The sequence below is a fragment of the Dermacentor variabilis genome, chromosome 3 (genome assembly GCF_050947875.1).
Source record: "Dermacentor variabilis isolate Ectoservices chromosome 3, ASM5094787v1, whole genome shotgun sequence".
In the NCBI taxonomy this organism is placed as follows: Eukaryota; Metazoa; Arthropoda; class Arachnida; order Ixodida; family Ixodidae; genus Dermacentor; species Dermacentor variabilis.
This window is the reverse complement of record NC_134570.1, coordinates 137,182,417-137,326,595: the sequence shown is the minus strand read 5'-3', so window position 1 is coordinate 137,326,595 and position 144,179 is coordinate 137,182,417. Positions and strand designations below refer to the sequence as shown.

General features: G+C 47.1%; 1 protein-coding gene and 1 long non-coding RNA gene across 3 annotated transcripts; one reads left to right on the top strand and one right to left on the bottom strand.

Moving 5' to 3' along the window:
* Window positions 1–49,691: 49,691 nt before the first annotated feature.
* On the bottom strand, window positions 49,692–141,821 carry LOC142574216 (uncharacterized). 2 transcript variants are annotated; one of them, XR_012826458.1, is made up of 4 exons: window positions 141,661–141,821; window positions 79,088–79,165; window positions 64,898–64,951; window positions 49,692–49,823 (listed from the first exon to the last, which is right to left on the bottom strand). It is a non-coding gene; the product is annotated as an uncharacterized LOC142574216 (long non-coding RNA). The 2 variants fall into 2 exon arrangements; XR_012826457.1 differs by having other exon boundaries at window positions 79,088–79,168; window positions 141,661–141,817.
* On the top strand, window positions 82,155–99,440 carry LOC142573830 (uncharacterized). The gene is made up of 4 exons (XM_075683069.1): window positions 82,155–82,182; window positions 85,470–85,574; window positions 85,913–87,228; window positions 99,375–99,440. The coding sequence occupies exons 1-4, from the start codon at window positions 82,155–82,157 to the stop codon at window positions 99,438–99,440; spliced, it is 1,515 nt and encodes a 504-aa protein (XP_075539184.1).
* Window positions 141,822–144,179: the final 2,358 nt, after the last annotated feature.

Sequence of the window (144,179 nt, the reverse complement as noted above, 5' to 3'; positions counted from 1 at the left end):
AAGTATAGTGAGGGTCAACTTAAATAATGGGGTGGGCCAAATTAAAATTTTAGCGTGTGCCAACTTTAAATATGGACATGGGTCAATTGAATTTCTGAGTGGGCCAGCTTAAAATAAGAACGTGGGTGAAGTGAAGTTTAGGGGTGGGCCCACTAAAAGCAGGAGTGGGTCAAATTTAAATTGGAGGGTGGCATAAATTAAATTTGGGAGATAGCCAAATTAAATTTGGTGGTTGGCCAATGCAAAATTTCCATGTGGACTAACATAGATTTGGGGCTGGGACAACTTGAAAGCTGGGGTTTGCCACCAATAATTTGGTAATACGACAAGATGAAATCTGGGGGTCGGCCAAATCGAAATTTAAGAGCGGGCCATCTTAAATATGGGGGTAGGTCAACTTGAATTTTGGTAGTGTGACAACCTGAAATTTTGGAGGGGCCTAATAACTAACTGAATACTGCTGAGCATCCTTCTAGTTATGAACACCCCGCGTTCAAACGAGTGCGTTAAGGCGCTTGGCGCACTTTTATTGGACCTCAGAAAGGCGTGTGCTTGCAAGGGCAAGGAACGCGCGAATAACATAGGCTTGCGAGAGCTTAGTTAGGGCGACATGGTAACGCGGTGATCCTCTCTCCTCTCACAGAACGCCTCACTCGCTACTGCGGCAGCTGGTATTCCCCTTTGACTGTTCTGTTCCGTCGTGGCGCGCTCGTGCCCAGCATTCCAGCTCAATTGGTACTATTTCATTGAAGGGGCCGGGTGTGGTGCAAAGATCTGACAATTGTCTACTAAAGCGAAATCATTCCTTGCCAACGTCAAGGTCAAGGTTAGCGCATAAGCTAGGAAAAGCAAGTAAAATGACGCAAAAGACCAAGTCACAGCTGAGTGAAACAATGCTTACGCATTACTACACAATTCTCGGCCTTTCTGTAGCTTTAGCTTTATGTATTCGAGCGCTGTCCACAAGAAATCGTCTTCAGCCTTGATTTTATCTCGGATCATCCGGCCATTATTGACTGTTCTGCGGGCGTTGTCCAACTAGCCCTACCATATGCCGTTCACTTTCCTGATCACAAGCCAAGTTGACTATGTCCCACCGATTACGTTTGCCTACCACACCAAGCAAGCACCTATATTGCCGTTTCACCCAATCCATCTGTCGCCAACGGCAATTACATTGCCTCGCCCAACGCCACCGAGCCTCGGTCTCAGAACGTCGCACTTCCTCACGCGGTACTCCATATAAAAGACAATGGCAATTGTCTCACAGTGGTGAATTCCAGCCTCTGCCCTCAAGTGTTACCTCAGATAATCTTTAGAACCTTGGCCTCGGCATGCGACTACCATATTTCTGCCGTAATGGGCAATACTGTATTGTCTTGAAGTATTGACTTGAATGATCTACAATCCTTCAAGTCAATACTTCTTGGCGAATCAAATACACCGATTTTGAACATTTTCGTAATTTATTTGTTTAAATGCTTGACTGCGTCGATCTCAGCTTGCTGAGAACGTTGAGCGCAGTTCAAGTTCACATCTGCCTTTTTTGCACACACCAAGAATACAGGAAATTCCATGAACTAGTTGGGCCCTGTAGATGTAGCTGCAAATAAAAAGAAAAAATTATTGTGCTAAGGCAGCTTTTTATGATGTTGATACACGCAACCGCAAAATGCCTTCGTATTATGCTGCTGAAGCTGAGCCGGGATTACTCAAAACGCTTTCGCAAGGTTAAAAACACGGTGAGCGGCCACTCTTCTCAGAACATAGCTTTAATATAAAGCTAATTACGCCACCATTAATATTTTAACTGAAGGACAGATCACTCAGTTGTAGACACTGCCTACTTTTTTGTAATAATCAGAACTCGGAATGAATTGAAGACAGGCGTTTCGTTCAAAGACTTTAGTAATGTAAGAGATGTGGTGTTTCGGTCCTGCAATCGAATAAACGCCAGATAGCATTTTACCTTCTTCGTGCGTATATCATTGTACCTTTTGCATAGAATCTTGGGGACTGCTGTTGTACGGGTGGCTAGAGCTTAGTCAAGCTGCACAGATGCAGCTTTTTTCTCTGGCCCCCTATTTTCGCAGTAACAATGTATTGTCTGCGGCGAAAATAAAACTTGATTGATTGATTGACTAATGGATTGATTGAATAAAGTACGTGCCGCCATTACTGCGTCTTGAAAAACGGGCATTATGCATTATTAGCTCTAGCCCATCATTGCCCTCGAAGAAAAACACTGGGGGGCGAAGTCATCACATGTTCATCAGGATGAACAATATTATCGAAACTAATTCTCCTTTACCGCTGACTATTTGCTTTTCCCAAAACTGTAACAAAAGGCACACTTCTAATTCGAATTTCAACCTACGGAAGCGTAGCGATGTGTACGGTGAAAGGTTAGTTCATATTGCCACGAAAAAGTTTGCAATGAGCTGCCAATAGACGAAAAAGTTGCTGAACATTTTGGGAGGGTGTTGTCGACAAATTCGACTTCGCCCTGCCATCTGCTAGCCGCTTGATTAGCTCAGATGGTAGAGCGGCTGCCCCGGAAAGGCGGTGGTCTCGGGTTCGAGTCCCGGACCAGAACGAATTTTTCTTCAACTATGAGGCTTTTCTTTCGAGGAACCCGTATGGGTTTCCTTTGTAGCAATTGCTGCGAACGGGTGGATGTCTGATTTTCCCTTTATTCATTACTTCTCTCCACCTTGCGGGTTGCCGCAGAACTACTACGCCAAACTCTTGCCTTTGCTTCGTGTTGTCGACAAATTCGACTTCGCCCTGCCATCTGCTAGCCGCCTGGTTAGCTCAGATGGTAGAGCGGCTGCCCCGGAAAGGCGGTGGTCTCGGGTTCGAGTCCCGGACCAGGACGAATTTTTCTTCAACTACAAGGCTTCTTTTGAGGAACCCGTATGGGTTTCCTTTGTAGCAATTGCTGCGAACGGGTGGATGTCTGATTTTCCCTTTATTCATTACTTCTCTCCACCTTGCGGGTTTCCGCAGAACTACTACGCCAAACTCCTGCCTTTGCTTCGTGTTGTCGACAAATTCGACTTCGCCCTGCCATCTGCTAGCCGCCTGGTTAGCTCAGATGGTAGAGCGACTTCCCCAGAAAGGCGCTGGTCCCGGGTTCCAGTCCCGGACCAGCACGATTTTTTCTTTCGAGGAACCCGTATGGGTCTCCTTTGTAGCAATTCCTGCGAACGGGTGGACGTCTGATTTTCCCTTTATTCAAAGCTCATTATAGCACGATTAAGACGTTAAAAATAACAAGGAAAGTCACACCTCTTAACTCTAGACTTCTCCATTTTATACATAATCCGAACTTAGTAAGAAAGGAAAACAGAAGTTACGTTCCGTGCCTGAAGTAATGAAAGAAATATTATAAAAGCCAAAAAGTATTTTTCCTCTCCCGTGCTTAGACCACGGGCACTATAACGTAAAAATATTCCAAGCTTTTCTATTCCATTTCTGCTATCAGCCCTCCGCGATTGGTCAAAAACTTTTTTGGACCACCCCCCCTTCATCTATCAAGCGACGTCACGAAAACCGCGATACATCCCCATCTGATATGATGTGTAAACACTTATTATGCATGATTTGACCGAAAAAAGAGCTATTTCTGATTCGACGCCATTTCGCCATTAGCCCCTGGCTATTTGTCAACAGTTGTTGGGCTGCACCCACTTCCTCTGCCTGTCGCGCGACGTCACAAAACCGCGAAAACTCACCGCGTCAAAGTGACATGCACGCATTAAAGATCCATTAATATTGTGATGCAGCAATTATCACGACGTTTATTACGCGTCGGAGATGCGGCGTACCGACCACGCCCAAAGCACAGATTATACAAGAGTGAGCCCCACAAGCGATGATGAAGAGCGTCATATGAACCGCACATGATAATGATCATGTACGGATGACAAATTATCGCTTATAAATGCCCAAAAAGTACCAGCTGACTGGCTGCCCGAATAGATAGATAGATGAATAGATGGATCGATGGATCGATAGAATGTCCCCTCGCGCGAGACCGGTCATCCTGGCCGCAATGCAAAGGGGTGGCGAACGCCTCGTGCAAGGCTTCATATGGAAAACGTGGACAACCTCAGTAGCGCGGCAGCGGCGGTCATTTGGAACAATAACTGGTGCCACGCGATAGTTAACCGGAGAGGTCTGCTCCAAGACTTTGTAGGGGCCGATGAACCGAAGCTGAAACTTGTCACACAAGCCAAGACTACAAACTGGTGTCCAGAGTATCAATTTCTCGCCATGGCTGAAGCACACGACGCGGTGGAAGGCGTCGTAATGCTGCTTGCGGTCCTGTTGCCTTGCTTCGGTGTTGATGCGGGCGAGCTGGTGACAACGCAGAATGCGGCACATATATCCTTCACAGGAGGAGAAGCATCGATCGAGAGTTGGCGCGAAGAAAGAGACGTCAAGACAGGAAAAGGGCGAACGACCACAGACAAGGTAAAATGGCGAGTAACCGGTCGTGCATTGAACGGGGGTATTGTACGCAAAAGTCACGAATGGCAAAATTGTGTCCCAGTTTCTGTGATCTGGTTCTATGTACATAGCTAGCATGTCTCACAGCGTGCGATGAAAACGCTCGGTTAGGCCGTTGGTTTGCGGATGGTAACTGGAGGTAGTCTTGGGTGGTGGTTCCGGAGGCTCTGAGTACTTCGTCTACTAGTTGAGAGAAGAATGCTTTTCCACGGTCGCTCAGGAGGACGGGAGAAGCCCCGTGACGCAGTATTAAGGCTTGAAGCATGAATGCAGCAACTTCAGACGTTGAGGCAGAACTCCCACAAGCTGTTTCGGCGTAGCGTGTCAAGTGGTCAACGGCTGTCACAATCCATCGTTTACCGGTGAGAGTCACAGGAAGAGGACCCTACAGGTCAATGCCAACGACTTCAAATGGTTGCGACGGACACGGAACCGGTTGCAGTTGTCCGATTGGAGCTGATGTAGGGAGCTTTCGACGCTGACATAGGGCGCAGGAAGCGACATACCTCGCTACACTGGCGGACATGCCAGGCCAGTAGAAGCAACCTTTGATGTGGTCATAACTTTTCTGGAAACCAACGTGACCAGGAGTCATGTCGTCGTGAGAAGCCTGCAGGACATGAACACGTAGAGAGCGTGGCAAGGCAGCAACCCAGCGATGACCGTCAGGGTGATAGACATGACGGTACAGGACGCTGTTGTCAATCTTAAATTGCGTCAGCTGTCGACGAAGGCGGGCATTAGGCGGGCGCGAAGCTCCTTGTAGGTGGTGTTTGATGCGCCGACAGTGAGAGTCGGCAAGTTGATGAGATTGGAAGAATCTGTTGTCGTGTGTAGGCATCTCGTCTACCGTGGCCTTCAAGCATGTGAACTACAAGCATGTGAACGTCTACAAGCATGTGAAGAGGAGTCGTGCGAAAGCTTATCACGGATGGTAGTTGGAGGCCCATTGCATAGTGTCGTAGGAAGCGGACAGCAAGAAAGCGCGTATGCATCCTGGTGTTTTTTGCGCGCTTGTAGGTAATAGTAAAGTCGTATTCTTGCAAGCGAAGGATCCACCGACTATGTCGTCCAGACAAGTTCTTCAGCGTCAAAAGCCAGCATAATGCATGATGGTCTGTAACCATGGTGAAATGGCGGCCGTGAAGATAAGGTCGAAACTTCTGCACAGACCAAACGATAGCTGGGCATTCCGGCTCCGTGATGGTTCGGCGTTTGTGAGAACGCGACTTGCGTACGCGACGACCCTCTCACCTAAACTGTCGTCTCGCTGCAGGAGAATGCCACCAATGCCGTAACCACTAGCATCCGTATGCAGGAGGGTAGGAGCAGCGTCATCAAAATGTCGAAGTACTGGTTCAAATGTGAGAGCGCGCTTTAGATGGGCGAACGTTGATTCAAATTCGGGAGACCACACAAAGGGAAGATTAGAACCCAGTAATCTGTGCAGAGGTGACGCTACTGAAGCGAAGTCGTGTATGAATTGGCGAAAATAGGAAGCGAGGCCTAGGAAACTGCGCAAATCTATGGTCTTTTCGGGACGGGGGAAGTGCCGAACTGCCGAAACCTTGTCAAGATCTGAACGAATGCCGTCTTTGCTCACAATGTGACATAATACCATGATCGTCTTGCTCGCAAAATGGCATTTCTTGGTGTTTAGCTGAAGTCCAGCGTTGGCAAGGCACGTGAGAACTTAATCCAGACGTTTCAGGTGCTGAGAGAATGCTGACGAGAAAACAACACTATGGTCTAGATAGCACAAGCATGTCTTCCACTCCAGGCCACGAAGAACAGTGTCAATCATGCGCCCAATCGTTGCGGGCGCATGGCAGAAGCCGAAAGGCATGACATTAAACTAGTAGAGCCCATCTGATTTCGAAAATGCTGTTTTCTCTTTATCGTCCTCATGCATAGGTATTTGCCAGTAGCCGAAACGCAGATCGAGACTGGAGAAGTACTCGGCACCCTGCAGGGAAACCAAGGCATCGTCTATTCGCGGCATAGGGTATACATCCTTGCGAGTGATCTTCTTAAGTGCTCGGTAGTCGATACGAAATAGAACAGAGCCGTCTTTTTTACGAAACAAAACAACGGGGGATGACCAAGGGCTAGCAGAGGGGCGTATTATGTCCCGTTGGAGCATGTCGGCGACGTTCTCGTCAATGACCTTCCTCTCGGCTAGCGATACGCGATATGATTTACGGCGCACGATGGATGTGCCATCTGTCTCTATTCGAGGCGTCGTAATCGAAGTTTTTCCCAATGAAGATGAATGCGCGTCAAACGAAGCTTCATGTTTTTGGAGCAAAGCAAGCAACTGCTGTGACTGCGAAGGCGTCAGGTCCGAACTGATGGCAACTGCAAGAGCTAAAGGAGATGCGGCCTGTCCACTACAATGAACTTCAGAGGAAGCTGCTTTAAAGTAAACAACAGAGATACACTCCGATTCAGTGGCGCAAGGCAATGTAGTGCTTTAGGGATGAGAATCTTTTCGGATGTCAGGTTTGTAAAGCAGAGAAGTGCAGAGCCATGATCAAACCGAACTAGCCCTGATGCAAAGTCTATCCCTCTTGCGAGATGGCGTGCCGATGGTAATACGAGGACGTCGCCGCAGTCAATTACATCAGACGTGATAGTAACAGTGATTTGATTGCAAGTTGGTAGTGCGGTATCTTCTGCAGCAAGCGAGCAAAGTGGTGCGTCATCTGCATGAAGTGAATAGGTCGTATCGGTCATGTGGAGAACGCGTTGCGCGCAGCAGATGGATGCGTAGGCCATAGAAAGAAAATCCCATCCCAATACGAGCTGCTGGGCACACGAACTTAGCACTTCAAATTGCACATAATACAGAAGTCCGTCGATGGAAATGCGAGCAGTGTACATGGCGGTAGGACGAATGGCGGCCCCTTGAGCAGCGAGTAACGTAGGTCCATCATATGGGCTCGTAACTTTGCGGAGCCGCGAAAATATTGCACGGTGAATAACTGAAGCACTAGCACCAGTGTCTATCGAAGCTTAGACTTGTACGCCTTCTACTACAACCCATATCATATTGCACGGACGCGATGGAGGAGTTTCTGTCCTGTCGTTCGATGCGGCTTTTCCTCCAAACGCGGCATAATTCAGTTTTCCGGACGACGCTCGGCGAATTGAGAAGCAGGTCGAAGTGGGGACGTAGAGCGGCGAAGGGGTGACGGCGAGCGGCGTCGCGCAGGACGATACGTCGGAACCATCTCGGATGCTTCATTAGGTGATGGAGAGCGGCCGCGCGGTCGAGCATGAGGACGGCGTTGGTCATGCAGGCTCCCTAGACGTTGGAGTGAGCTCCGGGCGAAAAGTCATCCCGTTCGTATGCGTCATATCCGCGACGCTCGTCTTGCTGGGGCTTGCGTCAGAAACGTGCTATGTGCCACGATAACCGCAGTAGTAGGAGATGGGACGAGGAGGACGCCACTGCGGATAGTTGGTTTGGGTAGGTGCGCTGGTAGTCATGGAAGCCATGTGGGGCGGCGTTGGTTTTTGAGACATCGGTGGAACGATGACTGGAGTAACTGCGGCTACTTGTGCGTACGTTGGTGGGGCCCGAGGGGTTAGAGGGTCCGTGTACGCTGCACCAGCCATGGACGCCAATTCCCTCTTGACAACGTCTCGCAGATTGGTATCCGATACATGAGAAGGCATAGGCCCTGCGGCGAAGCCAAGATACTGTAGCTCCTCACGAATTATTGCGCGGACCATTGCTCGTAACGTGGGGTCGTCGGCGGTAATGGTTACAGTGGTGTCTGGCTGCAACCGTACTGATTCGAGTTAGTCGAAGCGCTGGCAAGTAACGACGATATCAGCGACGGTAACGGGGTTCTTGATGGCTAAGGCATTGAAAGCGACAGCTCCGATGCCTTTGAGGCTATGGCGAACCCTGTCTGATTCGGTCATGGCCGTGTTCACGCGGCGACAAAGAGCAAGCACATCCTAGACGTACGACGTATAAGATTCCCCGAGTTGTTGCTTGCGAGTGTCGAGCGCCTTTTTTGCGAGGGCGGAACGAACAGCCGGTGTGCCGAAGATTTGGCGGAGCTGCTGTTTGAAAGTACTCCAGTTCGTAAAATGAACCTCATGGTTTAAAAACCAAGTCTTCGCTACTCCTGTGAGATAAAAGGCAACGTGACTTAGCGTGCACGCATCGTCCCAACGGTTAGAATAACTCACTCGGTCGTAATCGTCCAACCAATCCTCGACGTCTTCACCGCGAAGTCCATCAAACAGATGGCGATCACGCTGCTGCCGGCTGGAAATCCAATACAGAGAGGCTGGGGTAGCCGAGGCCGAGATGGTTGAAGTAGAAGTGCCCGTTGGCTCGTCCTGCGACATACTGGCGGACAGCTGGCACAGTCGGCGACCTCATCAAAGATCCAGGAGGTTGAGTGGGAAGTCAGAGCACGCAGGACCGAAAAGCACACTCCACCACTTGTGATGCAGCAGTTATCACGACGTTTATTACGCTATGAAACAAAGAAAAACTGCGCAAAAAGGGACAAGACAGAGAAAGAACCACACGACACTGTCTCTGTCTTGTCCCTTTCTGCGCAGTTTTTCTTTGTTATCATAATGTCATACGAACTAGCCCCTCACCGTACGCTACTAGTTTATTACGCGTCGGAGATGCGGCGTACCGACCACGCCCAAAGCACAGATCGCACAAGAGTGAGCCCCGCATGCGATGATGAAGAACAACGCCATATGAACCCCACATGATGACGACCATGTACAGATGACAAAGTATAGCTTATAAATGTCCAAAATATGCCGAATAAAACTGAATTTTCTTCTGGATAGGCGCAGGCTTCCCCGTTCCGAAAGGAATAAAAGATGGCTGCCGCCGATAGCTCAGGCGCTGGCTGCTTGCACCTGCTGGAGAGCATTGGTTTATTTGCGTATAATAAATCTTCTTGCATGACTCCTAAAAATTTCGAGCACTTTCGGCACGTTTACGATCTCATTCGGCCAACTCTCCTTTGCTGAGGTTCCGTTTTAGCTTCATTCTTATTCTTGCGTTGCATGCCACCGCGATTTCCGACAAGCCACCGCAAGCTAAGTAAGGAAAGTGAACCAATCGCAGACACCGTCGCCACCCTGTTCATCTGGTTATCGCTTTTTAGTGCACTGGCTCTGCCCCATCGTATCCCTCTTCACCTGAGAATTCTCCTTCCCTCTTGTCAGCCAATTAGATAAGACAAGCCACTCAGTGTAGGCAATGTTATTGGCTTTTCAAGTAAACAAAAGTGACCTCCTATGAACGAGGACAGCGTTTGATTGGTCTGTTCAGACAACCCTGCGGGTGAGTGCACGGTGCTTGCGTCGGTGGTTACGCAAATTAGACATCAGGAAATTGAAATAAAAACATATTGGAATAGCTTTACGTTATAGGACCCCCTTGTAATTTTTGTTATGTTAATTACGCATAAGCTATTGCATTGAAGCATGAATACCTACGTAAATAAAGTAGTTATCGCCGTTACTGCGTGTTGAAAAATGGCCATTATGCATTAATATCTCCCGGCCATTGTTGCTTTCATAGAAAAACAATATTAAATAGGTCGGTATTTTGTTCTTTATGTCACTGGGGAAATCATAGTATCTTCATTACGATGAACAATGTTATCCAAACTAATTCTCCGCTATAACTGAGCATCTCTTTTCAAAAACGTAACACTAATCAAGCTTCCAATTGGAAATTTAAACAAACAAAATGTAACAACATGTAGGGTGAACGGCTAATTTAGCATGCAGCTAAAGTTTGCAATGAGCTGCGAATGGAAGTAAAAATAGCTAAAGATTTCAAGCATAAATGTAGATTATAATCCTCTTGTAACCAAACAGAATTATTTGGTTTCTAGTTACTGCTAGAAGTAAGTTTTTCCATCGTTCTCATTTTTTTCTTTTATTAAATTGTGAAATGCTTATTTTTTCCGTGGTAGTTTAAGTTCAAATACAACTGGTCTGAACTAGTGGTTGTTGGAACTTGTACTAGTGTATGTTTCATTAGTGAATCATGCCTACATACGAGGACATGTCTTGAAATCTATCTAGACTTGTCGCTTGATGACGTTGTTAAATTATATTTTCTTCGTTACGCATAATCTGTATGTATACTCGATACTGCAACGCCTGCAGGCTTTTAAACTATCCGTCTAAACAGCGTTCTGTACATTTATTTAGGTTTTTTTCAACAAAGATTACGCACTCCTAAAAGAAACCTCTGTGATCTTTTGTGGGGTAGTAAGTACGGCAATACAAATGCAATAACGTACCACGGTTCGCATCTCAACGCACGTGTTGGCGTCTCTTCAGTCGCGGCAAGTTACTGCAGCATTTCCAGGTCCCTTCCGCTCGGATAACGAGTGCGGTGATCAGCACAGTTCCCCGGCCGAGTTCAGACAGGGCAGTAGTCCTTTGCGGAACGTATAAACGAGAATTCTCAGCGCTTGTACGTGGTAGGCATTTTCTTACGTCGGAATGCGGCAACTACTTAAGCGATGAACTGACAACTAAAGTGATTCTCTCACGCTTGTCGCCAGTGTTCGCTCATCATGCGTTGCCGCCAGCTGCGCCGTCATGAAACAATCAGTCGATGCGTGGACACACCAAAAGATGGTGACGGCGGTCGCCCTTCAGCGCGCGTCTTCTAAGTGCAGTTTCAGAAGCGAAATATTGTATGCAAAAATTCACGAAACTCACTTCAAAGATTTCTTTTCGGAACTCAATTGTTAACTGGCTCGGTATAATCACAGAGCAGTAATATGACCGTTAATGTTTTCTCAGATGGCTTATCATAAAATCTCAAATTGCGTTGTAACGCTGACTGGCTAATTGACTATCTGGCAGCTAGAAAGATGAATAGATGGATGAGTGGGCTAAAGGACAGATTGAAGGAAAGAAAGAAAATAAATTATGCGGTTTCACGTGACAAAACCATGATCTTAATTGCAGGTGCACCGTAGGGGAGGACTCCGCAATAATTTTGACAACCTGGGGTTCGCTAACCCGCACACGGACGTTTTTGCATTTCGCGCCAACAAAATGCAGTCGCCGGGGCCGAGATTCGATCGCGTGACCTCGAGATTAGCAGCGTAACGCCACAGCTACTGAGCCGCCACAGCAGGTGCGCGTACGCTTTTTGCAGGCAGTCAACTGTTACCATTTTTGAACATTTTCTTTATTTATTTCTTGAAAAGAATGGCTTTGTCAACCTCAGCTTGCTGAGCATGTTGAGTAGTAATCAAATACACATACGCCTTTTTTGCATACGCCAATGTAACAGGGATTTCCATCAACATGTTGGTCTCTTCGTGGATACAACTGCATATAGAAAGAAAGATTTCTCTTGATATGGCAGCTTTCTATAATTTCGAGACATGCAGCCATAAAACGCTTTAGTATTACGGTGCTGATGCAAAGCCACGATTACTCAAAACGATTGTGGAAATTTCAAAACATGTTGAGCTGGCGCACTTGTCACAACACAGCTTTAATGTAAACCTAATTATAGCGCCATTAAGGCTTTAGGGACAACGACTGACAGATCACTTAGCTCTAGACAACGCGTGCCGTTAATTAATAATTAGATCTCGGAAAGAAAGAAAAACAGGTTTCGTTGAAAACCTGAAATAATGTAAGAAATCTGCGTTTGGGTGCTACAACCTCATAATAGTCGAATAGTATTTTCGCTTTTCCATGCTTAGATCATTGCACTGTTTGTTCTGTTATTTCCACATTTGTTATTGCATTGAATCTTCGGGACTTACATAAATAAAGTAGTTAGCGCTCTTGCTGCCTATTGAACAACGCACATTATGCATTATTATCTCCAGCTCATTGATGCTTTTAAGCAAAAACAACTTTGAAACAGCGTGGTATTTTATTGGCGACATCATAAGATCAAACTAATTTTTCGTTACCACTGAGTATTTTGTTTTTGCAAAGCCGTAACGCGAAGCAAATTTCTAATTCGTATTTCAACCGACCGAAACGTAACAACCTGTACGGTGAACAGCTAATTGAGTGTGTGGCACAAAAAGTTACAATGAGTTGTCAACAGAAGTAAATGTTACTAAACATTTTAAACAGAGGTGTAGCTTATAATGCTTTTCTAACCAAACGGAATCGTGCTCTTCCTTGTTAATGGTAGAAGCCTGGTCCCTCTTTCGTTTCTTTTTTTCTTTCCATTTTATCTTTACCTTGTGAAATGTTTTTCGATTCTAGAGTTTTTTTACCTTCAATTATGGCAAGTATAAGCTAGTGTTTGTGGAAATTTGTTCTATTGTGTTTTTCACTGGTACATCATGTATACATGTGAAGACATGTCTTGACATATACACGTGTCGCTTCAGGTCGTTTTTTAATTGAGTTTTCTCCTTTACGCATAAAGCGTGTGTATGGTTGATACTGCACGGGCTACAAGCTTTTAAAATATCGGCTTAAGTGCTGTTCTCCACCACTATCTTGGATTTTTCCAACAAAGTGTACCTATACTCCTAAAATCGAAGCACTGTGATCGCAAGTGTGGTAATAGGCGCGGCAACATCGGCGCAAAAATATACCATGGTTCGCATGGCCATACACCTATTGCTTTAATCACGGCAGGTGGCTTCTGCATTTCCAGGTAATCTCTGCTGGGATAATGAGCGCGGTAATCAGCACAGCTCCCCGGCAGAGTCCAGAGAGGACAGTACTTCTTTGCGGCGTGTATCAACGAGAATTCTCAGCGCTTGTAGGCGGTAGGCATTTGGTTACTTCGGAATGCGGCAACCACCGAAACGAAGAGCTGAGAGCAACTAAGCTTGTCTTCGAACGCTTGTCGCCAGTGTTCGCTCATCGTGCCTTGCAGCCAGCTGCGCCTTCACGAAACAATGAGTCCATGCGTGGATACACCGGCAGATGGTGACGGCTGTGACCGTTCAGTGCGCGTCTTCTAAGTGCAGGTTTAAAAGAGAAATATTGTCGCCATGCAGAACAGGACATGTGCAGAAAGATTCGGAAAGCTCACTTTAAAAAAAATTGTTTTTGTAACACAATCTTGGGCTGCGTAGGTATGTTCAGAGAGCATTATTAGGTTTGTTATTACTTTCCCTTGTGATTTTTAATACTCTGATGTTCTGTGGTAACGCTGGCTGGCTAATCGCGTTAGTGGTTGGCTGTCTGCATGACGGCTAGATGAATGGATGGGCGAAATGACAAAAAGAAGGACAGAAAAAAATTGAAGCCTGGGGCTTAACCTACCAAAATGATGGATAGATGGATGGATGGGTGTTATGAGCGTTCTCTTTGGAACGGGGCGGTGGGTTGCTTCACCAAGCTCTTGTTATTATACTACCTAATGTCTTACCTTGGTTAACAAAGAAGCAAGAAAGAAAGAAAAAGCCCTATCAAATCCAACAACCAAATTTTCTGACACCCTTTTGCGAACTTTGCTTTTATACGTCTCCGTCTTTGGTGGTTTCCTTACTTTTCTTCCACCAATCTTCCAACCGCCTCTTTCTAATCTCTATTACGAACATGTTTACTCTTCCTTTTTTTTCGTTTATTGCTTGACTTTGACAAAGAAAGAACAGCAATAGCAATACACAAAACAAAACATAAAAGATACAATGAACACGTCGTATTGACATAAACAACCTGGTAGGGGGCTGGCTTCGCCACATTAAAATTCATTTAGAGCCATCAATAGCTCCATTCTAGACAGCCACTCGGGGGTATCGCCACCGGCCTTCAAAATCTCAACAAACCGATGCACAGTTTCACGGAAATAAATTCGCGCAGGTCGTGCGTCGGGATCGCAGGAGTATCCTGCCATTCGAGAGCGCCAAATACTGTGGAGGCCAATTAACAGTATTAAATCAAACGGAAAACCATTCTCGTTAATAATGGGTAGATAGTGTATTCCATGAGGGTCGAGGGAAAATTGTTTCTTTAACGTTCTTTGTAGCACATGTTTGTAGACATGTTTACTCTTCCCCTGCTGTCGCTGAACCCAGGAGCTTTAAGGAGGCCAGTGGTGCCCAAATCGACCGGTATCTTCACATTCTAATAAAACATGCTCCACAGTTTTCCTAGCTTTACCGCAGCAAGCACAGGCTTCTTCTTACTTCTTATATCTTGCTTTATAGGTGCGTGTTCTAAGGCATCCCGATCTCGCTTCAAAAAGTAATGAGGTTGCCTTCGAGTTATCATAAATTGCTTCCTTCCTGATTTCGTTGTTTTCCTCTTAAGCAGTTACTCATGGCCGGTTTCTTTTCCATTGCCACCACCCATGACATTATTTCAGCCTCTCTGACTTTCCGCTTGACGTTCTTTGTTGCTGTGTTGCCCACCCTACAGGCCGCATACTGGCTGGTGAGCTTCCGAGTTTTTTTTTCTCCACTGTATATCAATGTTTTTCCTGTACCTGAACACTCTCCCAGCCCATTTACTTTCTTCCATATGCCTCAGCCTTTCTCCATGCTCAATTTTACTGTGAGCTTCCCTCACTTCAAAACTAGTTGTGCACAACCCTGCACAACTTCATTTGTCGTCTTCCCGTGAGCGCCCATTGCGAGGCATCCCACTGAACTTTTGTTCTCATCGAGTCCTGATTGTACGCTTGATTTAAAGCAAACAACCACCTTTCCAAAAGTAAGCCCTGGAACCATTACACCTTAACGCATACCACGGAGCACCTCGTACCCATTTTATCCCCATAGCGCTGGGTGCTTGATTATGGCTGCATTTATCTTCCCCTTTACTGTTATTGTTTTTTCGTATTTCCATATATCTATTGCCTTCGTTTATCCATATACCAGGGTATTTATATTCTCTTACCCGAGGTATTTCCTGTCCCTGTATCTCCACTTTCTGTTCACTGTTTTGATTGAATACCATAACACCTGATTTTATAAGACTAAATTTCAAACCTAAATTATTACGTTCCTGTCCGCAGAAATTATCCAGCCGTTGCAAATCACTTTTCGTGTTAGCTAGCAACACTATGTCGTCCGCATAAAATTAACCTGGATGCTGCTGCTCTAGTACTGTACCCGCATATTTGTATGAGAGATTAAATCCGATATTACTTCCTTCCAGCGCTCTTTCCATCCCCACCATGTACATCATAAACAGCAGTGGAGATGAAGAACATCCCTGCCTCAGTCCCTAGTTGATATCAACTTTCTCCTCGCTCCTCATTCCTTCCCATTCATCAATCGTCACCTAAGCTTCCATCTTCCAGAATATTCCACAAAATGTGGCGGTCTACATTGTCTTACGCTCCTGTAATGTCTAAAAAGGCCAGATATAACTGTCTGCTTTCTACTCGTGATATTATAATACACTGAGTTAGAACAAAGTAGGTATCATCAAAACTCCTACGTATCCTGAAACCTTCGTGAAGCCCCCCAAAATGCCATAGTTCTCTGCCCATGCTTTCAGCTTTAGTTTCATTGCCTGCATTGCTAGCCTGTATATTACCGATGTAATGGTCAACGGTCTATACGAGTGAATACTATCTTCGTCTACCTTACTTGTATAAATAAAATTAATTGTACTTTGTCGCCAACTGTCTGGTATTCGTCTCTCTTCTATAGTTGTTTCCCACTGTTTTCACCACGGCGTCCTTACTTTTGCTCCTATTTTATTAATCATCCTAACGGGAACCTCGTCTAGCCCTGTGGCTGGGCCCTTAGCAATTTTCGCTTCGGCTGGTTCAAAGCGCAGGGATGGGCAGTTGATGAGGGCAGAAGGTAGGTTTTGTAGCGATTTCGACTTTCAAACACATAATATAGCGCGCTGATGATGCTTGATAGCGGTAACGCGATAACTCTAGAATGCTTTCGCCTTCTTTCAAGATATATCAATGGTACTCTTAGAAACTGAAAAACTACCAGGTGAAGTTCATAAAAAGGCAGCTACAAAAGAACTCGATTGTACTTGAAAGATGACTTTGGTGGTTGTCCGTGGCTGTTTTACCAAAAAAAAAACGTTACTGCTTTGAAGTGTGCAGAATGGCGGTAAAGCGACTGCAGCTACGATTCGAATAATCATTTCGATGTTGTGGTATGAAGTCGTCAAAAAAAATGTTATGACACCTTTAGAGTCTAAAAAACAGAAGGTAACTCAGTTTGATCAAACCAAAGAGTTTATAACTATCCAAGATAAATCGTCCTCAAAGTGATATGCCCGTCAGGAATTTTATTGTATTCTTCTATTTTCGACATAAATTAAGTGGTACGTTTTCGAAACCATGTAAGTAAAGAAACCCCGTGAGTGTCCTGTACGCAGTGTGGCACAGCAAACTATAGAAATAAATTTTGGAGCTGTTCTGCGTTAGATAATGCAGAACATGAATTTTATACGCCTTCGCTCTTTAAAGTTCGTCATCATGTCCGTGCTTCGGTCTAAAGGAGCACGACCATTCAAATGCACTTCGCTGTTGTCTTTTGTTACGCACCTGACTACGGCACGAAACTTTTCAGACACAAAAACGAGAGAGAGAAACAGGCATTAAAGTAGTATTTGAACTTGTAATAGTAATTAAAAAGCAAACAGAGGGCCTGCACAACGGATGTGATGCAACGATGCACGGAAGAAATGAACTGACGAACAAGTGTCACGTGCCTGACAGATTCTTCCTTATATAGAAGGTAGTACAGGGAAGAAATGGCATGCATCTGTAGAAAAAAAGCAAGGAGGTCTGTATAGTTGCCTCTTCGCGTTTTTCTAGCTTTCTTCTTCAGTAATCTGCAAGTAGTTGTGAAAGTTCTTTGAAAGCACTTCCGATACCTGCGCTAAAAGAATGCTATGTCAGCGTTGAAGACCTATAAATACATGAGCCTCGGCAATACTCAAAGACTTGGTGGATCAATCAAACATGTTAGTCGCGCTTTCTTGCCTTAGACTATAGCGCATCGCATTATTTCAGCTCATCGCATTAATTAAATTACGGCTTGGTTCACATGTGGCACACTGACTTCATTCGAAGCAAGCTGCAACTTGTTCACGACGATTTTCGCTCAGCCGGTGGGTGGAGCAGAATGCACGGCTAGAGCTGTCTCTCCCCCTTGAGGTGATACGCCAGCACTTACATGCACCATGTGAGATGACTTACCTGTCTCCAACTAATTTCCGTGCCGCAATATTAGAGAGTTTCAGGATAGGCGTTTCAAAGGTTTGCCGGCCAAACGAAACAAAGCCAGCGCCACTGCTCATGTGCGAGACGCAAAGGGAGTTGAGCGTTTGTGTCGACGACGCTAGTTTACGCAAATATTGCTCCAACCAAAACTCAACGCAAATGTTTAGCGTTAAAGAATACTCCAGGATCCAAATTTTTTATTACTCATTCTCTTGGCATTCTCGGCAAGATACGGCCATTACTTCATCTCCGGCCAGTCACCACAGTGTTACCGATGAGGCTGTCATACAGTGCTTCACCAATGTTTCCTCGGGTAAGACGCCCGCCATGCATCCTGCAGCCCTTCCACCAGCAGACCCGAGCTTGCAATTACAGCAGACCACAGCTTCGCAGAGCGCTCGCATCAAGGTGGGCGAACCTAAAGCCATTGCAACGGCCCTCGCTTCGTCGCCAATGCGACTCCCTTTCTTGAGCTACAGCGAAGACGTCGATATGACGAGCTGCCGAAACTGCCAGAGCTGCCCTCGGGACTGCTGGCGTAGCACCACACAAACAGGGTCCTAGACCCGCTGATGAGGACGCACAAACCATTTACCAGATGTCGAGGAATACCAGTGACCTGCCTGCTCCATCGAGCCAGCATGGATTCGGAGCTGGCAGGAATTGTAGCTCAACAGAGTTGACTGGTGTTGCGGAACTTACTAGTGAACACATGGAAGGCTGTACGGTGATCGTTGTGGTGAACGTTCACCACAACATCCATAACAACGTTGTGGTGAACATTTGAGTGCACTCCGACTCAGACTGGGGACAAGGTGCTTGTAACTTTCGGCCCGCCAGACACCGGACAGCATTTTCTGCGACATCATCAACGCACGTCACACAGCATAGTATGGCCGCAGCTACAACTCCCGTGGTATCGACCTGGTAGGTGTCAATGTTGAGACCATCCTCCTTATAGTAAACACCGAGGAGGCCACCTATCCTTGTCATGATTCCTGCAGCCTAAGCACAGCCATCGGCCTTAGTATCCCAACATAATGATGTGCTTACACCTGCACTTCGGTTCAAGACAAGCGATGCGCCAAGCTTTTTCCTATCGCGCTGACGTCCGCTTCCGGCCCCCAAATCAAGAGGTCGCGCGTTCACCCACTGTGATACCGTTCGGCAAATCCTGATTGATGATTAGATCGGGCACTTATTGCTGGCACTTCAGGAGGGTGCAGGAGTGGGCTACAATCAGACGACCGTACATCATACCCAACCATTACTGGATTTGTGGCTGCATAAGCCATGGTTTGCATGACGTCAAGCAGAGCGCCGCCCTGAGCGGACAAAGCAGCCTGAGCATTGGGTTGCCTTCGGCCAACTTGAGGCGTCGGCAGAGTTAGCAGTGTGTTTGTTCAGAAATTTGGGGTGCTCCTCGTGTTTTCGCGGCGTGTCGACTTCTGCGGTCTCTTCTGCAAAGCCCCGCGATACGCCAGCCTATCCTGGCTGTCGCGCTTATCACGGCAATTCCAGAGACGGACTTGGATGAACGACTAGAGCAGCGCCTCTCCGAACGGTCCTGATGGAGCCCCGTACCACCACTGATAAGAAGCGGTCTCAAAAGTAGAGATTCCTGCTTCCTATGGTGCCACCATCCTTCCTGGACTATTGAGCACATTACGGCACTGCATGGCCAGCCGATCACTCGCCCCGACCTCTTGGTTGCTATGGGCTGCGAAAAGCGGAGTAACAAGTCAGGGTTGGACGGCATCACTTTCCAGGTACCACGGCAGCTGGCTTACCTGGACAAAGGCTAACTGTTGCACTATTTCAACATCTAACACCTTGCCTACCTTTCAAAGGCATAGCTGATGGTGGTCGTTGTGTAGTTTTCTGAGGCCCAAAATTTTAAGTCCACCAAGGCGCTCATCTCCTACAGGTCCGTCTCCATCTGAGCGACATGCAAGATGCTGGAGTTCGTAGTACTGGCACGCCCTGAATATCTGTCAAGATCTTTCGACTCAGTATGGCAGACCCCATAACAGCAGAGTTGGTTCCATCATCACCGGCACACCACAAAGTTCATCGCGCTCTTCGTTAGAGAAGGCCAGAGGCTCTGGCGAAATGGCACTCCTGTAGTTTCTTGACGTAGAAATGGCTTTCGATGGCATGCCTCATCTGGTAATAGCGCTCCGTCGCCATCGTGGTGACAGGCTGCCTCCGGCATTTTGTGACGGCTATGCGCAATGGTCCCTTACTTTGCTGAAGCCTGGAAAAGCCTCTGAGCTTCGCACATCTGGTCTGTTGAGGAGTGCCAGAAATATGCGCCTGAAACTCCCTTCTTTTCAATTGGCGCTGACGTCCCTCCCTTCTGCCTTAACGGCAGCGCAACGCGTCCACGTCTTAATACTAGCTGATGATGTAGCTCTGTGGATGCGGGTTCCCTGTAAGAACGCCCCCCCCCCCCCCCCCCCGCCGCCATTCAGCCCTGCCAGCAGCAAACCATGCACAAGTTCGTCTGCTACTTCGTGACGGCTTCTCCGTCTCGTCCACGAACACAGATGCCCTCTTCGTCCACCCGAGCGTGGCCACATGCTGCCGAGCAGGCGCGATTGTCCCTGGTGACAATCGCATTTCTTTGAAGCGGGCCGTGACCTTCATAGGCGTGCAGGTAGACCACGGGCTTTCCTGGGCACCAGCTCTTATGGTGGTCATAGACATCAAGGTCAAGAAATCATCTGGCCATCTGCTGCCCCGTAGCACAGGGCGCACGCCACAGTAGGGTGTATGCGTGAACACTACCTGGCTATGTCGACGCTTCTTTATGCGCTTCCACTCCTGCTTATACCAAGGTCTCGCTTAGACCGGCGGAAGCTACATCACCGGAAAGTCATCCCGATGATTCTGACCTGCCGAGGAGCTCACACATAGCTGCCACTCTCGCCGAGGCTAAGATAGCGTGACCTCCAGCACGTCGTCAGGCTCACCGCGCCCCATGTAGAGCGGCTCATCTGTCAAGCTTTCGGAGACGACCAGACACGCGCATTGGTAGCATGTGCCAGTTGTACGCGGAGGCTGTCAACTGTCCTCCGACGCTCGCCGGCTCGCCATCTGTTCCACGCCATCACCACGCCACCTCGCCACCACGCCATCGCAGGCGTGCACCACGCTGGAATGCTTCCAGAAAAGACCGTCGCCATCTGTATCCGGTACCAGGCATCGCCGCCTCTGCTGAAGGACCGGCTGACAAGGACATCCAGATCTACACGAAAGGCTCAGTCCATTCTGACTCTGGATCTACCACAGCCTACTACATGATCGCGGCCCTTCGGCGCTCTGGTGTGTTCAGTGTGCTGTTTTGAGGCAAGCTCAACCCCTGATCAGGAGGCTGGCCAGCTTCTCCCTGCTGAATTGAGTGGTCGGGATCCCCTGCGACTCATAATCCGTTCTTCTGCACTTCAATGGTCGGAGATCGTCGGCTTTGGCGTCACCTTGCTGGTGGAAATGCTTGGCGCCCTTCTTTCGAGTGGCTTGTAGCTATCGCTGCAGCGGCTCCCCTCCCCCGTTGGTGTCCAGGGAAATGAGAGGTAGACGCCTGGCAAAAGCATCACACCACGCCGCTGCATGCGTCAGTACTACTGTACCTGCCTTCGACTATACGACGTACGCATTGCAGGAGCACTTTAAAGCGCGCCAACCGGATCAGGTCGCTACTAGCGGTCGACCTCCCCGCCTTCTCCTCTTTCGTGACCGTAGCCTCGCAATGCAGGATTAGTTTCTGCTGCGCTTCTAAATTCCGTGTTCTCGGACGGCGTCTCCAAGGCACAGCTAGGGCCTAGATTCGTCCCTGGCGTGATCAATGCGCGGCAATTCCGAGATGATTGAGCAACTTCGTTGCTTCCGTCCCGCCTTGTGACGCCTTCAGTTTCCCGCTGTCTTCATATTGCAACTGCTGTTTGCCGGCGCGCTCAAAAGCACCACCACCAGGCACCTCCTGACGCTCCTGGTGGACACAGGGCTGGTGTCTAATCGTAATTACGCTAGCTGGCTACCGCTGACAGCCGTGGGCTCTGTGACAAACCCCACGTTATTCCCCTTTTATCCCGTTTATTCCCCCTTTCTTCGTCTAGGCTCAAAGCCGTGCTTCCCAAAGAGTTCCGGAAATAGCGGGGTTTTATCTTCATAATTACCTCATCTCTCTCGAAGCGGATTATCACTGTTTGCATGCATACGATTCACTAGAAAGTCGATATCTCGAGTTATCGCATTTATGTGAACGCCACTATTACGAATACAGGTGTGTGGAAAAGAGATAAATTGATAAACATCTCTAAGGAATTAAGTTGGAACGACAGCTAATACTTGAAATATCTGAAAATCAGAAGGATATATAGTAACCAGTGTGGTTACTATCCTGCAGAAAACAGCATGACAGTTTGGGGGAGACCTGTTAAATAACTGCTCTGCGTGAAAGAGCAACCTTACGAATTTATGAATGTCTGAGTATTGCTACACAAATACGGCAATAAAGTTTGTTGAGTCTGTAACAATCATGTTCTTGCTCTCGTCTGCCACAAAAAGATGGAATGACAGAAATACACACTTCAACACCGGTGCGTTTCCATTTTGTGTTGCGATTATAGTCTCCGGATCCGAAATTATCGACGGAACGAGTAAAATTTCGAAGCGAAGCTAACGCAATGCAAGTACTGAAGAAAACTCACAGAAAATTCACTTTTGGTAGTATTCGGCTACCTTCGACATTCTAATGTCAAGATAAACCACAAGTAAAAGCTGAAATGTTCTATAATACATTTCATAGCTTCTGATATCATAACTTTCAGCGCACAATGTGCCCACAGTGAAGCATAAAGCATTGGGTCATGCTAAAGTTGTGTAGATGACATTGCGCTAAAATAAATCTGATAAACATTTCGCATAGAAGACGTGGTACAACTTTTTCATATATTTGCCACTACACTTACCATACATGACGTTCCGTACTTTACGTTCTGCTTGCCCTTTTTGCAGTCAGTATGATAGACCGCCTACAAAAAACAGAAATCAGAACCATTTAAATATATTTCTTTCGCTATTTGCCTTTGTCGTGGACAGACGAACAACGCACATGTAACAGAGGATGTAAAATTTCAGACCGTGTATATAGTAACAGCAGGTAAACTCACTTTTAACATAAAGAACCAGTAGATGTCACTAAGCTAAGCAAGCGTCTGATAAGAATAGCTGCCGAAACCGAATTTTCCCTAAAAATTGGTAGGCCGGGAGCGGACACACCAAGATTGAGCGCTACCAACTTTCTTGGCACCAGGTGAGCGACTAAATGCGCTACAGGTTTTCCCGCTCAGTTTAATCCAAAGGTCACTGAAAATAATCCAGGTGGCAGCCAATTTAATCTGAGCGCCAGCATTTTTAATCCAAATGCCAACAATTTAATCCCGACGCCACCACATTTGATCCCAGCGCCATCCGAATTAATCCGCGTGCCAACTCATTTAATCCTTGCGCCAGCCATTCTAATCCAAATACCACACATTTTAATCCCAGTGCCAGTCAATTTAATCCTGTTGGAAATTCATTGAGAAACAAATAATTCTTGCAGAAGAGGTCGTAACAGGCGTCATGAATGCCGTCTATTAATTCATGTGATCACCATATTGGCGTCAGCACTATAGGAGCAAAGTTGCCACACTCCCGTGAGTTATACCGCTCACTCATATCCTCCTTTTCGAGTCGCATTTCCGAGGGACAAGAGTGACCCACATAAGTGAGTCAGAATCGTGACGGATATTACGCGAATCGGGTTGCGATCGTGACGTGCGATTTCCTTCCCTATCGTCTTTAATATCAATCGACATCGTTCGCAAGGGAAAAACTTGCTCACCATTACTCAGGCACTTGACATAATCACTAAGCGATTCGATATAGCTCATTAAGCTTGTGTCTTGCATACACTCTTATGCTTCTCACATGCATATCAAACGAAATGGTACTAAGAATGTAACAGCTTATTCTTGAGTGACATGACCAAGTCACTAGCGACCTACTCGACGTCACCGCCGTCGCACATCTTCTAACCTGCCTACTAACATATCGAAGGAAATCGCTTTCAAAGCTTAAAAACCTGCTCCCTCTCATTGACTCAAGTGACGTAATCACTAGTGACTCTCGTGACGTCATCACGCTTCTCACGCATGCACTACCCTAAACTGCCGGCCTCTTGTTACGACCTCTTCTGCAAGAATTATTTGTTTCTCAATGAATTTCCAACAGGATTAAATTGACTGGCACTGGGATTAAAATGTGTGGCATTTGGATTAAAATGGCTGGCGCAAGGATTAAATGAGTTGGCACGTGGATTAATTCGGATGGCGCTGGGATTAAATGTCGTGGCGTCTGGATGAAATTATTGGCACTTTGATTAAAAATGCTGCCGCTCAGATTAAATTGGCTGGCACCTGCATTATTTTCAATGGCGTTTGAATTAAACTGAGCCGGAAAACCTGAAGTAGTGCACACAGCATCGTAAATACGCATAGTCAGCCAGCTATTTCAAGTTGTAAACTTTGTTGTTCAGTGTAATATCTTGTTCTTCTGGCGAGATACATTACTTTCGTGGAAAGGTGATGCGAGCGAACACTTCATTCCAGAAAATTTAAACATAATTGGATCGCTGCCTTGTTGTCATGAGGTATACCGTACATTTAGTAAATGAGTTTACCTGTGAACCAATGCCATCGTTTTCTATAGACACCACTAACTAACGTACCGGTGGTGGTGGGAAGGGTTGTTGAGTTACTTTCTTTGTCTTTTCCTTATCGGTAGACTTGTCGTCTTTCTTAGTCGTTGCGGGATCTTGAACTTGAGGTGTTTCTGCTGCACACACGAAGAAAAAAGATGGCTGGTAATGTTTCATTATGCGCTTTGTTCTTTGCTGTGCTCAAATAACTTGTAGGTTTCCGTTTTGAATGCAGTGACTGTTCTTGTAACGCACGCTGTGATTCCACGATCGCGCGGCACACCAATACGGTGCTCTCTGACAGGGCATATTGAACAACTAGCGATAATTGATTATTGTTCTGCTTCCCCTTCTTTTTTTTTGCTTGGCTTCGTATTGCTTTTCCTGTATTTATTACTTGGCAAGGTTTACTTTTATAATAGTGACAACTGGGTCTTCGGTGGCCTGTCTATACTGGATCTTATAATTTATTACCCCAAATATATAGGACATGTCTTATCTCTCGTTAAGCATTAACCTGTAGTTCGATTAATATTTTATATGCCGTTTTTTGTTTCCACAGTGGCGGTGGCGACGGCTCCATGCATTCGTATTTCATGAATATCAATCATTGATTTTAGGATATTACGAAAAATGATAAGGGTGCTCGGGAACATGTGTTCTACTAACAAACCAGTCCTCTGGCTACCACAGTTTACACTTAGCAAAACAGCGCAATATAATATGAGGGCATGGAATGTTGCGTACACACACGAGCGGCTTTTCAATTTGTCAAGTTGTTGAAGTCCTTTGTCAAGCTGTCCACACTCGACGTAGATTTCTTTTACACTTGTAGTGCAAAAAGGCATGTACAAGTGGCAAACTGTTCTTACAAATGAGAATTTGTGTGTATTGTTACCGTAGACATTAAGAGAGTACTCAGCTACGATCGCAGAAACTACAGCATTTTACTACAAAATATCGCATCGAAGCGCGTGCCAAAATGTGCACATGAACACGTGCCATCAAATTATTTAGGCTCTTGTAAGCATTGTATAAGTACGCCCTCCTTGAAACTCATTTGGAAACACTCTACTACAGTCCACCACCGGTTATGTGTACAGCTTGCAGCATTGTGAAAATTATTTCTGTCTTCATCAGTTGCAACAAATTACAAATCTCATTGCCTAGGTAGTTTCATTACCTAAAGGAAATTACTGCTTTCGAAATTTCGAAAGGTATTGCATAGGACATAAAACTCTGACACGTTGACGAACCTTGCTAGTCATAACATAGGATTATCCTCTATCTTTAATTTAATTGAAAAAAAACGCAGCGACACTCCTTCACGGGCAAGTACAGTATTTTATTCCCCGCTGCCGGTCGCATAATGTGCAGCAATTTTTATTGATGACATGATGTTACTGAAAAAGACCCTGCAGGAAGCATGAATAATATTATTAGCGGATTATTTCAGATATCATTTTCTTTTTCAACCAAGCAACCAATAAGTAGCTCTGAATGGTTTCACTCATTGGAATAATTTGTTTTTTCGACGTAAAAAATCTTTGAATCTGCTTCCGGAACCGGCACTATCATTCACTAGCTATAGCGTTCTGCTCCTGCGCCCAAGTTTCTAGGTTCGATTGCCTGCTGCGGTTAGCGCAGTGCAAGTTAGGTGGAATGCCCGAATACTTGTGTATGAGATTCACGTTCACTTTACACAACTCGAATTAGACAAACTCTATCCTGAGCTTTCTCTTCCCAAGGCTTTCATCTTCGTTCCTAAACAGGTGTTTTTTATAAAAAGAAGCATCTATTTCGGTCAAATATGCGAACGCCCGGAGGCCTCCCGTTGCGTCTTTCTACACTGCCGTAGTTTTTAGCAGGGCACGATCACTTCCCCAACCAATTTGAACGGTCCAATATCAGTTAAGCCTCGTAATAGCACATCCGTGCAAGGAAGGACGCAGAGTGTTCTAGGAGTTACATAGTATGAAATACTTTAGATTAAGGACGAGAATGTGAATCTAGCGGCGCCATTCGCCACAAATTATGCAGATGTGGCTTCTGGGACTCCTACGCAGTTATATTGCGGGGGAATATCCACGCCAGCAGAACGTTGTAAAGGAGGCGCCTTGCCGCCTTAACCACAATCACTTAAAGGCCACCCCATTCGCAATCTTCCAAGTTATCTTAGTGCGTACTTGTCCTTTAAGCTGGGCAACGCGTTCTTCTTCATTTTAGTATGCAAGAGACTCTTTAAGCTTCGCGGACAATGACGAGAAACATTTTGGGCAAGTGCTCATCCGATCACTTTTACGAGGATATGGGGAAACGTTAACACGTAATACCGCGTGCTTTTAAAGCAGTGCCCAACCATTCCTGCCTTCAGGATGTGCGGATTAGCTACTAAAGCAAATATTGCCCTGTGAACTGTCCAAACAGTGTTTCATGAAGACTAAGCTCACAACTGTTCATTCCAATTCGATACTTAGGGCAGCTGATTAGGAAACTTAGAAAAACAAATGCACGTGGTGGTGCAGATGCACAAATAAAAAGAATGAAGCAAGTGCGAATCCAACGTAAGTGCGCCCATAAAAACTTTTCATGTGTTACTGATGTCTTAATCCCATAAACACGTGCCTTTTTTCACAGGTGCGGCCCGTCTTGGTACCTCAGTAGCAATGTCTTCGTGTCGCTAAGATTAAGTTTGCGGCGTCACTTGTAGACCCGGCGGCTGCATTCCATCGATGGCCGAAATGCAAAAACGGACGCGTAGCATCGAGGAGTACAACACCGACATCCGACGCAGTGTGGAAAACTGCATAGGCAAATCTTCGGTGAACAGGCAAGACGGAAAGAGCTCGAATGCAACACTAAATTAGGTAAACATTGCTAAGCTTGATACTTTGCCGGCGTCTGCGTTCCTTCATACGCTCTAAAAAATGAAGATATCGTGGTAGCGCAAGGGCAGCATCTACTCCAGTAAAAATGCGATTATCCTGTAGAACTCTTTTCCAGCGGTACCGTAAGGACAATTGAGCTTTTGCAGCCAATAATTCCTGCCTTGAAAACGATGATTCTGAGCTTGCCTAAGGGGAGTAATTTGCTTCCGCATGGCAGCGATGCGATGGAAGAGGCTGTTCAATATTGTCATAACCATGTTGGATGAAGGGAAAATGTGGGCGAATCAATCCGTTTTTAAATTTGCGTAACAACGCAATCAGACGCAAACATGCAGAGCCGCAATCTGATAGCTGCATTCGCATCTCAACTGTATTATCCTCCCGCAGTAAATTTGTTCTGCAGTGAGACGACCGGAAATATTCGCTGGTTGGGGTAGTTGTACCGTCTACCAAGCGCAAATGTTACATTGTTTCATATATTTAGGGGAAGTGAAATGGGTCAAAAGAAAACATAATTAAGAAACGACAGACAATTATAGTCAATTTAACCGCATAGCCCGAAAGAAGGAGCCATCGAACGAACGAAGAAGAACCAGTGAGCGAGCGAACAAATGGAACAAACAAATCTCTGCCCCCTCTATCTCACCCCTCCACACTATTACACACTACTGAGTTACGTGAGAGCTCACGCACGACAGTATCTCCTACCTCTCTATTTGTGGAACTCGGTTGCACGAGAACACATGCCATTTCCCTTGGCTTCTTTGTATCGCAAGGCCTACCACGACGATAATGGAAGAGGGAATAGCCTAGAGGAATTTGACATTCCACAAGTAACGCCGGAAGAAGTAAAGAAAGCCTCGGCAGGTATGCAAAGGGGAAAGGTAGCTGGGGGGGATCAGGTTACAGCAGATTTGTTGAAGGATGGTGGGCAGATTGTTCTAAAAAACTGGCCACCGTGTATACGCAATGTCTCATTACCTCGAGCGTACCGGAATATTGTAAAAGCGCCAACATAATATTAAAGCATAAGAAAGGGGACGCCACAGACTTCAAAAATTGTACACCGATCACCTTATTGCCCGTTGGCTACACAGTATCTACTAAGGTAATCGCAAATAGAATCAGGAACATCTTACACTTCTCTCAAGCTTCTTTCCATAGCTCATTGCGTCGTCCTCAATTTAAGTAGAACCCTTTTCGTAAGCCTCCAGGTTTCTGCTCCGTACGTGAGTACTGGTAAGAGACAGCTGTTATATATTTTTCTCTTGAGGGATAATGGCAACCTGCTGTTCATGATCGTAGAATGCCTGCCAAATGCACACCAGCCCATTCTTATTCTGCTGATTATTTCAGTCTCATGATCCGGATCCGCAGACACTACCTGTCCTAAGTAGATTATTCCCTTGCCTCTTCCAGTGCCTCACTACCTATCGTAAACTGCTGTTCTCTTCCGAGAATGTTAAACATTACTTTCGTTTTCTGCAGATTAATTCTTAGACCCACCCTTAGGTTTATACTTTTTGTGCGCAAACAAACGGGGACGAAGAATAGGGGCAACACAAGGACGAGCGCTTTCTAACAACTGGTTTCATTTTTGAAGAACTACTTACTTAAATAGCCACAGAACTGCGCGATCTAGAGAACAGAGCACGCCTACAGCGCATATGATACCCGCTGATCTGCGCGATCAAGTCAAAAGAGCAACGTCAATATTACATATAACACTTGTGATAAAAAAAGAAAGCGTGGACAAAAGCCACCCAGTCATACTAAAAACAGCAAAGTGCATAAAAACAACCACTTACAATAACATGCGTTAAAGATGTGATGATAGAAGCGAATTTTCTTTATCTAACAATGAAACAGAAGGATGGCTGATGCATTTTTCTTTTTGTTTTTCAATCCAGTATGCTTCCACGATTTCCCTAGCGGTTTGATTCCTATACCTGTACAAAATGTCTGTGCTAGTAACACAAGGGGAGCAACCATGTTCTTGGCAATGCATTGCCAAATGCGTACTAGGGCGACCTTTCAGGCTAGACAAGTGCTCCCTTAACCTAGTGTTAATGCATCTCCCAGTCTGCCCTACGTACACATGACCACACGTCATAGGAATCTGGTAAACTACGTTCTTCGCGCAAGCAACAAATTGGTTCTTGCGCGGATGTTTAACAGTGCATTCTTTCTGTACATCATCCTTACTTTCGAACTTCTTCCGGTGGCCTTTTTAACGTGAAGGCTTTTCGGGACTGGTGCAGACAGGCAAATATTGTGACTGAGGCTATATGGAACGATGTTCGTCGAAAATTGCCGAAGAAGAAGAAAAGGGAAGTGCCAGAGGGACGCCTTCTAATACTAGGGGGTGCAACGGTGGAAGAACGGCATCAGCAGGTTCTCAAGTTGGGGCCAAAGTTCTGCGTGGAACCAAGGATCGACATCGTCGACAGGTTGGCACTTACAAGGGACATTGCCAGGAGTGTACCAGAGAAAGAAAAAGATCGATGTGTGGTGGAATGTGTGGACGTGGTAGCTAAAGCTTCGGTAAGCAATAGATCCAGGCCCAATGTTGATAGGACTGCTAAGTATTTGGTTGAGAATAATCTGCGTGTTATTCAAGCAGACAAGGAAGGCTTTCTGGTTGTTGTACCAAATGATTGTTACTTAGAAAAAGCTTTCCTAGCGGTGAACAAGTGCTTTAAGAAATGTGATGTGAATGTAGAAAACGTTAAAAAGAAAGCGGTGGAGCTATTGAAAAAATGTGACCAAGATAAGCTTGCGTCACGTGTAAAGAACTCAAAAGGAATGAAATTGGAGATATTTTTTACGGCAAAAACCCACAAGCAAGCAATTCCGTTTAGGCCAATTGTGTCCGAGAGAGGGTGTTGGCAAGTTCTGGTCGCGGAGTTCTTGCAAAAAATGTTGAATTCCCTAGAAGTGCAGGATCCGTACATATTGAAAAACTCTGAAGGCCTTGTGAATTGTTTGGCATTAGATAGTACAAGCTGCAGCTGGGGATTCAGCATAGATGTTCAAGATCTTTACTATTCCTTACCGCAAGGGCCCCTGATGTGCAGTGTTAAAGATTGCATAACAAATGAGAATGACGAGGTGTCAGTCCGCAATACGTGCGGCATGGCAGTTGAATCCTTTCTTGAACTTCTGCATTTTTATTTAGCGAATACACATGTAGGGTTCTGTGGTGAAACGTATATACAGGCAAGGGGTGTCTGCATCGGGTCAAAGGTAGCTCCCATCCTAAGTAGCATTTTTTTGGGAAGCATAGACAGGGAGTTGGCCAAAGATTTAGAAGGTGTAGTAAGTAAGGTATACAGATATGTCGATGACTACTTGATTTTAGGTTGTCCTGTAGACAAGGGTGCTTTCAGAAATAGGGTGGTAGAAGCCTTCAATTCTCTGGGAAAGGGCTTAACATTTACTTCGGAAGTACCGGTAGAGAATAAGCTACAGTTTCTTGATGTCAAGTTAACATTCCTACCGGAACATGTGTGTTGGTCTTTCTCACCCCGAGCTGGAAAACCGCTAATGAACTATGCATCAAACCATTCCAGGCTTGTGAAAAATGGAATAGTCATTTCGTGTTTCCGGTCAGCGTTGTTGAAGTCATGTCACCACACTGTAAGGATTGCATTTTTTGAGCAAGTTGACAGGTTGAGAAAGGCTGGGTACCCGCTCGCTGTGATGCTGGCGACGTGTGATAGACTAATGAAAGAACTTAACAAGGATAAGGGACAATGCACAAAGAATCAAAGGCAGAAGGATGGAGATTCCAATGTTTCAGTGATTCCGTATGTGCACGGCCTTTCACACAGACTTAAGAAGGTGGCTGGTAGTTATGAAGTAAAAGTGGTATTTTCGGCAAAAAACAAAATAGGCAGTGTGTGTTCCAAGGTTAAAAAGAAGTTCGAAAGTAAGGATGATGTACAGAAAGAATGCACTGTTAAACATCCGCGCAAGAACCAATTTGTTGCTTGCGCGAAGAACGTAGTTTACCAGATTCCTATGACGTGTGGTCATGTGTACGTAGGGCAGACTGGGAGATGCATTAACACTAGGTTAAGGGAGCACTTGTCTAGCCTGAAAGGTCGCCCTAGTACGCATTTGGCAATGCATTGCCAAGAACATGGTTGCTCCCCTTGTGTTACTAGCACAGACATTTTGTACAGGTATAGGAATCAAACCGCTAGGGAAATCGTGGAAGCATACTGGATTGAAAAACAAAAAGAAAAATGCATCAGCCATCCTTCTGTTTCATTGTTAGATAAAGAAAATTCGCTTCTATCATCACATCTTTAACGCATGTTATTGTAAGTGGTTGTTTTTATGCACTTTGCTGTTTTTAGTATGACTGGGTGGCTTTTGTCCACGCTTTCTTTTTTTATCACAAGTGTTATATGTAATATTGACGTTGCTCTTTTGACTTGATCGCGCAGATCAGCGGGTATCATATGCGCTGTAGGCGTGCTCTGTTCTCTAGATCGCGCAGTTCTGTGGCTATTTAAGTAAGTAGTTCTTCAAAAATGAAACCAGTTGTTAGAAAGCGCTCGTCCTTGTGTTGCCCCTATTCTTCGTCCCCGTTTGTTTGCGCACAAAAAGTATAAATATGAATATGTTCCAACTAGGCCGACTCGCAGTTATGCTCCACCCTTAGGCTTTGCCTGTCCAGGTCACTGAGCAGGCATTGCAGTTGGTCCCCTGAGTTGATAAGCGAGGCAATATCGTCAGCGAATCGCAAGTTACAAAGGTATTCTCCATTAACTCTTATCCCGAATTCTTCCCAATCCAGGTCTCTGAATACCTCTTGTAAACACGCTGTGAATAGCATTGGAGAGATCGTATGTCCCTGCCTGACGCCTTTCTTTATTGAGATTTTGTTGCTTTCTTTATGGAGGACTACGGTGGCTGTGGAGCCGCTATCGATATCTTTCAGTATTTTTACATAAGGCTCGTCTACACCCTGATTCCGCAATGCCTCCATGACTGCTGAGGTTTCGACTGAATCAAACGCTTCTCGTAATCAATGAAAGCTATATATAAGGGTCTATATTCCGCACATTTCTCTATCACCTGATAGATAGTGTGAATATGGTCTACTGTTGAGTAGCCTTTACGGAATCCGGCGTGATCCTTTGGTTGACTGAAGTCTAAGGTGTTCCTGATTCTATTTGCAATTACCTTAGTAAATACTTTGTAGGCAACGGACAGTAAGCTGATCGGTCTTTAATTTTTCAAGTCTTTGGCGTCCCCTTTCTTATGGATTAGGATTATGCTGGCGTTTCTCCAAGGTTCCGGTACGCTAGAAGTGATGAAGCATTGCGTATACAGGGTGGCCAGTTTCTCTGGAACAATCTGCCCACTGTCCTTCAACACATTTGCTGTTACCTGATCCTCCCCAGTTGCCTTCTCCCTTTGCATAGCTCCCAAGGCTTTCTTTACTTCTTCCGGCGTTACTTGTGGGATTTCGAATTCCTCTAGATTATTATCTCTTCCATTATCGTCGTGGGCGCCACTGGTGCTGTATAAATCTCTAAAGAACTCCTCAGCCACTTGAACGATCCCATCCATATTAGTAATAATATTGCCGGCTTTGTCTCTTAACGCATACATCTGATTCTTGCCTATTCGTAGTTTCGTCTTCACTGCTTTTAGGCTTCCTCCGTTCCTGAGAGCATGTTCAATTCTATCCATATTATACTCCCTTATGTTCGAACTTCGAAAGTTCTGCCAGTTCTATTCTAGTTGTAAGGTTAGAGGCTTCCATACATTGGCGTTTTTTGATCACATCTTTCGTCTCCTGTGATAGCTTACTGGTATCCTGTCTAACGGAGTTACCACCGACTTCTATTGCACACTCCTTAATGATGCCCAGAAGATTGTCGTTCATTGCTTCAACACTAAGGTCCTCTTGCTGAGTTAAAGCCGAATACCTGTTCCGTAGCTTGACCTGGAATTCCTCTATTTTCCCACTTACCGCTAACTCATTGATCGGCTTCTTATGTACCAGTTTCTTCCGCTCCCTGATCAGGTCTAGGCTAATTCGAGTTCTTACCATCCTATGGTCACTGCAGCGCACCTTGCTGAGCACGTCCACATATTGTATGATGCCAGGGTTAGCGCAGAGTATGAAGTCTATTTCACTTCCAGTCTCGCCGTTCAGGCTCTTCCACGTCCACTTTCGGCTATCCCGCTTTCGGAAGAAGGTATTCATTATCCGCATATTATTCAGTTCCGCAAACTCTACTAATAACTCTCCCCTGCTTTTCCTAGTGCCTATGCCATATTCCCCTACTGCCTTGTCTCCAGCGTGCTTCTTGCCTACCTTGGCATTAAAGTCGCCCGTCAGTATAGTGTATTTTGTTTTCACACTACCCATCGCCGATTCCACGTCTTCATAGAAGCTTTCGACCTCCTGGTCATCATGACTGGATGTAGGGGCATAGACCTATACAACCTTCATTTTGTACCTCTTATTAAATTTCACAACAAGACCTGCCACCCTCTCGTTAATACTATAGGATTCCTGTATGTTAACAGCTATATTCTTATTAATCAAGAATCCGACTCCTTGTTCTCGTCTCTCCGCTTAGCCCCGGTAGCACATGACGTGCCCGCTTTTTAGCACTGTATATGCTTCTTTTGGCCTCCAAACTTCACTGAGCCCTATTATATCCCATTTACAACCCTCTAATTCCTCCAATAGCACTGCTAGACTCGCCTTTCTAGATAACGTTCTAGCGTTAAACGTTGCCAGGTTCATATTCCAATGGCGGCCTGCCCAGTGCAGCGGTGGCGTCGAGGTAGAACACCCGCCTCGCGTGCGAGAGGTCCGTGGTTCGAATCGGGGTGCCGCGCAATTTTTCACCGGATTAAAAAAATCCACGTGTTGATAAAATTGCATAAACACGCCTGGAGTGTGGCCTGATCCCGGAGACCAGAACCGGCAACGCACTCCCTCACCAGAGCAGGATTGGCCACCCTGGTGCAGTACTTGGCCACAACCTCCTATATGAACCCAACAATCAAACTATCAATCAAGTGATACATAAATGTGCGTGATATAACCAACCCTCATATATAGCTTTCATTGATTACCAGAAAGCGTTTGATTCAGTCGAAACCTCAGCAGTCATGCAGGCGTTACGTAATCAGGGTGTAGACGAGCAGTATGTAAAAATACTGAGATATCTATAGCGGCTCCACAGCCACCGTAGTACTCCATAAACAAAGCAACAAAATCCCTATAAAGAAAGGCGTCAGGCAGGGAGATACCATCTCTCCAATGCTATTGGCAGCGTGATTACAGGAGGTATCCAGAGAGCTGGATTGGGAAGAATTCGGGACAAGAGTTAATGAAGAATACCTTAGGAACTTGGGATTCGCTTGTGATATTGCCTTGTTTAGTAACTCAGGGGACCAATTGCAATGCATGCTCACTGACCTGGAGAGGCAAAGCAGAAGGGTGGGTCTGAAAATTAATCTGCAGAAAACTAAATTAATGTTTAACAGTCTCGGAAGAGAACAGCAGTTTGCGATAGGTAGCGAGACACTGGAAGTGATAAGGGAATACATCTACTTAGGGCAGGTAGTGAACGTGGATCCGGATCATGAAACTGAAACAATCAGAAGAATAAGAATGGGCTGCAGTATGTTTGGCAGGCACTCTCAGATAATGAACAGCAGGTTGCCATTATCCCTCAAGAGAAAGGTGTATAACAGCTGTGTCTTGCCAGTACTCACCTAAGGCGCACAAACCTGTAGGCCTACCAAAAGGGTTCTACTTAAATTGGAGACGACGGAGCGAGCTATGGAAAGAAAATTTATGGGTGTAACGTTAAGGGGCTAAGACGAGGGCAGATTGGGTAAGGGAACAAACGCGTGTTAATGACATCCTTGATTATTATTATTATTATTATTATTATTATTATTATTATTATTATTATTCGTTTTGAACACATATATACAATTAGCAGTAAAGGGAAAGCGAGGAGCAGGCTGGCAACTGCCCCCGGAAGGGGCACAACGCCTGCCTTACTGTTCAGATGGGAGGTGACAGCAACACAGAAATTGAAGATAGGAAGGAGGGGAGGAAACAGGAACGGAAGAGCAACAGGACAGAGAGAAAAATAAACTTTATTGTGAGACCAGGCTTCTTGACCCCAAAGTTGGGTGGCCTCCTCAGTCTAGGTAGCCATGGCTCGCTGCCGCCGCCCGAGCCCTTTTTACCAACCGCAACTGGCTGTCAGGGTCTTGCGTCACCAGCAGAGCCTCCCACTGTTCTTCCAATTCTTCTTCAGAATCCGCCTCTTTCTGCATGATATCGCCTGGTGGTGATGATGATGGTGGTACTTCTCGATTGTTCTTGCATCCAAGCACCATATGGCGCAAGGTGTTGGGTGTGTCCGGCGGGCAGAACTTGCAGTCTCGCCCGTAGATGCTCGGGTACATGGCGTGCAGCAGCGTTCCGTGTGGGTAGGTTCCAGCCTGTAGTCTTCTCCAGGTTACCGCTTGGTCCCTACTCACCGTCTTATGCGCGGGCGGGTAGCGACGCCTCTGCTTCCTGTAGAGCGCCAAGATATCCGAGTACTTCTTGGATATCCGTTCATCATCCTCGTTACAGTCGTTGGTACGTGTTCTCTGCGCGTCGGAGATGGCTCGGCGTGCATGATCTCGAGCCGCGGCGTGTGTCGCCTGGTTCCCCGTGAGAGACTCGTGTCCCGGCGTCCAGAGGATTTGTGCTGCGTCTATCTTGGTGTTGTTCAAGACCTGAAGTGCTGCCTTTCCAATCATTCCGTTAATATACCTTCTGCATGCTTCTTGCGAGTCCGTCACCACGGTAACCATGGCCTTCTTGCACGTTGCGATGGCCAGGGCTATGCCCACCTCTTCCGCTGTGCTCGCGTCCTCGGCACGTATGGATGTGGCTATAAGTTGTTCGCCCTTCTCGTCGACCACGCTGAGTGCGAATCGGTCGTTGGTACTGTACGCAGCTGCATCCGTATATCTAACGTTTTCTTCTTTTGTGTTGGTGCGTTCGAGTATGCGCTCGAGCGCCTGTATTCTCGCCTGTCTCCTTTCCTTGTCGTACTCGGGATGCATGTTTTTGGGAATGGTACTTATGTGTAGCTTGTCTCTTATCTCGTGTGGGATACGCTGAGATAGGTGCCTTTCATCCTCGACTTGGCAGCCCAGATCTTGCAGCAGGGCTCTTGCCGTCTTTGTCAGCTTCAGTCTCTCCAGTTGGTTGACGTTGTGTGCTTGCACGAGCTCTTCCCACGTGTTGTAGACTCCCATATTGAGTAATTTCGCTGTGGACGTGGAGGGGGACAGGCCCAAGGCGATTTTGTATGATTTTCTGATGAGGGCGTTTGCTTTGTCTCGTTGACTGTTCTTCTTGTCAACGTATAGGGTCCCGTACGTGACGATGCTCGTGAGCAGCGCTTGTATCATTTTCGTGCAGTCTTCTTCCTTGAGTCCGTGGCTTTTGCTCGTCACTCTTTTGATAAGGTGGGTTATTTGTTGCACTGTTCTCTGAATTTTTTCCAAGTCTGCTCCCCCAGCCCCGTTCTTTTGCATCAAGAGTCCGAGGACGCGGAGCGTCGTAACCTGCGGAATCATGATGCCTCCCACCTTTACTACCGGGTCTGGTATCTGCTGCGGTTGTCGGCCTCTTGTGCGCTTTCTTAGCACCTAGAGCTCCGAATTTTCAGGTGCGCACGTCAGTCCACATGCTTCCAGGTGCTTCTCCGCAGTGTCAACCACTTCTTGCAGAGGGTCTTGCTGTTTACCTGTCGACCCTACCGTAGTCCAGATGGCGAGGTCGTCAGCATATATTGCGTGACCAATCCCTTCTATTTACTTCAGTTGCTTGGGTAGAGAGCTTATCGCCAGATTGAATAGCATCGGCGAAATAACGGAGCCTTGTGGCGTTCCCTTTCGCGGTATGTCGAATTTCTCAGAGCGTAAGTTGCCTATCCCCACTGTGGCTGTCCGTTCATTCAGAAAAGCTTTGATGTAATTATATACTTTTTCGCCGCAGTTATATACGTTGAGGTGCTGCAGTATGGCTTCTTGTGACACGTTGTCGAGAGCCCCTTTCACATCAAGTGCGAGGATGGCTCTTTTGCTGTGCGTGTCCAGCTTGTCGATGACTTTTTCCTTGATTTGCAGCAACACGTCTTGCGCGGACAGGTGAGCTCTAAATCCGAACATAGTGTTTGGGACGTATTCGTTGTCTTCGAGATAGTCGATCATGCGGTTGTGCACCATGTGCTCGTAGAGTTTTCCAGCACACGAGGTTAGGGATAAAGGACGAAAGTTCTGCACGCTGATGGGCTTGTTGGGTTTAGGTATTATGGTTACTTCGGCATGTTTCCATTCCGGTGGTACTTTACCGTGTTGCCAGCACTCGCTGATGTATTTTAAGAGCGCGTCTACAGAGGGTCCGTCAAGGTTCCGGAGTGTCTTGTTGTTTATTCTGTCGTACCCCGGCGCCGTGTTGCGGGTGAGCTTGCTTAAGGCCCTCTCGATTTCTGCTTCTCTGAAGGGCCGATCCAGTTCTATATTTGGGTTACCTCGATACTCGTCGAAGTGCGAATCTACAGTTATGTTCCGCTCCGTACCGAGGAACTTCTCCTTCACTTCTTTGATAATGTCTTCCTCTTTCCCCGGGTGGTTGTGTATGAGTCGCTTCACTTTCTGTTTTGCGGCGTTCTTGTTCTCCTTCTTTGATAGGAGAGTCTTGAGCACCGCCCAAGTGCGCTTGCTGCTTAAGGTACCTTGAAGCTTGTTACATGTCTCGCGCCAGTTCTTTCTTTCAAGTTGTTCAGAGTACTCTTGCGTTTCCTTGATCAGCTTAGAGATTCGAATTTTGAGTTTCCGGTTGCACTTGCTACGCTGCCAGCGTTTGGCGAGACCCCTCCGCGCCTCCCACAGGTGGAGTAAGTGCGGGTCGACCACGGGGGTGATTTGCGACAGCTGGATTGTCCTCGTATGCTTCTCGGCTCTTTCCACGACTCCTCCGATCCATATTTTTATGTCGTCTATCGTCGCATTAATGGCGCTCTCATCTTTGCGAAAGGCCTGCCAGTCCGTGATCTTGGCCTTTCCGTTCTTCATCGTTGCTTTGTGTTGCGGAATGATCATTTGCACTATATAATGGTCGCTACCAAGATTCTCGTCCAAGCAGCTCCACTCATACTGTTTGAGTCCGCGTACGAATGTGAGGTCGGGGCTGGTGTTCCTAGATACACTGTTGCCGATGCGCGTGGGTATCTGCAGGTCGTTGAGTAGCGTGAGGAGGTGTTGTTCGGCTACGTTGTGCACGTGTTCTCCTTTTTTCTTTGAGGCCGCATAACCCCAGGCCACATGGGTAGCATTAAAATCTCTAACGACTATCAGCCCGTTACCCTTGCTCAGCTTCTTCACCTCTCTCATTAGCTTGTCTAGCTCCTTAATGTGGTCCTTTGGTGGGCTGTACACGTTTAACACAAAGAGGCTTTGCTGCTGTTTTTTCTCGGGTACGATTTCGACGAGGGTGTGTGCGATGCGGTGTTGCATGTCGTGACGTTGAGCGTTGATGGCTTTCTTGGTCAGGATTGCTGTCCTCGTTTTACCGTCAGTGACGTGAGTGAGGTAAGCACTGACCTTGAAGCCTTCTGCTTCGGTTTCGTGTAAGACTATAATATCTGGGTCAAACTGCTTGCAGAATCGCACAAGGTTGCTTCTCTTACTTCGGATAGAATGACAGTTCCATTGCCAAATTTTGAGCCGTGGGTGTTGCTTGTATTCATCTCCCTCTTTAGTTTGCCTCGCCATCTTGTTCGATTAGGGTCTGCATTATCTTGGCTTCTCTCGCAGGGTACTTAGGTTTCTTGCTAGCATTATCTTTCTTGTAGCATGTGAATGCGTTGACTAAAACTTTCTCCGGATTGTGTCATTTTGGTCTGTAGAGCCTGAATCTGGTTCTCTATTTCCTTCTTGAGAGATTGGAAGCCAGTCTGTATCATCTATGTTACCATGTTTTGCCTAACCTGCGTTACTGTGGACAGTGTGGTTTCCATCATGACGGTCACGTTGGCGTTGATGCGGTCTTCAAGTGTCTTGAGGTCGTTCTGGGTTATCACCGCTTGGTTCGACAGTGTTGATGGCTCTGGTCGTGTTGGTGATGGTGGTGATGAAGGCCGCGGTAGGGGTGTTTGCGATTGCTGGGTCTGTTCTCTCCGTAGTTGTTCTATTTCTCGCATCAGGTATTCGAGCTGTTTTTCAGTGCTGGCTTCCTTCTCTTGTGTCTTCTGCTTTTGCTGTTCTAGCTCTTACTTCAATTCATCGTTCTGTCTTCGGAAAATCATTATCGTGTCTTCGTACCTCGAGTGTCTTGTGGTTTGAACGCCATTATTTTCCTTCGACGTATGATTGTGCCCTCTGACGACGTTGGCCCAGGTTACCTTGCGCTAGGTGTTGTGTTCTACGCCCGTTTCCGTTGTCCGGGGGACGCTCGGTTGTCTTTCCCTCGATCGCGATCCCGACTTGGATCTGGATCTTTTTGTCTGCTCGGCCTCATTCGGTGACTGTGGCGATGGTGACATGGTCATCATGTTCTCGTTATCGTTGATAGATACTACGCTGGCTTGGTACGAGAAGCGTCTCTGTCTCCATCTTGACTGCTCCCTGACTCTCAACGGTGGCGGGGCCGGTTTCAGCTTCCTTCGACAGTCTCTATTCGCCGTTTCATGGGGCATTCCGCAGAGCTTACATTTCGGTTCACATTGGTGGTTATTTGGATCAACGTTGTGTTCTCCGCAGTTGTCACATAGTTCATCGTTTGGATTAGGGCAGACGTCTTGTCTGTGTCCTATCTCCCCGCAAGATCTGCAGTACTGCACTGACTTTAGGTAGGGTCTGCAGCGGGTGAGCGGACATCCAACTTTAACGTAGAACGGAACGTGCGGGCCCTCGAAAGTGATCACTGCCGACGTCGATCTTCCCAGCATTCTAGCGTACAGGATTTTGCACTTGTTGGTCGGTGCTGGTAGATCTACTAGCTGCTCGTCGGTGGTGCCTTCCCCTATTCCGTGAACAACGCCACGTACAGTGCCCGGAATTGGCTTGAAGTACGGCGTGACTTCGTACGTTGCGTCTCCTATAGTGATGCTTGTTATTTCTGCTAGTTTAATTGCGCAATCCTCCTCTTCGGTACTTGCCAGAATTAAGTTTTGTTGCCACTGCGTCAGTATGATCACCTTGGCGTAGAGCTCCTGGGGTGTGGCTCCGCATGCTTGGGCTAATCCTCTTGCTATCACTCCGTCTTTCCAGTTTGACGCTTTCGCGCCGGCTTTAGGTGTGTAAGCAATCTTGTAATGGTTTTCTGGTAGCGGTGGGGTCGTTGGCAAGCGAGGCCGTGTCTTGCTTGCGTTGTTGCGGCCCCATGGCTTTTGAGGAGCTTGTTGTCGTTTTCCATCATTCGTGTTCTGCCCCGTGCTGTGTTCGCATGAGAACTCCTGCGTATTCGACGTTGCGATGGATTCTTTCTTCTTCTGTTGACGCGCTAGCAGCATCACCCACGGTCCGGTCTTGCACAGTGTTTTTCCGCTGTTGCTGTCGAACCTCGGCTCCGTGTCGTTCATCTCTGCTTCATTATTTGTTATTCTTGTTATGGAGTTAGTTCGGTCAACTTCCATAATGCTAGGTTGCCGCTACGTTTGAAGAGAGAGAAAAACAATAAAAAAGCCGTTGTCGGGCGGCCCAGCGTGCACGTGGATCTCGAGGCACGAGGCGCGAGGCGCGGAGCCTCAGGCAGCAGGGCTCGGCGATCGCGAGTAGGCTTAGCTGGACACGGCCGTCACCTTGCAAGTTTCAGGATCAGTACTTGCGTGAAGAATAAACTCGCGTCGGTGCGCGTGGTCTGTCTGAATAGCGCTTCTTGAGCTGAGTCGAATGCTGCAGACAGTCAAGCGTAACGAGGGGGCGATTCGCAGGAATCGCAAACTGAATCGGGACCACATGTAGAGCAAGTCTGCTCGGTTTGCCATCTTCTTCTTCTTCCCAGCAACAGGACAAATCTAAAAAATAATGTCGAACAGAGTACAGACCACACACAGTAGGGCCGGTCACTGAACGTCACGCTGCTAAAGAATGTTGAATAGAATTGTTTCGACGCTACAAACGTGAGCCTAAGTTAGTGAACTGTAAGTGGAAATCAAGAAAAAGAAATGGGCATGGGCAGGGCATGTAATGAGGAGGGAAGCTAGCCGATGGTAATTAATTGTTATGGAGTGGATCCCAAGGGAAGGGAAGGGTAGCAGGGGGCGGCAGAAAGTTTGTGGGCGGATGAGATTAGGATGTTTGAAGGGGAAAATGGCCACAATCCGCACGTGACCGGGGTAGTTGGAGAAATATGGGAGAGGCCTTTTCCCCTGCAGTGGGAATAGCCAGGTTGATGATGATGATGATGATGACGACGACGACGACATGGGACCTGTTCCGCCACGGCTTTCTGAAGACCTTCACCAGCGTCGTGCGCAATGAGCCAGGCCAAGCTATACTGGAAACCCGCATGCAGCTGCCGAACGAGTGCATCGCAATTTTCTGTAGCAAATGGTACGCCTCGTCCGCCACGCCTACCACTACATATCTGAAACAATATTCGGTTCTTGATGCGGGGTGCGAAAGAACAACTATTCGCCGTATTGATATGCAACTCGCCCAAGACTGTCACTCAATTTGTTTAACGACCACAAAGATCGAGAAGACACTTGAAATATGTAGCAGGCAATACAACCACCCTGCGTGGACAACCACCTGTGCCCAAGCTCAAGGGCTAGGCGTCGAAGTCCTGCGCGAGAGGATAACAGCAGTCGTACGGGAAGAGCTGCAGAAGCTGTGCCCCAGGTGGTAGCCCCAGGTGGCCTCGATCGCTGAAATAGTTAAACAAGAGCTTAAGTGGCCCCTAGAAGTACCAGAAGTTCTGGCATTTCCGCAAGCCCAGCCGGAACCAATGATCTACGCCGCCATGGCCCGCCATCAAGGTCCCCTTCCGCGACCGTGCCGGAGCCCAGTCGCGCCGCAATTTCGTCGCCCACCGTCGCCGCTGCCAGCACGCCCACCCGTCGCCCAGCGCAGCTACCCGAGGAAGACGGACATTTGGCACCCTCCGGCCACCGCCCGCTCTGCTATCATTGCAGGGAAGCCGGCCTTGTCTACCACCGATGCCCATACCGCGACACGGGACTACGAGGCTTCACTAACAACGCTTCGCTCCCGCAACCAAGATGAACGCCATCGCGATTTCGCTGACTACTTCGCCGCCACTCAGTGGAGTCATAGGCAACCGTCCGGTTCACTGTCATCTGGCCGCAGCCTGTCGCCGCAGCGCCGACCATACACTGGCCCAGCCCGCGCCGGTTAGTCAGCCCATATACAGAAAACTAAAGGAAGCAACCGATTGAGGTGCGGTTCCTGTACGTCGAAATGGCGAAAATCCTCCGCTTACAACGGCGACGCTTCAAGGCTTAGCTCGACGACGTAGCAATGACACGCCGCCATCCCAAGAAAGACTAGACACAGAAATTACGCCAACAAAAAAAATGACCTGGCGACGTGACATTCCAGCCACACGTCAGCACAACGCAACCGTGATCCGACGCCGAGACCTAACTGCCACGCAAGACAGAAAACCACCGACATCAACATGCTTATCGATGGCCATGCACTCTCCGCCTTAGTGGACACAGGAGCCTAGTACTCCGTCATGAGTGGGCCCTTCGCCGTCCAGTAAAGTTAAACCTGCATAAGAAAGCCCTGAAATTCTGAGAGCTGGAGGACACCTGATAACGCCGACTGACATCTGCACGCAAGAATTACGGTTCATGACAGAACCTACCCTGTCCCCTTTGTTATCCTGCAACAGTGTTCACGAGAGGCGATTGTCAGCATGAACTTCCTGAACCGACAACGCGACATCATTGACTTGAAGTCGAAGTCGATAACACCATCCGAAGAACACACGATACCGCTGGAGAACGCCCGTAGTCGCCATGCCTTCAGCGTGCTCGAAGCAAAAGTCAGCATCCGGCCTCGCTCCAGCATAGCGATTTTCGTCGGCACCAACACACCCACAAATGTAGAAGACGTCCTCAAGGGCGACCAACGTCTACTGCTAGACCGTAATATTTGCATCGCAAGAGGGATTTCTCAATTGCACAGAGAGAAGGCGAAAGTGGTTCTGACAAATTTCAGCCAAGAGTGCAAACACATGAACGAGGGCACGACGATCGCCTGCATCGAGGAAATTGTGCAAGGTAGCAAAGCATCGGTCCTCTCCAATGCTGCCGCATCTACCTCAACGACAATGGTTCCTGAACTAGACTTCGTCATAAATCCTAGTCTTCCCCTGAGTAAGCAGCAACAGCGCGTAAGCCTACTCTGACGACACAAAGTCTGCTTATCGACGTCATCGAGGATTCGATAAACATCTGTTGCAAAGCATCACATAACCGAAGAGTGTGCTAGACCACTCCGCCAGAGCCCTTACCGAGTTTCAACGCGAGAATGTGAAGCTGTAAATCGAAAAATCGATGAAATGCTGGGCGACGACATCATCCAGCCGTCGAGAAACGCATCGGCATCTCCCGTAGTCTTGATGAAGAAAAGAAGCAAAACCTACGTTTCTGCGTCGATTATCGCCGACTAAACAAGATCACGAAGAAGGACGTTTACCCCCTTCTACGAATAGATTCCACAAATGCATTGGAGCAGGCTTGCAACGCTAAATACTTTTCATCGATATATCTCAAGACTGGCTACTTGTAAAAAGAAGTTGACGAGAGGGATCGAGGAACACACTGTCGTCATTACGCTGGGTGGCCTCGATGAGTTCGACGTTATGCCATTCGGGTTATAATCAGCGCCTGGAAGGTTCCACTGCCTGATGGACACGGTGTTAGCAGGGTTGAAGTAAAATACACGTCTCGTCTACTTACATGGCGTCGTCGTCTTCGCCGGGAATTTCGACGATCACCATTGGTAGCTTGGGACAGTACTAGAGACCATCAAGTCATTAGGGCTCACTTTGAAGCCAGAAAAATGCCGCGTCGCGAGCTGCTGTTCTTGGCCACCTCATCAGCAAATCTGGGCTACTGCCTGATCCACAGAAGACATCTCCGATCGCTGATTTCCCACAGCCCACCGACAAGAAGGGAGTGCGCAGATTTCTTTGCCTTTTATGGGCTCCTCGTAAAGAACATTTCGTGCATCTGCGAGCCAATGACCTTTCTTACAAAATCAGACGTCGATTTCAAGTGGCAAGCACCCCATGCCGAAGCCTTCCAGAAGATTAGGCAGCGCCTGTAGTCAATATCAGTGCTCGGACACTTCGATGAAGACGCCGACACCGAAATACACACCGATGCAAATAGCCTAGATCTCGGTGCCATCCTAGTCCAAAGGAAAGATGGACTTGAAAGGGTCACAGCTTCCGCTAGCGCGTCGCTGTCGAAAGCGAAAGCCAATTATTCTACGACCGAAATAGAATGCCTTGCCAACAGTTGGACTACCAAAAAATTCCGCCCTTACCTATTTGGCAGGCCATTCAAAGTCGTCAGCGACCATCAAGCATTGTGTTGGCTAGCGAACTTAAAGGACCCTTCAGGACGCCTCGCGAGGTGAAGCCTCGAATGTCCAAGAGTATGACGCCACTCGAAACTAGAATCAGGACGCAAATTTGATGACGCCGATTGCCTATCACGCAGCCCCACTGACCCGCCGCCGCAAGACGACGAGGATGACGAGGCCTACCTTAGAATAATAAGCGCTTAATAGGTGGCTGAACAGCGACGAGCAGACACGGAGCTAAAAAGTCTCACCGAGTATTTGGAAGGGAACATCAACGTTGTCCATAGCGCATTTATGCGAGCATTGTCTTCGTTCTCCCTTCAACCTACTCGTAAAGAACTTCTTAGCAGTCCACGCAAACTACCTCCTTGTTGTTCCCTGAGCACTGTGTCCAAAAATGCACGCCCTGCATGACGATCCGAACGCGGGACACCTCGGATTCTCCCAGACATTATCGAGGATACAGGAAATGTATTAGTGGCTGCGCCTGACCACATGCCGAGACTGTCAGCGACTCAAAACAACCGACGAAGCCAGCCGGATCACTACAGTCCATCGAGCCCCCTTGCCGACCGTTTCAGCAGATATGGATGGACTTGTTGGCAGCCTTTCCAAAGTCAACATCCAGAAATAAGTGTATCATCGTGGCGACGGACCACCTAACCCGCTATATTGAAACGAAAGCTCTGCCGAAAGGTAGCACAGCCTAAGTGGCGAAATCCTTGGTCGAGAAAATCCGGCTGCGAAATGGCGCCCCAGAAGTCCTCAGCACCAACAGAGGAACGGCCTTTAGAGCAGAGCTCACCCAATGGATTCTGCAGTACAACCAGACAAGGCACAGGAGGACAACTGCCTACCACTCGCAGACGAATGGTCAAGATCCTGAACCAGACCCTCGCTAACATGCTAGCAATATACGTCGACGTCGAGCACAAGACGTGGGATGGGGTCCTGCCGTACGTAACCTTCGCTTATAACACAGCACTGCAAAAAACAACTCAAATGGTGCCGTTCCAGGTGATTTACGGAAGGAACCTGACGGCGACTCTCGACACCATGCAGCCGCACGCCACCGACGAAGAGAACGTCGATGTCGCCGGCTATCTCCGGCACGCCGATGAAGCCCGATAGCTCGCGCGCCTGCGCATAAATAATCTTCAGAGGACCGAGAGCCGGCACTACAATCTTCGATGACAATACGTGGAATACGAGGCTGGCGGCAGTGTTTGGGTTTGGACCCCGATAAGCCAACGAGGACTTAGTGAGGAACTATTACGGCGCTTTGTTGGGCAGTACAAGATCATCCTACGCATTGGCGCGCTCGACTATGAGGTCGTGCCAGGCGGCATTTAGCTATCACAGCGGCGCCCCTCACGACTTGAAATAGTCCATGTTGGGCGACTTAAGCCATATACCAGCACTAACCGACTTTTTCGACTTTGCATAGATGAACTTTGGACTTTTTTTTACTGTGTTCTATGCGCTGCCTGTTATCACCGAAGCTTGTGTAATCTGATGGCATATGCGACGCGAATTGTGTAGAAATCTCTGGAAGACACGCGGTACCAGCGATTACTCTGGAACGTTCGATGACTCATGTATAAAAGCCGACGCACTTGAACGAGAGATCAGATTTTCGTCGATCGCCGACTGTGTTTGCCACTATCGCCGTTCTTTGAGCATAGCCTATTTTTGAGGGCACTGGTTTGCCCAATAAAACAGCAGTGTCTTACTTCCTAGTTTCGCTGCAATCTTCACTGTCACTACTACGTGACGAAAGCCAGCTTTAGTTTAGCGTTTGCAAACAAGCGTAAACGCTTCTTTCTTTAATTATGGGGCTTTACGTGCCAAAACCACTTTCTGATTATGAGGCACGCTGTAGTGGAGGACTCCGGCAATTTGGACCACCTGGGGTTCTTTAACGTGCACCTAAATCTAAGTACACGGGTGTTTTCGCATTTCGCCCCCATCGAAATGCGGCCGCCGTGGCCGGGATTCGATCCAGCGACCTCGTGCTCAGCAGCCTAACGCCATAGCCACTGAGCAAACACGGCGGGTCAACGTAAACACTATACGTACGTAAATAAATAGCGTTGTCATCACTGCGCATGCTGTTAACTTTATTGTGTTTCTTCAATTTACGTGCGCTACGATAGCGTACGTTATTTGACGTGCTTAACGCTTGAATGTTTACGTACACTAAGAAATATCGTTTCCGAACATAGGGCGCCTCCCATGGCTCCTGCTTCATCATGAATTCTCATGATGGTTGTGCTCTGAATCGCGTTGATCGCCAGCAATTATTGAAATGAGCTTTCGCTTTTTTAGAACTAACCAGAAGCGTTAGTTATGAAAGCATAGCGCATCCAATTTCCGACATCGCTCAGCGATTCCTGCGCCCGTACGCCTAACGACACGCGTCGTCATAGCAACAACAGGATGGTTCCTAATGAATTGTCTTGGCTTGGATACGTTTGGCACGAGGCACCAGACGTTGTTCTGTTTTATAACGTCTTGCTTACGTTTGCCTTCCCGTACGGTGAACTAAAAGTCTTGAAAGAACGTGCACCGTAACGTCCAGGAAAGGTGATTACGTTTAACGTACGTAAGGCGACAAACGCCATTCTAAAACTCTCTAATGCGTAGCAAAGATAACTGTTGTAACTGGTGGTGCTAACTGCGTTTCGAATTGCTATCTCAGAACCATTTGCAACAGCGACTGCCTTGTTTAGTCAGTTATCTTACTAACTCTATCGTTGCCAACTGCCGTTATACTAAGGTGGCAAATGGTGTGGCGCTATGTAGTAACTACTATCACCTTTTTTTAAAAGGCACTACAGGCACCAAACCGCCATTTTAGGGTGAGGGCACCAGCAGATTGAAAATAATTGCTTATTGTCCGCGTCTTGATTTGTGCTTGGCTCTTTTGTGGTGAGCTTGTATGGGGCATTCGTTTTTCATTATCTCTGCGTTACCATAACTTTGCCACAGCAAAATAAAATGTGCAAGTATGCCATTATGTAGACTTGCTTCTATTAGATTCAAATTCAGCTGATTTGGCTAATTATTATGCGCTTTTTTCTTTTTTCAGCACATGGAATGTTTCTTCCAAGATTAGCGAGCCTGATGCAGTTTCGCTTCTGCTTGTAAAAGTCACTGAAAGCGCGTCTCTAAAATTCCAAGTGCCGAAATGTTCAACATTAAAGAATTGTACTTATGAATACATATGTAGCACTGCTGCTTGTAGGCTCCCAGTTTATGTATGTCTAGGTTATGTATGTCAAAAGCCTGAAGGGCAGTCTCATATACGTGCATATTTTATGTAGCTATGGGTGGGCTTGTAGGCTTTCTACAAACGCTGAATGCACTGGGAAGCCTGTATTAAGCACTGACACGTGCGTAGGCATAACTACGATCATAAGTATTCCTGCTGTTCTAATTTCTAAAACCAGCTGTTAGTTAATACTTTCTTTTACAAGCAGGGTCAAGGCGCCTCAGCCAGCTGCGATAGAGTAAAAGCAGCACCACTGTAGTTACTCTTCTTTTGGGCAGTATAGAATTCAAATATATTATGGCTAGTAATCTCTCTGGAAGCGGTAGAGTTCATTCATGCTTCCCCGATAGAAAGCATATATACTGCTGAGTGAATAAAACGCGACCGTTGGACTGCAAGGCGGCCAGTGCTGTTTGCGCCACTGAAGAGCGGTGTGTGTTCGCGGGAGTACCAAATGCAGTCACACTGTGTTCATTGCGTCACAAAGGGATTGGTTTTCATTACATACCGCAATTAATGAGATTCGCGTCACCATCTTCCTGCGGAGGCAGAAGAAAAGCGCCGGTGACCACGCGCTCCGAATATAGAATTACATTCACTGAGCACTGTACTGTAGAAAAAGCATCGTATATGTGACAAGTTGCTACTCCACCGATATACTTACTGTTACAACTTTATGATACCCTTTGTATTTAATATGTATCTCTCCCCCTTTGCCGTCATTTCTGCTTTTTGAGCGCCGCTTTTTATAGCATTTATTTAACCACTTCACACCGTGCCTTGGGTTGTCCTAACTTTATGGAGAATCTTCTCTCGGCGAGACAGTCGACCGCACAGATTTCCTTACAAAAATTACTAGAGGAACGCTGGTGCGCAGATCATTCACTAAAATAGGAATGCTGGTGAGAACATCAGTTTGTCTATTTCACGCGCTTTTGCTTCAAACTTTCTTCCCATGATTAGTTATTATGGTTTATATGTATGCTCCAAACATAGCAAGATCATTTTCTGCCACTATGAGTTTTCATTGAGCGTTGGTGCATTTAAATAGCAATATATGGTTTAACGGTCAATTCACAAATTAAAAAAGCATTTTCAGGACAACCGGACGAAGTTCAGGCAAATCCATGTATTGCCGATTATTGCCACGTTGGCTGAAGCACCATACTTGCAGCTTTTGTAGTGGGGCTGGAGTTCCTGCTATTAGCTTTTGTAGGAATCTATAAGATCAGCGACCAATACACAGCAAACCATGGAGAAAGGGAAATTGCCTTTCCTTTTCAAACTATTCCGGAGCACGCAAGTACGTCGCCTCATACGTATCGTACTTATAGATTTAGGACGTAGTCTCATGAATGCTTCGCAACAAATTAAACTGCGTCTTTCTCTTCTTTTATGTACGTTGTAATGCTACTGCTGCGACACGATATAAAACAATATTGCAGTGAATGAACTCACTTCCTTTGGATTACTCACGGTCTTTCTGGGTGATTTCCTTCTTTTGCGTCTCTTGTTGCGTCAATTCAGGATCAGGAACAGCGTTGCATAGCCAAGGGTTGTGCAGTGTGGACGTTACTGCAGGGCACCAAACCTTCGCACACGATTCTGGTTCATCTGCAGAAAAAGGGACCCAAACAAACTCTTGCGCCTTATTCCACGCATTATCGAATGGCAATCTGCTATAAATTTTATTCACGTGATATCAAATATGTGCCGGTAGCTTCTGCTGCGTGGTATTTGTTAGAATATAAGGTGGACAAAAATAACTCTTTTGCCGTGCAGCGTTGACAGTAAATTTTGCGAAAGCATATAATGCGCAAGACCTTATTTTTACGATAACAGTTGTGTGGACATTCCAGACGCATTTCTACTGTTGTCACCGCCGTCGGCATCGCCGTGATGTTTCTCATAAAGTTTCAGTGCGATAACATCGTGGCTACGTGCCTTATCCTGTGGGGGCGAGTCAAAACGTGCGATGGTGACCTGACGATGATGGCTCGGTGTCGCGCGCGCGTGAAGGGAAGTCGGGGGCGAGGGTCGCGCGCCGTCTCCTATCGCGCGAAAAAGAGCAGAGGGAGTGGGAGAAGGAGGGAGAGAGAGAAACTTCATAGCATGGAACAAAAATTTCATGCTGCGAGGGAAAGCGGCTCGCTGATACAGCTTGGTCCAGGAGGGCTAGACCCTGATCCTCATCCGAAAGCCGCGTCTGCCACTGCCTGTAAATATCTTGTGTTTTTAGTTGTGTGGAGTTTATATGTGTCGGTCGGTATGGGTAAATACACGTGGTGAGGTAACATTGACATGTTCCCGCACAACGGGAATTGGTCAGTGTATCGTGTGTGGTGAATACAGCTAAGTGTATGTACGCGGGACGTTCCGAAAGTAAGTTGCGTCATTTTTTTTTCAAAAGAGAAGATGGTGCACCAAGTGAAACATCCATTCGCCAGAAATATAGACTGGCGTTGCTGCCGAAGGAGCGTCCGTGAAGGAGGAATGATGCATGCGTAGAGCGCGGAAGAAGAGAGAGTAGCAGATGACCGGCGTGCTTGAGGTTGTTCGATTACAAATCACGATGGCAGACAGTCGTGTCTTGACAACGTATTCGCCAATGGGAGTGCGTGCGCTTATCGGGTATGAATGGGCACCTGTTCACCTTCATTGAGAGCCGCATTCTCGGGACGTTATTTCAAGACAATGCTGAGGTGGAGCAGTCTGTTCGGCAATTCCTTGCATCGCATGGGACCAAGTTTTATCAGGGACCCACATATGGGGAGTGCTTAACGCCGGCTTCACATCTGCCGTGGGTGGGCCCGGTATTGCAATATCATCGGGATCGGCCTACGTATGGGGAGTTCTTAATGCATGCTGCCCCTCCACCGCGGGTCGGCCCGGCATGGTACTACCGTCGCGAGGGACCCACGTATCGAGAGCGCTTAACGCCTGCTTCACCTCTGCCGCGGGTGGGCCCAGTATGGCAATATCTTCGGTATCGGGCTCCGTATATGGAGTTCTTAATGCTTTCTTCACCTTCACCGCGGCTCGGTCCGGCACTGCACTACCTTCGGTATGGGCCCACGTATAGGGAGCGCTTAACGCCTGCTTCACCTCCACCGCGACTGGGCCCGGTATTGCATTATCGTCGGGATCGGCCTACGCATGGGGAGTTCTTAATGCCTACTCCGCTTTCACCGCGGGTCGGCCTGGCATTGCACTATCTTCGGGAGGGACCCACGTATGGGAGCGCATAACGCCAGCTTCACCTCCGCCGCGGTTGTGCCGGGTATTGGAATATCTTCAGGCCGACCCGCAGCGGAGGTGAAACACTTTGCTTGGGATCTCCTTGGATGTGGGGGCCAGTTTTCTGATCGATTCGGTGCCCGCGCGATTAACACAAAATGAATTCAGTTGTCACCATCTATTGCAGCAGGCAGGGCGTAGTTGATTGTTTTAATTATAATATTTTATTTTATTTATAATGCCCAACACAACTTTTGTGTTACCATCTATTCAACGATCACGCGCATCCCTGTTCCTTCGTTAGTTCAACCTTTTTTGTTTAGACTGATCCAGCGCCAGGAAGGGGATTCGGTTCATAGTCCACTGGTCTGTATGCTCATGGAACCAGTTGTGGCCGGAGAAAACGCCTGTTGCATTTAACCTTTCCTTTTGACTCATTATTTCCTCGAGTGAAAGCTCGACACAACGCTGGCAGATCCTCGGAACCATATATCCGCGGTATGTGTTAGATAAGGTGGAAAATAAAATATTGCGAAACAGCGTCGATCATGACTCTGCAAGAACCCTTAAACTCATAAGCAATATGACTGTCACCCGTTACCTCGCCTGGTTTTTCCCTTATTGTACAGCACTTTTCGTGCAAAATTCGGAACTGGAAACAAGAGTCGCAAGGAGATGAGAAATTAAGCGATCTACTAAGCGAGAAAGCCAAGGCAACAGCCAAACAGGGAGGGAAAGCGAAAATTGTTTGTGAAACTATTTATGGATCAACAACTTTTTATTTAAAAAGGATGTCGGTAAAACGCCGCTTGCAGTGAAGAATAATTCCGTGTGTTTTGAATGACTCTTCTACAGTTGCCTTACGTAGCCACTTTTCTGCTATGCTAATGGGGTGTTCTTTCTAACCTTCCGCGGTGGGCTCAGTACGTCTAGAACCGCAGCGTCCTGCGCTCTACGCGGTTTTATGGCACTGGTGACCACGCATCATTACACAACATCCCAAATAACAACACGAGTCGGTTTTGGCACTTGGTAGAGCAGTAAAGAAGGGATCCAAAAAGAACTGTGATTGTTCCGCAAATATACATTGCTCCATAATATTTCCACAGCTAACTCAAAAAACGCTACTAGAAATCATTATTTTGCACTTTCGATGGTTAGCTTGTTCTTGGAAAGGTTCTTCCTGCGCATCTTGCATGCGAGAGTCCATTTGGTGTGGTTCTTTGTTTGCCAAGTAAAGAAGAGGTTATTGTTATGTCACAGGTGTACCCGGAGATACACGCTCGTTCGATTCTCTTTTTCAGGCTTACGCGTCTTTGTGGCGAATGGTGGACATGTAGCTGGAGCATGTGAAGCTCAGCGAATAGCCTGTGTATACAGGGTTTGTCCGTAAAAGTGATGTAAGTGATTATATTGTGAAGCAACTATACGTCACAGCGCGCAAAAACTGGTTGGAATTGGTGGAGCGGTAAGTTAGCTTATGCATGCGTAGTCGCTCGATCGTCCGCGACCATCTGGACAGTAAATACGGGCTCTTGCGCGAGACTTATTTTCATTTCCCACGCAAGACATAATGCAGTGGTCTTGGAACAAAGGATTTGACATCAAGTTCTGGGTGAAACTCGGCAAGTTCGCAGTATGAACTTTTCTTATGATAAAGACGGCATTTGGCGATAATTGTTTCTCGGAACATCAAATCTACAGGTGGTACAAGGCCTTTTGAGAAGCTCCCGAAGGGATCAGCAAGGAAGCCCGCACTGGGCGACCATCAACGACAGAAAAAGGAAAATTGCCTAATGGCACAGCTCGGCATCCTTTCACCGAAGAAGGCCAGAATGAGCAAGCCAAAGGCCAGGAACATGCCCTTTTGTTCCTTGACATCAGCGGGCTCGTTAACCAAGAATTTGTACCACCCTGTGGAACAGTAAATGCAAACTCTATGTGGAATTGCTCAAAAGACCCAAAAGAGTAGTTCATCGCGCCCGGCCTCACATCGGGGGCGACTGGAAAGATCTCCGCGACAATATGCCAGCCCACACCATCTTCCTCGTCACTCGCTTCCAGCCAATTCAAAGACGCCACACTACTGTCCTGACGTGGCTCTCCCATACTTATTTTTGTTCCCGCACTTGAAAACTACCAGGAGAGGACATTGTATGGCAACAGTTGACAAAGTAAGATGCTTACGCCAAGGCTCTAAAGGACATTTCGGAGGAGGCCAACCGTGCCGCCTTAAATGCCTGGAAATTCCATCGGAAGCAATGTATCGATACAGGATTACCATATTTCAAAACATCTTAGTGAGTTATGCCGATCTGACCAAGAAGTTTTTTCGTTGACTCATTGACATTACCTTTAACGTACACTGCATTTTGGTCTACAGGGTTGAGCGTGGCCGTAAGCAAGCTGGTTTCAGCCTGTGTAATCACCTGTCTCTTTGTGTCAGCCTCTGTGCATACATTTGTTTCGTTGTGACCAACCGATCTACGAAATGCATCAAGCTCAGCTTTCAGTTCCGCCAAACTGCTCTTGATGGCATGGATCTTATCTACTGTTCAGGTATCTTCACGACTCTTTGTAATGGGTGTCGGTGTTTTTTGGGAGAGCTTGGTTTGGCAGTGTGAGATGCGACTTGTGCCCAGCTCACCCGATTATGTTGTGATTGGCTCGGTGCCAGCGGGCCCTTTGGGGCCTTGCTACTGTCTTCAATCTAGATGGGATGTCGCTGCTGTTGGTTTCCCGGTCGCTCCTATTACCTCGGTCGTGGTTGTACCCCAGGTTGACCGGACCAGGTCAGCTCCCTTGGCCTCGAACTCGAACAGCTGCTTTGTTGTTCGAGGCGGAGTTCCGGGTTAGCCTCTAGTTCAGAGTCCTGATCCTCGGTGGCAAACCACAGTGCTGTTTGATTGGCTTGCATAGTCTTATTTAGTAGTAGCACATGTTTCAGTCGTGGCATGTTTCAGTCGTGGCCTGTGGCATGATCCTACCCACAGGCGGCGCAATTTGGGCTACGCTCATATCCTTCCTATTGGTCCTGTACACCGCACACACGGCAAAGAGACAAGTCCGGATGGGCACACGTCCGTTTGATGGTCAACGCCGCTGCACGTTTTGCAAAACTGAGTTGCATTACCCTACGGATACCAGGCGTTCTCCACAAAAGTAGCAGACGCATTCTGGTATGATGTTTCCAAAGTAATCACTGCAGTTTCGGCGTCGCCGAGCGTTCGCTCTTCCACTACCTCCACTCCTTGGGTACCTTACCAAAGCTCTGTGTATTCTATGCCTCGTACAACACCTTCTCCGGTCATGAAAAGGTTCTGGTGTTGTTTATTGCCGTTGACGTGACCACTCCTGCTCGGGCCCGAATCGGGCCTACAGTATTTGTGAATAAAATTACGTACGCATTGCGCGATGGAGTTGTCTATTAATCTTAAGCGTTTTGACGTTCTGCATTCTCCGCACGTCCTCTTTCTCCAGTGGCAATACAAAGGCGAGGTTCGATTCTTGGAACGCAAGATAAAATTTCCGATTCATATTTTGCTTTGGCTTGCCACAACGGTCTGGGCTAACCCATAGCTGCTGATATGCTTAAGGGGTAAGTAAGCCTTGATGCGTGCTGATAACCACTTTCAGATAATCTTGCTGCAGCAGTGGTAGACGCCTCCTGCACGGTCGGCGTCGTTGTTTCCTCAGTTCGTCGGTTAAGCGCGGCTGGATGCGTCCCCCCGGCGTGTTTTGCACTCCCTTGCCTGCCGTTTCTTCTCACGTAGAGACAAGCCCTTATTCCATCCCATTCCCTCCGCAGTGTAATGCGGCACTGATGAATAAGCGCCGCCATTGTGGAAGTCAGCACCTCTCTCGGGAGTGGTCGGAATGTGGTTAGCATAAGCGTCGGACAAATTCATACCTTCATCGGCGCATGGCCCTCGTGGAAAGCCTTGATTCGATGTAGAGGCCCCCGCTGCACCGGAGACAGCCACCAAGACGATAGTCGTCGTCGAAGCCGCGCCAACGAGCGCGCGTTCGCCAGCGTTGCCTCGGCTGCAGCCTGATTACCTTTAGGCTTAGCGGGGTCGCTACGTGGTGGAGATGGTTTTTTTTTACTGTAATTGCAAAGAAAACCAAAGCAGCGACTGATGAATTCTTTATCTCATTTTCTCGTTCAGATAAAAATAAAAAGAGGAGTTGTCGCCATTTGCTAACTCATTTTCTCGTAGATGCAACACTGACCAACTGTTATTGCGATAGCAGTTACCGGGACATTCCTGGTGAATTCTGCCCCTGTCGTCGACGTCGCAATCGGCGTCGTCGCGGTGGTTCATGTACATTCCTCGGTATAGTAAATTGATGCTACGCTACGGAGCCACGAAAGTTGTACTCACAAAAGTTTAAGGTCTTTACTGATTTATTCGTCAGAATTGCGGGAATCGCAGATCACGAAAAAACCCCATAATACATTTATTCCTCAGCGTATGTCAAATAAACCATTAAAAAGGAAGCCGATATTTGAAATCACAATCTTAAAAAGGTGCAATCTCTCCGATACTAGCGCCATAATGTCTAGATGGGTGTTTATTGATGCCGATGGTTTTTGCTCGCTCTCGTCCAGTTTCAGCTCGTGAAGCGTCGAGGTCCAACGTCTGTAAGGCCAGCGCATTCTCTACGCCTTCCTGAGGAAAGGCGTAGAGCTTACGGGAGCGGCCAAGGAATGAGAGCGGGGGGCCGTAGAGTTACTGAAAGCTCTTGCACTTAACTGGCAAATTGGATTCATTCAAAGAGTCATTGCGCAGCAGCTTTTGAGAAGAGTAGGAAGCTCACGAACCGACTAGAAGTTTGATGCTGCTTGGTGATGCTGCTTGCGCTTGCTGACGATCAGGGCGGGTGGACACAAGCGATATGGGACCTCAAAGCGCAGAATGACACGACGGTTCGAGTGGCGAGAGCAGTTGTGACGGAGCGCCACCTGGAGGAGACGGAGTGCTCTAGGTGACTTTGTCAGCAAGGACAGCAGTCCACATCTCCTCGTAGAAATCCAGTCTGTGGGTTGGCAGCCCGAGCACGGAACGCAGTTCGTGTAGCCCTTTAATGACGATACATATAAATACCCCGGAAACACATCAAGAATATGCATAGTCAACAAAAAGAAAAAGCTATCTTGCGGAAAACGTTTCCAGCAATAGGGAGAACACCTCAGGGAGGAAGTGGCTTCCCTCCCAACCACTTAAGGCTTCGCTTTCTGTTCCTCTTAACAGCTCACATCCACAAGACGCTAGCACGCATCAAGGGAATATTTTGGTAGCAAGGCGTGCAGACTGATGTCTCCCACTACGTTTCATCGTGCACGGTCTGTCAAGCACGAAAAACCATAACAAACATTTCCCCGGTCGAAATGCAACCGATGCCTTCTCCTGAAACTTCCTTTGACATCGTGGGACTTTATCACTTGGGACCATATCCACGCCCTTCGCGCGGCTACAAGTTCCTAATCGTGGCCAAGGACTATCTCACAAAGTGGACCGAAGTAAAACCCATCGCTGAATCTTTGGCACAGTAGGTCTTAACTCTCCTTAACAAATGCGCCGTTTTTGGCCACGGTATGCTGCGCTTGCTCATCACCGACTGTGGCACGGCTTTGATGTCGCGCCCATTGAAAATCGAATAAATAAGCATGAAATCCCTCATGCCGCAGCCACCCCTAAGCATTAGCAAACAAAGGGATTGGCGAAGCATGCAAACCACACCATATAGTACATATTTTCGTCATACATGCGCGCAACTTATAACGACTGGGACAGATACGCCACCGCCGCAGTGTTTTCACCGCGGTCCTCCTGGAACCAGCGCCTACGTACTTTTTACAGCGAAGCTCGTATACATTTACCTTTCAAAGAAATTTTGGTGTAGTTCTAAGCAAAAAACTACCCATAGGGGGGCCCATCCTGGAGATAGTGCATTGCCGGGCCGACCCGCAGCGGAGGTGAAGCAGGCGCTATGCACTCCCCATACATAGGCCGATCCCGCAGATGTGCAATGCTGGGCCCACCCGCGGTGGCAGTGAAGCAGGCGTTAGGCACTCCCCATACGCGGACCGATGCCGAAGATAGTGCAATGCCGGGCTGACCCGTGGCGGACAGGCAGTTCGCCATTAAGGGGCCCAAATACACGGCTTCGCTGGTCATCCTTCTTCACAGAGTGGAAGGGTACTGAGATTTTTTTGAAAGACTTGCTTCAGAGCTCGGCTGGCCATAGGGCACCAACAGGCAAAACTTCGTTCATGTTCCCAGCGAACCCCTTTCCCATCGTTACAGCCAGGAGGCCTAGTACTGGGTCGACGCGTCCAGCGTGTACCGCAACGTTACCAGGAGCTCTTGCCCAGGTTCGCAGGCTCATTTCGTGTAGTAAAGGCTCTAGTTCCCGCTACTTTCCGTCTGGCGCCTATTCACGAAGTTGGCACCAAAAAATGAAACCGCGTTTTCCGCGTCCATGCTAACCAACTCAAACTCTACATCCCTTGTGGTTTCGACGTTGACTTCTCTTCGCCCCGAAAACCAGACTCTAGGGTAGAGCGGGTGGCGAATGTAGCGGTTCAAGTGGCGCATTTTGAAAGCGACAAACTGACTGGCCTCTGACATTCGGTCTAGAGAAAGAAGACGATAAAGGATAGAACGTCAGATGATTGTGCCGTTCGGCTGAGAGCGTAGTGCCGGAACGTGCGGCTCCATGTTGCAATGTGGTACCTTCTACTTTCTTTTAGCGCCCGAGAATGACGGGTACGCGGAAAGGCAAATACACGGTGCCAACTTTGCACAATAGGTTTATTTCCAGTTCTCGCAGGCGCACTTATACTCCTGAAAACGTCATAACACACATCTACACTGATAGGAAAAAAACAATACCGCGAAAACCACACGCCCGCGCATTTCGGGCCACACTGATTATTCAGAAAGGTGTCTGTTCAACGCGAACAGGGGTAATCGAGATACTTTTTAATTATAAAGAAAAACACTCGGAGGGCTTAAGCTTTGCATTTAAGAATGTAACGCGATAGCGTAACCAGGCCGCGCCGACATCGTCACCGGATATTCTGGGACACGCGGCCCTATAAAAACAATGGTGGGCCGATCCCGGCAGCATTTCAGTGGAGCGCAATAACTCATACTACCGTAAGCAAGGAAAAAATACGTTTCTCTTGAGTTTTCAACTAAGAGAATTATGTTTTCTTTTATATTCGACTTATATTCTCGTATATTCAAATTAACATCTCGCACTATCATAACTGTAGGTTGTGTTAAGAACGGCCCAGCTGAGGTGCAAGTTTTGACAGCCAGTAGCGACAGCGGCGGTAACCTTTCTTTGAACGCCACCGTTACGCTCTAACCTCGTCGCCGTTGTGACTGAATGCGTTCGGCGGACCAACTGTTGTTACTGAGCCGGCACCGCCGCCCTGGTCTGCCGCGAGCGGGGGAGTGCTCGTGGAAACGTAGTTCGAGGCTACTTCCCACGCGCCGTCCAAGACGCAAGACAATGGGCACCCGGCCGCGCTGCAGGGGTCAGCTCGGGGAATAAAAGGCACCTTTCCTTACACAAGCCCTGAGATCTGCGAAGTCCGTCTGACGTCGTCTCCGGACCGTGAACCTCACGCAAGGAAGTGTGTGTGTGAGTGTGTGTGGGTAAGCTGTCCCTCAGAGAGGCGACTTGTTTACGATGACTGGATGACCGTTCCCCTCACCTGGGTATCGGGGGAGGACCGTGCGTTTATAAACCGCTGTTGTGGGGCTGCTCAGTGCACTTTCTCAAGCAGTCATGTTAGACTGATGCACTTTTCTCTCGAAGTCATGCTAGACTGATGAACTGCATGTAGATACTGTAAATAAACCCATATTCCTCGTTCTCGATGAGAAGCAGTCCTTCCCTTCATGGACGTCCTCAGCGTGAATATGTTGGACGACGGCATGGGCAGCTACCTTCTAATTCATGCCGGACTCCAATCTTGACAACGGGTTACGAGCGATGGAATTGAGCCCCCAATCCTAACAGCTGTGTGTAAGTGTAATGTAAGAATTTTTTTATATGTTTTTTTTGAGAAATTAATTTAGGTCAGCTACGCCTGTCCTCTATGCGCCGGGTTTGCGTGGCAGAGGCCAAAGCCGACACCGGATCTACAGCGACACGAAGCACTTAACGATGGCGCGTTAATACCGGCGCATGTGTTTGAATTTTGATGCCATAACGCCGGACGGTAAATTTTCCGATCCATGAGCCGTCTATGACTTGCACCGTAATATAACTGAATTTACTGCAAGTAGTGTTAGTGACGGCGGGAGAGCTGCCGCAGCAGTAAACCATAGTTTATTGCCATACGTCCCTAAGAAAATTTAGGGGCAGTGGGGTTGCAGTCACTGCTCATGGCTGAACTCTAAGGCCGCTAGCAATGTTTTGCTACGTGTGAGGTGAAACGCCATTTGTGCAAAATTTGATGGCTGGTATTTGCATGCGCTCGGTCATTTTAATATCTCGTGGTAATCTTAATGCAGTGCGTCCTAAGTGTCATATGCCCCAGCCAATTTGGTTCGCTTGTTGACCTGGAATCAAGTGATTTCGCGTGTTTGAAGTCACGAATTTCCCCCTACAGATCCATCTTTACGTCAGGGGTCTCAGGCTATAACCTGAACGTCTGTGCAAATGTTATGGAGGATACTAATATCATTATTCTGTCAAAGGTTACAGTTCAACTTGAAACAGCTAGCTTTCATTTTCCACTCAGCTTAGCCCTTACATTGGTCAAGCAATGCCACTAAGCTTTGAGCGGACTCCATCTGGCTCGGATCTCTTTCAGCGGTGAATAGCGCGTGCACGGTGCTTTTATGGACGGAGATTTTCACGGGTTGTCACGTACAAAAGGCATCCCCTCGTTCTCTTGTAATCGTGGTCATTCTTTCGTCGTCAGTCCATCTTGGTTATCTGGCTTTCGTTATGCCGTGGCCGTCACACCAGCGCCGGCCCAGTGGCCCATGGTGTCTAACAACTTCAGCCACAGGTCGCTAACAGGTCGTGGTGGTACTGGCGTTGTGGTCGCTCTCCCGTCGTCACTCCCGCTTCGTCAAGCGTCTTCCTCATGCCACCGTGGTCACGCCATTGTAACCAAACCGTCGTCATCTCACCATCGTCGTCAAGCCGCTGTTGTCAAACTGGCTTTTTTGCCATCGTCACTTCAGTAAAGCAATCCTATAGCCGTCATGTCGTCGTTGTCATGCCGCCTTCGCAGTTCCATCAACCTCAATCCTTCCGCTTCATTATATCGTAATCATGCTGTCATCACAGAAACATGCTTATGATGCTGTTGTAAAACGATTGTCGTCATTGCGTCGTCGTCCGACCGTCGCTATAATGCATTGGTTGTCTGATGATCATCGCCATTCCATCGTGCTTGGGCCATCTTCGTTACTTCAGCATAGCCATCTGGCTCTCTTTATGCAGTCGACATCCCACTGTCTTCATGGTTGTCATACTATATTTGTCTATATGTCGACGTCGTATAGTCTTCGCCACACAGTCGTCGTCATACAGTTATTTGCAAACCGTTATTGTGATGTTGTCGCTGAAGATCCATATTCATCTCTCTAACTTCAACAATTAAGCCTTGGAATACCGTCGTTGTCAAGCTATCATATTCACGCAGTAGTCGCCATGCGATACTGGTTCATAGACACAGGGGCTCAACACACAGGGAGGAAGACGTGGCGAACAGACATTGCCTTTATCCATTTTATATCCGGACGCGCATGGCATTTGCAAAACAAATACTTAACACAAGGCCACGACGAACAACTGAACAAATCTATAACTGGCATCGCGGTGGGCACCTAATCGTCCGTGGCCTCGCGGCACAGTTCGCTGATATGAAGTGTCCGTTCCCGCTCATCCGGCGACTCACCCACGCGTCGTAGCACGGTGAGCTCACCACGGTATGCCGACTAACGGCGACTGTGACGTTAGACGAAGCTCTCGCGCCCTGGCGCCTGGGCTACCGAAGAAGCTCACCACTCGGGCTCGTGGAACATGTCTTGCCCGTTGGCGGCGAGTTCCGCTGGCTCTGGTCCACGTGCAGGGTCGTCAGTACTGCTGGCAGCCACACGAGCTGCAGCGCTGTCTGGTTGCGGTGGTGGGACTCAGGCTTGATAGCAGGCACGTCCAACAGGGCAGACCGTCAGCCGCCGGAGCTTTTTCTTGGTCCAGATGATTCCCGGACAGCTGCCCGAACGGACCGTTAGCCGCTCGTGTGTGGGCAGGCACGGCTGTGTTCCTTGAACACGAAGATGCCAAGGCGGACTGGTAGTCGTTCCGACCCCTGTTGGGACACGTCCCACCAAGTTCTGACCAGTCCAAGCTCCTTCTGCCGAGCCTTCCTAAATCGAATCCCCGCACGCGCTCTCTCCTCCCGTGCCACGCCGTCGCGCACCATAACGCGCCACTTTGTCTTCTCCGTATGTCCCGCGCACTCGCCTTCACTCGTCGCACGGCATACCATTGTCGTCATGCCGTCGTTGTTATAACAGATTCGTTGATACATCGACGTCATTCCGTATAAATTTATTTTAATCAGGCTGTCGTCATTCAATCGGGTTTATGCCGCCGTTGCCATGCCATGTTCGGCTGACAGTCGCCGCCATGCATTCACTGTCATACCGTTGTCATCAAACAGTCGTGGTCGTGCTGTAATTCTCATTCTATCTTTGTCATATGGTTGTCGCCATGTGGTCATTGTCACGCCATCGTCGTCATACGCTCATCGTTATCCAATTTGTACTCATGTTGTCGTTATGTGATCGTCATCGTTTAAGGATCGCCCTTTCATTGTCTTCATGACGTCTTCGTCAGACCGCATTTGTCATTCCGTTGATGTTATTCCTTCTTCGTCATGCCACGGTTGTCATCAACTCGGAGTTCTACAGTCGTTGTCATTACACCATTATTATAGATGATCTTGTCAAGTGAATGTCATAGCAAAGTGAGACGATACCGGACAATGTCGTATATAGCACAAGCAACGGAAGTCTCAGAATGAGTGCTACAGATGTGAAAAAGACGTCACTTCAAAAATGCGGTGCGTCTGTACATTGCTCGAATGCTAATTGCATTGCCGTGGACCGTCATCGTGAGATGAGTTCTGCTGCGATTTGCTCTTTTCATCTTCTCGCCGCAGTTGCCAGAATGACGACGAGTCATAAATGGTTAAAAATCTTACCCCCGTATTCTGAAACACGCCTTCAATCAACGCTTTTCCTCCACTGAGCCAAGTGTAGGTGACGGGGGCTTGCGTCACTCAAGGCGCGGTTGCGTTTCGTGAACACTACTCCACGTTTCCTTCGCCAAGAAACGTCTTGAAAATGCGCCCTCGTCTCCAGTGAAGTGCACCGACCTAGAAAAGCGTCTGATTTCAATACTTTCTCTAAATGTGCTTATCAAAATTACAATTATTTAAGACAAATATCTGTTTCCGCTAATTCGTCTTCCTAATCAAACGACTACATCGCGCAATGCACTATTTTAGCTCGTAATGCTGTCATTGCGAGCATTTGACTGAGAGATCAAGCGGGAGCTGTGTTTGAGGTCTGGCAACAAAAGCACCCCAGCAGCTGAGAGCATGCATGGCGCATGGCTGAAAACCAAGAATATTTGCGTCGGCATGGTGCTTCTTTGGTGGTTCACGTGGCGGTTGTTAGGAGCAGTTGTTATGCGCGATTTCGCCAGTGTGTGTATGGTGACCGAGCCGGATTGATTTCAAAGGAGGCCACAGATGGAACGGCCGATGGGCAGTTTTGTTTACCTTCAAGACCGAGTGGTGCTGAAAGTTTCGTGAAAGCAGCAACAGGAGAGAAAATATGGGGCTGTGAGCCATTTTTGCATGGAAGCGCATTATGTCGATGCGGTTTTTGTGAGGTTGCTGTGGCGCTATCGATAAAACGTTTCCCATGTGCTCAAGCATGACTGAATCCAGTTTTCTATGCTGCAAGCATTGGTAGCTGAAGCATATTCGAGGAAGCATGTGCTTGCTCTAAACTACTTTTTTTGCTAATTGGATCTTGTGGGAGATTCGGCCCGAGAATTTCTTATTGGTTCCGTTTTTTTTAACAATATTGCAGAATGTGCCAATCGGCGGCTCTGTGCAATGATCATCCAGTATCGTGTATGAAATCATTCAGTAAAGGAGAATCCGTTATAGTACACATGTGGCAGAATGCATATGCTGAGTACGTAGCACTAGCAGGTGGAATAAAAGCGTTTTTGATTCCTGTACTTTGTCTTAGAAGCCGTGGTGGTTAGTCGCTTTGATCAAATTGTAGCACACATGGTCAATGAACTAGCACTGGTGCCTGCATTTCCAGTGCTTTCCACTTCACATATGCGCTGCGCAATATGAAGTTTTTGAAAATGCACTTGTCAGCAGTCCATCACCAGCATTAGTGTTTTTTTTCCTTACCTTTTTCAATGTGCAATATGGCGGAACCGGATGCCCGTTCCATAAACTGTGCTTTCAAGTTCTCGCAATGGCCACATTTTTTTACTTGATTTCTGTTTCTTAGGCACACTGAATTTACTTAGCACGCGAACGCCCTGTGTTCATAAAATTTTTGGCATTCAGGTGCAGGACGTGGGCCTTGGAAGGATCAGTTTCCTCTTTTTACTAGTATTCTTTTTTACTAATAAAAGAGTAAAACGTAAAAACTAGTAAAAAATGAATTGCTTCACTCTGTCTTGAATCCACGCTCAGGAAATTTTGTAATCACAAGATTAATTCGAGTTTCGAAAACCAATTCGTCAGGCTTGCTTCAACTGGTTTCCCGGGTTCGCTTACAACAGAGGTTGCGGAAAGCCTCTCACAAGAAAATGAAGAGATCTGGGCGAGCTGGTGTTGAAGTCCCTCCAGAAGAGGTGAGACCGGTGCAAAAGTTGTCCCACAGTTTGAAGGTGGTAGCGAGCAGGCATGGTGTTCCACTCGTTTTTACAGCTGCCAGGAAACTTGGAGGCGTTTGCCCTCGGATAGAAAAATGAAAGGAAAAAGAAAAAAAAAGAGCCTGCGGAACGAATCATGGACGATACTTCATAAAATGTGCCGTAGGGGTTGTGTATTAAATTCCCCTCTCCGGTGGTTGTTCCTAATAGGACAGACTGGGCGCCGTTTAAGTGAGTGAATCAGGGAACATGAACGAAACGTTGAGATAAATAAAGAGGGTCCTAATATACTGAAACATATTAGAAACTGCCCCTCACGTTTTTGTGAGGCACACTTTTCTGAGGCGCGTATTCTGGCAGGAAGCAGAAGTACGAAGGCTAGAAACTTAATGGAAGCATTTTATATCAGTAAGAAAGGTAGTTTGTGTGTTTGTGAAAAGTCGTTATCATGGTATGGGTAAGAAAGACAGTTTGTTGAAAGAGCTTTATCTTACCGTACTTGATGTTCGAGTCTGTTTGGTGCGCAGGCGCTGATTGATTTTGGCAATCTGAAAGAGATGCCATCAGCTACAACATTTATATACGCGTTAACATTTTCTGTGAAAGCGTAAGGGTTCATGGCTGTGATCCCACAACACAAGTTCGATGATTAACACACATGCGCCTCGCGCCGTGCACTCGATAACAACGTCACTGCAACGAAATCTTGTCTATTAACGTTGCTCGGCAGTGTAGTATCATTGAGAAAAATGTCCCGAAACGAGGTAATTGGAAAAGGCTTCCAAGTACACAACACCCTTATCTCGCCCTGCATTCGTAAATTTCACTCTGACTTCTCAAAGGTGACGTACCCACAGAGTAATTGTATCCGTATATACGACGTTCTGTTCGGCGACATGTGGCTAAATAATGGTAAATGTTACAACGCCACATATCACGTGGTAAAATGAAACTACAATACTTATGAGACATTATTTCTATCGACACGGATGCCCTAGCCAAATAGCTAGCTGCTGGAACATCCGAAAACGTGGGCATGCCACAGGGTGCGACAATGAAATCATACCATTTCAACATTGCGCTTTTGCTTTGATTTCATCAGCATGAAAATACTGATCAATTGCAAGCCACACTGAAATCGTTTCAACACGTGAAGTCTTTTCAAACTGAAAAGCTAACAGACCTCGAAGACCATTACAGGTGCTCTAATTTCGTTATTCATGGTATACCTGAGACCTCCGTAGATTCAGAAGAGGAACTAAAAATCAAGCTTGTGAAAGGTATTTTTCACGATAAAGATGAGGTTAAATGCGAATATGTTGGGCGTATCCTTCGACTTGGTAAGCAGGTGGGAAAGCGGCCTGTAATAATACGCCTGCAAGACTTCAAGGAAAAAAACAAATTCTGAAAAACGCACGCAAATGGAAGGACTGAAATATTTTTATTAGGAATGATTATTTTAAATCAACGTTAAGAAAACGCAGTCTGCTCTGGAAGAGCGCAAAGGCCGAGAGAGAACAGGCAAAAGAATCAATCTGATATACGACAAACTAAAGATCGATAAGGATATGTATTTTTGGGACGAAGTGCAAAACAGGCGGGTGAAAATGACAAGCTACAAAAGCACCACCCCTCAACCGTCAAATACTTGCCGTAATGTGCATGCGCACGACAAGCAACTTCGTCTCTAATTTGAACGCCCGTAGTATTGGAATAAAACGGGGCCCCCTGAAGTTTTGCTGCTGCAGTACGATCCTCACATTACCGTAATAACTGAGACGCGGTTACATGAACAAGTGAATGATGGCGACATTTTCCCGCCTGCGTATACAATTCTTCGTAAGGACAGGTAATCAAGGGGACGTGGTGTGGCCGTTCTGATCCAACACCAATTTGACGCTGTGTTGCTGGAGGCCGTGCCGGAACTTGAATATATCTGCATTAAAGTAACCTTGCGGGGCCACTCATTCATCCTATGCGCATTATATAGACCGCCTGACTCACTTCTTGAATATTTACTAGAATTAAAGGCACATATGTCTAAATACCACTACAAGAAAGTTCTTTTGATTGGCGATACTAATCTTCCTGGAGTATACTGGGAACGTTTTGATACATTTTCAACCAATACGAATCATGCAAATACTGTGTTTGACATAATGCTCGCACATAATTTGATACAGTTAGTTCATGAACCAACGCATTATTAGGGTGCCTCTAAATCTGTTTTAGATTTGGTGTTTATTCCTCATGATTTCGGTACATTCACCGTTGTAATTGATCAAGGGCTGTCTGATCACTGCCTTGTCTCAGTTTCTATGCCCCTGGTGCCGCTTTCGCAGACTGCAAACCCGTCCTTTCATTATGTGAAAGACTATACACGTGCCCGTGATGCACGCATTATCGACCACCTAGAAACTAGTCTAACAGATTTTGTTAATACGGATGTTTGCAGTTTGTGGGACCAATTCAAACGCATATGCTTCTACTGCATTGAAAACATTACACCGTTTAAACGTAAGAACGTGCATAAACATACACCATGGATGACGAGAAGCATCAGTCACCTCAAGCGTAAAGCAAAAAGATTAAAGAAAACGCATGCTGATCCCCAATTTATATTTGACACTCTAAATAAACTTGCACGTGCGGTGGTTACCTCGAAGGACTAATACTTCAATACGTCCACTCCCAAACTTCATAAAAAATGATCCAAGGAACTTTTGGAACTATATCAGCGAAAAAAAAGAAAGCCGTATCACTGGTTCTTGTCGATGGTTCATTGGTATCTGATCAGACCGCCATTGCTGAACACTTCAATGACTATTTCTATAGTGTATTTTCTGGCGATAGTGATCCTCTACCCACCAGAAACATGGACCATGCTGTAAATGTAAACTTAATTTCTTATCCTGGCGTCCTTGCTATGTTGCTTGACTCTAAGACTAAAACTTCTTGTGGTCCCGACAATATACCAAACATATTTCTTCGTTGCTTTGCCGAGTCTGTTGCTAAATACATAGTTATTGTTTTTCGTGTCTCTCTGCTATTCGCGGAACCGCCAGATGACTGGAAGTCAGCCCGAGTTGTGCCTATATTCAAGAAAGGCGACCATCTATTAGTACAAAATTATCGCCCGATCTCCTTAACAACTTCGTGTTGTAAACTTATCGAACAAATAATAGCTCTTAAATTACACGAATTCTTAGCAGAAAACTCTGTTTTATCAAATCATCAACATGGATTGCAAAAACGATTTTCTACCACAACACAATTGGTTACTATAGCTCACACGTTTGCAGCTTGTCTAGATACGAACAGTCAAATTGATGTAATATTCCTAGATTACAGCAAAGCATCCGATACAGTCCCACACGATAAGCTAATTACTAAGCTTCGAATGATTGACATACCGGAATTATTCATTTCCTGGATTTCAGCCTATCTGTACAACCCCAACCAGTACGTTCAGGTGGGAGAACAAGTCTCTGGCTGCCTTCCGGTAACTTCTGGCGTTCCGCAGGGGAGCATACTTAGCCCTCCACTTTTTTTACTATATATGAATGATATTGTCAATGTCGTCAACACCCCAGTTCAGATTCGTCTATTTGCTGATGACTGTGTTTTGTTTAGAGAAGTTGCCAGTATTACTGACCAATATGAACTTAACTCTAACTTGGACAATGTGTTGAAGTGGTGTGAGCAATGGGGAATGCTTCTTAATGCAACTAAGTGCGTCTATCTCCCCATAACGCGCAATAAAGTCCCCTTAGACTACATTTACAAATTAGCTGAAGCACCTTTACTGAAATTAATATGCTATAAATATCAAGGCTTAAGAGGAAGCTTTAGCTCGAGTGCTCCTATCTAAATACATGTAAAAGGAGAATTCATTTTTCTCGGCAACCACTGCACCAAATTTGACGAGGTTTGTTGCATTTAAAAGACAAACTTAAAATCTAGTGACTGTTGGTTTCCAATTTTTGAGTTAGATTGTCAATTTTTTTATTAAAAATTGGAAAAAATCGGAAATTTTCAAAAAACAAAACTATCAAGTTTACAACTCTGTAACTTAACCACTAAAAATGATAATACAATTCTGTGAATTGCATCTAATAGTACAACTAAAGCGGACAAAATTGACATGTTACACATGAATATAAAAAAATTTAATAATAGAGAAATACAACTTTCGCAAAACCGTTGTAACCAACGTAACAAATTCACGTAAGATGTAAAATGACATACTGAATTTGTCCGCTTTGAATGATATAATGGATGCCGTTTACAGAACCGCGATATTGGTTCTTGATGCAGAGCTATGAATTTATAAACTTCGTGCTTCTATTTTTTTCAAACGGTCAAATATTTGAAAATCGTTTTAAGAAAATTCAAGCCCTAAATCGAAATTCCTCTTCCAACAGTCACTAGAATTTAACTTTCGCTTTCAAATGCGACAAATTTTATCAAAATCGGTCCAGGGGTTATCTCAGAAAAACGTTTTTGCGTTTTACATGTATTTGAATAGGCCGCGTCGGAGTTGGGCCCGAGCTAAAGCTTCCTCTTCATATTAGCAAGTGACTTATCTTGGAACTTGCACATAAATACCATCTGCTCTGCCGCTTTCCTGAAGCTATGCCTTCTGCGCCACAAACTCAAGACTGCTCCGTCTAGTGTTAAACTACTCTCTTACTTTTTCTTAATTAGGCCAAAACTTGAGTATGCTTCCATAGTTTGGAACCCTCACACAAAAATTAACATTAGGAACCTAGAAAGAATTGAAAGAAAAGCAGTACGATTTATTTACAGTATATTTAAGGCTACTGATTTCCCCACTGCATTACTAACCGATAACGACATTGAACTATTACAAATTAGAAGAAAGGAAAGTCGACTAGAGTTTCTCTCAAACTTAATTAATCATAGGATAGCCTTAGACACCGCAAAATACGTATCCCCCTTGATAAGCAGACCCACTCGACACCACTACCGTCATTCTCTAACACCTATTTTCGCAAGGACTGACACTTTTCGGTACTCCTTTTTTTCCCCAAAAACAATAGATGACTGGAATAAGCTAAGTGAAGCATACCCCCAGCGTCCGTGAGCTGTATATCATTTGTGTAAATCTTGTTATTTCGTTAATTAATTATAGTTGTATTGTAATCAAGTTAAAATGTTTCTTAATCGTCTACCTTACGACCAAACAATTTGTGTGAAAAACGTGTTACACACTTGTTTCATCTTGTTCTTCTGTGTATATCATCTTTATTTTTTGCTCACCCTGCTTGAACTTCTTGTCCGCAGTATTGTATAAATAAAAAATTAAAATAATAATTTGGACGAATAATTTGAAGGTTACGTCCATTTTAACGGCATAGAAACGAATACAGAAATTTGCGTGCGCCAGCCCGAGTGCACATGACATTCTGCTGCCTAAGCTCTCTTCATGCAGCCGCATACTCCAATCGGAAACCACACTCCGGACATTAACGTTTTTTAGTGAAATGGTAAATTTTGCACGATGTTCTACTCCCAGGGACTGCACGTTTCCTCTTAAATTAAAATAAATGAGGCCGATGCCGGGAGCAGACAGCAATTCTATTTCAAACTTAGCACCCACCCAAAATCGCCATCATGGTATTCGATTTCTTTTTACCTTAGATGGGACCATGTCCGCGGTCTTCTTGCTTATACGGTCGAAGAATCGAAGTATAACCCCTGTATCCAGGAATGCAACTTATGTCGAAGCCCATGCTTGACTTGATTTAGATGGCGGCTGGCGTTAACGTCCCCAAAGTCGCTCACAGCATTTCCTTCGGTGCATTCACGATAGGCGTCACTTAGATCAAGTCAAGCATGGACTTCAACTCAAGTTGCATTTCTGAATACTGGGGTAAGATTACGAAGTCATTACACCGACCTTTGAGGCCTGTTCTTGCTGTCGGCGCCTTAGCCGCCTTCGTCTGCATCTAGTCAATATACCGTCCACGTGTTGTCACTGCACTGGCGTCGCATACGTTACGCGTGCGTGGAGAATTCAGTCTCTTGAGTGCCGATTAAGCAAAGTGTCGTGATGCGTATCTTTGCCATTCTCACCAAACACCATGATTACGCACCGCGACGGTTTGCTCAATCGGTTAGCTAGTGAAGCGCGAACAGCGTTCTGCCTATTGAAATATCCTCCTTCTGCGTTCCGTTGCTGACATGGACGCCATGCACAAAAACACTATATCGCCTTCTTGCTAATAAGGGCTGTAGTGGTTAATGCGGAGGCTAACACAGTATCATCATGTTGCTTTGCGTCTTGAGTTATCTTGTCCTAGACTGTCCGCAAACCGACTGCGGCTTCCGGTCTGAATAGTGCTGACAGAAGGGCACGTCACAGTCACGTGATGTGACTGTCAGGGACGGTGTCATGTTTTGCTCGAAAGCTCAGAGATAAGAAGTCAGCGTCCTGGCTGCCGTCGTCTCCTCGTATATAACCCAGCTAACGAGCGAATTTATTAGCATGACTTCCGAGATGGTGCAGTCTCGAGGCCACTTCACCGACACAACGACACCGATACTAGCCCACACAGTGTAATCGCAGTGGTTCGCGAAGCGCAGTTTATGCCGCGCTCTGGTTCTTCGTGGCACTTGATCACTCTAATTAAGCTAAACCCGCCATGGTTGCTTAGCGCCTATGGTGCTGGGCTGCTAAGCACGAGGACGCGGGATCTAATTCCGGCCACGGCGGCCGCATTTCGATGAGGGGAACGCGAAAACACCGGTGTACTTAGATCTTAGAAAGAACCCCAGGTGGCCCAAATTTCCAGAGGCCCCCAGTACGACGTGCCTTATAATCAGAAAGTGGTTTTGGCACGTAAAACCCCATAATTTTGTGATTAAGCTAGCTCATTGTCTGGGATATTTAAGCGGATTTCCCAACAATGTAAGCAAGCGATCGCGCCACGTAGCTGTTGAAGCAGAAAGCGCCCGTCGATATGTTATAAATTTTTCTGACTGCCTGTGAAACGCCTGACGGATGCCTAGTGCAAAGCGCATGCACACGTGTTTTGTGCGCCTTAAGCTGTTGTACCAGCGGTACCGAATTTCGGGGCTGAGCTTCCTTCTTGCATTGTAATCTTACTTTACAACGCGAGAATTTCGCTCCCCTGTTTCATCTGTAGCATCGCAACGACGGTTCTTAGGATGGGTGCAATGACATGCGTACTTCCATGTCTTTTTCCGATGACCTCATTTCTGCGGCTAAGGAATATTGAACGTTATCGTTCCGCGCAAGACGCGCCTTTCTGCATCATAAGTTTCTGAAATGTTCTTGCTGCGTCTATCTGCTGTAGTCAAGGCTGGTCACCCGTTCATCACCGTCTGCGCGAAGTCGTCCACGGGGTATACAAGCCGGTTGGTCGTTCCGCACTCATGCGAACACAGTTAAAAAGTCCTAGTCGGGAAAAGGAAGGAAAAACATTTATCGATTCACAATGATACAAAAATAAAAAATGACGCAAGAACACTAACACACGTACGTTAGTGGTGTGTGTGTACGTTATATAGATCAGTAAGGACGGAAAGAAAAGGAAATACAACGAGCAATTAACAGTGAACATAAAAAGTAACAGTACACAAAAATACACTTAACGGTAGTTCAATAAACAGAGTTCAAAAGAAAACAAATGATGACATACGCATGGCCGGGACGCAGCAGCAAGATTGTAAAGCGTGGAGTGGACGGCAGAGCTTTCCCGAAGATCGTAGGCGAGCGTTCTCTGTTACGCTGGATGTTGCGCTCGTTGCGCTGGATGCGATTGCTGTGCTGTGTTTCCCGTGAGTCTTGGTCTGACGTCTTCGGTGGAGCAGGTTGAGTTAACTTGAGGGGAACTACCGTGAGCTTCGTTGCAGACGTTGGTTTCTCGTCGCTTACGTCAAGTAGTCACACGAAGTTCAGACGTGGCTAGGCGGCCTAGGCCATACTGCACAGCACTAGCCCTTCGACGCTTTTCAGCACATCATAGGTTCAGCTTCTAGACGGCGTAACTTGGTCTAAAACCTGCGTTTCAATAACTTCACCTTTTCGTATTTCCTTGGGGAAGGGAACGGCTAATATTGGTGACGATCCAATCAAGTTTACCCAATTGTAGCCTGGCTCTTCCCAAGGCATTCGCCGCGCCCCTTTTAATTAGAGGCGAGGGAACGGGTGATTCCATCCGGATGTTAGGGGTGGCGCACTTGCATTGCAGAAGGGTTGAAATCCGGGCCAGTTGGTCTATATTCGAAGCACAAAAACTAGTCACAAAAGACAAAAGACAGACACACAGACACGCACGCACACCCTTGACTCCGTAACGGGCTTTTATTGTCCGTTTCCAAACAGACAAGAAACGACAGCAGCCGACAATATGGCGCCAAACCCTCCTGCAGACATACAGTTTCAGCGATTCGTGGAAACGGGATTGCGCCGAGGCGCCACACGTTTCGCGGTATTCGCACACCTGCCTTCGTAGCAAGCTTCTCAATGCACGCGCGGGGCAGAGAATACACAGGGGTTCCTCAAAAGCTGTCGAGGCGTCACCGTCGCGCCAACAACAAAAACAAATAATCCCTAAACATGCCTTCGAATTTTTTCGGCCGCTTTCCCGAGTGGCCGGCAATACCTCTCTTAGTCGCCGGTTCCTAGTCCCACGACCTTTTGGCGCCAGTTTATGGGTGCTTCGCTGACTCGAATAATGCCGCACCGTGACAGTTGTATCTATTTTCGCTGAACCCTGTTTAAGCACACTGCATGTGTGACGCAAACAATGATGTATATTCTGAAAGGAACGAGAGTACCGCCGATGACGCTGCAACTTTCGGATGAGCCATGTATAAACAGTCGACGCGCTTAACCAGGATATTCAATTCTCGACGATCGCCGAATTGGCCCGTCGCTTGTCGCTTGTTTTGCATGACACGCGTTCGCCCCCCCCATTATATATATATATATATATATATATATATATATATATATATATATATATATATATATGGTTATGGCCGATGAAATGACGCTGGCCCCGGTAATAAAATGAAGAAGAGTGCGATGTGCGTTCAATACGCACAGTATATTGGGCTGACATTTAGGCTGGTGGACCAGCCTTTGTCGAAGTAACATGTACATGCATTTAGGCTTCCTTATATATATATATATATATATATATATATATATATATATATATATATATATATATATATATATATATATATATATATATATATATATATATATATATATATATATATATATATATGTGTGTGTGTGTGTGTCTGTGTGTGTGTGTGTGTGTGGAGGCGAAAAAGAGGAACGCTATAGTGGGCCATCCTCTCCAGCGCTGTCTAGTGGGTCAATCAGCCAAGCACTTTCTTCGGAACGCTGCTCGTGGTGAGAGTGTGTGTCCTGCTCTGGCAGTAGGCCCGAACGCTGGTGACTCAAACACCCTTACAAGCGGTGGAGAGTGCTTCAGTTTACAACGTGAATCCTTGAACTTCGATCCCGTAGCCTACGTTCAACCATGCTTGAAGACGCATCCCAGCGAACACTCCTAGTTCTTCCAAGCAAGCACCTCATCATTGAGTCATGTGGTCCGGTGTGTCTCGCCACAGTGACCCTTAATTTTTAGTGGCGCGAACGAGAGCGACGAGGAGCACTGGTTGACGAGATATCAGAAAATAAGCGCCATCAACAAAGGGACGATTCATGAAAACTGAGGAACGGGCTCCTCTATCTCGCGGGTGCGGTCAGTCTCTGGTACAATAACCATAAGAAAGGTTTCCCGAAGCCGTCCTAGTTGAAGACTTCTGTAGTTGCTCTATTGGGTCGCCCTGCTGTGCGTAAGCTGCGCGCAGAATGACGTTTGCGAGAGCGTGCGCAGCATCTGGGTGAATGATTTACCAGCTACACTGAAGATGCTCTGGACTTGTGTAAGAGAGTCAGTGCGATGATGTCCGAGTCCAACAAAAACCTAAATCTCATAAAACGGATAGATGACGACGTTTTTAACATGCTAATTGCAAGGAACACTCGGCCCATGACAGACATCGTTGCTCTATGCCAAAACTACGAGTAGCTACGAAGGCAGCGCTCATTGACAAGTTGGAATTCAAAGCGCGACGAAAACGTTGCTGGCTTCCGTCCCATTTCAGACCAGTCAGCGGTGCTTGCAAAAATGAAAGCGTTCGTCTTGGAGGAAATTGTACGCTAGCTCTCCTTGGTGGCCTTCGCTCAGCCGCCGCATATACAACAGCCTCCCTCAAATTTTTTGCCTACGCTCCGCCATGCAATTGAGCGAGAAATTGCCTAATGTGGCCAGACCAGTGCCAACATCTTCCGGTGGTTGCAACAGTCAGCTACGCTGAAGTCGTTATGACTACCCAACAGGTCCCGGCAGCTGCACCGCACCGCTACGCTGAAGTTTTCACGACGACACAACACCCCTCTCCAAGTATGCCGTCCCGTTATGGTGACGTCGTGGCGAGGCCCCGACTGCAGCCCCCCGCGCAGTCATATCAGCATCCTCCCCGTACTACACGTCCTGTATGGGACCCGTACACATCTATGGGACCCGCCCCAGCGAACCGTTGGCGTACCCTCTACCACCGGTCAATATACTTAGCGTGTGGTAACACCGGTAACATCCCACGTTATTGCATTCGTGGGCAGCCACGTAGCGCCACAGCACCCTTGACAAGCCAGCCCAACGGTCCATATTACGAACCACTGTTGGTTATGTCACCGACTTTGTGCTAGACGCGATCTACCCGCCGTTCACCATCGCCGATGTGACCTCGCCCCGTAACTCTGGACGAGGAAAACTAATAGTCACAATCCAAGAGGCATGGGCAGCGACACCGTTGAAATATGGAAATTCTCAACACAGTCCGTCCAACCTAATGGAAGGTTTTGTTGATGGTGTTCGGGATATGCACTCGTGGACACAGAAGTCGCCGTATGTGTTATGGACGCTAAGCTTGTCCGCTTACTCTGTAAAGTCACGGCGTCCCTTTCTGGGCTGTCCCTCCACACAGTCAGTGCTCAGCATATTCACTCGTTAGCTGCTTGCACTGCTCTTCATTGACGACATTCTAGAAGCAAATGAATTCATCATCCTTTCCTCGTGCTCTCACGATGTTATCCACGGCTGGGGTTTTCTCTCGCGCAACAATGCCGTTATCCATTGCCCACGAGCCAAAAGAGAACTTTCGCCGTTGTAAGATTTGCCTCTCACCGACCATACTTCGCTTTCAAGGAAAATACTTGTCCAAGCCAGCACTCACATTCTTCCGAACGCGTCAACGGTGGCACCCATATACTACAGCAGAATCGCAGATGCTAGAGTACAACTGTCTCCATCAGCCCGTTTCTTCACTCGGAAAGGTCTGCTGCTATCTTTTGCGACAGTAGGCATCACACAGGGACATACTCCTAGAGGAATGCCTTGGCAATGTAGAAGCTGACGAAGATGTCCAAGATATGGACTTGCCGATGACAATTTACTGCGCGAGTTCCGTTGCACTCAGCGCGGTTTCTACGTGTGACCTATCGCCCAGGTATGTATTCCGCTCTTGATGACCGATGATCTTACACCTGTCGAACGGTCTCAGCTTTTTAACCTCTTAGAAGAATTTTGTTCTTCTATCTTTGTAAGGCAATCTGCCCTGGGCCGGACGTGAACTGTAACACATCGCATCGACACTGACTCGCAAACGCCATTGCGACAATGTCATTACCGTGTATCTTCAGCATAACACCGTGTAATCAACAAACAAGTCGACGATATGCTTCGCCGCTAGGTGATACGACCTTCGAACAGTCCATGGACATCCCCTGTCGTCCTTCTCACGAAGAAATATGGTTCTGTTCAGTTCTGTGTGCACAACCGGTGCCTCAACAAGATCACACGCAAAGGTATTACCCTCTCTCGCGCATAAACGGCGCGAATGACAGTCTGCAAGGTGCAGAATTCTTTTCATCTCTAGATTGGTGCTCAGAGTATTGGCAAGTATCTATGGCAGACCCCTAACGGCCAAAGACAGCTTTTGTCACACCCGTCGGCTTACACGAATTAACGTAATGTTTTTTGGACTTTGTAATGAGCCCACAACTTTTGAGCCCATGGTGGACACAGTTCTGCGTGCCATGAAGTTGCACACGTGCGTATGCTACCTTGACAACGCTGTTGTTCTTGCGCGTGATCACCACGCACATTCAACGGCTCCGGTGTCTTTTGACGTGTTTAACAAATGCTGGCGTACAGCTAAACCTTAAGAACTGTCGATTTGCTTCCCGAAAGCTGACAATTCCAGATTACATCGTATCCGACGATGGAATTCTCGTCGACTCAGTCAAGCTTCGGACCATCGCTGAATTCCCTCAGCGAACGTCCGTCAAAATATTGCTCGATTTCATACATCTGTGCTCTTACTTCAGATTTCACAGTCTTTACTTCAGACACTTCGTTCGCAGTTTCACCGCCATCATATCGCCCCTTGCGAAGTAACTTGGAGGCAACGGGCCCCTAGCTTTGTGGTCGCCTAGTGCGACAAGGCCTTCACAGAACTCCGTCGTTCGCTAACGTCTCCACCTATTTTGCACCATTACGACTCGACAGCCCCTACCGAGGTGCACACAGATGATAGTGGTGTAGTCTTCGGCGCTGTTCTTGCGCAGCGCAATAAAGCTTTCCTGAATATGTCATGGCCTATGCACGTCGTACGCTTACAAAAGCTGAGACAAATTACACTGTGTCAGAAAAAGAATGCCCGTTCATTTTATGTAGTCACGGACCACCCAGCATTATTTTGGCGGTTGTCCTTGAAAGATCCCTCCGGCCGTCTTCACCAATATGCACTTGGCCTACAGGACTACGATATTAGAATGCTGTGCCATAGCCGACGCCAGCATTCTGACGCCGACGCCTTCTCGCTCTCTCCCTTGCCTGATGGCAATGCCTGCTGCTCACTATCTCATCACTTCTGAGAAGCGCGAGGACCATTGCATTGCCTCCCTTATACATTTGGTTTCTGGTTCATCAGCACAACCACACACTCACACACTCGCACGTTGCGTCGTCAAGCTCCCTATTTGGCCATTCGCGAGAACTTGCTTCACCGACGCAATTATAACTCTCACCGGCGCCGGTGGTCCCTAGACCTGGCAGTCTGTCTTCCGAAATATGCACAGCTTTATGCACTAATCCACAGTGTGCACACTCGGCAGCTTTTCAACGTTATCAACGCCTTCGAGAGCGCTGCTATAGGCGAGGGATGTACAGCTACGCTCAAAAGTTCGTTCGTTCTTTCCCAAATCGTAAGCGACGGAAATCTTCGCTCCGCCTCTCGCCAGCCATTGTGCAACCATTACCTTGCCTTACCTAGCCATTTAAGCGTCTCGGCATTGACTTGTAGAGGCCCCTTCGCCTGACAACGGCTGGAAATCGCTGGGCATTTGTGGGTGTCGACCACCTCATGCGATGCGCCTAAACTGCTATCCTCCCAGGAGCTAAAGCGCGCGATGTTGCCTCCTTCCTGCTTCGTCGTTTTATCCTGCATCTTGGGCCACCTTTAGAGTTTAGTAACTGTTCGGCGGTGGAGGAAGTGTCTTCCTTTCCAATGTAGTTGAAGCCATCCTTAAACAGTGCCACGTTGTTCATCGCACCACTACGGTGTAGCTGGCCTTACAAAACGCTTCCAATGGCCTTACAATGGTCCTCAATCCAATGGCCTTACAAAACGCTTGAACCGGATGCTCGGAGTCATGTTTGCTATGTACGTCGCTTCCAACCCCATAAATTGGAACGTCATTCTGCCCTCGGTAACCTACGCGTACAACACCGCCCCTCAGAGCACGAGCGGTTTTTATCCTCTTTCTTGCTGCATGGTCGGCGACCCTCGCACACCATCGACACAATTCTACCAGAGCGGTCGGATGCATATGAATGTGCGCCCATTACTTCCACGGCAAGATATGCTAAGTGTGTCATAATCTCGCACGGGCCTTAACCTCCACTGCCCAAGAACGCTAGGAAAGCAGTAGCGGTGACGCCACTTCTGCGCGCCTTTTCCTTCCTGGAGCACTTGTGTGGTTCTCGATTCCTTCCGCCGCACCTGGTCTCTCTTCAAAACTACTACCCAAGTATGAAGTGCCCTATTGTATCCTAAAACGCGCATCCCCCATAAAGTACGTGATCTAACCCGTTCAACCACTTTCAGACATGCGCTGTTGTGGACGTAATTTATCAACGTCGAGCGCCTTAAGCCGCACTATGATCAACTCATGTCGAGAAACTGTTAGGTCACCTGGTGGCTCCCTTTTTCGTTCCCGTGGGTAATTGTAGCGAAGAGGAACGCTTTAGTGGGCCATCCTCTGTAGCGTTTTGCTCGGGGAAGGCTGCTCATGCATAGAGTCCGTGCCCTGCACTACTGGTTGGCCCAAACGCAGGACGTTAAAGAGGTCCGAAGTGTTCCTACCAGATTTGTTTCGCTTTTAGCGCTCAATCTCCACGGAATTTTTTGCTCTCTACTAAACCTTAAACGAAAGGACCACAAAACGTCACACACTCAACTATTCCAGGGAACACAGCAACATGGTTTCAGACCTGTGTACACAGCTGGAATAATAATGTCCGTACAAAGCGTAAAAATAGCCTCACCTTTTCCTTGGGAACATGCCAGCCACATAAGCGAGAAAAATGCGTTAATGATGAAATTATTCATTTAAAGTGTCTTTTCTTCTGAAAGAAAACAAAACCATAATAGTATTTATGTAAAGAATAAGCCGCATCAACCTTGCAAAATAGAGGCATACAAATCAATCGCTACCGACAGCAGCCTTGTTTTCCTGTTCCATATTATAGGCACGACTTGTCTACATAATTCGCAAGACATTCAGCGTTATAGCCTAATGCGAGAATATTGTTGTAGTGTTTGCATGATGCCAATGTGTGTAGTCTGACCACTATAAAAATTTTAGCTAACCTGTCGGCCTCTTCATGTTCATAGCTTGCGTTCTTGGGGCGGATAAAAGGATTCGCTTTCACGAGTTTGCTAGATAGCTCCGTATTTACTCGAATCTAAAGCAGCCTTGCTTGAGAACCTCGAGCTTTTTGCGGTCAGGAACTTAACCAATTTTTTTTTAATATTTGCCGAAAGGAAATATGCTTCAAATGACCTCTTGGAACTCTTCGCAAAAACGTCCGACTGTTGCTTTCAATGACATCGCTCGCTTTTTTGTCCATGATTTTTTGCACTGTTTGCTCACCTTACATTCGTCTAGCATGTTGGGAATGCAGCACATTCGGAATACACGTAAATATTAGCTCCGCGGGAATTCCACCCCAAGGTGCCACGATAGAGTTCACTGCCTTTGCGAAGTACACCTGCCTAAGTCATGTCGCAATACGCAGTTCTAAACTTTTTCCTAGCAATGCGGCAGCGCCTCGACCTTTTTCTACCTTCCTCCCTTCTAGGCGTATAATCTACATATCTACCAACATTGAAGGGCCTCTGTTTGCTTCGTGATAAAGTCAGCGACAAAGTTTACCATAGTGTTTCATGCAATTACTGCAGGGAAGTGTGGCGCTAGTGTGTACGGCAGCTGCAAGCATGGCAGTTCAGGCGTCATGCGAATGTACATGTATTTGCCTAAACTTCGTTGTCCTGACTTTTAACTGGCTTTGTGAGTTTGCAAAGTGATTGTGTTTAAGACAGTACCGCGGCATAAATCAATAAATAAACATTATTAAAATTATCTCACGGCAGGCTTCGAACACAGGCTTTCCGGCACAGAAGCCCTGTGTTGAACCACTACGCGACGGACGCATGGACAAGGGGAGCCACTGAAGTTAGCACCGATTATGCGTGTTGGCATTCTTGCTGCCCTCCGTGTTAAAAAATACAATTTGCTTCAATAATTTAGGCCCATTTAGGCCCAGAGAAAGGTTCATAAACAAAACTACAGGGACGTCAGTCTGAAGCCCCAAGCATGAAGATCAGACGAATCCATGTACTACCCATAATTCCCATGGTGGCTGAGCGATCGCCATGCCAGAATTCACTCTGCTAATTGTTCTAAACTCTATGTATATTGTGAACTCTTGGTGTCGGCTATTCTGCGGTCGATAGTGTCTGGAGGCTGCAGCCTAACCGCATGCTCGAATGCAAGCCGGTCCCCGACTGCTGTACATTATTAAAGAAAAGTGTTGTCCTGCACTTCAGTCCATAGGGTATGTAAGAACAATGGTGTTGCAACAACTTACGTTTCAGCACTGCATAAAGAAACCGTGTGGTCTTAAATTAGGCAGCTTTAGAACAGAGTTCGGTGGATCACGTGCATTAAATGCAACAAATTCGTGGTACGCTACACCTTGCGCTTCTCTATAATAATGAGAGGTTAAATTGCGGAGCTATGCTTCTTTACGGCGCGCCATCCCTAAGTCTCAAGCAGTAACAGGAAAGGAAAACAAAACAGAAGAGAGGAGCGCTTTGTGTTATGCGCTCCTTCCTCTCTCTATATTCATTCCAGTAGCTGCCTCACACTCAGATGAAAAAATGAAGACGAAAGCGACAAATACTGCTCAATGCGCTTCTCTATAATAGTGAGTGGTTCAATTGGGGAGGTATGCCTTTTTACGGCCGGCCCTCCCAATGACTCAAGCAGTACCTTTAAAAGAAAACAAAACAAAAGAGAGGAGCGCTTTATGGTGTGTGTTCTTTCCTATGTCGAAATTAATTCCGTGCGCTGTCTCACCCTCAGAAGATAAAATGAAGCAAAAGTAACAAATACTGCATACACTATGACTAAAGGCATAGGCACAAAATTATTGTCGTCACAGCCATCGCCGTTGGAAGCATGCTACAGTGAGGAGACGCAGTCATCTCCTCACGTTGAGAGAGTCCCACATAGCCCTTAACGAACATGGGCGACATACAAACTAGGTCATCAACTTAATAAACGGAAAGCATTACAACCAATATTCAAATGCAACGCAAGGTAACAGCTATCTAGAAGCAGTGTATAAGTCGCTGTCCAAAGAGAAGTCACTTGAAGAATGTTAGTTTCACACATGGGAAGCAAACGTATTCGGGTAGGGTACTGCGTGATATCTTGTGTCAAATATATCCAAGCCAAGACAATGTATTAGCACCCGCGATGATTACTTAGTCGCTTTGGCGTTGCTCTGATGAGCATGATGTTGCTGAATCAAATCCCGACCATGCCGGTCACATTAAGAAGGGGGCGAAATGCAAAAACGCCCTTAGCCTGTGCACTCACTATATATACCTCGATTTGAAGGAACTTCAAATATAGTGAATTATTTTGAGGCCGTTACAATCTGATATTGTAGTAATTACATCGGTTTATGAGCGCTTGTTCGGCTGTCCTTTGCATGTTTTGCCAATCAGCGGAGGATGCTGGCAGAAACTACGGCAGACATTGAATGTGCGACGTTTTAGTGCCCCCCAAAAAAGCGGTCGCAAACCATCTCACGATGACTGTTGACCAACCTATTCCCACCGTCTAAACAAGTTATGTGTTAGTGCTGTACTGCATCGCGATTCCTCTTCAGTGCTTCCGTTAAAACACATTTAACCATCCAAGACCGCCTTCGCAGAGCCTGCTCATGGCCTCCGAAATGCATGTCATTCTGGTGCGTACAAGTGCTCTGAAAAGCGTCATGCGGCAACCGAGCTCCTGTCTCGCGCTTCTTTCCGTACACGATGCGCCTGCTAGTAGCACGGCTGAGAAGTACGCTCGTGGCCTCCAAGACGAGAAGCGTAGCAGGCCGGTGCCTGCAAACACTGAGAATGTTCCCTCGCTTATGGCACACTCAGTAGCACATACTCAGTGACCCAAGTTGGCGAGAGGTTCATTAAAGAGAGACACATACGCAGTGGAATATTGGCGCAGCTCACTAAAGCTTCCGAATGCAAGGCATTCATTGAAAACCGGCACATTCCCAGTGTGTTTGTAACAAGGTCTGCTAAAGCGTCAGGTTGCTTTTCTATAGGGACCTTTGTGACACGGGTTCAATTCTCTTCAGAGAGAGAAATAGAAAATCATAAATGAAAGGCAGGCAGGCTAACCAGCTATACGAAGTAAGGATCGTAGTTTTATCAGCCCTATGAACTTGCAAATATTCACTTACTAACTGAATTATCAAGAATGGTGTCAGTGCGCAACAGTAAACATGAACACATCGCACTTAATGAGCGCGGACACTCGCTGTCATAACGCTCGTGTGAGCAAGTGCGGGAGCAGCGGCGAGCGAAGTGACCTTTGTGCGGTCTATTGCTTCAACGCAAGAGCGCCGAAAAAAACAGCGCGCACAAAGACGTGAGCTGGCTGCAGATCCCTTTCAAGATACGGTGCGCGGCCCTGCAAAGTACGTACTTGTTGGCGGAGTCGAAGCCGCCCCACCCGTCTCTCGCGCCCTGCTTCCCCGCTTTCCTCCATATATGGCGCGTGAGATTGAGCTGCGATCGTCAATTCCCTCTACGCCCGTTCGCTAAATGCGCAGTTGCTGCTACTGCACAACGCCGTCTTCCCCCCCTTTCTCCAAATCCCCCTTCCCAGCCTTTTGCGCGACGGAAGAGAGCGCATTTTCTGTCCGCTTTCTTCCTTCGCACGCATCAGACTGAGCTGTGGTCGCCGGCTCGTCATCGCACGCTTTCACTAACACATACAACATACGGCGCGAGGCAACGATTTTATTGCGCTTGGACTTTATACGGAACCACACGGCGACGACGACAGCGAAAATGTGCCTGGGGTGTCCCTGTATTTGATATCACAATAAAGAGTCGCAGTTGTACCTGAAAGGCGAAGCACCGATGGCCATAACAAAGTGGCAGACAGCTATAGACCAGAACACCATTAACTCGCACCGAGACTAAACGAACGCATACTTTCGCACCCGGGTTGCCCGTTCGACCAGCGCCATTTTGTACTGGGCTGCCAAAGTGTGTTCGTCGGCGACCAGTAGACATGGCAAGCGCCAGCTCTAGAACTCCAAAGTGCGGAAATGTGCCCGTTCACGCGGATTCAAAGTACAAGAAGTCATCTGGGCGGCATTGCGTCGTGTTTGGATGCCAAAACAACCAGCGCAAAAGGAGAAGGTTATTTTGGGCTGTTTCAGAAGAGCCCAACACACATAGGGAATTGTGCCGGTGTGGTGCTTTCAGCTTGCAATGATTTCCATCCGCAACGAAGAAGGCCAAGCTGCGCAACCGGTGGATAGCTGCAGTGAATATAGAACTTCTAACGCAGTGAAAATGCACGAGTGAGTATGCGAGCTCTGTATATTTTGGTGCCACCTTCAACTTGGCGCCCTACGAAGGCCGTATGTGTAACACACAGGTTTGCTCCGAGCACTTTCTGGACAACAAGCCACAGAGCAGAATTCTGTGCCACTGCTTCGCGTTGGCTATAACAAAAAGGAAAGCCTTGTCCTGTTTTCATTCATGCAGAGCTCCTCAAGGTAAAGAAGAACACGTGAGCTTGCGGTTAGCGATACTTGCAGCTGGTGCACGGCATGGCCATTTAGATAGAACGACAAGTCCTAGGCAATAGAATGTGGCCCTGCAGGTGAGCGTTATTACTAATGAAAGTAAATCGAAGACTGCTCATCACGTAGCACGAATCCACAAAAACGTAAGCGACGACTGCTCGTCGCCGAAGGTGATGTTGCAGCGCGCCTGTCTTTACGAGCTTGTGTTGCAGGTTTCATTCGTAACGAGTTCATTTCGGCCTCCTGAGCTCTAAACTGCGCGCGTGCTGTTATGCGGCACAAAGCGCAGCATGGCACGTTTTCGTTCATATAGCGAGGAAAGTAAGGTAGTTAATTATTGTTGTATTTTGTCGCAAAATTTTTCTCATTCTAACCAGTATTTTCTTGTTTTTTTTTCTAAGGGAGCGCCAACAATCCGATGTGGCATCGCACAAGCGAAACAGGGGCGCTATAACGTAAAACTATTCGGTAGCGGCAGCAGCAGCGGCGTCGCACGACAGATGAGGTAGACGCACGGTGTTGGCAGTCCGCCGACGGTCACACGAGTCCACACAGACCAGCCTTGAAAGGGACCGCTGTACAGGGTATTGTGGGTGTGGCTCCCGAGTGCCTGACTAATTGGAGGCGCCGCCGAGGTTAAGAAGGGCTTAGCAACTCTGACCCCGTTCCGCATGCAGTGAGCATGGACCTAATCTTCTACGCGTCCGGAACGCAATCGCCAGCCTTGTTGTTGGGTGCGACTGCCTGTGTGGTGTCGAAGGCCAGCTTACACTGCACGCTGTAGGAATGCGGTGCACACGTAAAGAGTGCATTCGGACGACGGCGTCTTGGAAACACGCACTCGGAGAACTTTGTCTTGTAGACAATAAGTTTGAAGGACAAGGAGGGCCATCAGTCTCCCACGCGGACAAACTTTGAGTACGGCCGCACTACGTGGTATCGATGCCCCTGCTTCCGAGACAGTTGCGGCCCAGAGACGCCCTTGGGATTTGAGGCAGTCTAGCGATAACTTGTTCGGGCCTGGCGTGTTTTGCTGAGCCCGTCACTAACTACGAAGAGATGAGAGGGCATCGGAGTTTTAGGGAAGAAGGAAAAGAGCTTTGTTTTCCAATATGCTTATTTTTCAGAGTAAGCCCATCCCTGTGGGTTGTGGCTTAACAAACGGTTGACTCTGATTGGCAACTGAACCTGTGGGACGGGCCAACAGCCCTACCGCCTTTTTTTTCTTTGTATATTTGGGCTATGAAAATCGGGACGACATGCTGTCCCTCAGACTTGGCTGAAATCAGGATTGCTGATAGATCAGTGAGCCTCCGTACTATGTGCGTTAAAACGAGTCTGGGCTCTAACAGTCATTGAGACAGTCGAAGAGTGAGACTTTGTTTCTCAATTGTTCAAGTTTGTAATGTATTTGTTTTACCTGCCATGTATATAGAAAAGTTTACCTATAAATATTTCTTGTACATCTGATCTCATCGCTTCCTGCCTACGTTTGATCAACAACTGCCGATCATCGTCCGAGAAGCTTCAAGTAACAGCGGTGAAGCGAGGACAGAGAACGAACGAAACTTTACGGGCGCAGCACGACAGGATCGGCAAGCCCCACAACGAGCAACGAGCAGCGAGCCAGGCGCAAGGCATCAGAGGGCCACCAGCCAATTCCGCAAGGGTTGCACTTCATCTGCACGAGGACGTCAGGCGGCGCCCCCAGCAGCAACGGGTGAGCGGGATTCCTTGCGTTTTGTCTAGGTTGGCATGGCTGTTGTTCAGTGAGGTTAATGGTGTTCACGCGCAGAACAGCAAATGCGATTGAGGCTAACATAAACATTGATACTGCATCTGAACAAACAGAGGGTCAGAGACGGCAGGAGCTGCAACGCGTCGGAGAGACCGAGTCTCAGACGTCGGATACCGAAATGGATAGTGAGGCGCAAGGCGCTGCGCAGGCTCCGAGCACGGCGTATCCAGAAGCCATGGCGGTGAGACGCCTGGAGCTGGAGCTGGAAAAGGTGCGCCTACAGCTGGAGTGCGAGCGCATTGCTCTACGGAGATTGGAGCTTGAGCAGTCGGGCAGGCCGCCTTCGGTGTCTGAAGGAAGCGATCTCCGCCGTGCCAGCACGGATGGAATATCACAATGTGCTAAAGTGCTTAAGGCATACCGGTTGCCGTGTGACGCTGACGTTCCGATATGGTTTGATGAGGTTGAAAAGTTGTTTTCATCTTTTCAAGTACCAGAACACAGCCGTGTACATTTGATCATGCCTGCGCTGACTGAGCGGGTCCGTTATTTTTTGCGTAGCCTCAATGATGAGGAATGTACGGATTACGAGACTGTAAAGAAGGCGGTACTAGATGAACTTAAGCTCACGCCAGCTGAATACTTGGGGAGGTTTGAAAAGGCATCTAAACGAAAGGAGGAAACTTGGGCTCAGTTCGCGTCCCGCGCTAGAACTTATTTGGCCTATTACCTTCAATCTCGCCATGCAAACACAAAAGAAGCTATGACGGAGCTTATGGTCGCTGACACTATGAAAGCCAGTCTAAGCTCAGAAGCCCTTGAATATGTTCTTTTGCGGGAGGGCGAAGAGTGGTTTAAGCCAGTGGAGTTGGCGAAAGTGCTGGAGACTTTCGAACAAGCTAAAGGGAAAGGACGAGCAACTAAGCCAGCCGCAACAGCCTCATTGACGCAGCAAGCAAAACTAGCTAGCCCGCAGAGGACAAATTTAAAATGCCACGTGTGTCATATACAGGGACACCTAGCCAGAGACTGCCCAAAAGCTTCAAATAAAGAACAACAGGGGAAGGCACCGACTGTGCAAAAACAAAGGGTACAGAAGGTTGCTGTTGTAAGTGAAGAACCTCTACCAGAGCAAGAAAGGGTGCTTAGCGCTAGAGTAGAAATCTTAGCTCAACATGCTAGCTCAGGGCGGTCAAAGCTGGACCTAATCCCTATCATGTGCGGGGATATAGCAACGGAAGCTGTGTTGGACACAGGTAGTGAGATAACGGTCGTCCGTAAAAGCATGTTGCCCGTCGTTTTACAGGAGCCATCGGGAACAGTAAGGCTCGAGTCGGCATTCGGAAAGACCATTCGAGCTAACCTAGCTACGCTGCTCGTAGGCATGCATCGCCCGGGCGCTGTGATACAACCACAGAGGATCGATCTGGTGTGCGCGGTTACAGACGAACTTGCAAAGGGGATTGACTGCCTGTTGTCAAAGGAAGATTGGGAACTACTACAGGCGCAGGAAAAAGACGAGTTTGGACGAGAAAGTATTCCGCGGGTAGCCAATTCCGTTGGAGTTCGATCAGTCGAAATAGTTGATAACACTGAGCCAGAATGCGGCCTAAGTTGTGAAGAAACGACAGACAACATCCCTGTATTGCAAGAGAATAGTTTCCTTCAAGATGTCACTGGGGTGCCCAGTCAGCGGGAGAAATTTCGAGCTGCTCAGCTTGCCGATGAAAGCCTGAAAAAGGTCTGGAATGATGCGAGAAACGGTAAAGCTGGCATGTTCGTGTCAGATGGACTTTTGTATCATTGGGATTCCTTAGCGGGGGTCAAGGTCAGACAACTGGTCCTACCAGAAGAAAAGCGCAATGAGGTATTGCAGCTCGCGCATGAGTCATTGTGGGGTGGACACTTGGGGCCGAAAAAGACAAAGCTCCGGATAAAGTACAGTTTCTTCTGGCCAGGAATGGAGAAGGAAATCGCTGGGCATTGTCAGACGTGCCACCAGTGTCAAACACGTTCAGATAGCCTTCAGAGCGATAAAGTCCCCATCACGCCGCTTACGCGACCGGAACATCCATTTCAGGTGGTCAATGTGGACCTCATTGGGCCTATTGAGGTGCCATCTGCGAGGGGCCACAAATATGCTTTGTGTCTTGTCGATCTTTGCACGAGATGGCCTGAGGTAGTGCCGCTCCGATCCCTGACAGCGAGGGCCACATGCGAGGCTTTACTGGAGATTTTCAGCCGTACTGGAGTGCCGGAAAGATCTGTTCAGACCAAGGCACGAACTTTAAAGCTCAACTGACACAGCTAATGTTGGAAAAACTGGGTTGCTCACCCAGGTTCTCCACTGCTGAACACCCTGAGAGCAATGGAGTGGTTGAGAGATGGAACAGAGTCCTCAAAAATATGTTGTATCATGTAATGGAGCGGGACCGAAGAAACTGGGACAAGCTCATCCCATTTGTTCTGTGGGCTTATCGCGAAGTGCCGCATGATACTACCGGGGTGGCGCCGTTCAGGCTATTGTACGGTAGAAACCCAAATGGGCCCCTATCAATATTGCAGCAAACTTGGACGCGTGAGATCGCGGTGCCCTCAACTCTGAGAGAGAAACCTGCCAAGTATTTGCAGCAGCTGCGGGAGCAACTAGAACTAGCCGCGAGTGTAGCTGAATTGACAAGCACCGAGCGCCAGAGCAAATATGCTGAAGTTTACAATAGGAGGGCACGGACTAAAGAATTTAAGGTCGGGGACCAAGTACTCCTCTTTGACACAGATCGGGCAACCAAGATGGCTGCCAGGTGGTTGGGTCCTTTCACAGTTATTGGGAGAGAGAGAGAACACTCGTATCGCTTGCAAATAAATGACAGAAAGGCTTCGGTAGTGCACGCTAACCGACTCAGGCCGTACTACGCTAGAGTGAGTCATGTGGGGGTAGTGTTCGAGGAAGACGGAGAATTTGGTGAGGTGGAATACGCGCCGCAAGCTCTATGCACTTCAGTGAGCAAGCACCCAATAACTGAAGACAAGCTAGCTCATTTGGGTTCAGATGCGCGCACGGAAATCGAGGCGGTATTTGAGAAACATCGCTGCGTCTTTGACGGAAAGCCTGGGAGCGCACAAGTAGGGCGGCACCGCATCGAACTGGAGGAAGGATGTAAACCAAAGAGGACGTTTCCTTATAGAGTCCCTGAACTATTAAAGAAAGAGGTTAGTAGGCAAGTGAAAGAGCTTCTTGAGTTGGGCCTGATATATCCGGTGGAGAGCGAATTTGCACACCCGGTTGTGTGTGTTGGTAAGAAGGACGGGTCAGTGCGCATGTGCGTCGATTATAGAACGCTTAATGCCGTGACCAGAGTAGATGCCTTTCCAATGACCAATCCACGGGAGCTGATCTTCAGAGTTGGTCACTCGAAATTTCATAACAGTCGTTGATCTGAGGAGAGGATACTGGCAGGTACCGATGGAACCCCAAAGCGAACATCTCACGGCATTCGTGACACATGATGGGCACTACGCATGGAAGGTAAGGCCATTTGGGCTGAAAAACTCTGCGGCTACCTTTCAACGGATGGTTAATTCATTGCTGGCTGCACACCAAGCTTATGCGTCAGCATACCTAGATGACATTGCAATCTTTTCAAATACCTGGAAAGAACACCTGCAGCATGTAGACATAGTGCTTAAACTGCTAAGTGATGCTGGGCTGAAAGCCAGCTCTGAAAAATGCCAGGTAGCGCAAACTCATATCCGCTATTTGGGACACATAGTTGGCTCTGGAACTCATGCACCAGACCCTGAGAAGATAGCTGCCATAGAAGGCCTTGTGCCACCTCACACAAAGAAGGAGTTGCGAAGTCTGTTGGGGCTTTGCGGATATTATCGGGACTATGTCTGAAACTACGCCGACGTGGCTAGCCCGCTTACAGCTTTGACAAGGCGAGGGGTTCCTAATTCAATTCCATGGTCGGAAGAAGCGCAGTGCGCGTTCGAAAGTCTGAAATTAGCTCTCTGTCAGGCTGTCGCCATGAACACTCCTGAGCCTCATCAGCCGTACTGGCTATTCACTGATGCGTCGGCGACGGCGGCCGGTGCCTGTTTAGCTCAAATGTCAGCGGACGGAAAAGAAAAGCCGATCGCTTTTGCTAGCCATCGCTTTAACCCGACACAGGCGCGCTGGTCGACCATAGAGCGAGAAGCCTTTGCTATTATTTGGGCACTCAAGAAATTTGACTACTGGCTTTTCGGAGCAGTGCTGAATGTTGTCTCTGACCATAACCCATTGTCATATTTGACAACCAGCACCCCGCAGGGGGCCAAGTTAGCAAGATGGGTGCTTTCCCTACAGCGCTACAATGTAACGGTGCGTCACCGCAAAGGAACAAGTAACGCCAACGCTGATGCATTGTCAAGGCTCTCGAATCGTTCATGGGAGCCAACCGAGTAAATAGCGGAAAAGAAAGGATAGACAGAAACAGCCATGCCAGCTACGACAGGCGTGAATGTTCCCGTTCACCCGAAGGACGTGTGCGTGGGACAGTTCAGCCTTGATGGAACTTTCGGTGGTTGTCGTCGTCCATCTGTGTGAGGGTTATAAGACTGTGTACATGAGTATTTCTTTTGCATGCTCACTGCCATGAATGTGTTGAGCCTTCGCCCTTTTCTTTTATCACTGTGAGAAAATTGTTTTTTTTCGTGGTCCTTTTAGTTCATTTTCTTGTTCCTTACGGGCTCCGCAGCACCCGTGTTGGGCAGCGTATGTCAATTTTCTTTGACGGAACCTTCAGAGCCTAAATTTTACGATACAGCGCCCTTTGGCTCTTGTAGTATAGCTGGGCACATTCTGAGCCCAGTATACTCTTTAGGAGGGACGTGTAAGGTCGCTCTGATTGTTCGTGTTCTTAAGTGTCACGAATTGGCCACGTGCTTTGTGTATAGAGAGGGGGTTCCCTTCCCCCCATGTCAGCCGGGCGACAGTTGCTGTGTTATGTGGGGTCACAGGCACCGCGCGGTGTTGGGTGACGCGTCGCGGCAGGTGCCAGGAGGGCGAGTGCCGATTCCGGGAAGTCGGCATTGTGCGCACGGTGTTGGCAGTCCGCCGACGGTCACACGAGTCCACACAGACCAGCCTTGAAAGGGACCGCTGTACAGGGTATTGTGGGTGTGGCTCCCGAGTGCCTGACTAATTGGAGGCGCCGCCGAGGTTAAGAAGGGCTTAGCAACTCTGACCCCGTTCCGCATGCAGTGAGCATGGACCTAATCTTATACGCGTCCGGAACGCAATCGCCAGCCTTGTTGTTGGGTGCGACTGCCTGTGTGGTGTCGAAGGCCAGCTTACACTGCACGCTGTAGGAATGCGGTGCACACGTAAAGAGTGCATTCGGACGACGGCGTCTTGGAAACACGCACTCGGAGAACTTTGTCTTGTAGACAATAAGTTTGAAGGACAAGGAGGGCCATCAGTCTCCCACGCGGACAAACTTTGCGTACGGCCGCACTACGTGGTATCGATGCCCCTGCTTCCGAGACAGTTGCGGCCCAGAGACGCCCTTGGGATTTGAGGCGGTCTAGCGATAACTTGTTCGGGCCTGGCGTGTTTTGCTGAGCCCGTCACTAACTACGAAGAGATGAGAGGGCATCGGAGTTTTAGGGAAGAAGGAAAAGAGCTTTGTTTTCCAATATGCTTCTTTTTCAGAGTAAGCCCATCCCTGTGGGTTGTGGCTTAACAAACGGTTGACTCTGATTGGCAACTGAACCTGTGGGACGGGCCAACAGCCCTACCGCCTTTTTTTTCTTTGTATATTTGGGCTATGAAAATCGGGACGACATGCTGTCCCTCAGACTTGTCTGAAATCAGGATTGCTGATAGATCAGTGAGCCTCCGTACTATGTGCGTTAAAACGAGTCTGGGCTCTAACAGTCATTGAGACAGTCGAAGAGTGAGACTTTGTTTCTCAATTGTTCAAGTTTGTAATGTATTTGTTTTACCTGCCATGTATATAGAAAAGTTTACCTATAAATATTTCTTGCACATCTGATCTCATCGCTTCCTGCCTGCGTTTGATCAACAACTGCCGATCATCGTCCGAGAAGCTTCAAGTAACAGCTGTGAAGCGAGGACAGAGAACGAACGAAACTTTACTGAGATTATTAAAAAGAATGCTACGCTAAGAGATCGAGTGTCGGTTCTTCCTCTCCCGCAAGAGCCCAAGACTTTACTGGTCTACATGGTTGCTCGTCGCCACAGTTCGGTGAACCCGGACGTGATACTGCCATGCGCTCCTGTGGTAGAGACGACCATGGACCAGACCAACGCTACGAGAGCTCAAGGCCAGAACCCTTCCGAGAAACGCGGTGAGCCCTCCTGTAACGCCATCGCTGTCCACCTTCCACAGTACTGGGACCAGCATCCTTCGGCGTGATTTCTTCAGGCCGAAGCGCCGCCTATGACGATCTCAAGGCAGCACTGCTACAGCGCACAGCAGCTTCACAGGGTTCTCGCATCCAGCAGCTTCTGTCCGCTGAAGAACTCGGTGACCGACGCGCTAGTCAACTTCTTCGCCGAATGAGCCAGCTGCTCGAAAACAACGCGAGATCCATCGACGACGCGCTGTTGCGCGAATTGTTTTTGCAACGACTCCCGGCTAACGTGCAGATGGTCCTTGTGACAGCCTCTATTATGGACCTTACCAGACTTGCCGCTTTGGCCGACAAAGTATAGGTAGTAGCCACCCCAACCATCGCAGCCATGTCACCGTCTCCGGGTGACAATACAACCGCTCAGCAAACTCATCCTTGCTCTTCCGCAATGCAATCTCCGCTGGACTGCTTGTATGAACGCCTGGAACGCATCATCTGCAGAGCGGAACATCGCCGCACATCTCGTCGCCCATGCAGCCGTAGTTCCAGCAGATCAAGACGCACGGGCACCCGCAATGAAACCTCAACTACAACACCTGGCGTTTGCTACTACCACCGACGTTTTGGAAACGACGCTAGTCACTGTCGGCGTCCCTGCGCATGGCAGGGAAACAGGCCGGCCGACCTCTAATGGCGACGAGTGGTCCGGCCGAGCACACAAGTCGCCTTTTCTACATGACGGACAGAGTTACGCGACAACGATTCTTAGTCGACACAGGTGCTGACGTCAGCATTCTTCCCGCATAGCACTCCGACCGAAAAGCGACAGCTGTGTCGTTTTTGCAAGCCGTCAACGGCACCAGGATTCCAGTTTTCTAGTCACGCTCCGTCATGCTAAACCTTGGTCTTCTACGAGCGGTCCGCTGGATTTTCCTTGTTGCAGACGTCCGTCGTGCAGTCATTAGAGCAGACTTCTTGCATAACTTCGGACTCCTTGTGGACATCCAACGACGCCGTCTCATCGACTCCGTGACCCAGCTATCCGTTCCCGGCGTCCCATCATCCGGCACATCGCCCATAGCGCCTATTTCTGCCATGTTGGACGAACCTTTCGCCGTGCTCCTACGCGAGTTTCCCACTTTGACGCGCCTGCCGGACTGGACGCATCCGGTACAACATGACGTGTTCCAACACATCGTCACCTCCGGCCCACCAGTCTATTTTCGACCCCGGCGTTTGTCTTCGGAGAAACTCAAGATCGCTCGCGCGGAGTTCGAACCCATGCTGCAACTTGGCATCATCCGCCCTTCCTTCAGTAACTGGGCATCACCACTTCACATGGTGCTTAAGAAGACGGGAGACTGGCGCCCATGCGGCGATTACCGGGCACTAAACAACGCCACAGTTCCTAATGGCTACCCTCTACCGAACATTCAGGACTTCACGGTAGCGTTGCACGGTGCGACGATCTTTTCTAAGATCGATCTCGTTCGCGCCTATCATCAACTACCGGTCACAGAAGACCTTCCCAAGACCGCCATCACCACACCCTTCGGTCTTTTCAAATTTCTCCGCATGCCTTTCGGTTTACGGAACGCGGGCCAATCCTTTCAGCGTTTCATCGATTCCGTCACACGAGGTTTGCCTTTCGTTTTTGCATACATTGATGACCTTCTCGTCGCCAGCTCTTCGGCAGAAGAACATCTTCACCACTTGCGGTTGTTGTTTTCACGCCTTGCCAGTAAAGGAATTGTCATCAACGCGGCCAAGAGTGAATTCGGTCAACCTGAACTCGAGTTCCTCGGTCATATCGTCGACGCTAACGGCATTCGACCACTGCCGTCCAAGATTCGCGTCATCGAAAATCTTCCCCGACCGACCACACTCACCGAGCTTCGCCAATTTCTCGGATTTGTCAATTTCTACCGCCGATTCATTCCCGAGTGCGCACGACTTATGGCTTCGCTAGACGCTCTCCTGGTAAACAAGCGCAAACAAGTGCTTCAGTGGACTGAAGAGGCCACTGACGCTTTCACAAAAATCAAGTCTGCCCTCGCCAACGCCACGTTGCTTGGACACCCAAAGCCAGATGCACCCACTGCCATCATAACCGACGCTTCAAACAACTCCGTTGGTGCAGTTCTGCAGCAATTCATCGACTATGCGTGACATCCACTCGCTTTTTTCTCAAAGAAACTGAAGCCTCCGCAGTCCCGCTACAGCGTGTTCGGCTGTGAATTGCTCGCTGTTTAGCTGGCTATGAAGCATTTTTGCCATTTCCTAGAAGGCCGTGCATTCACTGTCTTGACCGACCACAAGCCCCTTGTACACGCAACGAATCGTTCGGCGTCCTGTTACTCAACCCGCGAGATTCGACACTTTTCCTACATCTCCGAGTTTACAACAACGTTCCGCCACATCAAGGGCACCGACAACGTTCCAGCCGACGTTCTGAGTCGTGTCATTGTTGTTTCCGCGTTGACATCGGAACCTTTCACCATCGAAGCCGACTTACTCGCCAGTCAAAAGCGTGACGACACTGAACTTCGTACACTCCGGAATTCGTCAACGTCCCTGAAATTGGAAGACGTCGTTGTGACCCCAAATGGTACGTCTGTCGTCTGCGACACTTCTACCGACAAACCTAGACCATACATTGCGGCATCTCTTCGCAGATGTCTATTCGAAACCATGCACAACCTGCCGCAGCCTGGCATACGCGCGACACAGAAGCTTCTTTCCAGTCGTTTCGTTTGGCCTCGGCTGAACGCGCAAGTTCGCGATTGGGTTCGCTGCTGTTTGTCGTGTCAACGTTCGAAGATCCAGCGTCACCCCATTCCGCCTGCCAAGTCTTTTCTTCCACCGGATGCTCGTTTTGACACCGTACACCTGGACCTGGTCGGCCCTCTCCCACCTTCGAAAGGTTACTGCTACACACTGACATGCATCGAGAGTTATACACAGTGGCCAGAAGCTACACCTATATCTGACATCTCAGCGCCCACGGTTGCAGCAGCTTTCGTGTCTACGTGGATCGGAAGGTTCGGCTGCCCATCTACAATAATCACAAATCGCGGTCGACAGTTTGACTCAGCACTCTTCAACGAGCTACTCAACCTACTCGGAACGACACGTTTTCGCACAACAGTTTACCAGCCGCACTCCAATGGACTAGTTGAACGTTTTCACCGGCATCTCAAGGCCTCCCTTATGACACATGAATCGCCAGAGAAGTGGGTCCTGCATTTGCCCCTCGTCTTACTTGGCATCAGAGCCGCACTCAAGAGCGACCTAGGTTGTTCCTGTGCTGAGCTAGTTTACGGCACTCACCCACGCCTTCCGTGCGATTTCTTTGTCGCCGCCCCCAAAACGTCTATGCCATCACCTGCCGAATACGTTGCCGAACTGCAAGCCTTCTTCTGCCAGACACGCCCCGCGCCTACACGTTTAGAAGAAGCAAGGTCCCCGTACGTTCCTCCCGCACTCACCTCTGCTACCCACGTTTTCGTGCGTAACTGCGCCGTGCGGAAGCCTTTGCAACCACACTACTCCGGGCCATATTGTGCTCTATAGCGTCGTCCGACGACGTTTGTTGTGAATGTCAACGGCCGATCAGACACGATTGCCCTGGAACGTCTAAAACCCGCCTACATCGAAGCACCCGCACCATCAGCTCCACCAGTATGCGACGTGACCCTGCTCCATCCTTCGCCGCCGCCTGCTCACGTGACACCCAAGACCAAAGCCAAGACACGCCGCGTCACGTGGACTTTCCATCGTTCGTCGAACTTTCCTCCTCTCTAGAGGGGGGAGCCGTCTGCAGCGGCAGCAGCATCGGCGTCGCGCGAGAGATGACGTAGACGCTCGCGTCTACACGAAGCACGAGCGGCTGGCACGCACCAGCACGGGCTAGCATCCGAAGGCGATTATTAAAAAGAATGCTACACTAAGGGATCGAGTGTCGGTTCTTCCTCTCTTGCAAGAGCCCGAGACTTTACCGGTCTACGTGGTCGCTTGTCGCCACAATTCCAAAACTTTTCTATTCCAATTCTACAATCAACCAAACGCGATTGGTCAAAAGCTTTTTTTAGACCACCCGCACTTCACCTGTCTGTCACGCGATGTCACGAAAGCTGTGATGGCTCCCCATTTGATATAACGTGTACACACTGATTATGCATGATTTGACCGAAAAAAAGAAAAAATATTGATTTCTGATTTGACCCCTTTTCGCCATTAGCCCTCGGCTATAGGTCACAGGTATTCGGGCTACACCCACTTCACCTGCCTGTCAGGCGACATCGCTAAACCGCAAAAACTCACCGCGTCAAAGTGACGTGCACGCAACAAAGATTCGTTATATGCCGAACAAAACTGAAATTTCTTCTGAATAGCCGCAGGCTGCACCGTTCCGAAAGGAATAAAGGTGGCTGCCACCGATCGCTCAGGCACAGTCGACTCGCACCTGCCGGAGAGCATGGGTTTATTTGCGTATAAAAAAACTTTTTTGCGTGGCCGTGTAATGTTTTCGAGCGCTTTCGGCACGTTTACGACCTCGTTCTGTCAACTCTTCTTCGCTGAGGATCCGTTTCACGGTCATTCTTAAGCTACCGTTGCGTGCCGCCGCGATTTTCGACCAGCCACCACAAGATAAGGGAAAGCGGACCAATCACAGATGGCGGCACCATCCTCTTGATCCGGTTATCGATTTTGAGTGCAGTGGCTCGGCCCCATCGAATCGCTCTACACTTGAGCGTGCTCCTCGTCTCTTGTCAGCCAGTTAGATAAGACAAGTCGCTCAGTGTAGGCAAGGTTACTCGCTTTTCTAGCATATAAAGTGACCTGCTATGACCGAGGAGAGCGTTTCATTGGTCTGTTCAGACAAGCCTGGCGGTGACCACTCCATGCTTGCGTCGGCGGTTACGCAAATTTGAGGTCAGGAGAATGGAATAAAAACATATTGGAATAGTTTTACGTTATAGAGCCCCAGGTCTCATACCAGGTAGCTGCAGTTGGTGGGGCTAATTTTTTGGAATGAAGGGGCGCTATAAAGTAAACTATTCCAAACTTTTCTATTCCAATTCTGCAATCAGCCCACCGCGATTGGTGGAAAACTTTTTGGACCACCCCTACTACACGTGTCTGTCACGCGACGTCACGAAAATCGCGATAGCTCTGCGTCTGATATGACATGTACACACTGATTATGCATAGTTTGACCGAACGAAACAAAAATAGTTCTTTCTGATTCGACACCTTTTCGCCATTAGCGTCAAAAGTTCAAAAGTCAAAAGTCGGGCTGCACCCACTTCAACTGCCTCTCACGCGATATCACAAAACCGCAAAACTTACCAAGTCAAAGTGACGTGTACACGTTAAAGATGCATTATATGCCGAGCAAAACTGAATTTTCTTCTGAATAGCCGCACGCTGCCCCGTTCCGAAAGGAATAAAAGATGGCTGCCGCCGATCGGTCCGGCACTGGCTACTCGCCCCTGCCGGAAAGTACGGGTCTATTTGCGTGTAATAAAACTTTTTGCGTGACCGTGTAACGTTTTCGAGAATTTTAGGTGCGTTTAAGACTTCGTTCGGCCAACTCTTCCTTGCTGAGGATCCGTTTTAGCGTCATTCTTGGGCTTCCGTTGCATGCCGCCGTGATTTTCGACGAGCCACCGCAAGCTAAGTAAGAAAAAGCGCACCAATCGCAGACGCCGGCACCACCCTCTTCACCCGGTTATCGATATTCAGTGCGGTGGCTCGGCCCCATCGAATTCCTCTCCACTTGAGCGTGCTCCTCGCCTCTTGTGAGCCAATTAGATAAGGCAAACAGCTCCGCACAGGAAATGTTATTCGTTTTCAAGCAAACAAAAGTGACCTCCTATGAACGAGGGGAACATTTGATTGGTTTGTTCAAACAACCCTGCGGGTGACTGCCCGATGCTTGCGTCGGCGGTTACGCAAAGTTGACGTCAGGAGATTGGAATAAAAACACATTGGAATAGTTTTACGTTATACGGCCCCAGGCGCGGTTGTTGTACCAAAGGGCTCCCTGATGATGCAGGTTTAAGTGGGATAGTAATTTTATGTGCCCTGTTATGGTTTGTGCAACAACTGTACAACATTTGCATCTGTCGTGCTCACCCTGTTATACCGGCTTTGACTGCACATGTAGCTGAACATTATAACCACTCTAGTTCCTTATTTTCCAATGAGTGCAGATTTAGCGCCATACGTTGCTTTTTCAACAAATGTAGTCTTGTGTTCTTAAAGTTGTGCTTTTAAGTGGTTGCACGAAGCACGATAAGTGGTTGCACGATGTGTATTTTCTATATCATTTCGAGAGGACTTCCCAACTTCTTCCCAACATTTGGGGCATGGAAAAGAACTACAGCACTTCTTACTGTAACATATGGTTGGTTTTCAATGTGCATGTGGTGAAGGGCAGGCGTCTGCTAATCAGGCAGGCTGTAAGCACAGTCAAACGATCTCGCCAGTGTGTTGCCGAACGTGGCCAACCCAGTAGTGGCCTTGATGAACAAGACCAAACTGAAAGTGCAGAGGACAATGTTCTGCGTGCTGGAAGAAACGTAGAAATGTATTTGCATGCTGACACCCAAGCACTAGCTGCTGCCTGTCCACAACAAGAGCAACAGATAATTCAGCAGCAAAGACGCACATCACAGCAGGCAGCGTCTGTTCACCTAGCTGCAGTGGATGCCCTGAGTGAAACAGCGCAAATAGAGATACCAGGTCACAATAAAACAAGTGTAGTAGAAGCTACAAGCACAGTAGAACTGTATAACACCAAACTACAGGAGTTGACATCCTAACAGCTTCAGGTTGTCCCTGCTACATATGAGGTAGTGGTGGAAAACATTGAAGAGGTACTGGCAGTTGCAGATTTTGATTTTTAGGCATATTATAATGCAGAGAATCTCCATACTGTTGAGCTGTCCACAGTGTCATCATTCGCAGAGCCCGCGCAATCGATCGTACCAATGGACGTTTCACCTGAGTGTGCACAAAGAACTTTGCACGAACACTGCTACTTTTCTTGCAGAGTGAAAATTGTTGATGCAGGAACCGAAACATCTTTATACAGTGCAGTTTTGTTACTGCCTAGTCAGTACCACTTTGACACTGGATTGAGCAATTGCACCTTCTGTGAATAAGTCAAACTTGTGGAGAGTAAGGCCAGCGCTCAATTCAAATTAAGCATTAATGATGCTGTTGTGCTAACTTTAATGTGGCTTAGACTGGGGGTGCTCTATGCTGATTTGGCGTTTTGGTTTGCTATATCTGTATGTCTTTTTGGTAAAATTTTTCACACAGATCTTCGAGCACCAGCGAGAATTTCCAGATGACATTTTATCATCTCGCTACCTCAGGAGACCATAGAGAGGTCACTTCCAAAAACATACAAAGATAGCATGTACAAGAACACTAGATGCATAATAGACTGCACAGAGGTGCATATGCAGCGCCCTAAGAACCTGCATGCTCGTGCCCAGACGTACAGCCAGTATAAAGGCGGAAACACTGCAAATTTTCTAGCAGCCATAGGACCCACAGGCTGCGTTATGTTTGTACCTTAAGTATATGATGGGCGGGCTTCTGATCGGTTTATCGTGCAGGACTTAGGATTTTGTGACTATCTCGAAAACTGTGATGAAGTAATGGCAGATCGAGGCTTCAGCTTGAATGAGGAGATGAAAGCAAAATGAGCTCGCCTAAATATTCCCGCTTTTACATGAGGAAGGAACAGGCTTGAAGAAGCGAAGGGTAACGATGACAAGCGGAATCGCTTCGTTAAGAATACATGTCGAAAGAACAATTAATCGTATTAAGACACTTAGAGTACTAAAGTCTAATGTCCTAATTCATCACAAGAAACTTGTAAAGGAGATTTTTGTAGTTTGTGCTGGACTTTGCAATTTGAAGTCACCCCTTATTCGCAATGATGTCATCGTTCAAGAAGGTACCCCGTGAGCAAAAGTATATGGCCGCTGAAAAACCCTGAATTTATTCGTAATTCAGATATACAAACTGACAAGTGGCCAGGAAAACTGGCAATGTCATGGTTTTACAGCTGTCCTCTATTTGGAGTTATATGCATAGGGGGAAAATCAGCTTAATCGCAGAATATGTGGAACTTTTGCTCAGTGGAGTACCTGTGTCAAGTGCATTACTTGCTAGCAATGACTTAGTCATGGCTGGAGGATTGGTCTCGCAACACTTGCTCTAAAAATGCTGCGGTAATTTTGTGTTATTGTATACGGTAAGCTTCTTTTATTTTGCGAGGGATTTCACTTCAAAATCTGAGACTTGCATTATATTTTCATAAATGTTCATAGAGAGCCTGGTAGACTTGCGAGAGATTTCACGTCAGGTCTGAGATTTATTCTAAATACGCCAAGGTAATATACTTGCCAGTTGTTCGTCATGTGTATTGATACTTTTTGTGCTCATTCTTATAGTTGTGTTGTGGTATTACGTGCAATTTCCCAGTGTAAATGTAAGGTCATCTCACACAAGAGCACACAGAATTTCGATTATTATTTTATTGTGTTCTTACAGATGTTCACAAAGAGCCTGATAACTTTTTTTTTCTTGTTGCGAGCGATTTTATTCTGAAGTTCAAGATTTATTCTCGTAGATTCAGTGAAAAGTATGCCAGGAGGAAAGCATACAAGATGTATTCAACAGTTGCCATTAATGTGTTGTACCATCTTTTATACATATGATTAGACCTTTGTTCCAATTAGTACATTTTTTATTGTACATGTAAGGCCATATCGCAAAAGCGCTCATGTGATTTAGAAGGCTATTGCATGATGTTCTCATAAATGTTCACAAGGAGGAACCAAGGCTAGTCACCACTGTGTAGCTTCTTAGAACGACAGAAAGCTGAGCTAGTTGGTGAGGATTCATAATTCAAAAAGGAGGTGAGGGTTGCAGACAGGATACAAGAGCAGAAAAGTGGACAACACGAACGCCGTCTATCAAATGAAGGGAGCATTGAGGCGAAAAAAGAAAGAAGACACAAAACTCATCTGCGCAAGTTCAGGAATGGTATCAGTCTGTCGTGTCACGTGTGTAACGTGTCAGTCGGGTACATATGCCGGTCAACGTGAGAGATAACTGTTAAGGCATTTAATCTCCTCCTTATGTGAAGTAATCGAAGGCTAACTCACGCACGGTCTTCAACCATTATAGATATCCCGTGCCTCTACAATAACACGCATATCTTCATTCTTATGCCATCTAACTCGGGCGTGCAGTTACAATCTTGGCAATGTAGGGAAAGATTAGAAGGTGATCCGCTGGTTAACGACCTTTTGTTCCATTAGCCTCTGATTCATACACCGTCCCGTTTGCCATACGTAGAATCCAGGCCACATCTAAGAGAAATTTTACAAACCACACCCATATGACAGTCAGTAAAACTGTTGTTTTTATTGTGTTTCACTGGACAAAATCTCTTCTTTTTTTTGCCTTTTACCTGCTCCTGTTTCCTCTGTACGGCAGCGCATATCTTACTTAGCTTATTGGGAGCAGTGAAAGGAACATGAACATCATATCTACTTGCAACTTTTTTAAGCCTGTGCGACACTGAATGTACGGAATAGCCACTATCCTTTTTTTGCTATTACTGCCTTCTGTAATCACGTCCGTCCCCCTCGACTTCTTCAGGCGCTCAGCCACAGTGGCCACTGCTACACTAGGATAACCTGCTTCTAATAGGCGGCGCACCTGCGCAATAAAACTGGCGCTGATTTTGTGCATGCAGGATCTGGTGAGAGAAGACTTAAGGCACGACATGGCAATTCCGTATTTTACTACTTTGGAATGCTTGGATTGAAAGTTAAGCAACGACTTCGAAGATATTGGGGAGTACTGCCAAGGAAATGTCAAGGAAACCAAGGAAATGTCAAGAAACTGAATTACGCTTCGCTGAGGAAATTCCTTCGTAAACTTTAGTCCTCCTACATAAAGTTTAAATTTCTGACTTACTGACGTAGCAGCGGAATCAAATTCTTCCCCATTGCAGAAAATCACGTAATCATCAACGTAACGAAATATCTTGATAACGCTCTCACCTAAGGCTTTCTCTAAGCAGCTGTCAGCCTTACTCAGCTAAATATTGCTTTAGTACAGCCGCCTTCTTCTGACTCCTGCCTGAAGCCTTGACTTTCGTCGATTTTCTATCATCTTTTGCTGTGGCCGATGGTGATTACGTCGCCACACCTGTTCCTGGTGTCCTTTTGATGCGCAATAGCACTGTGCCCTACTCCGTTGTCACAGTCGCCGATAACCGGACATGCCTCCCCGTCGTCAGTTTTGGCCTGACAAAAGAAGTTCTACCTCATGTCATATCAGTTGCAACCTACGTACTTATGAAGAGATGACCACGTTACGGCGTTTTCAGAAGACGTGTGATCAGATTCTTCACCATGTCCACAGGATGCTATTAACGCTGACGCAATATTTCATCCCCTGATTGCTGCGGACCTATTGCCTGAACAAGCAGCAGCTCTGTGTCGCTTTTGGTTTCCTACCACGACATCTTCGACCTCAACAATCGCCTGTTGGGTCAGACTTCAATTTTAAGCATCACATAAAAACGTGTGATGCTAGTGGTATTCACCGCCGGCCATATCAAGTTTCTGCTTCGGAGCATAAGGTTATTCAAGATGAACTGAACAAGATGCTCGCAAAAGGCATTGTTGAGCCGTTGTCGAGCCCTTGAGCGTCGCCCGTGGTGCTTGTTAAAAAGAAAGATGGCACATGGCGTTTCGCTGTAGATAATTGTCATCTAAACCGCGTTACCGAGAGACGCGTCTACCCCTTGCCTCGCATTGACGGCGCCCTCGATTGTCTCCACGGTGCCAACTACTTTTCATCAATAGACTTTTCGTCTGGTTATTGACAAATTTCTGTGGTTGAAAAGGACCGAGTGAAGACCGCGTTCGTCACCCCTGATGGTCTGTACCAATTCGAAGTTATGCCGTTCAGTCTATGCAACGCTCCAGCAACATTCGAGTGTATGATGGATTATTCGCTCCAATGGTTCAAATGGTCAACATGCCTCTGCTACCTCGACGAAGTTCTCGTGTTTTCGCCTACATTTCAGACATACCTTGAGGGCTTATCAGCCGTTCTTCATGTCTTCCGTGAGGCTGGGCTCCAACTAAACTGATCTAAGTGCCACTTCGGTCGTCCGCAGATTACAGTGGTGGGCCTCCTCGTCGACGCTTCCGGTATTCAACCAGACCCGTAGAAAATTCGTGCTGTCACATCTTCACCTCAATCTGTGAAAGACGTCCGAAGTTTTGAAGGACTCTGTCCCTACTTCCCACGCTTCGATATAGACTTCGCAGAGATTAACCGACCACTTACTGACCTTCTGACGAAGGACGTGCGGTTTACATGGGGTGCCGCTCAAACTGCCGCGTTTGCCCACCTCACCAACATTCTCCCCCCGCCACCTATACTGGCCCACTTTGACCCGTCCTCACCTACAGAGGTGCGTACCTATGGCAGTGGTCACGGTATCGGAGCCGCCTTATAGCCCCAACAGGTCAAGATCGTGTTATCGCCTACGCTAGCCGCTTCCTCAAAACAGCGGAGTGCAGCTATCCAATTACAGACCCTGAATGCCTGGCTCTCGTCTGGGCGATTTCCAAATTCCGCCCGTACTTGTATGGCACGCACTTCTAGGTCATCACGGACCACCACGCGCTCTGCTGGCTTTCCTCGCTCAAGGATCCTACCGGCCGCCTTGGTCGCTGGGCTCTGCGGCTGCAAGAATATTCCTATGCAGTTGTGTACAAGTCGGGGTGATTACATCAAGACATAGACTGTTTATCACGCTATCCAGTGAACGAGCCACCCGCTGACCTGACCCCGCTGCCGACGCTTGCGTTTTCTGCGACTCTCAGCTGCTACACGTTGCCAAAGAGCAACGCCGTGATGCCACTCTGCGTGCCACTAATTATGACTTGGAATATTCGTCTTCTGAGGCGTCCCTTTACCTGTTTGTTCTGCGGAATGGTGTGTTATACCGCCGAAGTGTACGACCCGATGGTCCTGCCCGATTCCTCGTCATTCCTAAGCACTTCCGGTCAGCTATTCTCCAAGAACTTCATGATTTACCAACGGCAGGTCACCTTGGCGTCTCCCGCACCTACAACCGGATTTGCCGACGCTTCTTTTGGCCAGGCCTTGCCTGCTACGTCCGGAAATACGTTGCGGCCTGGGAAAAATGCCAGCGCCGAAAAACACTACTGATGTTCCCTGCGGAGTACCTTCAACCGCTCGATATTTCTTCGGAGCCATTCTTTCGCGTTGGCTTGGACTTACTTGGCCCTTTCCCTGTATCCACGTCTGGCAACAAGTGGGTCGCTATGGCGACAGATTACACCACTCACTGCGCCATCACGATAGCGCTTTCAACAAGCTGCGCCACAGATCTCGCTGATTTTCTTTTACGCGACGTGATTCTGCAGTATGGTGCTCCACACGAACTGCTCACTGGCCGTGGTGAGACATTTCTTTCTCAAGTTATCGCTGACATCATGCGCTCCTGTTCCACCAAGCACAGGCTGACTACGTCTTACCATGCACTCACCAATCGTGTCAGCGAGCGTCTGAATCGTGCCCTAACAGACATGCTTGCAAAGTACGTCTCGTCCGACCATACTGATTGGGACCTTACCCTACCCTATGTCACTTTTGCTTATGATTCTTCGCGTCATGACACTGCAGGTTATTCCCAGTTCTGTCTGTTATTCAGCCGAGAACCCACATTGTCACTGGAAGCTTCCCTTCCATCCGGCGCAGCAGAGACCAGCGAGTATGCACTTGACGCCATCACCAGGGCATCCCAAGCACGTGAAATTGCCCGCGCTCACCTCCTGATCTCCCAAGAGAAGCAAGGGCGTTTGTACGATCACCCACACCAAGATCTCCACTTTTCACCTGGATATCGGTACTCCTGTGGTCCCCGACTCGGCAAGTTGGCCTGTGAGAAAAACTCCTGTCTCGGAACAAAAACCCATATCGAGTGCTGCCTGCCGTGGCTCCAGTTACGTACGAAATCACCCCAGTCAGTACCAGTGCCTCATCTGCCCCAAATTCCACTGACGTTGGGCGTGTCGCACATCTCAAACCATATTACTCTCCTGTTATAACCGGCATTTAGACCCACCGGGGCAGTGCTTCCGCTGCCGGGGATAATGATAAATGTATATTGCGTGTTTCTTGCGGACGATGCACGCGGGCGCCCCGTCCCGACGAAGATGACGAATGCTCTCTGGCTGTCGAGCTATCGGCTCAACTGACCAGCGCCGCAGTTATCCATTGTAAATATACCTTTCGAATAGTCTCCAGTTCGTGATTCTTCGTTCGCGTAACAATATCAAATTTTCTGAACATGTATATGTCGTAGCTTGTATGAGGCAGGCAGCTCCAGATTAGGATGTGATATCAGTTAGCATGCTCGAATTTCTGGCACAGAACTTTATGGGATAATTGGTAAATATTGTGGATATGGCTACCTACCTAAATTTACAGCTAAAATCTTGGTTTTAAGGAACGCTACAAAAGTGATCGATTTGGACGACATTCGGGCGATTGTGCTCCCCACTATGACAAGAGACTTATCGTAATGAGTCATTTCTATTCGTATATCAAAGCAAATTTCTAAAGTTATTTCATTAAGCACAGCTTAGATGGCCTTTCGCCATGGCAGTTTTATTTCGTCAGCTTATCTCCGTTTAGAAGGCAGAATACGATTATAACTGTGAAATACAATGAAGGTTCGGGCATCGCTACTCTAGAAGTTGAAAATACTTAAATACTTATTAAAACGTAAAGTACAGCCTTCCACTGAATAAACTGGCTGTCTTAAACATTTTCTTTTATATCATTGCTTAGATCAGAGAGTTCTCGCACGAAATAATTTTTTTCTGCACTAACGGAAAGCATAACTATTATTGGTTTACTCAGGCCATAGGAGTACATCAGGGCGCAGTGTTTTCCCTACTATTATTTATTGTGCTTCACTATTTTCGAACTATGAAGGACGGCACACTATTCCTGTATGCGGATGATATTGCATTATTCGCCTTGCCTAAATACGTGCACATGCTTCTTTGCCAAAGTTGCAAGCGCATTTGAATGTTCTTGTGGATGGCTGCTAAATTTGCGCTTGCTCCTTAGAGTTACAAAAGCTCCAATCTTGTATTCCTTTCGCATCAATTTCTTTCCCTTCCGTTTGTGGATCAGCCTGAACTGATTCTACGTATAAACTTTATTAGGTACCTGGGACTGATTACGAACATCACCTTGATTGGGGTCCTCATAAAAACATATTGTGATAAAATATAAAGTTGCTCTAGACCGTTTGAGTACACAATGCAACAGGATGTTTGATATGCGTAGGAATATTGTACTTTACATTTATCACCCATATGTATTATCGCGTGTTCTTGAATTTGGTTGTGTGTCGATATCTGGCTCTCCAAGTTAAAAGTTTCAACACTTATTTATAAGAGCGATGAGGGCCCCATGTCGGTGTCGTCGTGTTAAAGTATGTTGCAAGTTTCCTGCTTTATCTAGAAGCAAACATGCCAGTTCTACCGTAGAGGTTTCAAGTGCTCACAATGAAATTGTTTTTTAAAGCAAACACACTTGTTTCTTAGTCAAGCTACTGGATGTTTGTCTAATAATCCGCACTTCGTTTCCATTCTATGTGGCTAACATTCAAGCTCCTTCACGTAATGTTTACGCAGTCCCTTAGAAAAAACAAACATTTATCTGCGAATTATTCAATGTGTCAGTTTATTAGAAATATGTAATACTCATGCTTGTAAGTTTCCGGAATCTGCTCTGAATTATTATTTGGGTGGTTTGCTATCCGTCTTCGGGATTATGCTTGTGGCGGAATTCATCGTTACTTCCTTGCCCTATGTAAAAATGTCAGTTATAAAAAAATGCTCGCATACTGTGAGTCAGTTCTTATTTTGCGGAAAAGCACAACTAATTTTCTTCTCAATCAATCGCGATACTTTATCATTACACCTTATGTTACGAAAATTCGGTACCAATTACGTACGTGCCTGTCAGGCAAATAGGCAAGGCTCCCCCCTCTTCCCAAACACACACACACACACACACGACCCACGTGATCGACACTACCGCGGAATACACTGTCTCCAGGATGCGTATTTCTTAACCTGATGATACAGGGACTGCCCGTAAAGGCGGTGGTTCCGGGTTCGAGTGCCGGATCAGGGCAAATTTTTCTTCAGCTGCGAGGCTTTCTTTCTAGGAACCCGTATGGGTTTCCATTGTAGCAATTGCTACGATTGGGTGGATGTCTCATTTTCCCTTTGCTAAGCTCTGTAAAGATATTACAGTAGAAGTGACGTTCGACTGTTTCTGCTACTACAGATTTGTCATATATTTCCTCTCAATTTCCCCAGACATAATTGTCTTACAAGACTGCTGGCTTTCAATGGTCGAAATGTTGTTCTTCAAAAATACCGATTATTTTGTTTCGATTGCCCTGCCAGAGGTGGTGGCATTGCTTGCTTGATTTCAACTAAGTTTAGTAAGCAGTCCACAATTTAGTACCAATTTGTATCTGCTGAATGCGAAATTTTAGCACTATACGTAGCACTCACAGACTGCTCCCCTTTTATCTCAGTTCATTTGTATTTTTCACCAGGAATACAGGATGCCCAATCTCTAGATAGCGTATTAGATTCCTGCAGGAAAGCCATAGTTCTCATTGGTATCTTTAATTTACAGCAGCTGTCTTTGAGTTTTAAAACTGATTTAGGGGGAAAACGCCTGTGACACTGGACTCTTTATAATAATCTATCCTGTTTAAATTCAAAAGTTGCTATGTTTGTTCGCGGCCAGCCTCAAGCGGCTATAGATCTCACTTTTTGCTGCTCGTCTCTAACTGTATCCTCGTGGAATACTACACAATGCGCTACAAACAGCGATCACCTTCCTATTATTCTTCAGAATGATTTCTCTGGGATTTCTTTCAGAAGAAAAAAACACATTTGTGTACTATTGCAAATTTCAAAAGGACTCGAAACATACGATGCTTTCCCGTACGAATATGCAAGAGAACATAAGGGCTATGAGCCTCTGTGCAGTTTTGTAACGTTCCAAGAAGAACGCAGCTTTCATTGAACCGCCGACACAGGTAAATCTTTCAGTCCGTGATGGAATTTAGAATGCACGCGCTCTCACCGAAAACAAAATCTCTCTGGAAGAAACTGCTTTGTAATCAATGTCCAAAAATTTGGAGGAATTGCCAATTTATGACTGTATGTTTCAAGCATACGATAGCTAAAGTTGAATTCCAAAAGGATTAGAAGCATCAGCTAAATGGCATTGCGAAAAAAATTGATGACCTTGCCAAACGCGCGTCCACTCTTGAAACTGCCGTCAAAGACCCGGACAGGTTGAAAATAACTGTTACCGAAACATCTTCGACGATTAATTCATCGGAAATAAAAGTAGGACAGCTATCCGGAACCCTGAATGACCTAGAGAACAGATCTAAGCTAAAAAACCTGAGTGTGAAAGGAGTTCCAGAGGGGTAAACAAAGTCTTAAAATGAAACCGAAAAAATTGTTCGAAATTTGTTTTAAAGCAAGTTGCGTCTCCAAGTAGGAACCAATGAAAGCGCATCATCTGGGGCATCCTAAAAGTAGTTTCAACGGGCCGTTCATCCTCCAGTTTCTGAACTTAAAAAGCAAGCCGGATGTTTTTGGCGAAATCGTTGAACCCAAGAGACTACAAGGATCAGAACGTGTAGTTCGAGGACGACTTCTCGTCTAAGATGCGTGCAATCAGAGAGCGGTTGGGGGATTTCGGAAAACCGTTCCGCGATCAGAAGCAAATAGTGCGACTCAAGTTTGACAAGCTTTCAAGTAATGGACAAACATACATTTCTGAGTATGCCTCTGGCACTGTCGTCCCCTTGGCAAACATGTTATCTCAGTCCACGCAACCCTCTAGCCTTGCAATGACAGATGCCTGTAAAGTCTAAAAACAAGCCGAAAAGCGTTCTTACGCTCTCGTTTTTGTTTTCCAACTTCTGTAGTATTTTATCTAAGCAAGGGGATCTTGTCTGTTGTATGACCGCGTATGCAACTAACATTTTATTAGGCACTCAGACATGGCTCAGTAGTGACGTACCAGACTGTGTATTGACTATTCATTCTGAGTTAAACACATCCCAAAAAGACAGAAGTACAGACCGTGGAGGTGGTGTTCTTGTGGCTGTTCGAAAATCAATTCACTCTCAAGGTGCGCTTGTACCATTATTTTTCCTTGAAACTTGCTGGTCATTGTACGCTCCAGACCATACCATTCTTCCGTTCACATCGGCGTTTGCTATCCTCCCGCAGTCCCCGGTTCTAATTTCATTCCATGCTTAACCTCTTAAAGCTAAACATTTCGACAGAATTGCTTGTCTGGTTGGGAAATTGATTAGGACTTTCAGACTAACTCCAGCCAAATAACTGAATTTTATTAGCCCGACTGTTCGGAGCCCATTTGGCTCCTTTTTCAGGGGTTGTTCTTCGGGGGTGGCGATGTGCAGGGTCTTTTGTAAAGAAAAAGAGGGGAGAGTACGGAAGGTCGGGAGACACTTCACATACTGAAAAGGGGTGGAAACAAAAGGGTTGAGACAGCTGCGGTGGTGCTGGGCGGCTGGGATGACCGGTGCTGGGGGAGCTTGTCCGCGAGAGTGCCGGTGAGGGGAGGTGGGGGGGGAGGTAACAGGGCAGCGCCAACGTTTTGGCGTTGGTGAACTCTGGCTGGGCGTCCTTTCCTTTTTTTCGTCATGTCGCCAACACCATGTAGATATATCGAGGGTAGTTTGCCATTCACGCGGTTGATGTAAACCTCATATTCTGAATGTGCCATGACTCCAGTAGTAGTCTTATTTGCCAGTTCGTCTCTGTTTGAAGGATTTGGGTTTCCTGGAAAACAATTTTGTGGTCAGCGTCTTAAGAGTGTTCGGCGACGGCGCTGCGTATACGGTTGAAAGTTCTGACGTCAATCTTGTGTTGTCTGACCCTTTCTTTTAGATTTTTGGTTTCCCCGATGTACGACGCCGGACAGTCGGCACAGCTGATTTTGCAGACGACCACCCGTAACCAGCTGATCTTGTAGACGACCTCGTAACCGCTGCCCCCCCCCCCCCGGCCTCCCATCAGCGGCACTCTCACGGACAAAGCTCCCCCAGCACCGGTCATCCCAAACGCCCAGAACCACGGCAGCCGCCTCATCCCCTTTTGTTTCCCCCTCTTCCCCGTATGCGAAGTATCTCCCCACCTTGCGTACTCTCCCCTCCTTTTCTTTACAAAATATCCTTTTAAAGCGGCACAACAGCAACCCCGAAGAACAACCCCTGAAGAGGTTGCCGAATGGGCTCCGAAACGTCGGTCTAATACAGTGGTATTATTTGGTTCGAGTCAGCCTGAACGTCCTAATGCTTAACCTCTGAATTAGAAGACATTCCAAACTGGTTTCCTCGCTTCTTTGCCATTTTCACAGGAGACTTCAGCTACCATGGAATACATTGTAGCAATAAATGCCAGTTTCAGCTATAGCTCGTGCAAACAGGAATGTGTTAATTTTCTTTACGCTCCTAACCTGTTTTCATTACACCAGATTGTGAAAGAACCCAGACGTGACACCACCATTCTTCATTTTATGTGTACCACGCATCCTGGCACTATTTCTGGTAATTTTCTAGAAGTAATCAGTGATCAGGGGGTAATCCAGTTTAATTACCAATTTCTTGCTAATTTCCACAAGAAAGTAACCCAACGAAAATATATTTATGACTATTCTAAAGCAAATACCTCTGCTATCAGTAGGTTTCTTAACGATTCCTTTTTACCTTTAAAGCATGACTTCAGAAGCTTTTCTGTTGACGAAAACTGGGGACTATTTAAGCACATAATTTAAAGTGTAAGGGATATGTTTATCCCAAAACGTTGTATTTATCTCAGCCTGAAAAGGCCTTGGCTTACCCGGCATTTTAAACTCTTAATCGGAAGAAAAAAACGCTCGCACCGCACTGCTATGCACACCAACAACGCTGACGCCTGTGCTAAGTACAGGTTTATTGCACGTCTTTGTAAAACTGAAATAAAAACGTCTAAGGATTCATTCTTCAATACTACACTACCAGGAACTCTAAAAACTGATCCCCAGCCCTTGTGGAAATAGTTAACCCTGTGATGTCTAAAACGCAGCCTAATTTACAGGACGCAGGCCAGCAGCTCTCCCCCTTCAAGACCGCTAACCAACTGAATAACTCATTTGTCATTTGGCTTTCTAGTGAAAGGAACATGCTCCGATCATGTATGCTGCCTCATTCTCACTGTGTTAGTATGCCGGATGTGCTTGTGACTCCGGAGGGAGCTTTAAAAAAGATACACAGACTTCCTGTTAAAATGAGGCCTGATCCTGACGGTATATGCTCTAAATTATAAAAAAAAAATCATTGTTCGATGGTCATCCGCATTCTGTGGATGATTTTTCAGCAATCTATACATGACAGTACCCTGCCATATGACTAGAGAATCTCGCCCGTCATGTCCATCTACAAATCGGGCAATCGCCACGACTGCGGTAACTACAGACCGATGCCACTAACGTCAATGCCATGTACAGTTCGTGAGCACATTCTGTACCGTAACATCATACTACACTTAGTAAATAACTATCTCCTTTTTTCGAGCCAGAATAATTTTTAGTAAAGGTAATCTTGTGAAACGCAGTTTTTCAGGCTTATCAGAGGTATTCACTAGGTTATTCACTCATTAAGTCAGATTGATGTTGTGTTCATAAATTTTTCTAAAGAATTCAAACGTGTTCCCCATCACCGCCTACATGTAAAACTTCAAACTTTTAATCCTAATGAAAGCATTATAAGCAGGATTCATAATTTTTTGACTGATCTAGTGCAGGCTGTCTTATTTGATAATATTCTTTCTTCACCTACTGCTGCTAAATCTGGAGTTGCTCAGGGATTGCTCAGGGAGTTGCTCAGTTGCTCAGAGTTGCTCGCAAATTCATCTTCATGCAGATGACTGTGTAATGTATCGTCAGATCAATGAACCTAGCCATTTATTCTGCAGGCCGATTATACTACATTATCATCCTGGTATGGCATGTGGCTAATGCAGATTAACGTAAACAAAACCAAGGCAATAACAATCACTACACGTCACTTGAAATTATCCTTTCTTGTAATATGAAGAGTGCTGCCATTGAGCCGGTAAATCAGTGCCATCACCTCGGTGTCATCATGCCAACTAACTTAACATGAAATCAGCGCATAGAATGCATCAGCAGCAAGGCGAGTAAAACACTAGGACTAACTCGCAAAACACTCTACATGGCTACGCTTGACACGACGCTTCTGGTGTACAACACTCTAGTCAGACCGCAGCTGGAATATGCCTCTCTTATTCGGAACCCGCATCAGGCTTACTTAACACAGTCAGTGGAGTCATTACAGAATCGTGCGATTCGTTTTATAATAAGCAACTACGCACATGACAGTATAACACGCCTTCGAAACACCTTGAATCTTCAAACTCTTAAATAACGAAGACGCATTTCGTTACTTCATTATTCTTCAAACTCTACCACAGCACTTGTACTTGCCGACTAGAACGTATTCGCCTTGCTTCATACGTCTCCCAACGCACTGATCTTCCATTGAAAGTCTACCAACCCCATTGCAGGACTAACTTGCACGAATTCTTTCCTTTGCTTTTAGCTATTAAACATTGGAGCGAAAAGCCGATAGACGTTGCCTCTATCAAAAATTATGATGCATTTTTGCCGCTGTATCTTCTGTATCAACCTGGGCCTTTTTTCTTGCTTTTTGTATTATCTGTGAGTGTGCAATAACGTTTCCGCCACCCCTTGTGTAATACATCTGGGGGGTCTTTAAGGTGCTCTATGAGGTACTAATATCAGTGTGACATGAATAAATTCACATATCTGTCTAAATCTAAAAACAAAAAAGCCCTCTTTAGGCTTTTACACTCTGGAAAGATGATTCCTGTTCCAGCAAATATTACGTCTTTTGTCCTTTTGCCGCGTGAATTGTCCGAATTGTGGAAAATATTGGAAAAGGACTGGAAAACAGTTCACTTCAATAGTTCCACCGTACCTATCGAAACCGTTACCGCTAGAGGAATTTAGGGATGTCACAATAAGATAACTCGCAGATGGTAATCGCTTTCTGCCTCCTTCAGCGCCAGGTCCAGATGGCGTTACCGTAGACGTGATAAAAATTCTGCATTATTTATCAATGCAAGATATCTTGAATATGACAAATTACACTCTAAAAGATGCCTGGATACGTTCAGAAGGGAAAACTGCGAAGGTAATTTCGATACTTAGGAAAGGGAGGTGGATGTAATTTAGTTAATATTGGAACAATTTCTGTCATATGCAATGTGGTTAAGCTAACAGAAAGAATTTCGAACGGCCGAATTACAACATACACTTCTGAAACATCAATACTTAGTCCCCAGTCAAATTGGCTTTAGATCTGGTTGCTCGATATGGTGAGCGCACGTAGACTCATACAGTCGCATACAACTTGCTCGTCGCCGTAGAGAATATTCAGCATTAGTCACCCTAGATCTAGCTAAAGTTTATGATTGTGTGGAGCATGGTATACTGATAAAGCAATTAGACGTAGTTGTAGCTTCGCTCACCCAAGTTGAGCTTGTTTATGCGGCTCAAGATTGCTGCATGTGCTACATTGTCAAATGCATTTTCCAGATCTAGGCCGAGGATGGCCCGGTTGCCACTAGTTGGGTCATTGATAATCTGGTGGTAGAGCTGGAGCACGACGTCTTGAGTGGAGAGGTGTGACCGGAAGCCCACTATAGTGGGTGGGTAGGCTCCAGTGTCCTCGAGGTGGTGGTTGGTGCGGGAGAGGAGCGCGTGCTCCATCACCTTGCAAACGCAGGAGTCTTGTTCGTAACCTTGTCGGGACCAGGTGCTGATTTGTCATTAAGGTCTTGGAGAGCTGCGCGGATCTCTGACTCGCGAAATTCTTCATCGCGTGTCACATTTGTCTCTCCAGTGTATTCTCCGTGTTGAACATCGGGCCGTTGAGGGAAGTACTTGGCTAGCAGGCGTGTCACGAGCTGGTGATCACTGGTGGTAACCTGTTCCTTGACTTGCTCTGCGTTTCCCCCAAGAGTTGACGAAGGAGACGCCACGTGCTGCCACTGTGGAGCTGCCCATCGACTGCGTTGCAGATGTCATACCACTGTTGGTGGATTAAGGTCCGGCAATGTTCCTCCAGCTGGCGACTGATATGTGCGATCTTCTTACAAAGCTTTCGGTTGTGCCTTTGCTTCTTCCATCTTGCGTTTAGTGACGTCTTGGCTTCCCAGACGTGGGCTAGTCGGCTGTCGATCTTGTCAACCTGGACTTCGGGTGCCAGCGTCTGCGTCGCCTTGTTTATGTCGTCGTTGAGCGTCTCCATCCATGCCTCGATGTCATCGATTTTCTCCTCACCTCTCTGTTCAACTCGCTGCATTCGGAATTTGTCCCAGTCCATCCATTTGAATAGCTTAGGAAAAGGGGGTGTACCCGCCTGAGGAATTCGTGTTTCTATGATCATGTGGTCATTACCGAGATATTCAAAGGTATTGCACCACATTGTTTGAGGGATGTTACGGACCGCCGTCATGTCTGGTGTCGTGTCCCCGTGCCGTAGATGTGCCCGTGCGGGTCGGCGCCGTGGGACCGGTAATAAGACTTCATACGGCATCATGTAGGTCCTGCCACAGGCGGTGACCTTTGGCGGTAGTCTAGCCATAGCCACAGGCCTCGTTGGGGGCGTTAAAATCTCCCCCTACCAGAAACGGGTTTGCGCCAAGGCAAGCGCCCCTCGGAACAGAGAGAGGAAACGAGCCCGTGAGTGAGCCGAATTACTATATACGTTGAGAAGAAATACACTGTGGTTGCGTGTTTTATTGGGAAGGAGCTCTCCAAGCATGTTTTCCGCATGTGTGCTGCTTACGCTGTGTTCTTGCACTACTATTTATTTCCGAATTAAAATTGCAAGTCCACGATCAACGGGAATCGGCGAGGCATGCGCAGTGTAACCTGGAAGCTTTGGTACGGTACCTACCATTTCTTGTATCGTTATGATGTCGGGTTTGGGTTTCGCGTGTCGGACGTATTGTTGCAGCAGTGGTTGCTTCTTAGCGAAGCCCCGACAGTTCCACTACTACACCACGAGCTCGTTAGTGGGGCTGGCCATCGTGGTGCTGTACTTGTGCGTTACATGAAATAGGGCTAGGGTGAATGACTGTAGGGCCCATGGTGGGCATCATTTCCATGCCTGGGCGAAGGCCTATGTGAGTTTCGATTTTGTCTATATGGGTTTCAAACCTGTCTGTTCGAGCAGTGAGGCTATTGACCGCAACGCCGATGTTGCGGATCCCGGTTTGAATTTCTGAAAGCAGCTTCCTCATTTCTTCTTGTTCTTTCCGCCAGTCATTTATCGTGACATGCGCTTTGCGCCAACCACTTACTGCTGATTCGAGGTTCTCGAGCTGCTGAGACTCGGAACTGGCCGCCGGGCGTTTCTTTGTGGGCGGCGCCGCACTGTCGTTACCGTTCGTGACGGGAGTCGGCACTAAAGCAGGTTTAGGTATAGATGTCTGCGCCATCAACTGTTTAATCTCTCGAATTTCTTGGGTTAATTGTAGCACGACCGTGCGTAACTGTGCGTTTTCGCGCTGCATTTCCTCTAATGCCACATCCCTGGGGTCCATCTTATTATTGGGTTAGTTGCTCCCTGAGCCTTGCGTCTCAGCGAGCCCTTAACCGCATCTGCCCAGCTCACCCTGTCAGGTAGGTTCGAATCTTGCTGGCCGGCTTGCTTCGGACGCCGAGAGCACGAACGGCCATAGCTCGGCCCGGGGGTTTTCCTGCACGCCCGGCTCCGAGACCTGCTCTGCCGCGGGATGGAGGCCCCGCAGCCGAGCGGGAGCGGGAGGCAGGTGGGAAATGTTCGTCGTAGTTCTGTTGCTGTAGCTCGAGGGCGGCCTCCGCCGCTGCCCTCTGTCGCTCTCCGGGTCGTTTCTTAACAAGATAGGGGGTCTTGAATCGAGTCTTGCAGGTCTTGTCCGCAGTGGGATGCGCTCCCCCACAAAGGTGACACCTTGGCGTGCATGTGTGATTGGGGTCCGGGTTCGAGGCTCTGCAGCCTCTACACACACGGTCTTGAGGGTTCGGGCAGACGTCCATGCGATGGCCGACGCGTCCGCACTGGTGGCACATGTCAATCTGCTTTCTGTACAATGTACACCTGAGCACAGCACCCGCGTAGTACACCCACGTTGGTACTCGGCCACCATCGAAGGCGATGATGACCGACGTGGTCTTGCTGAGCTTTCGGCCGCTAAGGCATTCGGGTTCCTCTTGTTGACGATATTGAGGTGAATATCCTTCGCGTCTTCTTCGAGAGGAATGCCTCGGACGACTCCCTTGACTGTATAGTCGGGCACAGTTTCATATGCCCGTATCTCGAACTGGTGTCCGTCGACCTCAAAGCTGTCGAGTCGGCGGTACCATTGTGCATTAGGAGAGTGAGGGGTACTCACAACGATGATGTTTTGCTGAACGTTTGTGCAGACAATGTCTTCTGTGGCGTCTTGTGGAGATACGTTTGCTGCCCTATATAGGGCCGAAGCGAGGCGGACGACCCCGACTGTTGCAACGTTCAAGCCGCCCCGTGGCCTGATAACTACTTTGTGGTGATCACGTGGAAGGGTGGGCATCTTCCCTGCCTTCAGAACTTGCTGCTGGTGAGCACGCGGGGCTCTCTGCGCCTTGTTCGTGCCTCCAACGCCGGTTTTGGAGGCTGATGCAATGTTAGGGTTAGCGCGCTTGCCCCAAGGAGAAAGTCGATCGCGCGGGCCAATGGTGCACCATCCTGCTTCTTCGGAAATCTCGGCGGGTGAGATATCAGTTCCTGCAACTTGCATTTCCAATGTGGCTTGAAGAAATTTGACGCGCAGCCCTAACTGCGGCTCACATAGTGGCCTCAGCACTAAGCTTAGCAGCAAGCTTAGCTCGGCGGCGCAGCGGCTCGGCAGGAATGGTCCAATAAAGCGGTGAAACAGCAGTTCCAACCTTGAAGACGAATATCGGTAGAGTCAGGATAACTTGCGGGAGATGATGGTGCAAAATTACAGAGATATTTTGCAAAAACACTGCAAAATCATTTACGAAAGACTGAGCCGTCGTGAAGTGCATCCGCTCCCTTCGGCTTCTTCTTCCTCCGTATTCAACCAACAGCTGAATCCAACGGAAGTCTCCAGATAGTATTTGACGATATTTTCCCGTCAAATGCTAAACTAATATCATAACAATATTTAAATGACCAATTACTAGATTACCTTTCTCGCCTGGAAACAAGCAATAGCCACTCATGCTTCACTGTCTGTAGCGAAGGCTAGCGTATGCATTTTCTGTACTTCTCTCAGTTGGTCCTTTTCTATACGCCTTCCAGATTACAAGGCTATTTTCATAACATAATTATTGCCTATTGTTATAGCGCTGCGCAATCTTTCCGCTAATCAATCGTCAGCTGTTGTAGTTACAGATTATCTATCGGTATGTGTGTCGCTTTCCACGGCAACGAATACAGCTTTCTTAAGTATGTTTCAAAATTTAGTCCCTAAACTTTACAAAAAATAATTTGATGTGGGTTGCTGGCCGCCACAATTTATACCTAAATGAAATGACAGATTTATTAGACCGAACGTCTTTAAATGGGCCTTCGATTACTGTTTTACTGGATAAAGCTTACACCACTGCATCGAGATACAGAAAACATTGAAAAATGATGCAAGTGCATTATGAATGATACCATCTTCAGGCTTTCAGCATCTCGGTTGTGGCTGGAATAACAGCGGTGTGGTTCTCGGCAACTGGAAGTTACATACACCAGACAAGACCGTCGCATGCCGCAATCAAATTTTTGTTTTAAATAAGCTGGTCTGACGAAGTCCCCTCTTTTGCCACAATTGTAAGGATATTGAATCCATAGTACACTACTTTTTATCATGTAGACGATATTTGCATCAGAGAAACATATTAGTCGGAGCAAAACTGCAAAATTGGATTAGGGTTAAGTATACCAGTATTATTGTCATTTGGGGCCTCGACATTAGGCTATAGTCACAGAAACGTTTCTTCCACAGTGTTTGGTTATCTAACTGAAGGAAAACGATTGCCGTGCTAATTATTGTACTTTTTTATTCTAGATATCAAATGTGCATTCATTTCACTCAAATTGGACACTATAAATTCTTTACTGCCATTAATTTTACCTTCACCTTTACCTTCACCTTTACATTCACCTTTACCTGCCGTGGTTGCTCAGTGTCTATGGTGCTGGGCTGCTGAGCACGAGGTCGCGGGGTCGAATCCCGGCCGCGGCAGCCGCATTTCGATGGGGGCGAAAACACCCGTGTGCTTAGATTTAGGTGCACGTTAAAGAAACCCAGGTGGTCGAAATTTCTGGAGTCATCCTCTACGGCGTGGCTCATAATCAGAAAGTGGTTTTGGCACGTAAAACCCCATTATTTTAACATTCACCTTTAAGTTAGTCTTACTATTCGCTCTCATGCCAGTCTAGTTATTGCATCATCTCCTTTTTTATTTCTCTTCAGTTGCATTTATCGTCTTCAATGACTATATTTCGTTAGCTACCTCCTGCCGCCCGATTTTTGGCCTATACCCTTTAGTAGGTGCGAGCTATTACAGAAGTTCATCGGCATCATCACTATCATCATGCAGGAAGATTTCAAAATATGCAACCACCTCGTAGCCGGACAGAACCAAAGTAATGTTGTTTGCCATCGCTTGTAAATGCTGGCATTATTTTTCAATTGGACCTCATTACATCATTAATCTTAATTATTTAGCCAATTTCCCAAATATAATAATAAGATGAAAAGTGTGAATGAGAAAATTGTTGAGCAACATGAGAAACTCTCGATACAGCTTTCTGTTGCTCAATACGTACTACTTAAAAGTATCTTTCCGAGCGTGAAAGTAGCTCGCGAATACACGCAGAATTGCCGTGCGACTGGCCGCTCGAGGTACTTTGCGTGTATTGGCGGGCGGCATTCACGCCCAGAAAAGCAGTTTTATGCCGCACCTATTGCGACAGCTGTATGGAGAGTTTTACGTGATGCTCTACAATATGTTCATTGACTCTTTTCATTTTACTATAATTTTGAGAAGTCGTTCAAATAGTGAAGGCTAATTATGTAATTAGACGGATTTAAAAGAAATAATCTGATTAACTCCTAGCGATGGCAAACATTACCTTGGTTCCGTCCAGCTACGAGGCATTTCAATATATTCAAATCCTTGTGTACGAAAGTTGGGATACCTTGTATAATGTATGTTTTAGTCAACGAGCATCATGGTTCTTCGCAAAAAAAAATTGAGGACCTCGTAATTAAACATTTTTTCCGACCTTATAACCCTGTGATTCGTGCCTTGTTTCACGCTTGTATCACGTTGTCATGGCCGCTATTTCCTTTCAACACATCTTCTGTTCTCCGTAAGTATTATGAGGTTCTTACGCACTCTAGCAGGACTTATAGTCAAGTGTTCGACGAAAACTCGTCTGGCGAGGAAAAATAATAGTGCCAAAAAACGTGCACCCACCATGAATAATAGAAAATAAAGAACCGACGTTTCGGGCCCCGTGCGGGTCCCTTGATCACACCGAAGATATAACCATGAGCGCGCGGCTATTTATGGGTGAGATGGCGCAGTGCTCGGATGTATATCTAGGGAAGATTACCCCACGTCCTGTTTATCCTGTGTCTGGTCGATTGGACGTAAAATGATTCTAAAAGCAACCGGGCAGATAAGTTTTTCTTTGGCGATGATGGCTGCCGAGACCCAGTCAATGATGTGTCCTGTTAGTTCGTGATGTACCACCGGAGAGTTCGCAGCTGTGTGACCTCTGGCGACGTCATTCATGTGTTGTTTCAAGCACCGTTTAAAATTTCCCCTCTCGCCGATGTACACTTCACACTCATTGCAAGATATCTTGTATATCAGTACCGGGTAGTCCGTGTGTTGAAAATGGTCTTTTGCGCGTGCCAGCTGTTGGCCAATTTTACGGGAAGGCACTTGGGCGATTTGAACACCGTAGCCCTTAAAAATACGTGCAAGGGCTTCACTTGTTCCCACTCTTTGGGGTACCGCCGCGCGCTTCACTGTTTCTTTCGCCGTTTCACGGCGCTGCTTCGCTGATTTACGCTCCAGCATTCTGAGCAGTTGTCGAGGGTAGCAATTGTTCAACAGATCCCTTTTCAGAAACTGTAGCTCTTGCCTACGTTTCGTGGGGCTGGAGCAGAGGTGGAATGCCCGGGAGAAGAGTGCTGCTGCGACAGATCGCTTTTGCCCAATTGGGTGCGCCGAATCGAAGCTCAGGTACTTTCCCGTGTGCGTTGGCTTTCTGTAGACACTAGTCCTCAAGCCGCTTGAAGCCCTTTCTACGAGGACATCCAGGGAGGGAATTCACCCACTGTTTTCATCTTCAGCCGTGAACTGTATACTCGGCTTAAAGGAATTTAGGTGCTCAAGGAAATCTGTTGCGTGCCGGCGAGGAATAATGCAGAAGCAGTCGTCCACGTATCTTAGAAATAGGTTTGGCCGCGTCCCGAATAAAGATAAGGCGACACTTTCCAGATCCTCTAGAGCAATGTTGGCGCAGACGACGGATACAGAGGCTCCCATCGCTGTGCCGAATACTTGCTTGTAATACTCCTTGTTAAAGACGAAGTACGTATTCTCAAGGCAAAATTTTAGAAGGTGGCAAATGTCGTTGGATTCAAATGGCGTGCCTTCTGGCAATGAAGTGTCAGCCTCGAGAAGTTTCCTGCAGCACTGGACCGCGTATTGAATAGGCACACATATAGCCATTGACTTCACGTCAAAGGAGATCTTGACTTCGTCATCGGTAATGCAGGTGCTTCTTATTAGCTCAATGAAGTCAGCGGTGTCTTTGATGAACGTGGGCGTGAGTCCTGCAAGCGGCGTAAGAATACGCTGCACGTAGCCGGACTGTTCGTACAGTGGCGAGCGTGTGTAGTCCACAATCAGCCGTACAGGGACGTCCGGCTTGAGAATTTTCGGCAGTCCGTAGAGCGCGGGAGCCGATCCATTGTGGCAGAGCAACCTGTAGAAGAGATTCTTACTTTGGGGAGGGACAAGCTTGAAAACTTCAGTAAGGAGCTTCAGGAGCTCCGATTCCCCCTTCTTCGTTGGATCCGTAGCCAGTTTGGCACAGGTCGACGTGTCCTAGAGCAGCCCATTTAGCTTGTTGACGTAGTCCACATGGTCCAAAACCACACTGGCATTTTCCTTGTCCGCGGGGAGGAGGAATATGTCCTTGTTTTCTTGTAACCGTAAAACCCCATTATTTTAACATTCACCTTTAAGTTAGTCTTACTATTCGCTCTCATGCCAGTCTAGTTATTGCATCATCTCCTTTTTTATTTCTCTTCAGTTGCATTTATCGTCTTCAATGACTATATTTCGTTAGCTACCTCCTGCCGCCCGATTTTTGGCCTATACCCTTTAGTAGGTGCGAGCTATTACAGAAGTTCATCGGCATCATCACTATCATCATGCAGGAAGATTTCAAAATATGCAACCACCTCGTAGCCGGACAGAACCAAAGTAATGTTGTTTGCCATCGCTTGTAAATGCTGGCATTATTTTTCAATTGGACCTCATTACATCATTAATCTTAATTATTTAGCCAATTTCCCAAATATAATAATAAGATGAAAAGTGTGAATGAGAAAATTGTTGAGCAACATGAGAAACTCTCGATACAGCTTTCTGTTGCTCAATACGTACTACTTAAAAGTATCTTTCCGAGCGTGAAAGTAGCTCGCGAATACACGCAGAATTGCCGTGCGACTGGCCGCTCGAGGTACTTTGCGTGTATTGGCGGGCGGCATTCACGCCCAGAAAAGCAGTTTTATGCCGCACCTATTGCGACAGCTGTATGGAGAGTTTTACGTGATGCTCTACAATATGTTCATTGACTCTTTTCATTTTACTATAATTTTGAGAAGTCGTTCAAATAGTGAAGGCTAATTATGTAATTAGACGGATTTAAAAGAAATAATCTGATTAACTCCTAGCGATGGCAAACATTACCTTGGTTCCGTCCAGCTACGAGGCATTTCAATATATTCAAATCCTTGTGTACGAAAGTTGGGATACCTTGTATAATGTATGTTTTAGTCAACGAGCATCATGGTTCTTCGCAAAAAAAAATTGAGGACCTCGTAATTAAACATTTTTTCCGACCTTATAACCCTGTGATTCGTGCCTTGTTTCACGCTTGTATCACGTTGTCATGGCCGCTATTTCCTTTCAACACATCTTCTGTTCTCCGTAAGTATTATGAGGTTCTTACGCACTCTAGCAGGACTTATAGTCAAGTGTTCGACGAAAACTCGTCTGGCGAGGAAAAATAATAGTGCCAAAAAACGTGCACCCACCATGAATAATAGAAAATAAAGAACCGACGTTTCGGGCCCCGTGCGGGTCCCTTGATCACACCGAAGATATAACCATGAGCGCGCGGCTATTTATGGGTGAGATGGCGCAGTGCTCGGATGTATATCTAGGGAAGATTACCCCACGTCCTGTTTATCCTGTGTCTGGTCGATTGGACGTAAAATGATTCTAAAAGCAACCGGGCAGATAAGTTTTTCTTTGGCGATGATGGCTGCCGAGACCCAGTCAATGATGTGTCCCGTTAGTTCGTGATGTACCACCGGAGAGTTCGCAGCTGTGTGACCTCTGGCGACGTCATTCATGTGTTGTTTCAAGCACCGTTTAAAATTTCCCCTCTCGCCGATGTACACTTCACACTCATTGCAAGATATCTTGTATATCAGTACCGGGTAGTCCGTGTGTTGAAAATGGTCTTTTGCGCGTGCCAGCTGTTGGCCAATTTTACGGGAAGGCACTTGGGCGATTTGAACACCGTAGCCCTTAAAAATACGTGCAAGGGCTTCACTTGTTCCCACTCTTTGGGGTACCGCCGCGCGCTTCACTGTTTCTTTCGCCGTTTCACGGCGCTGCTTCGCTGATTTACGCTCCAGCATTCTGAGCAGTTGTCGAGGGTAGCAATTGTTCAACAGATCCCTTTTCAGAAACTGTAGCTCTTGCCTACGTTTCGTGGGGCTGGAGCAGAGGTGGAATGCCCGGGAGAAGAGTGCTGCTGCGACAGATCGCTTTTGCCCAATTGGGTGCGCCGAATCGAAGCTCAGGTACTTTCCCGTGTGCGTTGGCTTTCTGTAGACACTAGTCCTCAAGCCGCTTGAAGCCCTTTCTACGAGGACATCCAGGGAGGGAATTCACCCACTGTTTTCATCTTCAGCCGTGAACTGTATACTCGGCTTAAAGGAATTTAGGTGCTCAAGGAAATCTGTTGCGTGCCGGCGAGGAATAATGCAGAAGCAGTCGTCCACGTATCTTAGAAATAGGTTTGGCCGCGTCCCGAATAAAGATAAGGCGACACTTTCCAGATCCTCTAGAGCAATGTTGGCGCAGACGACGGATACAGAGGCTCCCATCGCTGTGCCGAATACTTGCTTGTAATACTCCTTGTTAAAGACGAAGTACGTATTCTCAAGGCAAAATTTTAGAAGGTGGCAAATGTCGTTGGATTCAAATGGCGTGCCTTCTGGCAATGAAGTGTCAGCCTCGAGAAGTTTCCTGCAGCACTGGACCGCGTATTGAATAGGCACACATATAGCCATTGACTTCACGTCAAAGGAGATCTTGACTTCGTCATCGGTAATGCAGGTGCTTCTTATTAGCTCAATGAAGTCAGCGGTGTCTTTGATGAACGTGGGCGTGAGTCCTGCAAGCGGCGTAAGAATACGCTGCACGTAGCCGGACTGTTCGTACAGTGGCGAGCGTGTGTAGTCCACAATCAGCCGTACAGGGACGTCCGGCTTGAGAATTTTCGGCAGTCCGTAGAGCGCGGGAGCCGATCCATTGTGGCAGAGCAACCTGTAGAAGAGATTCTTACTTTGGGGAGGGACAAGCTTGAAAACTTCAGTAAGGAGCTTCAGGAGCTCCGATTCCCCCTTCTTCGTTGGATCCGTAGCCAGTTTGGCACAGGTCGACGTGTCCTAGAGCAGCCCATTTAGCTTGTTGACGTAGTCCACATGGTCCAAAACCACACTGGCATTTTCCTTGTCCGCGGGGAGGAGGAATATGTCCTTGTTTTCTTGTAACCGTTTAACGCGCTTGTTTCTGCTGCCGGCAGGGTCGTATGATTTGTCCTCGAAACCTCCAAGACGACCACAATTGCACGCGAGCGAGCTTCTTCCCGTAGACTGGGCCTAACAAGTCGTAACGCTTGTTCCACAGCGCAAGCCAGCTGGCCGACATTTGGTCGTGTGCCGATGTGGTACTTAAGGCCGCGGTTGAGCAGAGCATGCTCTGCCCGGTCGAGCCTGTATGAAGATTAGTTCCCAACACCTAGTGTGCCCGAACTATCGGCATTTCTTCGCAAAAGAGGAGAGAACTTGGAATCCAGGCACGATGACCTTTTTCCCCGGTTGGTGGCAGCAGTGCTGTTGGCGTGAAGTAGACCACCGTGGAATTCGATGGGCAGCTGGTTTTCGAGCCGACGTTGAGCGAAGGAGATGTCGTTCTCCAGGCGTTTGATTGTTGCCTTTGTTTCGAGGATTCGGGTCTGTAGAAAGTGTTCCTCGGCTTTGGCAATAGTCCGCTTCCCCATGGCAGTCTTGGCAAGGACCGGGAGCCGCAGGGACCGCGGAAAGAGTCCGTGCATCTTGCAGCGCGTGTTTAAGTGCAGGTGGCATTGGAACGAGGCAAGGCTCATTTTCAAATTGACCAGCTGACGCATTTGCATTATGGCCGCTGTCCAATGCTTCTCTCAAAGACCAACAAACAAGGCCTTTTGTTATGGTCAGTGTGTTCTGTGCCCGAACTGAACAATGTGGTTTTCATGTAAATAGAAAGTAATCACACAAATAACTTGTAACTGCGATGAGCCAATTAAGAAAGAAGATGAAAGAGCTGAAGTTAAGAAAAGGACAAGAAAGCACGAGGAGTTGGTGGAAAAAAATAAAGAGAAAAAGAAGTTAGGAAACAAGGACGTCGGGATAAGGAGAATGGAAGTATTGATGAATACTTCATCTCATGTATTCATAGTTTATTTTACATCTTGGATTATTTGTTTTCCTTTCTTTTTTCGAGTTATTTATTTATTAACCAATTTATTTTATTTTATGTATTGAGTCATATTACCACCCAATTCGTGGCCTATCCCCCTCAGTGGGTTTGTGGCATTGCCTGAGGCTTCATCATCATCATCATATATGAAAGAAGTGCAAAAGTGCACGCCGAATTACGCGGCCAATGGGAAAAAGAGACATGTAGCGGAGGAGAGAGGCGCTCTGAAACGACGAGGAGAGAAGGAGCTCGACGCCGCAAAGGGCGGCTGGAGCGCGGAGACGGCGGCTACCCAGGGGAAGCTGCTTTTCAGCTCCCGCGGCCACGACTCACGAGCTGAGAGGGCGCTCCACCGGAGACCGCACAATTAAAGGGTGATGGAGCCGTTTCCCAGCCTTCCTGCGGCTACGACCCGCAGGCTAAGCAGTCGACTGGGCCATCCAGCTGCCCAAGTCACCACGCTGCCCTGACTCGCTGACTCGGTCAACCGTGGGCCGAAGGTCAGACGCAACCACGTCAAGTCAACGACGCATCGGCGATTCCACGACGTGTCATCTGAAGCAGCGACAAGTAGGCGACGCGGCTACGTTCATGGACTTGATGTAAATATTTTGATCCTCATAACACGTCGTGTGTACGGACTTTCGACGACATTCTCAATTAACTCTCTTTGTGGATAGTTTGTCGTGTCTTAGGTTTTTGTTTATTTACTTTGTGACGCGTGCTTTGCTGATATATGTATTTTTTATGCTCACGCCCCATATAGCCTTTTCGTAACTCAAACGTTCTTTGCGTCGTGTTTAGCGCCATGAGACTGACAAAATATTGGCGACATTGCCAGGATTTATTTCCAGAATACTTGGTCTCACACTTCGCAGTAACATGGCTTATGAGAAGCTGTTGGGGATAGCCAGTGCTCTGGGGCCAAGTGGAGAAGTATCGCTTAGCCTTTTTGATCAAGCACAAAAAAACCTTGAGAAGCACGCGAAGCCGAAAAAGAAATTTTGTTGTAAAATCGCGTTTGGCGAGTGTGTCTATCGGACGAGATGACGCGGACAGATCGTTTGTTTCTTCGGAAATGGAGCCGCAAAGAACAAATACAATTTGTCCACGAAAGTTAACGGCTCCATTTGAGAATAAGATAGATGGCCTTGATGCTTATCTGCATTGTTTTAAAGGAACTGCTGTAGGGCAAGGCTGGGGGCTATCTGAGCGGGCGACAGCGCTTAGTTTGTGTTTAGTTGGAGAAGCTTTGAAAGTTTTCGGAAGGGTGCCAGGATTTGAGTCAGTGGACTATGACAATGTAAATAAAGCCCTACTGCAGAGATTCAGGCAGACTGATTTCGTGAGAAATTCCGAGATTGTAAGCCAGAATAATCAGTAACTGGTAAACAGTTTGCTTGCAGTTTGTCAAATTATTTCTATAGATGGATGGAAACGGCAAACCCAGAAAAGTCGTATGAAGGAGTCAGAGAGCGTACTGTGATTGAGCAGTTCTTGACTTGTTGGAGCCACAAACTCAATGTTTCTTTTTCAAAGCACGCTCACTGAAGCGTCTAGATGACTTTGCTGAATCTGCTGACCAATTTCTGAAAGCGCAAGGCTTGAAAAATTTGGGTAAAAGCAAAGAAAGAAATCATAAAAGAGAAGATAATGTAAAGAAAGACAAGATGCGGTACCTGAGGTACATAGATGTTTCTTGTGCAACCGCGTCGGTCACCGTGTAGTAGATTGTCGTGTAGGAGGGAACCGACCAGAGGCACGTATATCTATCAGCACTGCAAGAGACGAGGACACCGCACAGAAGACGGCAGCCTACAGAACAAAGAAAACGTTGCAGGTGTGACTCCCATTATTGGTGGAAGGCAGCATCATCGCAAGAATTGGCCAAGGATATCCAGGCTACACATGATACGGCGCAAACCAGGGTCTCGGAAAACAACGACGCGTTCGAGAAGCAGACGAGACTATCACCTTGTCTTCCTGTAGTTGACGGAGAGATCAACGGAATACGAGTCTCGGTTCTACGAGATTGTGGCACCAACACAGCCTTGGTGAGACGGAGTTTCATTCGTGAGCAAGATTTGCGAGCAACATCTAACAGGAGAAAAAGCAATGGTTATCATGGTCGACAGCGCGGTTGGGCATTTACCCGAGGCTAGGATGCAAGTGTCTATTCCATACTACTACGGATGGCTGATAGTCAAGTGCGTAGATAAACCACTATATGAATTAATATTACCTATATATGAAATATATACCTATATATTACCTATTATTATCTATATTGTATATTATATGAATTATTAACTACCTGGGGTAAGAAACGTGGATGACCCTAATAGAAAATGGAAGAGCAGCCACACCGACACGGGAAAAGCGAAATAAAACAGCAGGAGCACGATCACGACATGTCCACACTAAAAATGAAGGCTACGGAGGATAGTCCAGCAGTATCGTTCTTGGTAGCTACACGATTCAGTACGCAGAGAAGATTGAGGGCACTGAAGGTACCTACAATCGAAGTACTTTTGGAGGCGCCAGCTGAATTTTCAGAAATGCAAAGAGAGGATGATTCCATACATGCCTGCTTTAAGAAGGATGGAGAGTCGCCGACAAATAAAACAGTAAGGACCATTTTCGAATTTCACAGGAAAATAGATTTTTGTACAGAAAATGAGAGTTTACCTCGGGCAGTGAAGTGATGCAGTTGGTGGTTCCTAAATCACTACGACAGAGGGTGATGAATTTGGGGCAAGACAGAATCATGGCGTGACACCGAGGCTCAAAAATAACAGTGGTTAGGATCACAGAAAAATTTTTCTGGCCAGGACTACAAAGCGAAGTAAAAAGATATGTGAAATCCTGTTACATCTGACAGCGGGCGATACCACAAGGGCGAGTGAATCCATTTGCACTGGGGATTATGCCAACCATTGATATACCATTTCAGAGAGTAGCAATAGACATCTTATGACCTATAAAACAGATATCAGCAAAAGGAAACCGCTATGATCTCACGATGGTCATTATGGCGACAAGATATCCAGAAGCCATTGCCTTGAAAGGCATAGCTTCAATTCAGGTGGCCGAAACCCTAATAGAGATGTTCTTTCGGTGTGGTCTTCCTTGAGAAATTCTTAGTGACCGTGGATATTTCACATCTGACCTAATGAAGGAGTTCAACAGGTTGCTCTCGATAAAGCAGTTGCTCACAACGCCATAGCACCTACGGCAAACGGCCTTGTGGAAAGATTTAATGGCACATTGAAGAACACGATAGAGAAGATGTGTCAAGAAAGACCTATGGATTGGGACCGTTATCTACCAACATTATTGGTTGCATACAGAGAAGTGCCACAAGGAAGCCTCAATTTTTCACCGTTCGAGATGCTGTATGGACGCACGGTTAGAGGTCCGTCAAATATACTCAAAGAGGTATGGGCAAATGAAGGACTCGACACAGAAGTCAAAACGACATACACCTACGTGTTAAAACTTTGAGAGAAGCTGGAAGAAACCTGCAAGCCAGCACATCAGAGTTTCTAGGAAGCCAAAAAACGCTATAAGAAAAATTATAACAAGAAGGCATTGACACGACGCCTCACTCCAGGAGACAAAACACTTATTCTTCTACCCTGGGATGAAAACAAACTGTTGGTGCAGTGGAAGGGACCATCTGTGGCAACCCAGAAAAGGAACGAGATCGATTACGAGCTCCTGGCAAACGATACTAAAAAATTATTTCACATCGACATGTTGAAGAAATAGGAAGAAAGACATAATGCGCAAGAATATGAAGTTGTCAACATGGTAGTCACACAAGAGAAAGACAACCTTCAAAGCTAGGGACCAACTACCCAGGCAAGGTAAATAGAAAAGAAGTCGACACCCTACGAAATCTCGACGGCGACAGAAAAGAAAATCATTACGGCAATACTGAGAGTATCAAATGGACTTACATTGGGGTGAGGACACGCGTTCTTACGAAGTTTGGATGGATTTATAAGGTGAGAGCAGCATTCCGGGCAAGTTGGTAATCCATTGCTTAAATGATATTGCGCGACATAAAAACGACACGGACGTGAAAGAAGACGACACACCAAGCGCAAACTTTCAACTAAGTTTATTGTGCCACTGCTTCATTTTATACATGGCAGGCAACGTAGATCGCGCATGCGCTTACAAGGAAATGAAGTGCGAAGTCATGTAACATGGTTACGTGTCATGTGACGCTGCGTCCAAGTAACGTAATTCTTTTTCTGTGAGAGCCAGATACGGGAAGCTAACACACGCATCACCCAATTTCGCGATCATCTGCGCTTCATATATCTCACGGATGAGCTGCGTTCTGCCACGGGAAACAATCGTGCATTGATCCTCAAGGGGCTTGCACCCATGATCGCGACAAGGGATCGCCAAGAAACCACCTGAGCCGTTTTTTATATTGTTGCTGTGTTCGCGGAGCCGATCATTGAGGCAACGCCCAGTTTGTCCGATATATTTCTTCCCACATGAAAGCGGGAGGTTGTACACCACCCGGTGTACACACTCGACAAACTTTTTTCGGTGATGCTTCTGCACTTATCGGAAGGGACGGCATTTGGATCAGTCAGCCTGCAAAGCTTGCCGAGCTTGTCGGGAGCAGAAAAAACAACTCTTACGTTCGCCCTTCGGGCAATCTTTTTCAAGTTGTGGAATATCCCGTGCATGTATGGTATGACACTTACTTTAGGGCGTATGCCATGAGGGGCATCGGCAACTGACTTCTGCGTGCTGGATCGCGTTTCTCTTAAGATGCGTTCCGCGACAGACACTAGCACCACCCTAGGATATCCAGCCAGGGACAACCGTAAAGTTTGCGCTGCTAAGCTTGCGTCCACGACATGACAGCAAGACTTGCTAAGGGCATTCTTGAAGCACAAACTGATAATGGCCCGCTTAAGAAGCTTATAATGTGCGGACGTATACGGCAGAAGTAGTTTGTTGGCTCGCGGCTTAGCAGCGCAAACTTTACGGTTGTCCCTGGCTGGATATCCTAGGGTGGTGCTAGTGTCTGTCGCGGAACGCATCTTAAGAGAAACGCGATCCAGCACGCCGCAGAAGTCAGTTCCCAATGCCCCTCATGGCATATGCCCTAAAGTAAGTGTCATACCATACATGCACGGGATATCCCACAACTTGAAAAAGTTGCCCAAAGGGCGAACGTAAGAGTTGTTTTTTCTGCTCCCGACAAGCTCGGCAAGCTTTGCAGGCTGACTGATCCAAATGCCGTCCCTTCCGCTAAGTGCAGAAAGCATCACCGAAAAAAGTTTGTCGAGTGTGTACACCGGGTGGTGTACAACCTCCCGCTTTCATGTGGGAAGAAATATATCGGACAAACTGGGCGTTGCCTCAATGATCGGCTCCGCGAACACAGCAACAATGTAAAAAACGGCTCAGGTGGTTTCTTGGCGATCCACTGTCGCGATCATGGGTGCAAGCCTCTTGAGGATCAATGCACGATTGTTTCCCGTGGCAGAACGCAGCTCATCTGTGAGATATCTGAAGCGCAGATGATCGCGAAATTGGGTGATGCGTGTATTAGCTTCCCGTCTCTGGCTCTCACAGAAAAAGAATTACGTTACTTGGACGCGGCGTCACATGACACGTAACCATGTTACATGACTTCGCACTTCATTTCCTTGTAAGCGCATGCGCGATCTACGTTGCCTGCCATGTATAAAATGACGCAGTGGCACAATAAACTTAGTTGAAAGTTTGCACTTGGTGTGTCGTCTTCTTTCACGTCCGTGTCGTTTTTATGTCGCGCAATATGATTTAAGCAATTTATAAGGTCACTCGACAAACTAATAGTTTTTAATATATAGTGTAGGTTATGCACGTAAAATTCGAGTGTGATTTGCATTTGGGATCTGATGTTTGCTACCGGGGTATATGTTGGATAGAATATAAGAAATAGCTTAAATGGCTGCATTAGGAGTTAGGTGCATTGTTACCGCGGCATGCATAGATATGGAGAGAACAGCGTTCTTAAAGGTTCTCATAAGTTCTCACCATTGTGGTATATGAAATCTTAAGAACCTATTTAAGTTGAGGCTGTGTGAAGAGGCATATGTTTGACGTAAGGCACGCGTGGGAAGCACAGATAGTATTTTGTTATTTGAAAAGGTTGGTGGTGCAGATTATGCAGTCGGCAGAGGTTGAGCAGAGCCGTGTAAAGGCTACTCGAAAACTGCACTCTGTGTGGTGAATGCGGTGTTTACTAATTCAGTGAGTTTATTAAGTAGTTTGAATGTTGATGTAAAGGAGTGGACTGCCACGTGCTCCATAGACAAGTGGTCTAGCAGTATTGGGGTATAGGAGTGTTCGACAATTACGTTTTTGTGTAGAGTAGTAAACTCTATTATGTGTACACTGCAGTGAATAAATGAAGCGAAGTGAGACGTACGGAAGGCACCCAGTGGTGTAAATGACAAATATGGTGGAAGACATGAAGTGGTAATGATGGACCGACCTATGAAGACAGCGGAAATATCCAATACAAGGAAAAAGAAGCAGTTTTCGGCAGGGAAAAACTCTGGAAGGTGGGCATAGTCATGAGCCAATAAAGAAAGAAAGAAGAAGAAAGACCAGAACATAAGAAGAGGACAAGAAAGCACGCGGAGTCCGTGGAAAAAAATAGAGAAAAAGAAGTTAAAAAATAAGAGCGGCAGAATAAAAATAATGAAATATATGACAGATGTGCAAAAGTGCACGCGGAGCTACGCGGCCAACGGAAAAAAAGAGACACGTAGCGGAGGAGAAAGGCGTAGCTACGCTCTGGAACGACGAGGCGAGGAGGAGCTGGAAACCGCACAGGGCGGGAGGAGCGGGAAGACGGCGGGAACCCAGGGGAAGCTGCTCTTAAGCTGCCGCGGTCGCGACTCGCTAGCTGAGAGGGCGCTCCCCCGGAGACCACACAGCTACAGGCTGACGGAGTCGTTTCGCGGACTTTCGGCGGCTACGAACCGCAGGCTGAGGAGTCAACCGAGCGATCCAACCGCGCCGATGACCATGCTGCCCTGACTCACTGACCCGGTCAACTGTGGGCCGAACTTCGGACGCAGCCACATGAAGTCCGCGACGCATCGGCGGGGCCAAGGACGTGTCGTCGGAAGCAGCGACACCAAAGCGACGCGGCTACGTCGATGGACTTTATGTAAATATTTTGAGATTCATAGCACCTCGTGCGCAGAGACTTTGGACAACATTGTCAATTAACTCTCTTTGTGGGTAGTTTGTCGTGTGCTAGGTTTTTGTCAATTGGGTTTGTAACGCGTGCTTTCTTGATATATGCATTTTTATTGGGCTCACGCCCCATAAAGGCTTTTCCAAATTCAAACACTTCTTGCGTCACCTTTGCCACCATGAGTTTTTGACACCAACCACTGACATCATATTGTTTTTATCCAATTAGAGAATATTTCATGAAGTTATTCCTTTGCAGGCCAAGAGTGTTTGGTTGAATAACTATTAATTATTTAATTACTCACTCAGTCACAGGTAATTTTTCAACCAGGTGAATCGGTTAACAGAAAAATTAGCTTAGTGCGCCATACGAAATTTCTGTTTGACAGGTGAAGATATCTCGGAATAACTCGTATATTTAAAGAGTCACATACTCAAGGGGAAATGATCACTCTTTATAAATAGAATAACGAAAAATATACTAATTAGGCTACATATTTGCGATAATACAAAAGCGACAGAAAAAAATGGGGCGGTTTCTTGTTACTTCTAATTTTATTTTAGCAATGTTTAAGTTTTCAGAGTTGTAAGTATAGACAAATTTGGTAATTTGCTGTACAGGCCTGTTTTATTTAAAAATTGCTTATATATGTCATGCGACCACATTGTACTTAAGCCTCATTTTATTATAATGGGCCTACTTTGCAGTTAATTAACCGAGCCTCATTGCTGGCATCTCTGAAAACGTAACCATCGTCACGGATAAAATAGCGCACTACACAGGAGAAAGAAAAATAGGAAACAGCACATATAAAACAGCGGTATTTAGTCTTGTCAATGCGACACCAACTTTACCGCACTTCTCCACCACTGAAACGTTAAATTTATGCAAAAGGTGCTCACGGAATGGCATAAATGGCATAGTTGTGGTCCACTTTAGCGTCCTGTAATGTAAATCTCTCGGGTGTAGGTAGAGCGAGTGCGAACAAGAAAGAAAGAGCTGCTTGCTAACGGGGAATGTCAGCAACGTTGCTTACGTAACTAAGTTAGGCGAGTAAGTCAGCGCTAGGCAACATCAAATTAATAAAGCGGCGCAGTGCATGCATAGTCGGGCAATGTCTCGCTTTTTTCTGGGAAGCATAGCTAGGAGGTCCATGGGCTAAACCAATCCATTCACAGTCACATCGCAAACAAGTCCACTCTCTAGGAGCGTGCGGCCGTTGTGGACATCGGAGCCACAAAAATAACATTCTCGCAAGCGTGCCTACGGAAAAATTCGTCCTGCCGTTGGCGCATAAGAAGGAACGGCGCCGGACATTCCAAGATCCACCACTTGGTGGCTGTCTGTGGCACCGACACAGGCGGTGTGCAGAGCATATAGTTGTCGGACCAGAACAGCCTCGGCTAAAGGGATACGGGAAGAAGGGACGGAAAACGCTCATATCCAACCATTCTTTCAAATTGTGTACGGCAATCATGCATATACGGGAGCAGCGTACTGCCATATTCAACGGGAAACCAAATCAATATATTGCGTCCGCGTCTGCACGCCTCGCCATCTTTCGGGATGAATCCCCACCGACTGGCTAAACTTTCTGCAGAGGAACACTACACAGGATCGCGCGATACGCGGGAGTGTTTACGCGAAGCATTAAAAGTTTAGATATCGACACTGACAGAGACTTTGCAAACAAAACGTCATTGACCGCTACATATATCGACGGGATGTTAACATGTCTCGCTCCCGGCATGGAAGAGAAAGATCAAGGCAGGTAAGCGCAAATTTAGCAGAGCATATTCGCAGTGCCGGAGTTCTGCGACCTTCAGGAGAAGTGTATACAAGTGTTCGAATGGCGTTATCGAGCTTATAATTCCGATCAATTCCTTGCAGAGTACCATGTAAGACAATATAGGCTGCCTATAATGACTCCATATTTTTATACAGATATTTGTTTCTCTCTCTCTCTCTATCTCTCATTCCGACCCAAAATGTACAGTAAAGACTACCCGCCATAGTATATATATATATATATATATATATATATATATATATATATATATATATATATGTCTTCATCATCATCATCAGCCTGGTTACGCCCACTGCAGGGCAAAGGCCTCTCCCATACTTCTCCAACTACCCCGGTCATGTACTAATTGTGGCCATGTTGTCCCTGAAAACTTCTTAATCTCATCCGCCCACATAACTTTCTACCGCCCTCTGCTACGCTTCCCTTCCCTTGGAATCTATTCCGTAACTCTTAATGACCATCAGTTATCTTCCCTCCTCATTACGTGTCCTGCCCATGCCCATTTCTTTTTCTTGATTTCGACTAAGATATCATTACCTCGCGTTTGTTCCCTCACCCAATAAGCTCTTTTCTTATTCCTTAACCTTACACCTAACATTCTTCTTTCCATAGCTCGTTGCGTTGCCCCCATTTAAGTAGAATATTGTTCGTAAGCCTCCAGGTTTCTGCCCCGTACGTGAGTACTGGTAAGACACAGCTGTTATAAACTTTTGTCTTAAGGGATAATGGCAACCTGCTGTTCATGATCTGAGAACGCCTGCCAAACGCGCCCCAGCCCATTCTAATTCTTCTGATTATTTCAGTCTCATGATCCGGATCCGCAGTCACTACCTGTCCTAAGTAGACGTATTCCCTTTCCACTTCTAGTGCCTCACTACCTATCGTAAACTCCTGTTCTCTTCCAAGACTGTTAAACATTACTTTAAGTTTCTGCAAGTTAACTTTTAGACCCACCCTTCGGCTTTGCCTCTCCAGGTCAGTGAGCATGCATTGCAGTTGGTCCCCTGAGTTACTAAGCAAGGCAATATCATCAGCGAATCGCAAGTTACTAAGGTATTCTCCATTACCTCTTATCCCCAATTCTTCCCAATCCAGGTCTCTGAATACCCCCTGTAAACACGCTGTGAATAGCATTGGAGAGATCGTATCTCCCTGCCTGACGCCTGTCTTTATTGGGATTTTGTTGCTTTCTTTATGGAGGACTACGGTGGCTGTGGAGCCGCTATAGATATCTTTCAGTATTTTTACATACGGCTCGTCTACACCCTGATTCCGCAATGTCTGTATGACTGCTGAGGTTTCGATTGAATCAAACGCTTTCTCGTAATCAATGAAAGCTATATATGGAGGTCGGTTATATTCCGCACATTTTTCTATCACCTGATTGATAGTGTGAATATGGTCTATTGTTGAGTAGCCTTTATGGAATCCTGCCTGGTCCTTTGGTTGACGAAAGTCGAAGGTGTTCCTGATTCTATTTGCAATTACCTTAGTAAATACTTTGTAGGCAATGGGCAGTAAGCTGATCGGTCTATAATTTTTCAAGTCTTTGGCGTCCCGTTTCTTATAGATTACAATTATGTTAGCGTTTTTCCAAGATTCCGGTACGCTCGAAGTCATGAGGCATTGCGTATACAGGGTGGCCAGTTTCTCTAGAACAATCTGCCCACCATCCTTCAACAAATCTGCTGTTACCTGATCCTCCCCAGCTGCCTTCCCCCTTTGCATAGCTCCCAAGGCTTTCTTTACTTCTTCCGGCGTTACCTGTGGGATTTCGGATTCCTCTAGTGTCGCTACCCGGTTATCGGGTATACGCCAAGTCTCCAAAGGTCAGCGGCGGTAGAGGGATATGCACATTGGTTCTCAAGGGACTCACCTTCATTGAGCACGAGTTGCACAATAGTAAAATTGAATACACTCTCATCGAGGTCATCACGGGCAAGAAACAAAAGCACAGCACCTTGCTGCTTAACGTCTACAGTAGCCCTTCACACTGGAAGCAAAAATTCAAGACGCTCCTTCACAGAGCCAGCACCGTAGCGGGGACTCGCAGGCTCATCGCCTGCGGGGACTTCAACGCGGCACACCCGGCATGGGGATATAACAAGCAATTGGCCAAGGGGGGAGACCTATTCCAAGACACATTAGACCTGGCCTCCACCCTCATCACAGACCCGACTGATCCTACAAGGATTGGGAACTCTGTGTCCAGGGATACGACGCCGGACCTCACTTTCGTGAAGAACGACGAGAAGGGGAATATCTCCTGGCTCAACACGGGGTTAGAGCTCGGCAGCGACCACTACATCGTAGAGGTCATCATACCGGAAGAGGTCAAGGCCTCGGAGGACGCCAGAAAACATAATTTTACGGATTGGGATGCCTTCCGTAGCCTGTTACCAACGGAGATGGAGGAAATCGAGAACATAGAAGAATGGTCCGCCCACATCGCGGGGAAGGTCAAGGAGGCAACCAAAATCATAGAAACGGATGAGCAGGTCGACAAGGTTGACAGCCGCCTCGCGCACTTATTCGAAGCAAAGCAATCTATCCTAAACAGGTGGAAGAAGCAGCGACTAAATCGGCGCCTAAGGAAGAAGGTAGCGGAGCTGAATCGCGCCATCGAAGTTCATTGTCGGCTGCTCTGCACGCAACAATGGAACGAAATCTGTAATGCTGTGGACGGGCAGATGCATTGCGGCAAAACCTGGAACTTGATGCGGAATCTGCTCGACGAGGCTAAAACAAAATCCCACCAACGCGACCGCCTCGCAAAGATCATTCACAGAGCAGTCAAGGAAAACGGGGAAACCGAAGTAATCAGACGCATAAACAGCAAATACCTTCCGGTTACACCCACGGAAAGGCACCCTGACTACGGCGGTCAAGCCAACGAGAAGCTCGACCGCGATATCAGCGTCGAGGAGGTGCGAGCGGCCCTGCACGAACTAAACAGCAAGTCGGCGGCCGGCCCGGATCACATCTCGAACAGAGCGCTCAAGAACCTCAGCGATGTGGCCATCGAAAACCTCACCGGTTACTACAAGTGCTGGAGTGCGGGGCCACTGCCCCAGCAGTGGAAGACTGCCAAGACCATACACATCCTCAAACCAGGCAAGCCGCCGAACACTGACAGCCTACGACCCATCTCGCTCACGTCCTGCGTGGGCAAGGTGTTGGAGCACGTCCTCATGTGTAGGTGGCAGGATTACCTGGAGGAGTCAGGACTATACCCCACCGCGATCATCGGGTTTCGGCGTTCCCTCGGCATCCAAGACGCGATGATTCTCTTGAAGAAAGATATCATTGACGATGACACCCTAACGAAAGACAACAAGGCCATTCTGGGGGCTGGACCTGCAGAGTGCCTTCGACAAGGTGAAGCACTCTGCGATCCTAGCCCAGGCGTCCAGACTCAACATGGGCGCTAGAACGTACAATTACATCAAGGACTTTCTGACGGGGCGGACTACCGAGCTCTGCGCCGGCGATCTACGGCTCCAAGAGAAGAGGCTCGGCAATGTTGGGACCCCCCAAGGCTCAGTCATCTCGCCGTTCTTATTCAACCTCGTCATGATCGGGGTGGCCAAGCGACTCTCTCGCGTCGAGGGCGTCCGGCACACCATCTACGCCGATGACATCACGCTGTGGGTTCCGGGAGGCAGCGATGGTCACATTGAGAGCACGCTGCAAGAAGCCGTCGACGCGATTGAGGACCAGCTGAACGGTTCCGGTTTGATCTGCTCACCGAGCAAGTCAGAACTGCTGGTGTTACCACCAAAGTACGTCAGACGTAAGAAGAGCGAAGCGAGGGATTACGAGGCCATCAAGATCGTGACGAGAAGCGGCCACGTGAACCCGGAGGTTGACAAAATCCGGGTGCTCGGCATGATTATAGACAAGCGACGGGGCAACGGCGAGACTATTTCCCGCCTTACAGCCAAGATTACCAACGCCATAGGTCTCATCAGACGGGTTGCTAACCGCAAGGCCGGGATGAAGGAGGAAAGCTTGATTCGGCTTGTGCACTCCTTCGTAATCAGCCACGTCACGTACGTTGCAGCCTTCCACAACTGGATGCAATGTGAAAGGAACAAAATCAACGCCCTGATACGCCGAGCTTACAAGGCGGCGCTCGGACTATTCGAGTGTACGAACACCAACAAGCTCCTGAGCCTGGGGGTACACAATACCCTCGACGAAATTGCGGAAGCGCAACGGACCGCCCAGCTGGAGCGGCTCTCTATGACCAAAGCCGGCAGGCGCATACTTCAATACTTGGGCTTCACGCCCGGAGCGAAAGCTGCGAGTAGCGACGTTTCTGTCCCGGACGGAACCCAGCACCGGATTCGGGTGGACCTCATCCCGAGAAACATGAACCCAGAGTATAACAAGTAGAGAAGAGCGGCGAGGGCCAAGGCCCTCATCGACTTTCATGCCAAGGACGAGCCTGACACCCTGACATACATCCTATGGGATTGTACCAAGTTCACCAATGAGGCTTCGACAAGTACAACGATTCCGCCGCGACTCGCGGCTGCGGCGGAATGCTACGACCACGAAAGTCAAACCTGGGCCGTCCAGCAGGTCTCGGCGGCTCTTGAAAGACAAAGGCCGAGCGAAACCGACGGAACATTGCCCCTCAGGGCGACCGACCGCGGGAGTAACACGCGCTGGAGTTGAGTAGAGACCACCCGCTGAGAAGACGTCAGGACCCGCGTCACGGCGCCATTTAGTCATGGTGTCGTTCTGCAGGCGACTACATGAAGTTGTCTCTCTCTCTCTCTCTAGACTATTCTCTCTTCCATAATCGCCGCGGGTGCCACTGGTACTGTATAAATCTCTATAGAACTCCTCAGCCACTTGAACATTCATGCTTCCTCCATTCCTGAGAGCATGTTCAATTCTATCCATATTATACTTCCTTATGTCAGGTGTCTTACGCTTGTTGATTAACTTCGAAAGTTCGGCTAGTTCTATTCTAGCTGTAGGATATATATATATATATATATATATATATATATATATATATATATATATATATATCAGTTGGAGCAGCCGCATCTTTCAATAGGTTCCTTCGGTCCAGAAAGCTTCCTTGAAATTTGCATATGAATACAGATGGTGCCATATAGGTGTTGGCATACGCATGAGGTCATCAGTTTGCCGCGCTGAGGGGATAGGGGCTGCGCAATATTGCAAATTTTCCTTGCGAAAGGCGCGCATCGCACATTTCTTTCAGCATGTTAGGAGACTGAACATGCAAGAGGAGCTTAATGGATAATATTTTGGTATGCGGTGCATTTGTGCTTAAATTACGCACCACACATGACCCGCAAATTTACATCGCTCGCTAAAGAAGTTTCAGTCATCGCTGTCGCGCGACAGCAGTTCGCTGCGTCCTCCCTCCCAACTGTTCTTTTACAATAATTGCAGCGGAAGGTAAACTGTGCATGCTGCTATGCAGTATATGCGTGGCGTACGAATGGAAATTCTTATTTAATTCAAACAATACATTTTCCTAATTTATTTAATGATTGTGCTTAACGTCCTAAAATAGAGCTATGACTTCGTACACTCGACATGTCGCAAAGATACCCTTTCACCATTTTGCAACAAGACAGAGTTGTTAAGCAGACATGGAAGTGGCGCTTGTTGTGGTGTTATGTTTTCCTATCACCTTGTGCAATATCAACAAGATTGCCACCAAAAATGAAGTTTGTGCTAACGGTCCCCATCAAGGGAATTTTTACCTAAGCGAAGAAAAGATGCAAAGATCTATGAAGGGGAACGTGCGGCGTCAAATGCATGTGCAAATATGTAGAGTATACAGAAGAAAACGTGGTCTGCAACATTCCCTTCTCCTGTGAGCAGACATACATCGGACAGACTGGATGATGTTGGAACAAAGGCTACGCCTCAGATATGCAGAAACCTCGCTGCGCACTGGTGTATGTGTGCTGACCAGCCAGAACTGCATAAAACTGTCTTTGCAACGCGCAACGAACAATTTCACCGAGAAATTATGGAAGCATGTCGCATTACATCCCGATAAACATACTTGTGTTAGTGCATCGACCATAGCGCAACTTGACAAAGCAACAAAGCAATCGAACTTTCTGTAAGAAGGAAACCCCGCTGAGCTCAAGCTATTGGATGTTCGCAGGCTGACATAAACTTGAACATTGCTTAATTCCGCACGTTCAATAAATTGGACGCTGATACTCCACGCGATCATGTTGAATGAACTCACTCGGTTGACATCGTAATGAGGAGATGCTAAGTTATCTATTTTACTGACTTGTTACACTAAGCAGTGTATTCGTTGTCTTTAGAAAGCTGGCCTCATGTCTGTGATAAGAGCACGAGCGAAATGGGCACCGCTTCATGACAACGAAACGAAAGGGACTGACAATTGCCACTTTACAATGATGGACGATGCGGTTAATGCTGCATGATGCCGGCTCCAGGGGTGTCGCACGAATGATGAGCACTTCGTTACCAGATGCAGTGAAACGGGGTACGCTTTCGAACTCGCCAACGATGAATGAAAATATACACGGGTAGAAGACGGGGAACATTTTCAATAGAACAGAAACTGGTACTTTCGTATTTTTGTATCAATTTGTTATCATATCTCCGCACACCATAATAAATTCAAATTTTTATGGCACCACCCTATTTTACTCTAGTTCAAACTTTCACAGAAAGACCGACTTGAGCCTTATTGTGCAATATAATGCACATCTGCTAGGCCCGATCCACCAATTCTACTAAAACACTGTTTACACGTTTAACATATGTAATCAGAAAAGGTATTTCTGGAAGTCCCACAATACATACTGATTCCAAATCCACTCTTGGACTTGGGAGAATATATTACCAGCTATAGACGATGTAAACTATTGCGTGTTCACTTGTTGACAAATGTCATGTTCCGACCTTTTAAGAGCCATTAATACCCCTCTTGCAAATCACGCAATTTACCGTAATATTTCAATCGCTACCACAGGATTACGATAGAGGTGGAAGGTTTCGCAGGATGCTTTACGATTTCGTTGAAAATTGTTCCCGTGTGCCGAGCCCACATTATAGAACATTCGAAACAATTCAACTAAGAGCGTCTCTGATAAATAATATCCAGCAAGGGCTGTAATATACCTGGAATGAACATTCAGTTCTTAGTTGTTAAAACACACTCGTATACTTACTTGATTTGGGGCACAGCTAACACTTCTTGGAACCAGCTATCACCGCTGTTGTAGAGCTTTTGGCCTATCCCCTACGTCAAATATGAAAACCAAGAGGAGTGACGTCTCTCAATGCAGTCGCTGTTAGGACAAACCATGTGTCATCGACACTTGTTACTTGCAAATTGCTGGAAAAACAATTATAATATGTCGGTGACGCGAGTTCATTGCTTGTTCGGATGTAGTTCTCGTACATCCGTCATCTTATTTTTCTGCAGACTCGCAAGATGGCTAATAAAGTAAGCTCATTAAACTAATTCAATTCAGTCATAAAATTTTAGCGTGAATTAGCAAACTTTCTTAGATGCGAAACGCATTGTCCAGGAAACATGCATCACGCAGTCAGCAATTAAATATAAGGACATTTTTGCCATGATTGTTACATATAAAAGTTGGCATTTGCTTTTCTACATCTAATAAGCATCCTGCAGCATTCCCTTCTGCCATCTTCGAGCTTCTTAAGTCTTTTAATCTCTAACTCTGCATTTGGAATGAACCTGCCTTTAATAGTTAAATCCAAATCTCAAGAAACAATGCGTATCTACTTTTTTCTTATTCAGCAGGGAGTACATTAATGTTATTTAATCCCTCGCTGCTTTTCATAAATTGGCAGCAGCGAAAGCGGCATCTGTCAACGCAATCTTCCCTATGATGTATTCCACTCCAGTCTAAATGGTGGTGTTAACATGAAAATTTATATATGTCGAAGGCCGAAGTTTTTCGCCACGCATAGCGGGTGCATTTCACTCTGACACTAGCCGATGCCCGTCTAACATTAATTATTGCTTCAACTGTTGCGACATTAACAAGCGATAGATTCCAGTAGATAACGAAGAACGCAGGAAACAGTGCCCTTACGCGGTCACTGAACCTTTCTTCCAAAGGTAACATAGACTTCACTCATCTCTGTCTGGTTGTATTTTATGTCCCAAGCTTAGTCACAGTTTCTAGCCAGGTCGAAGATAATGAAGAGCTCGAACCGCGGCAAATAACAACTACCTCCTCATTTGGTTTTTGTTAAACTTTGCAGGCTGTATGAAAAATGTCACACATCATGATTACTTCACTTCAAAACAAAAAAAACTTCAAAACTAGTCCAGCCCATATCACCCTGCTCAGCTTCATTTGTAGTCTTCCTGTGAGCGCCCAATGCGAGGCGACCCACTGACCTTTGGTTCCCGTCCAGTCCTGGTTGTAACCCTGATTTAAAGCAAACAACCGCATTTCCAAAAGTAAGTCCTGGAACCATTACACCTTTCCACATACCTCGGAGGACCACATACCTATTGTATCCCCATAGCGCTCTGTGCTTCATTATGGATGCGTTTCTCTTCCCCTTTTACTGTTATGGCTTTTTCCTGTGTTCCCATATATCTATTGCCTTCGTTTATGCATATACCAACGTATTTATATTCTGTTACCCGAGGTATTCCTTGGCCCTGTATCTCCACTGTACAATGTTTTCATTGAATATCCATAACACCTGATTTTCCAACACTAAATTTGAAACCTACATTATTGTCTTCCTGTCCACAGGTATTAGCCAGATGTTGCAAATCACTTTGCTTGTTAGCTAGCAACACAATGTCATCCGCATAAAACAAACCTGGGAGTTGCTGCTCTACTACTGCACCCGCCTGTTTGTATGAGAGATTAAACCCAATATTACTTCTAGCGCCCTCTCCAGCCGCACCATGTACATCATAAACAGCAGCGGGGATAAAGGGCACCCCTGCCTCAGTCCCTTGTTGATATGAACTTTCTCTTCGCTCCTCATCCCTTCCCATTCACCGCAAACGGTATTTTCATGGTAAATCTCTCCCAAAAGCTGTAGACAATTGTTATCTAAGCCTTCCCCTTCCAGAATATCCCACAAAATGTTGCGGTCTACGTTGTCGTACGCTCCTGTAATGTCTAAAAAGGCCACATACAACGGTTTGCTTTCTGGTTTTTATATTTCAATACAATGAGTAAAAACAAACAAGTTATCATCCAAACGCCTACCTATTCTTAAGCCATTCTGAAGCTCTCACAAAATTCCATTATTCTCTGCCCATGCTTGAAGCTTTAATTTGATTGCCTGCATTGCTAGCCTGTATATTGCCGATGTAATGGTCAACGGTCTATACGAGTGAATTCTGTCTTTCTACCCCTTACCATTATAAATTAAATTCATTCTACTTTGTCGCCAACAGTCGTGTATTCGTCTATCTTTTAAAGTTTTTTTCCACTGCTTTCACGAGGGCTTCCTTACTTTTTGGTCCTAGTTCATTTATGAGCCCAACAGGAACCTCTTCTAGCCTTGTGGCTGTGTGCTTAGGAATTTTCTCTTCCGCTTTCTTCCAGTTTCAATTTGTCAGCACCAACTCCTTTTCCACTTGGGTCTCTTTCATGCTCTTTTTTTTCTTCAAATACAACCTCGTCATTGCCTTGGAAAGATTCGGCTGTAACTTTTCGGATCTAATTTATTGCCACTTCTG

Bases quoted from the DNA above. Each gene is read 5' to 3' on its own strand.
- LOC142573830 (XM_075683069.1), top strand. From the start codon at position 82,155: ATGCGCCTGCTAGTAGCACGGCTGAGAA. The intron at 82,183-85,469 runs GTACGCTCGTGG...TCGTCCGAGAAG, and splicing joins GCTAGTAGCACGGCTGAGAA to CTTCAAGTAACAGCGGTGAA. The intron at 85,575-85,912 runs GCGCAAGGCATC...CGGCGTATCCAG, and splicing joins AGCAACGAGCAGCGAGCCAG to AAGCCATGGCGGTGAGACGC.